At 39.1% G+C, this 118,509-nt stretch overlaps 3 protein-coding genes and 1 long non-coding RNA gene across 7 annotated transcripts; 2 read left to right on the top strand and 2 right to left on the bottom strand.

The window, feature by feature from the left end:
- Positions 1 to 303: 303 nt before the first annotated feature.
- On the top strand, positions 304 to 15,364 carry igfbp5b (insulin-like growth factor binding protein 5b). Its single transcript, XM_067603019.1, has 4 exons — positions 304 to 1,015; positions 10,719 to 10,933; positions 11,273 to 11,392; positions 12,965 to 15,364. Exons 1-4 carry the CDS (start codon positions 682 to 684, stop codon positions 13,094 to 13,096), a joined length of 801 nt encoding a protein of 266 aa, XP_067459120.1. The 5' UTR covers positions 304 to 681; the 3' UTR covers positions 13,097 to 15,364.
- Positions 15,365 to 18,988: 3,624 nt separating this feature from the next.
- On the bottom strand, positions 18,989 to 44,271 carry LOC137192386 (insulin-like growth factor-binding protein 2-B). The gene is made up of 4 exons (XM_067603018.1): positions 43,242 to 44,271; positions 31,587 to 31,738; positions 27,803 to 27,943; positions 18,989 to 22,872 (listed from the first exon to the last, which is right to left on the bottom strand). Exons 1-4 carry the CDS (start codon positions 43,600 to 43,602, stop codon positions 22,717 to 22,719), a joined length of 810 nt encoding a protein of 269 aa, XP_067459119.1. The 5' UTR covers positions 43,603 to 44,271; the 3' UTR covers positions 18,989 to 22,716.
- Positions 44,272 to 51,716: 7,445 nt separating this feature from the next.
- On the top strand, positions 51,717 to 58,076 carry LOC137192389 (uncharacterized). The gene is made up of 6 exons (XR_010930566.1): positions 51,717 to 51,961; positions 52,529 to 52,635; positions 52,894 to 52,939; positions 53,608 to 53,746; positions 54,974 to 57,791; positions 57,830 to 58,076. It is a non-coding gene; the product is annotated as an uncharacterized lncRNA (long non-coding RNA).
- Positions 58,077 to 61,970: 3,894 nt separating this feature from the next.
- On the bottom strand, positions 61,971 to 118,075 carry slc4a3 (solute carrier family 4 member 3). Of its 4 annotated transcripts, none has more exons than XM_067603022.1 (23): positions 117,833 to 118,075; positions 109,398 to 109,789; positions 100,839 to 101,007; positions 99,041 to 99,291; positions 98,701 to 98,879; positions 95,853 to 96,079; positions 82,581 to 82,726; positions 81,132 to 81,312; positions 80,734 to 80,869; positions 75,030 to 75,213; positions 74,119 to 74,224; positions 73,374 to 73,558; positions 72,725 to 72,947; positions 71,633 to 71,848; positions 71,389 to 71,537; positions 70,110 to 70,304; positions 69,660 to 69,845; positions 68,709 to 68,798; positions 68,428 to 68,594; positions 68,060 to 68,313; positions 67,088 to 67,257; positions 65,467 to 65,640; positions 61,971 to 63,184 (listed from the first exon to the last, which is right to left on the bottom strand). In XM_067603022.1, the coding sequence occupies exons 2-23, from the start codon at positions 109,449 to 109,451 to the stop codon at positions 63,107 to 63,109; spliced, it is 3,720 nt and encodes a 1,239-aa protein (XP_067459123.1). In that variant the 5' UTR covers positions 109,452 to 109,789; positions 117,833 to 118,075; the 3' UTR covers positions 61,971 to 63,106. The 4 variants fall into 4 exon arrangements, with proteins under 4 accessions (XP_067459123.1, XP_067459122.1, XP_067459124.1 ...); XM_067603021.1 differs by lacking the exon at positions 117,833 to 118,075 and adding an exon at positions 113,343 to 113,434; XM_067603023.1 differs by lacking the exons at positions 100,839 to 101,007; positions 109,398 to 109,789; positions 117,833 to 118,075 and having other exon boundaries at positions 98,701 to 98,874; positions 99,041 to 99,256.
- Positions 118,076 to 118,509: the final 434 nt, after the last annotated feature.

Raw genomic sequence — 118,509 nt, forward strand, 5'->3', positions numbered from 1 at the left:
CAGTTTCAGTATCTTTAATGAGAATTTGAAGCTGCACAGTACACAGTAAAAAAAAAAAAAAAAAAAAAGCCTGCAGGTTTTTGAGGAGTGTTCTGCTGAAATGTTTTGATGAGGGCTGCGTTGGTTTTCTGCTGTTGCCTCTTCCACCTCGGCATCAGTTCAGCCTTCAGGGTGAAAGAGCGATCCTGCTGCTGAAAAAAAAAAAGTTTGGCCGCCTGCCAAGCCGTGGAACAAGTGCGCCTCCCTTCCCTGCTGTTTAGCGTATTCATAGTTAGGGGTTTGGGCTCGGCTGTTTTTAAAAAGGCAAGGCAGCTCTCAAGTTGATCAGTCTGCTCAGGAAACCTCTGTTGGAGAAAGTACTGGAGTCCAAAATTGAAGGGGGAGAGGAGTTGAGATTTTGTGCAGAGAATTGCCTTACTCCTGCAGAGGACATCTCGGGAAAATAGCACACATATTTTAAATTGGTCATTTTAAGAACTTTTTCACAGTGCACGGCGAAAAGCCTGCAATTAATGTTTTTTTTTTTTTAAATAGATAGCAACACTCTTGGATAAAGACTCTTGGCTTTAGCTTTAAAAATCGGATTATCTGACTGAGGCATTGTGTTCATTAGACCAGTCCACTTTTTCCCCTCCTCTTCGCATTTGAGGTTTTATGCTATAACTGAAGAGAACACCAACGATGTTTCTGAGTTTTTGCCTCTTGGTGACATTTATCTTGGGGCTGTCCGGGTGCTTGGGCTCATACGTGCCGTGCGAGCCTTGTGACCAGAAGGCGCTGTCCATGTGCCCTCCGGTCCCGGTCGGCTGCCAGCTGGTCAAGGAGCCGGGCTGCGGCTGCTGCCTAACATGCGCCCTGTCTGAGGGACAGGCGTGCGGCGTTTACACCGGGACGTGCACCCAGGGCCTCCGCTGTTTGCCGAGGAGCGGGGAGGAGAAACCCCTGCACGCCCTTCTCCACGGCAGGGGAGTGTGCACCAACGAGAAAGGATACAAACCTGTCCACCCGCCTATAGGTAAGACGCGCACCGGCTGTCCGCCTGAATGCATGCCTGGATCCAAACGATTCCTTGAAAATGTGTGATGGTGCAGCGATTAGTGGCGATGCCAAAGTCTCATATAGACCAGGACAGCAGAGTGTCCACTTTGTAGGCTGTTAATCAGTGTTTGATGACATCTTGTCCCAGGCGGGGATCCATGTGTGCTGATGTGTGGTATTGAAATGTCCGCGGGAGTAAATCAAAGTGAGAGTGCGTTTCATAACTAATTCTTTAAATTAGTACATTATTACACATTATTGATTATTTTTCCTCAATTTTGATCCATCACCGGAGGACCCCAGGTGCCCCCCTTCTCTTCCCTATAAAGACCCGCTGCTGTTACACCATGAGTAGCCAGATCCACTGCTCTCTGACAGACCGTTTGTTTGACAGATGGTATGAGGTGCCATCTGATTAACTTTTATCCACTGCCTTGATTAAACTGGCTGCGGGAGCTTATTCCTCCTCTCCTCTCGTGTCTTTGTGGAGACAGAAATGCACCTTGAGTGTGTCGCAGGCTTAGCATCCCACAGTAATGACACTGTTGCGTTAGGCTGCTCTTTATGAATCCTTCCACTAATAGCTCACACGGGGTGAACAAGCTCTCCGGTTGTGGGCTTATTGGTGGCTGTTAATCTGTTGCGAGCGGCTCGACGCTCCGCTCCGCTAAACGCACATGGTATGTCCCGGCTGAGTTGAGCCTCTTGTGCGGGACAGTGGTCATCCAGCAACACCCGGGAAGAGGTTGACAAGAATCCAGGCAGCCCGCAATTAAGAATGTTCAGTTTCGCTATGATTGTATTTACTTGAAAGTAGAGCAAATAGTTAAACGGATTTATTCCAATAGTTTCCACCGTGCGTCTCCGCTGTTATCTCGGCAGAAATGCTTTCAAAACTTTATGAAAATGGGTCTGTGGGCTGCCTGTTTATGTGAGGAATATTGGGAGAAAAAAAAGCGTGGAAACCCCAAAGTGGAGTTTACAGGCTACTGCAGATTGCAGCCTTTAATATGCAGCACTGTAACAAGTGTCTGTCAAACCCACTATTTTCCATCCTCATGCCGGAGCGCATCATGTAGTCATTTTTTTCCCTCTATTTTGCGCCTTTCCAATATATCGTACCTAAGTGGTGACATGAAATCTATCCAGGCACGAGGGAAAAATATAGTGTATATATGGGCAGGAATGGGGTGCTACTTCCCAAAATTTTGGTCTTGTCATAGTGGAATTTAGATGGTAGATTTAGGCTGCAGGCTACCCCTAGGATGGTGTTTAGAGTCGGATTACCACTAAATCTGTATGCGTGAGAGAGAGAGAGAGAGAGAGAGAGAGAGAGAGAGAGAGAGAGAGAGAGAGAGAGAGAGAAAAGAGAGAGATAGTTAGACAGAGGGAGAACTGAGTTGAGCCAATGGTTTTTGAATGATTTAAGACATTTCTTGGTGTAGCAGAGAGGTTCACTGTCACTCAAGAGGTTTAGCAGCTTGTCAACAACTAGATAAGTAGGTGGTAACCACAAAGGTTTTGGCTACGAGCCACATTCTATAAAATAGGCTGCCACTGGGCTCATTTTGGCTGCGGACAGTCATTAGGATATTTGCACCCAGTGAGCAACCAGCACCCCCTCTGTCTATGAATACCATTGTTCTAAAAATACCCTGCAAACCTTATAGTTTCCAAAGCAACATTAACCGAAATGATTTAGAGGTATAGGATATCAATCCTGTATGTCTGTGTCCAGCTCGTATGTGTGTGTGTGTGTGTGTGTGTGTGTGAGTGAATGTGTGTGTGCTCTCACGTATACTTGGGCGGGGCTGTGTGGGTGTCTGGGTGTGCATTGTGTGTGATTGTTGTGAGTGATGACACCTCAGGCAGTCTTGTCTCACAAACACACACACACACACACACACACACAGACAGACAGAGAGGGAACTTGACTTCTTTGTTGGCCCACAGAGGTAATCAGAGCATCTTTTCCTGCCTCTGGCAGTGCATTCATTGCATGGGCGCTCAGTCACAACGCAGTGATTCAGCAGAATGCCTCTGGCTCTCTCTTTCCTCTCAAGGGCCTTCTGTCAAACAGCTCCACGGATGGGAGCTGGTGAGGTGAGCTTCTAGTTTCCTGTGGTGTGGGGTTGCAGCTGTCTGTGTGCTGTATCAGCTGAGAAAGGCAAACACAGGGAGGAGGAGCTCATGTGTCCACAACTCAGGAGGCCACGAGAGCTGCAGCCTACTAAATATTGACTGGGGCAGCCAAACAATGGGAGCGAGGAATCTTTGCTATCCTACAGTCCTCTCTCTCTCTCTCTCTCCCCCCTCCTCCCTTTACTGCTCATGTAAGAAAAAGAATGCTCACCATCACTCTGTGTCTGGGTTCAGGTCCCAGCAGTACATTAATTCATGTTTTGCTCTTGCACTGTGATCCCAGGAGTTGCTTGGATTGTAAGGCACAGGAGGTGGTACATGCTTTGGGGGCACTCAGACTTTGTTAGCCCCCTAGGAGTGAATCAGACCCTGGAAAGCTTGCCAACAGATATGACTTCATGGCAGCAGGCCCCTCGTCCTTCAAGCTACTGAAAGGGCCTTATGTTCTAACAGATTGCTCCTTGCCAAGAAACAAAAGATGATTAGGGGGTGGTTCCAAATCCAGAATACTTGACTCACACATGAACAGAAATACTATGCCCCTTATTAGCATAGCAACAGGAAACCTGGTGCCTTTACTGACAACTTTAATACTTTACATTTGTCTTGGCTCTTTGAATGTGTGTAGATGCAGTTTTAACTTGTTGCCAGACAGTTTCTGAGTTATTTCAGCCACATTCTTAATAGTTAGTGGTTTTTCACATGTCACATGTCTTTGTCATTAATATTTACAGTCATCAGCAAGTCAAGCAACTGCAGACTTCTGATGCATGTTTGCCAGAGAACTTCACATATGTCACACTGTTGCCTCCTCATTTGTAAGCACCATACAGAATCACTTGTCATCACATACTTTTAGAAAGCGATTCAACTTTGAGAATTACCATCTGCTTTTTCCATGTCCACAATGTCACTGACACAGCTGGTTATTGGGTTGTAGCCGCGAAACTAAAGCAAGTGGTAAAAAGTTGATTCTCTCTGACCGTACACTTAGACTAATGGCAACCAGCCACCATGTCTGCTGTAGACGTTGCGTGCTCCTACAGACATGCCACGTTAGATATAGCTCTGGTCACGTGTGGTCCCAGCTGCCTGACAGCTTCATGATGGTCTCATGCGAAAGGAAAGACTGTATGTGGCTTTCCATCCGTCTCACCTTGAACATCTGAGACAGTGCAGTGAAAGCTTAGCATGCTGCAACTGATCTGTTGCAGGTGCTAGGAGAAATATTTGAAAGGTCATTTTGTCAAGATATCACATGAGGACTTCAAGGAAAAGCACACAAGTCGAAGAAAATGTGATGCCAAGAAAAGGTAGATACTTGATGTACAACTGGTTTTGTCTGCACATAAAATTTTGTGGTACAGTGTGATCATAGGGACAGTCTACAGCACTGGAGCTGTCGTTGGAAAGCCAATAACCTCTTTGGCACACTTGCCTGATTTCTCCCTGTAAAAATTTACAGTGGTATTTGTACAGCTCATTGGTCACTGACACCTAGCCTGCTAGTGGCAACAGCTGCGAAAGAAATCAGCACTCACTGTAGTCTTTCTCTGTTAGGAGCATGGGGTAAAAAAATGTAAAAAAAAAAAATCATGGAGGGCCACATGCTGGGCTTTAAAATGGTATCACATGAAATCAGACTTGACCTGTGTGCTGTAATATCACCACTAACATCTGGTTACATGTAGCATAGTGGGAGAAAGGACTGAGCAGCTGAAATCATCTCATTGTCCTCACCCCAGAGAGGAGTCTAAGTCTTTGAAATTTCCAAGTGTGAGCAGGATATAAAATAGGCCTCTTAGTTTCTGAGGATTGGGAAAACAATAAAGGCTCTTGTCATGTTTCTGAAATGTAGCTGTTACCCAGAATGTGAGACAGGTGGACGTTTTATTGTTCCCCGTTCTGGTCGGTTAGCACATCTTCGGCATTGAACAGTGCTTCCTGCGAAATGCTTCAACTTTATATAAGCTGTACTGTATCATTAATGATTCACAGTGTTGATAACATTAGAAGCATGAGAAGAAAAGCATTTCAGTATAAAAAAAATATGTTAACTTCAAATGATGTATTTATTATATCACATAAATAGGCAGTTTACCCTTCGCGGAGTGTGCTGTGAATCACGCCATTATACTGTAAACCCCACAAAGCAAGTGTTAACCACGAATTAATGTTAAAGCTAGTTCTTCAACCGCCGTGATGTTTCTTTTTATACTGCTCGGAGATCAGCTTTATACGGTACATCCAGGAGCGTTCGACTCTCGCCAAAATAGCTGCTTCTGCCACTGAGGAGTTAGAACATAGTCACACCCAGCAATTGTGTTGTGGTGTTGGTGACCCAAAAGGAGGTTGCGTCCGTCCATGTGGCTTGTTGAAAACCCAAACTCAGATGTGGGATGAGACCTCAGACCAAAATTATGAATGTACAGTACAACGGCCATGCGCATTACTCTGATAATGTACTTTTCATATGACTGCGTGCAACATGGACTGTGCATTTATTTGCACTGCCGGAGCTGTAAACAGGTCAGACAGTTTGTTACATACAGCAGCATTTCCCTCTTGGAATTCTTGCATCCTCTCATAAGTCCTGTTTTGCAATTTATAATCCTTGAATTGTTCTTGTTGCTATTTATACCATGCATTCAGAAACGCAGGAAACTTTTTGATTGTAATAAACATATTCTGTATGCACAATACCATGGGAAGAGTTATTTCCTGCATATTGAGAAGCTGATTGAAACCAAGTACAGGGCCGAACAACAGAAATTCCATTCAGACAACAGGATATAAGGGTCCAAACATAATTCCCTTAGACTTGTGGTCAAACAAAAAAAACGGACATAACATTAGATAACATGCATATTTTCTTACTTCTCTAACTGGTTTGGAATGGAGCTCTTTTCAATGATCAGTCTCAGTCTTGTGCACTGCTGTCAAGTCATGTGCACAAGGTGTAATTTATCGGCTGTTCAAATCAAAACCAATGCCACCAAATGAAAATGCAACTGACTGTCCTGGTCATTGTTTTTGTTTTTTTTTACTCCGGTGATACAGACTTTGTCAGTTTAACTGCAAATTCTTTTGCTGCCACAGAGTTCTAGCAGTGGTTACTTTGCCACAATTTAGAAAAACCTCTTTGACCCATATTCGTTTAGTCATCAGGACCCAACTTTTGTGCTGCTGCACACACACATCCTCAGTGACTTGCAAAACTCCACAGCGGGCCTGGTTTGTTCACACCTCCCTCCCTTTCTGCTCTAGAAACTGCAGGGTTATCAGGCCATGGCCTTGCCTTCAAATATTAAGTAGCGGAGGCAGTCTAAGGCTGAAGGATGGTTTACTAACGTCATGCTTTATATGACACAGGCCCTCAGGCTCATTTATCCCTATAATTATCTTGTCCTACCCCCTGTTGAGATTAAACAGCACCTCTATTCACTACTCTCTTACATCTTGTAAAGATGTAATTTCAGATGCTGCACTGAGACTGACTTAATCAAAGGCAGGACGTAACAAATGTGGTGTAATGCTGGGAAATCCAATGAAAGGTGGAAGAATCTATTGTCCAGGCTTTTTCTAAATGGTATTATTATGGTCTTACAGATCCAGTAGAGAGAAAAATCCAAAGAAGGGTAGCTTATCTTTCATGTTTGGACTGTTGCCTGTAAGAAACTTGGGATATTCATGAAGCATAATTGTGTGCAGATGTTAATTTTTAAACAGAGAAGTATCAGGTGCACCTCCTTTGGCTACTCTGCCCCTCTTGTCCTAATGAAATCTTTAGCTCGAGCAGAGGGAGAGAGATAGCAGCACAGCTTTGGGCTCAGCTGAATGGAAGAGCGGCACATGACTTGGCTCACTTGGCTTCTGTCCAGCATCTTGGCTGAGTTTCAGGAGTTAAACGCAGACCCTCTAAGCCTCCTTTACAAGCTGGGTACCCTGAGCATGGAAAAACTGAGATTCTGCAGCTGCACCGAAGAGCCCACTTCAGAAAAGATGAATTTGGTGATTTTGTGAGTGGAAGAGAAAAGAAGTCAGACGCTATTGTGTTTACAAAAGCTACACTCCATATTGTCGGCTGAGGATGGCACAATCGACAACACTACAATATCAATTCATCAGCTCATACCTTCGTTTACACTCAAGGTTCATTTTTGTGTAGATTCAAAACCCTTTCCACCCCAAACGCTGTTCTCAGACAGACGTTCTCTCAAAGTGACTGACTTGTGGGCCATGGTTCAGACCTTTCTTAGTCTGGGCATTTTTATGCTCATATGAGACACATGAAACAAGAATGCATGTTAAAAAAACACAGTCTGTATCCTTTAACAGCATATTTCATTGCCAAATATGTGGCTTTTTAATCAAGTGCGCTGAGAAATTATTGGACTGTACAGCAGAAAAAAATAGTTTTTTCCACAGTGGTCACATGCATGGTGTACATAGGAATGCTTGTTTGACGTATTTATTTATAGCAAGTAATAGCCTCGTAGTCTGAGCGGGGAGACACAAGGACATATCTAAACACAAACCAAGGCCTGCCAAGTCATGAGTTGTGAGATTAATTTCAAAGAGACGGCAGTGCAGCGCAGAAGCCAAAGACCCAATTCTGGTAATCACCCTGCCCCCCCCTCCCCTACCAGAGACTCCAGACGCTCATGCTGTGTCAGGCTCTTTGAACATCAGTTTCTCGGAGTTCGTGTCCTTGTTACGTCTCAGTGCCTTTCTCCATGGTGGCTGTGTACTAACAGGCCAGTCCGCTAAGTTGGCATCTTGTTAAATCATATTTTCCAACGTATTCTCTCAGTTCCATGCCTATATACAAGTATGGAAGTTGATTTGTCTTTCAATAGCAGTTGGCCTATAGTCTGTAGCCAACATTCCTCTCTGGTTCAGTGCGTCTGGCCCTGTGCACCACGGCGGGTTTCCTTGTCAGATAAATATAACCAGGGTCATCCACTGGCACCATCGCTTCAGCCAGTTGGGGCCTGGCAAAGTCCCCACAATAACTCTGTACTTATGGTACAGCTAAGCCAAGGGGGGAGCAGAGGGCTTCTTTCTGTGGCCTCAAAGCACCTCTGGCTGGGGGTCCTGGCTTAAGAGGCTGAGCCCCAAAGATAGGAGGGGGGAGGGAGGGGCTAGGTTAAGGATAAAGGACCTCAACCTGTGAATATCCTATCAAGATGGACTTTCAGATCTCTGAGACTATAGTGCCCCCTGGGGGAGTTATAATTACGTTTAAGAACTGCATAAAATGTGACAGAAATGTACAAGCATTTATATGAGTCCACAGAGCAACTGGATTTTCCTCCATTTGACATTTGAATCGGTTTAATACGGACACGTCGCTATAAAGTTACTGCACTCAGAGGCCTTGGTCCCTCCTGAAGTTTAGCAGGCCAGATAACGTGTTAGCAAATTTTCCAGGCACAGTGTAGGCAGTAATGCAACATCTGATGCAGTTTTCCCAAGTTGTAGAGTCCTTACAAACATGTGCTGCCTCGTGCATCTGTACATACTGTATGTGTAACTTCAACTAACTTTAAGACCAACAATTCTCACTGAAAAACACTGTACTTAAATACATCAGACAAGTTGTTGTTTGTAGATTATTAGACAAATATCAAAATATATGGTACTTTTCTTGTTCTCATGGATGCAGATCAGCTGTAACTTGTCTATGAATGGATTTTATAACCATACAATAGAGCATTTGAGGGTTGGACAGTGGGGTTGGCTGAGAAAAGATGAGTTTAAACTCCTGTGTTAGCTGTAGGAGTTCATCAGCTGTTGACTGAGCTCCAGCCTCCCCTACTCTGTAAACATATGGGAGGCAACATTTGGTGGTGCAAACCCCCGAAAAGCACCTGGTATTGTATTTATGTTGGAAGGACTAACAAGCCACAGAACTTCACAAATTATGCAGTTAGTAAATTAACATAACAATCAGTATTATCAATACTGATTGTAAAATATTGCAAACATAAATAACATCTCTAAATTTTACTAGTTTATCATTATACATGATTAGAAATATGTTTGATGATGTATTACCCTTTACAGAGCAATTCTGCATTCCTGAATTCCACATCATAGTTCCAATAAAATTTTAAGAGCAGTTTCATCACGAAATAACCCCGACGAACAGTAATTTGAGTTTGATGTAGGCTGCTGCCAGTGTAACCCATGGGCAATCAGTCTTTGCCTTGTCAATCACCATTTTGCCCAAAACTGAATCAAACTTCAGACTTAAAACTTGCAGTGTCCTCAGGTACTATTTGCTAGAGTCTATCATGAAGTCAAGTACTTCTAGACACAGAGAACAATGCACAAGATCATAGTGAATGTCATGAATTACTGATAAACCCGCTGTACACTACCAGCCCAGCCCCAAACACCAGACAGACAAAGGAAGTCTCTAGCTGGTGAACATAGTGGAGGATTTAGCAGCTAAAGAGCCAGATATGTTTCAGGCTAGAAACATGACTCCAAATGGATGCTAATGGCTGCTACATTTGTAAATAGCCAACCACTTGCTAACATGTGTGCCAGAGCAACATTATGAGGTTGATAATATGTCCATTTTGTGTGCACAGATTGATCTGCTGCTCCCATGTGACCAAATAATCAATTAATGTTGCTTATAATTTTACAACAGATACTCCCCCTCAATTAACCAAAGGGCGTAGTGGTTTAAGACGTAGACTGTGTAATTGCAATGTCCCCAGTGACCTTTGTTGCATGCCATGCTCCATCTCTCTCTTCCCATTTCCTGTCAGCTCTCTACTGTAATGTAACAAAAAAAAGATTAAAAAGTAAATTAACTAGCAAACAGACATTTGATAAACAAGGCCGGATTAACAACTGGGCAAAATGGACAACTGTCCAGGGGCCCCAAAAGCCCAGATTCACTGTCTATATAATCTAACTGCTTGATTAATTGCACATTTGTTATCATATAATATCAACTGTGGTGGGACTCTGTGTCAAAATCTAGTTTTAAGACTTGAATTGTGTTTGTTTATATTTTTCTCATTTGTTATAAAATTGAGTTTTATCAGAATGCAGACAAAAAAATGAGGGCAAATTGGTATTATTTTATCATAGGAGTACTGTTAGGCTGTAACCAACAATTATTTTCAATATTAATAGGTCTGATAATTATTTTCTTTAATAATCGATCGATTGTTCGGTGTACAAAGTGTCAAAAAATTGTGAAAATTACAATCATTATTCCCTGAAGTCCAAGTAAACGTTACACATGTTAAAAATAACTAATATGATCATAAGAGGTTAATCCGACCATGCTGATAAAAACATTGTTTTTCTATGCATATATGTATAATATCATATTTATTATATACATCAATGATCTGTCACAAATTGTCAATTTAGGATTTAATCACAACGTCACTCAGACCTGCCTTCCTTACACATACCATATTAAGATGTCAATGCATTCATGTAAAGCTTCAGCCTGTTCAATGTGATATGTGATATTAACTGACCGTATTTTATTTGTTCCGGTGTAGATCGTGAGTCTCGAGAACATGAGGACACACTGACCACAGAGATTACAGAGGAGCTGCAGCCAGCTAAAGTGCCACTCCTTCCCAAAGACATTGTGAACAGTAAAAAAGTTCACGCGCTGCGCAAGGAGCAAAAGAGGAAGCTCGGCAAGCAGCGCTCCATGGGATCCCCTATGGACTACTCACCTCTGCCCATTGACAAGCACGAGCCTGAATTTGTAAGTATTGAATATTGGTGGTGGATGTTAGTTTGATCTTGCTCATTTTAAAGCACTGTTGTATTGAAGATTTTTGACTTTGGCGACTACTAGTGGTAGTAAAAAGCACTTTGGCAGACAGCATTTCAAGCTGCTCTCATGTGGCAACTTACTCAATTGTTAAATTTTAATTTAATATACTAAATTATACTTATATAGAGATTGAAGGAAGTGATTGTGTATTTCAGACCCTTTGCATAGTTGTCCGACAGGCTTAATTAACTTCTCACTTTCCCAACACAGAATGGCCTCTAATTACCGTGTTGCTGGGTTGTAACACTGTGCTGTCTTTTCCCAAAGGGTCCTTGCAGGAGAAAACTGGATGGTATAATTCAGGGTATGAAGGACACTTCTCGTGTAATGGCTCTGTCTTTGTACCTTCCCAACTGTGACAGAAAAGGATTCTTCAAACGCAAGCAGGTGAGTTCGCTTTGTCTTTGAACTTTGCGCATTTTGCATTAAGATGGCCCTTCAAATATATTTTTTATACTTTGAGGTGATTTTTGATTTTGTTGTCTACTCATTTCCCCCACCATTGCATGTACTGCACCCTTAAGGCTAAGTCACACTAGCTTTTAAAACTGCAATATTTTGCAGTGCTGTCAATTAATGTATTTGCCACATTTAGTGGATTAGCTCACAGGAGCGAAGTACTGTACATCTGTGTAAATCTTTTGTATCAAGTTCAACATTGGTGAACTTTGACATGCTAATTTGAACCTTGACCAAGTCATGTTGACAGTGCTGACCTTTGAGGGAATGGAGACTGTCCAAAATGGAGGAAGCTATCATAGCTTATTAGCTGTGTTGCACAACTCACTTTTAACCTCCTCTGTCACAAAATAGGAATAGTTTGCAGAAAAAAGTTAAAATACATCTTTTGAAAAAACTGTCTGAATTTATTGTACCATTAGCAACCAAGCTAGTGGTAATGATTGTGACTGACTAGTGGTAGTATTTTCCTGGCTGGCTAGCACATTAGCTGATAGCCCATCATCTATTTTCTGACAACAAACAGATGAACTTCACTGTGCCTCTTGACCGGGGGCCTTTACCTACACCTACCTTTGTAGGGGAAAACTGGGATGAAAGTAACACTTTTCAGATAAAAGTCATTTTAAAAGATAACGTTACAGACAGAAACTAATTTTCATTGTGTTCAACAACTCACATGTGTGTTCTATCAATACCAGGTGCTATTTTGTACAAATGTGGAATGACTTCAGTATAGTTGACTTTGAACAGAGGTTGCACATTACTTTCAACCCTGTCAGTTGGGACGAAAATAACACAATGGTATAAACTTGAATTGTTTAAATTATTCTTGTTTTATTAAAAATATCTGACAGTGTTCTTGTTAATATGTAATTGCAAAATTTCAATTTCATCAAAAGTTTTACAACAACAGTATGAACAGTATAACTTTTAAAGAAAATTCACAGTATAATAGTCTAAAAATAACACATTTCGTTTGCTGTCTTACTAAGATAAATTCCCTTTTTTTATTCTCTGTCACAGTTGTGACAGATATAGTGCTCTGCACCCTCAGTACATGCCTGGTGGGACCAGTGCAGACAAAAGAGACACTGCACCCACACTTCCCCAGGCAAGGAGGAGCTGAATGTCTCCCCACACACAAGACATTCCTCAACCTTGTCCTGGGAAACTGTAGGTGCAGTGTTTTGATCAGAGTAGAGCTTGCTCTAACACACATACAAAAGAAACAGCTGTTACTATCATCCCGACAATGACTCCCAACAGTTAAACCTGACTTACTTCTATACTGAAAACAGTTTTTCAAGTAAAACACTGCGACACTATGACATATCCACGTGATTTTTCAAGGTTCTGATGAGTGTTGTGTGCTGATGCAGTTAGACATATCAAACTTGCATGGGCTCGGAGAATATCGCATTGTTACTTTCATACTGGCTTTACCCTACCATCTTTTACCTATTTCCCTCAAACTATATCCTGTTTTCTGGCCCACAGTGCAAGCCATCTCGCGGTCGCAAACGAGGCATCTGCTGGTGTGTGGACAAGTATGGCGTTCAGCTCCCGGGGACAGATTACAGTGGAGGGGACATTCAGTGTAAAGACCTGGAGAGCAGCAACAACGAGTGAAAAGGGGAGGACCGCCCTCTACCCCCACCCCCCGCCCCCCTAACCACCACGTGACCCAGGGCCCACACCTCCTCTCTGAATCACACCTGTATGCGCCGCTCTCACTACAAGATTTTGTTTTTTCAAATTGAAAAAAAAAAGGAAGAAAAAAATCCAAACGAAAGAACAGGCTGAAAAAAAGACACCTGTATTTTTTTCTTTTCTTTTCTGTTGTTGACCAAGCACTCATCTCCGAATGAGGGGAAAAGTCCCAGAAGATTTACTAGATCCCTTGACTATTGCTCATGGGACCCCTTGTGTGAGCCGGGTCCCCTGGCTGCAGATCCATGAAAATATATGCACACAATGGATATATTTTTATAGAAACTGGGGGTTTCAATACAACACTTTGTATGATGTAAAATTAACATAAAATAATTGTGAAGAAAAAAGCATAAGGCACATTGATTGAAAACAGTTATATTTTAGGCTGTTGAATCAGATGCCACTGTGGAACTGACGATTGGCAGAGTAATTTTTTTTTTTTGTCTGTTTTCCAAACAAAAAAAAAAAGAAATGAGAGATAGGGATATGCTGTAACAGTTGACTCTATCTGGGTATGTGGTTCTGTCAGAGCACTTATAAATAGGGGAACCTGCTAAGATATGTGTAACTTCACAAAATAATGTGTGCATGAATGCGTGTATGTGTACAGTGCGAATGCGTGGTATCAGCCTGTGTTGGTGTACGATGGAGTGAGCCTATTACAAAAAGAATGTCCTTTTTTTCTTTCTCTTTTGTTTGATTTTGTCACAACAAGTATTGCTAGCGCTTGAGGTGGTCTTGGGGCTGGCCTTCTCTAAAATGTAAAGTATGTCTCGGGACACGGAGCGTTCAGAAACAAAAGAGTAAGCAGATCGTTACAGATGAACCTATGTAAGTGGCTCTTTGACAATGTAGCTAGCCTGATATGCCAACTGTGCCTATTTGAACAGACACTGCCATGCAGGGCGACACAGAGCTTAGAGAGCGCTGACTCTATACTGGTGAAATAAAGATTACAGTTTTCAGCTTAAGTGATGGGACTCACTTCTGACTTTGATCTTTTGAGTTGAGTGCATAATCAAACTTGCCAAGTCAGGCCGGTTGCTTCTCTGATTCAGTTGTGTGAAGTGTAGTTTTGTATGGTTTTGTTTGTGCTGTTTTCTTTGCCTTCAGTGAAGTAAAGACCGCCCACTTTTGAGCCATGTTCCTTTATCAAATGGTTTCCCCTCAGTACTGCTACTACAGTGTAACCATGGTGTATTACTTTTAAATATAGTAATTGAATGTTGTTTTTCCTGTAGAAACAAAGTATGACAACAATTTAATTGTGCTTGGAAAAAAAAAAAAGATTTTAGCCTGTAAACGATTTCAATAGGTCCTCCATGTAGCTTGTCTGGAGAAGGACCCAGAGTCATTTGACTCTATGGCAGTCAAAGAAGCTAACTCTCTGGAAACCTTCTGCCGACACGCCTCCATGCAAAGTTTATCTGCTTACGTACAATTAAGGGGATCATGATCAAAACAAAAAGGTTACAGGTTATAACAGGGTCATTTAAGTAGAGTTGTTCTCTCTCTGTGTGCAAGTCACAGTGCCTTCCTACATGCAAATACATTTAAATAGTGACGTGAAAGTGACGCAGGGCAGTTTCCTTTTTCAGACAGCCCCTCACTGGGACTGACACGTGTTATGACGATAAAAAAGGTCTAGGTTTAGTTCTGATAAGGAGAAGAACAATGAATGTGGTAGGTCCTTTGAATGGTTTCGGCAACACATTGCGAATCCATTTGTGATCTCCACCTGTACCTCGGGGGCAATTCTGATCAAGAATGATTTGTGAGGAACTGTTGTGTAACTGCACTCAGTTAAACCTCCCTCTTCTCTTTCTTTGACAACCAATAAGCTAAGATTCTTGCTTTTTCTTGTGAATGCCAATGTATATGATTGCCAGAGAGGGGAGTCCAAAGGATGTGTGGAGGTAAACGAACCATTTCCTTTGTTTCAACAAAAGAGAAATGATATGTGCATCCAAAATGGCTTCCGGTTGTGAATATATTATCAAGGTCTCCTTGCCCCACTTCCAACACCAAATCCACACTACCACTTTCGAAACAAAAAAGCAGCTTGCACTTATTTCAGTTACTCACTATTGATATTGATACACAACAACGTCCTAAGATGTGGTATCATGAAGTTAGTGGAACACAAAAAAAAAAAAAAAAAAAAAAAAAAAAACAGCCACAAAAGCTAAATGTTGTGTTATTTTGTGCTTACCTGTTAAAGGTGGTGCTTTGAGGTAATATTTGTTGACAGGGGCTGTGCAGCCCATGCCTGGGACCTCCAATACAGCAACATCTTTTAGGGAAAAATAGATCGAAAGTAACACACAGCTAGAGATGTTCTCATGGCCTATTGCACAGAGATGAGCGGAAAGATAGAGAGGGGGAAAGAGATAGAGGAGAGAGGAAAGAGGAAGAGCGAGCGCCATGGGCAGTGGTCACAATCAGGGCCTAGCCACTTCCCCGATACGGGGTCACCAATTGCATGACATTAGATACAGTTAGCAAGACAGTTACCAGGAGTCATGGACCGCAACCAGGAGAGTATCGAGTTCCAAGTTCATTTTAATACTCTTGAGTCCAAAAACAGTGAAATATCTGATATCTGGGACCAGTTATTGTCTAGATTCATTAAGGGTGTGAATACTTCAAAGTTCCAGGTATTCATTTCTTTTGTTTGGATAGCAGGTTGAGGTTCAGGGTTAAAAAACAAAAAAAAGTCTCTCCTTTAGTAATGTCAGTGACTTCCTGTTTCCCACACCTGTTTGCGAGTAGTGACTTCCTCAGGTTTCTCATCTCCTACATGGTTTGAACTCATCTTCACAATTCATACTTCAGTAGTACAGTAACTACAGCTTTTTTCTGAATACATAACACTTTCTGGATGTAATGAGACAATAAAATTGGTTATCATAATTTGGTGTTCACTGGCTTGTGAAATAGACCCATCGGTGGCAGGAGGACAGTGGGAAATAAAATGGTCAGTATTTGGAACTACATAAGACAAATAAGAAAAAAAGACAAAAAATCTCAAATTATTAAAGTGAATATCACTGTGTAATATTTATTCAACTTGTAATTTATGTACTCTTTTAACCTTTGTCTTTTTTTGTTATGACAAAGCATTTATTTAAATAAAGTTATGTATTCATTTAATCACTCTGGTGAGGTTTTTTATTGTTGTATTTGTAAAAGGAATGAGTAACCTCTAAATTGACTTGAAATGTACAGTTTGAAGTGGAATCATCCTGATAGTAAGCACTGACTAATCTCCAAGGCTCGAGCTGATAAACCTCTTAGACATAAGTCTGAGACACCCAGGCTAGCCTACAGGATCTCATGCAGCATGCAGGATGTGACTTTATAAAGCCTCGCCCGAGGGCAAGTCACCTGGTTTTCAACACCATAGTCAAAAAGATTGCACAGGAACAAGGAAGTCATTTAACATGAGTTTGAACTTCAAGGGGGGATAAAATCTAGTGGGACCAGCTCACTCTTCAAATGACTGGGAAGACGGGATTTGTAGCCTGGAGGAGGCTTCATCATGTTATGGAAAACCTACCTTTCTTACTACTCACAGGCAGAATGAACTCCCCAGAGATACCTCCATTTACAAAGACATACGAGCACAAATGCATATGTGCATACCCAGACATACTCACACAGTGTGAGGAGAATATGAGCAGCTGTAGAAGGTTTGGTAAACATGGCAAGAATCAGCTATTTAGAGTACAGGAAATCACACGTGAGGCATATTTGTCACAAAGCAGCTCTTTAATTGGGTCTCTTTAAAAAGAAACAAACAAAAAAAAGTGATGTACTGTAACACAGTGGGATGACCTGGTCAGTAAAGGTCAAACAAACAAATCAACAACAATGATCAGCAGTTTGTTCCTCAGCATGCACTGACATTCATAAGGATAAAACATCTAATAAGATCTAAGGATCTGTGCATGCATCTGTGAAGTGGGTTGTCTGGTCATCTTTATTTCCACATCAGTTCCAGGAAGTGACAGAATGGGACTTTCCTTTTTGGGGGCCACCAAAATCTTTCCCAAGGGACCTCAGGACTTTGACCAACTCCAGATGTGGGTGACTGATTCAGGGCATGAAAGAGTGGAGGGCCCACAGTTCCTGTATAGTAAGCAGATCAAGGCTGCCGTAAAGGTTGTTGTGGTATGTCTGTGTGTGTGTGCATATGTGTGTGTGTGTGTGTGCGTGTGCGTATGCGTGTATGTGGTAGGGAGGGCACAGACTCTGACTTCGGGGAGGAGGAAACATGTGTAGAAGATTTGATTTGTGAGGTAGTGAACATGACAATTACTATTTGCCTTCAAAGAAACTGACAACTGCACTTAGGACTTCAAAGCATTTATGCCCCTTTTATTACATAATTAGGCCAACGATGTTGGATGGCTGCATCTAACGTCAACTCACGCACCTCTCCCGTCTAAAGCCAGTCAAACTGCTGTGTCGAGCGTTTCTGTGCTGCTCAGACCTCGAGGTCTTGCACAAAGGTTGGATATTCTTCCTCTCATGTGATTTAACAAATGATTAGGGCTGTAAAATCACAAGCAATAGCTTTGTAGATGCTTTCACTAGCTGGCGCATCGATTCGCCCGTGGCTCATATCATTAAATGTGACTTTTAGAAATGATGATGGGGCATTTAAAGACGTAAGCAAATGGCATGCAGATGTTTACACTGCATAATTGCAAATCACTGCTTGTGCTCTTGTATAATGCTATCTCTTAAAGAGGTAATAGTGGTTCTTTTCATCACCGGGATGGAGATGAAAGGATATTTGAAAGAATGTACAGCAGTTGGGAGTAAATCACATGACTTAGTGGTTGAATCCTCCGATGCCGGTGGTAGAAGACGGCAGACAAGTGTCTGCTAGTCTTCATTCAAGCCCTTTCATCAAAGATGGACTTAGACCCGGAATCCCAAATGAGGGGTTCTTCAGCGTGGATCGGATGTGACTGTGAGAACCACAGCGGCATGTTAAGTAAACTAACTTTGAGATTAAGATTTGACATCCCACAAGCCATAAAAGGGGTTGAGATCCATGCAATTACTTTGGTGAGTACAACGCTGTGTTAACCAATGGCCAGGACAACAAAAATTAAAGTTGTAAAAACCCATAATTTTCCTTTAAGATAAAAGTTTTTAGCTTTGAATCTGTCTCCATGCCCTGGAGACATAAAGATATTAACTTATCCAGTATATTCTTCTATTTTCGCCCCTTTTGCACAGTGCAAATATATAAGTACATAACTGACACTGTTACATTAGAACTACAGCAAGCTGAAGTCTTCCCCAACCTCCAGGTTAGCTTGTGTTCCACCAGCTTCAATTACACTGTGACGTTTGTATAGAGGGGTTTTTCATCACTCTTTCTATGAAGCTGAAATTTGATACTGGGCTTTTTTGTCCATATTCAAAGATAAATGTCTCTCCTGTTGTACTTCCTTCTAACTTTGAAATACCTTGTCATTTAAACAAAGATAAAACAACAATTATTTTGTTAACATTCAACAAGTACAGCTTGTGTGAGTCTTAGACCCACCATCAACATATCAAGGGAAGTTGTTGAATACTAACAAAAGAAATAGTAGCCTGGAAGTAGGGCGGATCTTTGGCTCTCTAGGCCAATATACACGTGCTTTTGCACATACACACACGCACTCACGCTTGCACACAGATACGCACCCCCACTCTTACTCCCATTGCTAAACCACCCTCCTCAGCCCATTGTTCCTGATCTATCAAACCTAAAACAAAAGACACTTGTTGTGATTTGTTTTCAAAAAAAAAAAAAGGCCAGCCTCGAAATATCATTAAATGTGCTGAACAACTCAAGGACACCCGAGTCCCATGTGTGACACCAAGCCAAACTGTCAATTTTTTCAAAAGCAAACTCCCTGCCAAAGACCAGGCATTAAGACAAAATAAAAAGTAATTAAAAAAAAAAAAAGCAAGCATGTCACAAAAACTGAACAAAGCTGTAAAGCTGTAGCTGAAAGAGTGTTCATATTTTGCACAGCATGATTAATTGCACTCTTGGACTTGTGCTCGCCTAACTGGCACACTGGCACATGTATAAGGTTACAAGGCCAAAGCCAGTCAGGAGTGGTCTCATATGATACACTTTTGGCCAGAACTTCAAAGAAGTCTCTCTTTACACCCAAGTCTTGAAAAATTTTGATCACAAATCAGTGGTGACTTTTGTTGGCAACTTTTGCAAGTGTTGCAATTTCAGCCTTACGCAAAATCTACTTAATAAATATAAAACATATAAAAACTTAACATATGTCCTAACCGTGGCCTGTATAATAAAAAATCTCATTAAAAGAGACATAATCGACCTTTAGGATAGACTTGGATTCCTCCTGAATATAATACTCATATTCCATATGCATGTTGATAGAGTTATGGTTTGCTGTAGTCCTTCCTTCTGTCCCTGAAGTGAATACATTGTAACAATGAGGGACAAAAATTTTGTTCTGTATTAAATTATTATTTAAAACAGTATTATAAAACTGCATTCCAAACCGCTGAAGCTACTTTCATGCTAATTTGAGTTAGCCACATTGAGTGGGTATCTTTGCCCTGGCAGTCGTGTGTAGTTTTATTGCTGGTGTTGTTTCCCGGCAACAAACCTACGTGTGACTACCGGGAAGTGTGTCTCTGCTGCAGCTCAGCAAGGAAACACTGTCCTTGGAAACACAAAGGGAATTTGGTACTAAAAAGACTTTACATTTGGAACAAACCCACTTGAATAGCCTCGAAGGAGATTTAAAGTTTATCACCAAAGACAGTGGACTTTCTTCCTTACTTTGTACAGTGTAGTCATTTTAAAAAAGTATTGAGTATTGTATTATGTCAGACTTGGAAATATCTTGAACCTGTGTCAGTCAGTTTAACCTGAAAGATACATCCACACACATATGTATTTGTCTCACATCCATTATATGCTCAAGAGTTGCTCATTTTCTGTTGCTCATGTTACATATTTACAGTTCTTGGTCTGTTCAGGTTTGTACAGATGATTTACACATGTAAATACTCGTAAAATTATATCTATCTGAACTCAGTGTAGGTGCCTTGGAGGTCTGGTCTAGAGTATCACCTTAACACACAAGTCATGAAAAAGCAAATAAATCTTTTTTTATATCACTGAAATTCTTGAGAATGTTACCGTCATCTAAACTTAAAAAGGACTTGTTGACATGTCAGAAGATTATGAAGTTATCGTTGTCAGTCACAGCATTTCCAAATACGCCCTTAATTGTAGCAGACGTTAAAATATATAACGCAACTTCTTGGTGATGCTGTATCTGCTGAATAATCCAATTGTGTGTACTGTGGCTGCAATGGATTATAGCTACACTTTTGAAATATGATGGTGGCATCATGTAATGTCATCCATTATGATGATGATGAGAAATCGCTTGGCTGTCGAAGTGACAGTAACACTGGATCGCTGACAGCCCATGTATGGCAGAACCGCTCCAGCTCAGCCTGTAAAAGTGAGACGACACTGTACAAAGTTATACTTCATTACGAAGATGGTCCCAGTATCCCATTTTGGCAGGGGCGTCCAGAATAACCAATAGCATCCCTGCAACGGAAGTCTTCATGTTGGCTACCTCTCTTTAAACCATAATCTGTAGCACAAATATGTGTGTATGAGTGAGTTTGTGTATTTGTGGTTGGTTTATTTATAGACATCTTTACCCACTTAGTATCACATTTGTCAATGTCAACCCCCCATCCTATTCCCTCCTCATGTCAACACTTCATTAGTAACCCAAGCAACACATGGATATACTGTACACACACCCACACACACACACACGCATGTCTGCACGCACAGCGATAAGAATACTGATGCCACAGAGTTTCCAGCGTTATTACCGTAAGTGCATTTTTTTCCTCCAGTGACTCTTATTTGGATAGTGCTGATAGGAAAACTGCTGACGAACAACAACAACAACTCTCTGCTAAACAAACCGATGGGTGTGGATTCATGGAAACACTTATGTGATGCTTTTAATTTAGCGTTAAATTAACATGACGGTCTTACCAGGAAATGTCATAAAAGTGGCAATAAAAAAAAAGAACAACTTTCTCTATTCAGTGACTGTCAAAGCAAAGCAGCATTTAATTCATATACAGCTTACAATGTAGGAAGCAAACTTCACCAAGAAAATTCACAAGATATAATCATACAAAAATAAAAGCTTCTCAATCATCAACTTAGTTGTAGATTTGTGTGTACAGATCTGATATGTCAAAGGATTTCAAGGAGCACCTGTAAGTCTTTCACATTTCAAGAAAATAGAGGCTTGTCTGCCTGAACTGACTTCAGTGGCAGTTCATTAGCATAGCATCAAATCTGGCATGAGTATCAGTTGACTGGGGCTGGTGGGAGACAGATGTTCAGATGTGAATGTGAGCATTCAAATGTTCAAGGCTTTCCCGGAGTTGCAGTTCTTCGTTTTAGGAAATCATAGAATTACACTAAAAAGTAGTAGTATTAAAAAGTATGTGAACATGTTTTTAATTATGGGTTTATTTAACAGGGGCATTAATGAACAGAAATGTGCCAAAGTAGACCAAAAGGTTATTTTTTATCTGTTGTACCCAGAAATATCAAATCAAAACAGTTCCGAATGCTGATGAAAGCCTCATTAAGTTTAACCTTAAAGCTGCATTGATCCGTATTTTTATATTAACAATGAACCAAATTACAAAATGTAATGTGAAAGAGGTTGTTCATAACGACAAACTCACAGAGAATTATCACCTGACTTGGCGGTTCCCCACAGTATGGAGCTTTTTCACGTCTTTCAGCTCATTGTTTTAGATTTCTGGGCCCCCCAACTCCACTTTCATCAGTTTCATTTCCAGCAGCAGCAGGTGCCAACAAAAAAGCTCTGTTAAACCCAGTGTACACCACCTGCCTTACACTAAATAAGCGTCAAAGCTTACAACGAGCTAATTAACATAGTGGAGCATTTAGCTACTAAAGAGACGGTTGGTGGAGACCAAAACAGAGCTAAAAGAGAGTGAATATTGGACTTACATGTCCGCTGGCCACAAACACAACTGTTACTAAAGTTACTCTGTGTCTGTCGCAGTGGACTATTGTTTTCTGACACTCTCACCATAGCGATCATATGTCATTACTGTGTTTACAGCTTGCTCTGGTGCCCCCAGGTGGCCCAAAAATAAAATTAAATTAAAAAAAAAAAATGATTGCAGCTTTGTCTTCATCAAATCCCATGAAAAGACCAAAAATAAACAATGAATTCATCCCCCTATCAAGTATTACCTGTGCAACCAAAGCCAGTCGTGTTGAGAAAAATAGAGAATAACACCAGCCTTATCCTTTAAACCAGTTTAACCTTAAAGACAGTGTCAATTAAAAAAGCCCTTATTTACAGTGACTTCTATACATGTTGATATTGAAGAAACCCTATTCATGGCCAAATCCTCCCAGATTTTTGAAGTTTGAAGGAAATTCAACACTGTTAGCGGAAGGCTGCGGTGGGCATCACTCTGAGCTCTTCCTGAAACTGGTTACAGTTGGGATCCCCTCTGACTCTTGGTGTTGCTGGAATCTGGACCCCAGTTAAGGGGTCAACGCACCAGCACTCGCCCCGCTGGCCGTGGGTGGACATGTTGCACTGGAAAGAGGGAAGAAAAACACAAACTAGACAAGTTGGAAAACACTGGAAAAAAAGAGGGAGGGGTAAAGATACGCAGTGGGAAGTTGAGGGTGCATTAATGAACCATGGCGTACGAGATGGGCTTGAGATGTGTGCTTGTGTATGTGTGGACTTGTGTGTCTTCTGGTAGTTGGGGGGCCATTGGATGAGAGTGTGGGCCATGGTCCGGGTGGGACAACACTCACCCAATAATAGCCCATCCTCAGGTCATGCCCCCTACTTACAACCCACAACCCATCCACAGCCACACATGCACGTCACAGACACTCACACAAACACATAGGGGCATGCCAGTAGACCAGTCCCCCCCCACCACCCCCACCACCCTACCCCCAGCGAGCCCCCCCTCTCCTCAGAAATGAGGTCGTAATTGAAGTGGACACAGTTTACGCCGCGCACGCGGGGTGGCCATGTAGGGGATGGCGAAAAGAATGAAGAGCTGGGGGGAAAGAAAAGACTTTCCATTTTCTTCCTTCGATGAGAAAGAACAAAAAAGTGACAGTTACAGTAATTACTCCACGACAAGGAGGGACAACTCCAAAAGGGAGCTGAGTGTTGAGGAGGTACAGTGTTCCTCCCTGGGAACCGAGGACTCCAGTCCGAAACAATGCTGTTGTTTGTGACCAGTGATGAAAATTGGCTGAATGGTTGAGAGCCCTGCTTTAGGAAACGGTGGCGCCTATTCAAATCTTCTTTTCTGCTCTACTATCCTCGTAAGAAAACACTGGATATGTGACCTTGTTTGTCCTCCTCTGTCTGATTTCTATGGATGAGCAGAATTCTAATTCAAGGCCCCAGTCGGAAGCACAGTTCGTTCCTCGGCTTAACAAAAGTCTTCCCATGAAGTACGCCAAACAGTTTTATTGCCTTGTAACCTTGAGCTCAGAAGCTGTTGCCTCATTCATGATGACATCTCCCCACGCATGTGTGTGTGTGTGTGTGTGTGTGTCTCAGAGCAGAGTACTAAGGAAGAGGAGGAGGGTGTGTGTGAGTTTATAAAAAAAAAAGGGGGAGGAGGGAGGAGGGTTGTTGTGGAAAGTGGTGGCAGGTGGGAAAAAGAGAGAGGATGTTTTTTTGTTTTTTTTTTCTGGGGTGATTTTGCCAAGCTGATACTAGGGATTTGTTTTGTGTGTGTGTATGTGTGTGTGTGTGTGTTAGTGTGCATGTGTGTGAGTCAAAGTGTGAAAGAGAAGAGAGGGGAAATCCAATGAAGAACTTAAGAAAATTATGTGTGTGTGTGTGAGAGAGAGAGAGAAAGACTAAGTCAGAGAGAACGATTTGAAAAAGGAAAGTGGGAAAAAGTGGACTGAACCAAAACCTGTTGCATGTGCAGGCACAATAATCTTTCATTGATACTGATCACAACAGAAGCTTTTTCCTACATCAAAGTCAGCGGTCATGATAATCCAACCTAAAACAACTGCCAGCAGAATTTAAAACCTGATGACATCTGCAACCACTCCAGCCTCCCTCCTCTCTCTTGTGTTACTCGCTCACCGTCGAACAGTAAGTCACCAGTGAATCCTTCTTGCTGCTGCACTGCGCTGAGCTGAAACTTTCAAACACGTCACTGTCACCGGCCAAAACCTAATGAGTGATGTCACAGCAGGTGTTTTGCCTTCGACCCCTGCTGTGATATCACTGATTGTGGTCGGTATTGTGACATTCCTGAAAGTTTCCTCCCATAGAGAACAGCCGTTTTCTGCCGAGTGATTTGGTTATAATTTAACGTATAAATTATAACAGATATGTCCACATAATACATGATATGAAATAACCACCATCTAGGTGAGTAATGGAATTTGAATAAAATGTGAATAATAAAGAGAGATGTTTTTTCCAGTGGCACAAACTAGTATCAGGTGCCAAATTCAGTCAAAGGACATTCTCTCACCCTATTACCGAAACAGTGTTTATAGTTTTTAAGATGTGCGTCATTTTATAGAAATGTTCCTTAAATTCCATCTGACATACTGTATTTGGGTATCTCTGGAAACTTTGGCAAATCGGTTTGAATGATGCTTGTCTGCACAACATGTGCTTGTAATCAAGGTGGAGGCATTTTTGGTCAATCTTCATCAAAAATTGTCCAGATTTTGTAAAAAAAAAAAAAAAAAAAAAAAAAAGAACCAGACTGGTTTAAACTGATTTTTTTTTTTTTACCAGGACTTTATGTCTCCACAAATCTTAAAGTGTTTGTGCTCCCCAACCACAGAGAACACAGTTGACCACAATTTACAGTAAACAAGGTTCTCTGTGACGTACGCAGCTCAGACTATTCTCTGCTCATAGACAGCGAGGACAGAAATCAGCTGCTTACAGTGTGCACCGCTAGAAAGAAGAGAGCAATTGTGATATTTCAGACAGATATTTGTATGAATTATTTATTTTTATCTAATAAAAAACACCATGTGTTAATGCATCCCTGATTTTGAAAGACAAACAATGGGCCCTAAGATCAAACCAAATTTGATTTCTATGGCCAGTATTCTATCAAAACTAATTCAACAAACGAAATATCAAGAACAATACATATTTGACCTTTTTTGTTTTACACAAGACAATACAGCACTATCATTTTTACATACAGAAGAATACTTGTGTGCAAATCTAATTATATACTTAGGCCAGGTGTATATGCACAGCGGATTATATTTCTTGAACTTTATTAGATTGAATAAGCAACATTTTGACATTACCGGTTTTTCTGGATGTACCAGCCTGTTGGCCCTGGGGGTAAATATGAGCTGGGGCCCCATAAACTCCTGTTCCTCACCACTCTGTGCACAGTGAATGTGCAGTGTGCTGTGTGGCATTACGACCCCAAGGTCATATTGTCACATACTATTTGTATATGTGTGCATCTTATGAGCAGCTTGAAGCCACTTTGTGTGTGGTTGTAGATCTCTCTCTCTCTCTCTCTCTCTCTCTCCCTCTCTCTCTCTGTTGAACCTGCTGTGACTCTGTGTGTCTAATGGGCTGCAGGTGAGCTGCTCTGATAAGCTGCGTGAATGATTGTCTGAAAGGCTGACTAACAAAATGTGAATTTAGGAATATGCAATGACCCCATCTTAAGGCCTTTATGTAATTTACTTGTACTTTAATGGTGCATATTCTCAAAACAAATTTCCAAGTAAAATAAAAGAAACCATTTGACATACAGTAAGCCAGGAACTTTTGGGACCCAAGCTATAAATAGGTATCTATACAGTAAAAATTAATGACATCATTTGGATATCACTGTTAAAATGTGTGTAAGTACAGATGCTGCGTTGTTAGTGAGAAGGTGTAGGTATTAGAAAGAGATTATGATTCTTCAACACAAAATGTTTCGGATTTATCTCTTCAATATCCTGTTCTTCTTCTGCAAGTCCTAAGTGTTTCCTTATTTACTGGATTTTTGAATAGTTACATTTACTCCATGTAGTCACATGATCTCCCTCCCTCCCAGTCACTGTTCCCTATTGAATCTGAATAACTACAAAGTTGTCATTGTGTGTTCGTGGTTATCTTGTCGTGTAAAGCATCTTAATAAGTGCTCAAATTATATAATATATGATAATAATAATATATTATTATTATTATTATTATTATTATTATTATTATTATTATTATTATTATTATTATTATTATTATTATTGTTGTTGTTGTTATCATTATTATTATTATTATTATTATTATTATTATTATTATTATCATCATCATCATCATTATTATTATTATAAGTATTAGTAGTAGTGGTAGTAATATTAGTAGTGGTAGTAATAGTAGTAGTAGTGGTATTGTGCTGCATCCTATTTTAAAATATTTTTATATTTTTTATTCTATATATCATTTATTTATAACTTCTAAATCTAATATAATGTTTTTTGACATTGTATCTTGAGTGTCTTGAAAATTTTGTAACCATTGTCACTGGTAGGGTTCAAACTTTGTCATGCTCAGTCTAATAAAGTATATGACCTTTAATCCAGTGTCCAGTGTATACTCTGCATTACTTGACTTTATTCCCAATGAAAGTTTGTTCAAGTGAGAAGAATTAAGTAGCTACACTCAGGGGCGAATTGCGGCTGCTGATAGCACCATGAATTGCGTATCATTTGCAACAGCTATCTGTCCCATCTCAAGGTCCAATTCATGAAATATTGTGCTAATGATATTACAGCCATAACACACCCATAAAGCTTTGCAGTTGAGTGCAATTTGCCCTTGTCTTGCGTCTGATTGCAATTATCAAAGTGGCAAAGCAAAAATGTTGCCTTTTCCGCCAAGAACACAGTAGAGAGGACGTTGGCAGAGAGAGAGAGAGAGAAAGGTCCTGACCGACGAGGTGCAGAGGTATTCCTCAAAACTTCAGGCAAGGAATTTCAACCAGCACGCCTGGCATGACGATTCCTTCATCTGGCTACAATCACTGCTGCAGTGATCACTGGAAAGTCGGGACGTCACACCCCTTATAAATGCACTTCAGTTTATCACCAACACTAATAATTTCACTCTAACTGCGTGTGGCTGTTTGTGCAGGTCTTTTAGAATTGGACTGTTTTTGCATTGAGGCTCATTTGCATAGAAAGGGGCCAATTTTGCGCCAAATGTATTCATATTACCTAATTTAAATACGTGCACATAGCAGAGGAGCACCGAGACGCTATTTGCTTGGCAGCACAGTTAGGGGTGCATTTCACCCTTTGCGGCTGCTTTGTAAATTACACGGACAACAAAGCCGCGCAATCCTTTTGTGAATTCGCCCCTCGATGTATAGATCGTGTCGTGGATGAGCGTCTCTTTGAATTCAACCAGCTACAATGGTCTCACTCAATAAACGGTGTGTGTGTGTGTTTGTGTGAAGCGGTGGCGATCCGAGATCAGCGCTCTGTCCATGGCTCACCTGTTTGAGGTTGTACTGTCCGTTTCTGTCGCAGTTTGGAAATTTGAGCACGTACAGGTTCTCCAGCGGGCCTCTGTTATCTTCAGAGGTCATTTTGGAGATCTCCTCTAAGACCTTGTCCAACTCCTGCTGACAGGCATTCTGAAACGACGGGGAAGGAGACAATCATTAACACCAACACTAATCGTGAATCTTTAAACGCTTGAAGTGACTTACGAGGAGACAAGAAATACAGTAAGGTCACATTTGACTTAAGTTTCAGGCCAAGCAATGTGCTCTGTTCAAGAAAAAGAACGGAGAAATCAAATACTTATGTGACTCTTGTAAAAACGTCACAAATACACACGTTTAAAGCTAACATTTTTACGAGGTGCAGTCAGGCAGGCAGAAAGCCCAGCCAACATTATTGATATAAGTCTGGTGGAGAGGAACATGAGTGGCTTCACTGCTTAACTCAGCAGGTGGCCATGGCCACACACCAACACACACACACACACACACACACACACATAAAAACCTATGCAGACATATGTTCATATATATACACATGCACACACAAAGACACACACACTTTACTGTAACACACATACACAGAGAGTGTATCAGGCTGCCAGTGGGATCAAAGAGGTCCAGTCTTATGATTAGTTGGCTGAGGATGAGAGAGAAGGGCAGGAGGAGGCGCAGTCTGCCACGAACCTTATCAGACATCTGAACATATGGATGAAAAGTACTCTTTCTTTCTCTCCCTCTCTCTCTCTCTCTCTTTCTCTCTGGTTCTTTCTTTCACACTTTCTTTTACACTCTTTGGCTCTCATAATAAAGACACACATAAACCCAACCCCTTAGTGCATGCACCCGGCAGTTTCACTGTTCACCTCTTTGCTCTCAGTAAAGGACAGGATTGGACGTTTTCTATAGTACAATACTCACATGCCATATGTGCGCTTACAGAGTCATTAGTTGTTGTAATTATTCCTCCTTTCTATAATGGTCATGAAGAAATTCTTTCATTATGCAATTACTGTGAGAAATAGGGAATAAAATCTGCAGCCCTCACTCCAGAACAAAAGGAATTTTAGGTTCTGTGAAAGCTAATATAAGGTCTAGTACTCTGAATGAGTTAAATCAAGATCTTTCAAATTTAAAGTCCTTTTAGTTAAAAATGTCTTCTGTGTGTTTCCACAGTGTTTGTTTGCTGAGCGGTGGTCACATGTGAGTTTGATTTGGTTAATTCAGACTGAATGCTGAAGCCTCTTCATTTAAAGTTTAGAATGTAATTTTTCACATAGTGAAACCGTCTCTTATGGTTTGAACCTACTGAAGTCACCATTCATTTCTTTGAAGAATGGACATATTTGCTTCTGGTCACCTCTTTCTCTTCATGCAAAATCCGTTTTGATTGCATTATTAGGAAGGGATTGTATCATGAGCATTATGGAGAGGAGGAATGATTAGTAGCACTTACACTGAAACCTTACAGTAGATTATGATGTTTCAGTGTCAGTGACTCTCACTCACTATTCATTTTTTCACCATGAAAATATTTTTTTCCCCCAAAAATCTGCTTTTCATGAACAAAGAAAAAGAAAAACAACACTTTGTTTTCGCTTCATTACCATACACACATTTTTCAATTTATCAAGTGGAGCATCGAAACGAGGCCAAAGGTCAGAGAAAGAGCTTTTGAATGTAAATGCAAATCAAGACAACGGGAATTACAGGATCTTAATATGACAACAGTAATATGAATATGATGCCAGAGAGACTTTTTTTAATTATTAAAAAACAACTATATACACTAGTGGCGTAAAGATAACATATCTGACATGACCCCAGCTCCGACAGCGAAGCATGCATTTTGTATACCGTATTTGACCTCACGCGACCACCCACAACGAAGTGCATCCATGCTTGACACCAGCCGTCTGAAGTCCCTCCCCCTGCCCAGTCGCACGACTCCTTTTACTGCATTCTCTCTTTTGTTGCTTCTAATGATCTTGACAATTGTTTTGTGCCCTCCCGCTTATGATTTTTTGTTTCATTTTGTTTTGTTTTGCTGCAAGTGAGTGAGTTAGAGTAAGTGAGGGAGAAAATGAGTAAATGCATATCATTGTTTGCCAAGCAGTGACATAAATGCGTAGCCCCCCTGGGCCCAAGCTCATTTGCATGAAACAGAAAGAATATCTGTGTTTGTACGCCTTCCCATTAAGGGATTTCCAGGAACGGTTTTTATTATTTGTGAAGCTGTTGTTGTGAGACTGTGAAATGTTGAGTGAGTGTTAAAGAATGAAGAGGGGAGGGGGCAGCGTTGTAATGTATAGATTGGGTTCACTGTTGCCGTGCATTCCACAGGGGAGAACGAAACACTAACGCTTTTCATCATGAATATGTTCATAACAAGCGATATTACAGATTACGGTGTTAAAGCTTAAGAAAACTGTCTTAGTGCAGCTTACGTTGCGATTTTCACACATAATTTGAAAATGTTCCAATATATGCACAGAGGTAATGCTAAAAAAAAAAAAGGGCTAAGAAAGATTTCACCATCTTAGTCTAATCTGACTAACAATAATAACAGTTGTTGTATTACATAATATTCTCACATGCTGGGACACTAATTGAAAGTATCAGCAGAAGACTTCAGGCGGTTCTATTAAAGCTCATTTTATTTAATGTTTATTTGTATAAGGGAAAAGTATATAGCTTGAACTTACGCCACACAATTTATAGTCTAGTTTACGATGCCCGTCCCTGGATGCACTTTTAAAATACATAAAACTCAACGGTAATATGCACATAAAACTGCGCAAGCCTCAATGATATATATACATACATTTAAGCACAAAACACAAAACTCAACAACAAAGTAAATACAGAGCAGCAAAAGAACAACAACAAACAACTCACAAAGAAACATACCATAAAAGTTTCATAAAACAACAAGCACCAGATCAGTCGTGACTACATGACTAATCCTTCTTCATCTTCATGTGTATGTACTTGTATTAATTGTGTTGTTGGTACAGACATCTGTTCTCCAAGCTGGGGGAAAGAGGGGATGCGGTCCCCATCAGGTAGGTCATAAAAGTTAAAACTCTTGGTTCAGGTCAGAGTTAAGGTTAAGTTAAAGTAATGGTAGGAGCTGAGGTTAAAGTCAGGGTAAATCCCCTTGGGAAGGAATTTAAATCACGGCAATGTAAGTGACAAAAAGTGTTGTGAGTGTGTGAATGTGTTGATGTTTGTTTGTTTGAGTCAAAGGGTGCCCAGAGGAGGGCACTACTGTACTAGACAAGGTGGTTCACACAGTAGCACGTTGTTGACCTTTTGTCACTGTTTGCTCGCCTTTGATGTTGATACCGAGCGTTTCGCAGCACTCACAACTACACACAACTGCTGAAACAGGAGCTATAAGCAACAACAGCACTATATCCATTCAAAAAATGATATTGCACTAAATATTGATTTTATTGAAATTTCTAATTTGTTTGTTATCTGAATGAGAGCCAAATAGAGGAGTAAGACAGTAACTAACAGGGGGAGCTGCCAGTCCTGCTGGTGTAAATATGTTTATTTTTAGAATGAGGACAGACACTGTTCTGAATTTCAGATTCAGATAATCAATCCAGATGTATGAGTGTAAACTAGTATTTTTGTCCTTGGAATGGTTTAAAACAGCTCTTGGTCTTAGACACAAGATAGGAACAAGTATTTTTAGGATTTAGTAGTTAGTTTGTTTTTGTTTTTTAGTATTTTTAAAGGAAGTTAATCATGAATTGTCACTTGCCTGAGGCACTCTCTGGGTTCGAGGGTCCTCTAGCTGATTAAACTTCATCTTGGTTTTGCGCTCATTCAGGTGTTGCTTCCTGGCAGACTCCTGCCAAAACCAAGTGTCTATGGCAGGTCTCTTGGTGAGTGGATTCGCAGTCCCATGCACTTCTGCAACAAACAAACACAGAAAACAACATAGGCATTCAGTTGATCTGCAGCATCAGTATATAAAATCTCCTTCTGCCTTCTTAAAAATAAACCTTCAACCTTTTGGCATACTTTCTGGCTTTGAGAAGGATTCTGCAGCTTTTCTTTACAAAAATGCTTAATTTAAGTCAGTTGTTTGGGCATGGAAATAATATGTGGTTTGTCTTTTAGGCATGTAGTTAAAAGTTCCCTGTGGAATTTCTGACCTCTAGCTGTGTTATGGAGAAGTTTTTTTATGTGTGGATCCCCGTTTTGCTTGTCTCGGGCATGCGCACCAGGATGTACAGTATATGCACGCCTACGTGCAAGCTGATGACACGACATATGGTCTGCCAATGGTTTCACACTATTCCAGTGATCTATAGGTGGCTGTAATGCAATGCAGTGCAAGAAAGGCAGCAATGTGCTAGCAAAGGCAGGGAAGAAAACACTGTGAGCCAGTAAACATGAATGTAAACAATGCAGGATTTTAAGAGGAAGGAAATGCATTCACCACATTTGCTAGACCTCAAGGATACAGCCAATGTGTTCTGGTGAGTAACACTCAGTGTAAACATAACTTTTGTGTGTTTAATGAACAGATGTTAGACACACAAACAACATCCATCATATTTACTGCTTTCTAAAATACTCTCACACACATACATTTATCTATTCTTTAATTAAACGCTGCCATTAAAAGCAAGCACTTTTCTAATAACAGGTCCTTTTACAAGTCAGTCTCGTTCTGGGATTAGAAGACAAAGTGATTCTGTGTCCTTAAGGCATCCTGTGTCCCTACCTCATGTCACAAATTCTACACTGGACAGTCAGCCGTTGCAATTGCTGTAATTACGTTGGCGACAGTGTGAAGAGACCTACTAGATCTTTTCTGTGAAAAAGCAAAGTGCTACATCCAGCTCATGTAGCTTTATAATGCCGGACCTATGACGCAGTTGGCACAGATCTCCTCTGAGCGGTGGGGTCACGCTCAGTGTGTTTCCTGCTGCTTGTTATACCAAAGTATGCCCATCGTTTTGTTGGAGACAGGAGAGACAAAACACAAACAACAAGCTAACACGTTAATTCAGAACAGACACAGACAAAGTATAATAGCAGCTTAATACACAACATCAGTCCTGAAACTGAGACCTAATTGCTGCTGATGACTGTGACTGTAAAAAAAAACACAAAACAAAACAAAAAAAAACACATGGAAGGTTTAATATTGCATAGACATTTATCAACATAGCGTTAGTCATCAGGGTCATGATGATCTGAGATCCTAGTCTGACTTATTTCAACAGGAAAACCAAGACAAAAGCAGAGATTGAATTAAAGTGCTGAGCTTGCCTGCAAGTTATGGAGTTGAGTCCAGACTCGTGAGGAAGCACTTCTGATGGAGGCATTTCATGCTGAGTAAGGATTTTTTCGGTACCTAAACTACCTGCCAGAGGCTGTGTGTGTGAGAGTGTGTGCATCTGTAATTAGAATTGTAAAAACAGGAGCAGAACTTTGAGGTTGTAAATCATGCCTGAGAGGGAAAGGTTCCCCAGTGAATCTTCAGAGCTACTTACACATGCTTTGACACTGTCTGAAATGTTTCTATGCATGTTCATGTGTTAATGCACATGCGTGTGAGTGTACTTAGCCAGGTGTAGAAGTGTGAACAAGTGTGGACACAACATTGCAACAAACGCTTGTCTCAACATTCATCCATAAATGCTTATTGGAAAAAAATAATTCTGCCAATGAGGTTTGAAAAATTATTTTTAAACTTATTTTATATCGAGCAACCAGATCTTGTCACTTTGAACAGAATTAAACTTGAAAGCTTGAACTTGAAAGGATGCCAGCAGGAACCTCTGAAGCTGTGATTGTAACCATTAAATACAAATAATGGATGCTTGAAGGAAGTTATATGCTGTGAAATCTCCAAGTGATATGGTGTCTGTGTATTTTTCAACTAAACAGTAATGCCTGAGTACTGTCTGACCATCCACTGACCATCCATTGACCATAATCCAACCAGCACAAGCCCAGTTTCTCATTTAAGACCCTTGATCGATTAGTCAATCCTGGTTCTCCTGGTGTCCCTATTACTTCTAATGCAGATTGTGAAAGGTTTTTAACTTTTTTCATATAAGACTGAGGACATTCAATTAAAGACTCATCCTGTAATCCCATGCCTGCTCTCAATCATCAACAGTTCTTTATTTTCTGGATGTGTCCAGCCACTTCTCAGAATCCTGGTTCTGATCCCTCTGATTATAGCAACTATAGACTGATTTCTAAGCTTCCCTTTATATCAAAAATTGTAGAAAAAATTGTCTCAAATTAATTGTTGGAAGTCCTGATCAACAATATTTTTGAGAAATTTCAATCAGGTTTCCGACAGCAGCACAACACAGAGACTGCCGTTGTAAGAGTTGTCAGTGATATCTTCATGAAGGCTGCTGGTGAATGCTCGGTACAGGTCCTGCTTGATCTTAGTGCTGCGTTTTGACACAGTGGATCATAACATTATTATTGAAAGGTTGAGAACATGGGTTGATATCCCCGGGACTGCCCTCAATTGGTTTTATTCATACTTTTCTTACAGAAAATTCATTGTGTCTGTTGATGGCTTTACCTCCTCTCAAGCATTGTCTATGTATGGGGTGCCACAGGGCTCAATTCTAGGACCAGTTTTATTTTCTCTGTATTTACTCCCTTTGTGCCACATTATCAAACAGCATGATATTTCATTTCATTGCTACGCAGAAGCAATGAAATGAAATAGTTAGTTATCTTCCCTACATAATTGCCTAGCTGCGGTTAAGGACTGGATGGCAGTAAAATTTCTTCAGCTTAACTCCTATAAAACGGAAATACTCATTATAGGCCCTGAGTACACTTATGGCCAAGTTCTGCCTGCTCTTGCTCTCTAGCCCAGCATGTGGTACCCACTGTTAAAAACCTTGGAGTTATTTTAGACCAAACCCTCACTCTTGAGTCCAATGTTAAAGGCTAGCTCAGTTGTGTTTTTTCCACTTGAGCAATATCTCTTCAATTAGATCTTTTATCTATTTTAATGATCTTCAAAGAGGTATTCATGCTTTTATCACTTTTTATCTGGATTATTGTAATGCAGTGTTTACATGCCTTGGCCAAAACATGATTGCACGGCTTTAGGGTGTCCAAAATGCAGCCGCTAGACTTTTAACCAAATCACGAAAACATGATCATATCTCCCTTTTTTAGCTTCCCTTCACTGGCTGCCTGTCCGTTTTAGAATTGGTTTTAAAATTTTACTCTTGACTTTTGGCTGAGCCTAGCTGAGCTTCTAAATCATTACTCATATGCCCAGAACTTGAGATCCTCTGATAAGGCCCTGTTAGCTATTCCCCATTCAAGACTGAAGACCAAGGGTGGCAGGGCTTTTGCTGTTAGGGCTCCAACTCTTTGGAACAGCTTACCTGAAGAACTTAGACTAGAAAATGTATTGCCTTCTTTGAAATTGTCTCTCAAAACTTACTTCTACCGTATGGCTTTTGCTTAATTATTTTTTATTACGTTACTTATTTTATCTGTTAATTTTGTTACTTTTACCTATTATTTTATCAGTACTTTTAACTGTGATGTTGTATTTGATTGTTTTGTTACTTTGTAACACTTGTTTTGAAAAGTGCTATATAAATAAAGTCATTATTAAAGTTATTATTGTTGCATAGACTGAAGACTAGAGTATAGCCTCACAGAGCCACTAGCATGGCTCTGTGAGGCTGTACTCAGACACAGCTGTGAGTTCAATTAGCTTTGAGCTAAATGCTAATGTCTGCATGCTAGCAGGTAATATTTACCATTGTCATCATTTGACCTCATGACCACGGAGGATCATCCTGTTGGGAACATGGATGTGTGTACTAGGCCTAAATTTCATCACAATCCAGTTGTTGAGACATTTCACTCGAACCAAAAAATGTGCAGATGGCATTAGATGAAAAGCCAGGGGATCAACAAAATCAATGAATATCTGTTCAAAGTGCATCCAATAAGTCGTTATATTTCACCCTGGACCAAACTGGCGTACTGACTGACTTTCCCATCCCTAGAGCCATGCTGCTACTTTGGCAAAAATTTAGTCACAGATAACATCCTTGTTCCTTTATATGTTTTTATATCTCTAGCCACAGGGCAATCTTTCCAATCTGATGAACCCAATAGGCAACACACCCCAAAACCCTGTGTGCCCACAAACAACCTTATGTTTCAAGATCAGATTATATTCACTATTATTGTATTATTATATTATATTCACTTGTAACAACATAGGGAAAACTACTGTAGTTTTTCTTTCCCTTTCAGAGGTTGGATAGATTTGTGAGGATACTGCATTGACACTTGTACAAAAGGTGATAGCACAGGAAGGTTAACGTTATTGACAAGCTAACAACAGGTACAAATATAGACAGGTATTCCCCAAAATATTACACTGAATTGAAAAAGACTATTTCTCTAGCCATGTTCAAGACCTTGTTTTCAATAGGAACGTATAGGAACTCATGACAGCATTTTCTAGGAAGAAAAAAACATGTCTGTAGCCAACAGCTGTCATCTAAATGCTGTGTTGTTTATCCTGTCTTTATCACCATAGAAACTACCTGCCTTGAGCTGTTGGGAGTGTCAGGTCTGGATATTGCCTTTGAGCAATGCTTTCACAGTTCTCTCATAGCACAGAATGAGTAATGTCTTTCCAGAGTTTCTTAGCATGAATGTATTTGCCCTGTTATCGTTTACACTGGAGCCGTGTCTCAAAAACTTCAATGTGCTTCCACGGCTAAGAAAGTGACCCTACAATACTTCAAAACATTGTGAGTGTAAATGGTTCCTCTCAAGACTCGCCCACTTCAAACATTTTACAGCTGGCAAACAGACAAAAAGCAATTGAATAATAAAGAAGGTTTTGTCTAGCCAGAGATCCCTTTCAAACCTTTTACGGTTAGCTAGTTCTTTCAACTCTTGATGTTGCTATGCTTCCATGTGGCCATGTGTGTCATCCTAACGAAATAAAGCTGCTTTTGCAGTTTAAGGGGAAAACTGTTGCCACTTTGGGTTCCTACAGTGTTTTTCAAACTTAAAAGACAATAAGTACATTCTACGGTCAAGGGGATTTTCTATTACAAAATGTATGCTTTTCACCATTGGCATAAGAAATCATACATGTGTACTGTTGATAGACACAAGTGCAGAGAACCAGTGTACATATATATATATATATATATACATTTTTATTCTTCAAGGAAGTTTCTCATTTTGGAACCTGTGACAAATTAATAAAGGCAACTAACCTAGTTTAAACAGAAGTATCAATGCCACACTGCAAGAATACTTCAAATTGATAATAAAAAAAATATGTAAATTAAATATAAATATTGAACTTATCATCAAGTGCCCAGAAACACAACTCCACACAAAAAACAGTGTTGCTCCATAACTGCTGGATGCTTAAATGAGCAACTGTTTCTAACAACACCGTATCAACTTAAAAAGTGATAATGTTGTGTTCACTTGTTTCAACCATAGGGTTTCAACTTGTTTCTGCTGCCCCCAAGTGGCCAAAAAATCAGAAGAGTAATACTGATGCATTAACATGGATGGAGAATTTTAATGCTGTGGTAAAGCTGGATGGATTCTGTCGTAAAACAGAATCCATAACAGTGAAAAAATTTTTTATAAGTTAATCATATGATTTTTTTGTGTAAAATCTTAGCTGTCAAATAAACGTAGTGAAGTTAAAAGTATGCATATGATATATTTCCCTCTGAGATGTAGTAGCATAAAATGAATTTTTATGCATAAAATGAATTTTTATGCTACCATGTAAAAACTACCTCAAAATAGTATTTAAGTACAATACTTGAGTAAATATGCTTGCACTACTACTGTTGTACAATAAATCTTTGCTCATTAATGTTGTAATCATATTATGCAACATGTGACTTTTCAACATGAACTGTTTTAAGATCAGCATGAAGGGGGGAGGGCTTCCTATTTATATCTCAAGAGGAGTTTTCGCAGAATGGCAGGTGCCAACATGCAGTTCCCACCTAATGTGATCTCTTATGGCTTCACCTTTTCCTGTGGATGTGGGGCGCCCACATACTGTTTGCACACACATCTACACAGAGTAATTAAAGACCTCAGAGGGCGAGTGAAGGAGAAGGAGCAAGTCTCAGCAGAGGATCCCCTGCAGGGCAACAAGAATAGTCTTAGACCATTGACAACATGAGGAAAGAAGAGGGAGGATAATGAGAGAAACAGAGATTTTCTAGGAAAGTGTAAAAAAAGATTATACAAGGTTCGCTTGAGAAGGAAGTTTGTCAGTAGAATGATTGGTGGTCTGCATTGTTTAAATAGCAAAGAAGACTCAATCGACCCTCTATCACCAGCTAGTGGTGAGACAGACACATTTGTCTAAAGTGCGTGAGCTAGCAAAAGTCATTATATGAAATTTTTGCATTTCTTGATTCCATTAATATAGTCAACTCCATTATGAACAATACTTGAATAAGGTTTGCCAGAAAAGTATTTGCAACTTGTTGCACTAATCAATTATTAGGCAAAGTGAAAAGAGCTGCTAGTAGTGACAAAACTACTCCTGACGCTGCAGTTTCCCTCAGCTCTATGGAGCATTTTAGTCTCTTCTCTTTAGCTTTAGGTTTAGGAAAAAAAAACACTGACAAATCCTAAACACTGTATGCTACCTACCCAGAATCAAACAGCAGACAAAGTTACTGACTAGCTTGTGAACATTGTGGATCAGAGCAAGATACAGACAGATGACAAATTAAAGGAAAAACTGGTACAGGTCTGAATGCTTGACCACTACAGTGAGGGGATTCAGTGGCTCTGTTATGCTCTGGGGGGCATTTTGCTGGCATGGTTTAGGTCCACTTGTCCCCTTAGAGGGAAGGGTCACTGCAAAGAGTCATCACCTTTATCTTATGATGAAACATTTCTATCTTGATGGGAGTGGTCTCTTCCAGGATGACAATGCCCCCATCCATAGGGCACGAAGGGTCACTGAATGGTTTGATGAGTAGGAAAATGATGTGAATCATATGCTATGGCCTTCGCAGTCACCAGATCTCAACCCATTTGAACACCAATGGGAGATTTTGGACATTAGACAGCACTCTCTACCACCACCACCAAATGACCAAATGAGGGAATATCTTTTGGAAGAATGGTGTTCATCCCTCCAGTAGAGTTCTGTAGACTTTTAGCAACATTGCCAAGGTGCATCAAAGCTGTTCTGGTGGTAAATGGTGGTCTGTCACCTTACTAAGACACTCTATGTTGGTTTTTCCTTTAATTTGTCACTCATCTGTATTTCCCTAAGGAGCTGATGGAGACTATTTGACTGTAATTAGCCATGTGACTCCAAATGACTGCCAGTGTTGCTCTATGTATGCTGAGTGTGTAAAAAATCACTGTTTGCTAACATGTATGTTAATGTTGTGTTTCCAGCTTACACCAAGTGGCCAAAAAAAAAAAAGAAAAAAATACTGCTGCTTTAATGACTGATTAAAGAACTTCCAAATAATAACATTTACTCAGCTGATATTTTGCCTGAAGCAGTTATTGCTGTTTTTGTTACCAGAATTTCTTGTTTCGTGAAGTTGCAGTTACCTCTTTATGGTCATGCACCGTGTAGAGTATAAAAAAGAAAAAAGAAAACATACAGGAAGTGTACAGGAATTTGTATGGAGAAAATTAGTTATTTGTGTTTCCATTTTAAGGAAGTTCTGTCAATGATATCCAGTTGAGACCACTGGGTCAGATAGCTATCAGAGACTAATATCCATCATTCAAAGGGTGAAAAGTGCAAAGCTATTTTCCCTCCTTAATTTAGTGTTTTACCAACAGTGAATCAACCCCAGTATATAAATGGAAATTATTAATTTAATGCTTTTATGATTTCGTGGTCTTGGTTGGACAGAAAAAATATTTTTTTTGCAGGTGTTTTCAAGGAGTAGCTGATTCTGCCCAACTGATTATAGGTGATTATGTGATTATAAGCTTTCAGAGCAACTCTCCCTGTAACAAATAATTGAGTAATTAAATGTCCAAACTGCTGCTGGCAGTGGACTAAAAATAATTCTGTGGAAAAGAAGTATTGGGTTTCAACTTATCGAGTCATGTCAAATGGATACAGTGATGCTGAACAAAGAGCATGCATTGCTCAACGGACCTTCCCTGCATAAATACAGTACATGTTGAAATGTTAATGACCAATACAACCATTGTTGTATAACGGGACATCCACATCATTGACAGATGCTTTGGACTTCAGAGACAGTGAATTAATATCTTTTTTCCTGGAACTGCCATAATGCAAAGAAGGAGAAGAGAGATGTTTTTATTGATTTAGAGAATGAAGCTCAGACACTCATCTGCTCATATAGTCTGAAACCTTTGAGGACCATGACTAGGAGAACTTTCCCAAGTCCACTGTAATTGCAAAAATACTACAAGTGGAAATGGAAGAAGATGTGCCATTTCTAATATTACAAGGTTATGTGAATGGAATAATTTAAATTACAGATTTAAAAACATTAGTGCTATTATCCGTCACCATTGCTATGTGGAAATTTGTAAAAAGGACAGACAGCAATGATTAGACAGCAAAAGAAGTGTAGGCAGGCAGAGGTGATTCATATCATTTGATTATCTGCAGTATAAACATGCAGAATAATGTCAAAATTGTGAGTGGATATGAAGTGTGCTCACACCATGCAAAGCTTGAGTAATTCATTTGAGCTCTGGCCTGTTTACTCAGGCTGCTATGCTGTTTACCTGTGTTTGGTTCAGGCAGGTGAGAATAATGGCATTTGAACTATAACCGCACCAAAAACGCCAGAAAAGTCTCCAGTCTTTTTCAAGTGAACAGGAGTAAGGTTGTTTAGCTGAGGTTACTTAGGAGTGAGAATGTATTCCCAACCAACTGCAGGAAACGACCCCAAAATGTGCATTTTAATGGGTACAGAGGAGACAGATGTTGACATCTGATAGCCAGCAGTTACTCATGTTTGGAAAGCCAAGCATAACACAGTGAACTGAGGGCAAACCACAGTCTCAACTGATGCTCATTTTCAGCTTTGCCTTTATGTGTTCTTACTGGTTTGAATACCAAAGACGGTAAATCACAGCAGAGAGCGCAGACAAGTCCATCACGCTTAGCTAAAGTTACAGAGACTGGAATTGGTTTTGTTTTTACTGCCCTCTCCCACCAGAAACGTTAAGTCTGTGGTTGCTAAAACTCTTAAAAAACAAATGAGGATTCCTGCAGACAAAATTCACCTTTGCTGAGTCTTTTTTCATCTGAAAATATTTCAGTGCATGACCTTTATCAAGCAAATTCTTTATAGAGTTGAGTCCAGATACATACATTTGAATAATTAGGCTGCACCTGTTGCCATGGAGACCTGCAACTTTCCCAACGCCATTCTGAGGAGTCTATGGTTGGCATCCTCCATATTTACTGCATGTAAACGTTTAAAAATGTTTAGGTTTTTAAATGTTTATTAAATCACCTTCCTCAAGTACCATAACTAATAGACTACATCAAAATAATACACTCTCAGTAGGAGAGCTTTGAGGATATGTGGATTACAGACATGTTATGGGTTCATCGGAGGGATACTGCTTGTTTGCACTCACAGATGTGGGCCTGCCACCGCCTGCCAAACACATTGCATATGTCAACATTCATTTTCAGGAATCAATAGTGACCCTTTGTCCCTAATAACTGTAATGTGGGAGAGCAGCTCTTGACATTTCTATGTCCCTGCAGGATTTCTGGGTTATTTATTTTGGGTAGTTATTGTGACCAAATACTTTTGATGTAGATGGGGTTTTTCTGACTTAAAAAGAGTCCCGCAGTGAAAATATTGTGATTCAGTGCACAACCTCTCTGTGAGATTTCAATCTAATGGATTTAACATTATATGCAGGTATGATGACAGGTCAGAACTAGCTGGCTAGATGATGCTGGCACGCTTGCAAAAATATTATTTAATATGTCCCAGTCCCCGATGGATATTCTGAGGAGTTTCTATTAAATTATAGTATGCAAGTATTTGGCAGTAAACCAATACTCACAATCTACAAAAGAAGTTATTACAGAAAGAACACATGCAGTACTTAATATCACTAAAAAACTCATGATCCAAGAATTAACACTCTGAGTGAAGCTGTAATTCAAGTACATTTACGGAAAAAAGGGCTGATTTCCTGAGAAGGTTCAATTTGCTTCTCACTCAAACCAACGAAAACTACAGGATGCTGCATGGTTAGCTTACTGGGTTTATATTTTGATATTCATCCTTTCATCAAAGTTACAGACTTAGAGGTTTATTGAAAACAGAATCATTGCCTCTCAGACAGTCAAGAACATGTTTTAAGTCTTGCAGAACCTGTAAACAATTAACTGCTTATGCTTGTTTGGAAATCTGATTTTTATCTCAGTGCTACATCTTAAATGTTTTGTTCATTGTCAAAGGATCCTTTGAAAAACTACTATTGTGTACTTGCAGTACAACCCAGACTGTGAGAAGATGTTGTTCTTGGGACCATTTGAGTTGATATTTAGTGGTAGTTCGTTGATTTTGTGGGAAAAATAAACATTTACAACTGTCATAGTTGATCCAATAACACTGGAAAGAATGAAGTTGTAAAAAAAAAGAAAAAAAGTAAAAGATCTGCATCCTCTCACTGTGAATAATGTAACAAACAGAGACAGTGAAGTAGCTAACAGAAAAAAGGTGATATCTCCTGCATCCACATTTTAATAAGCATCACAACCACTACACAGAATGCATTCATTGATTTTTGGCCATTTGGGGACAGAAGAACAAGCTCAAAACACAAGAAAACACAGCGCAACACAGCGAACATGTTAACAAACAATTGTCTATAATATTCAGCAGACACAGAACAACATTGGCATTAATTTGGAGTTGAGTGTCTGGCCACCTGACATATATTAGTCCAATATTTACTCTCCTTTTAACTTTGTTTTTGTCTCCACCAATTCTGGCTATATAGCTGCCAGATGCTCCACTATGTTTACCAGCTAGTTGCTAACTCTTAGTGCCTAGCATGTAGCAATGAGTTCATCAGAGTTTTTTCATTGAAAACACTGCTGCTGCTGGAACAAGGTTGATGAGAGTGATGAGACTGAACTTAACGGTAATATTGTTTCTACAAGTGTGTCAGTAAAGGTTGAAAAACCAAAACAATGATCTAAAAGATGCTAACATGCTCTGTAGAGCTGAGGGGAACTGCAGAGCTGGGTGATAATTCTCTGTGGGTTTGTAACTATGGGTGACCCCTTTTACATTACACATAGTCACTTAATCCAATGTTTAAAAAAAACTTCAAGTGCAGCTTTAATTTCCCTCTTTCAGTACTTTTCAATGCTTTCCTTTAAAGTACTTACCATTTGTAGCCTGGTGGGTCTGACTTGCCGTGACATCCACATCCACTTTTTGTCCACATCTTCCTAAACCCTGGATGAGCTGTTGCAAAGGTAATTCAGCATCCATGCTCGGATAGCACCTTAGGCCACTGGAGCACCTTGGTGTGTAGACGCCGCAAAGTTCCCCTTCCAGCCTGGCACATACCGGACAGCAACCGCAGCCCGGCTCCCTCACTATTTCTGTACATACTGTTGTGACTTTGGGACATGCAGCCAAATGCTCAGCGGTGCAACTTGGGCATCGAAAAACCAAATCCCCAAGTAAGATTCCAGGTAGCACAAATAATGCAAACAGCAACCCGTAATTGAAATATATGACCATTCTAACGTTTCCTATGTTTATAATAGACTAATGAATTCCCAAATGACCCCTGGAGGACAACAGCGTGAACCTCAGGATCCTCTGACAGTCAACTGTGTGTGGGTAAACATTCTGATAACACTGACAGGGTCCTATCTGCTCTCATATTACTGTCTGGCTGTATGTTAGAAACAAGAGATGCCATTACTCTCACTGTCAAATTTTAAATCCTGGATTGACTATAGTTTGGTATATTTGTGCAAATAAAAATATATGCAAGGTTAAAAAGTGCATTGGAAGATATGTAGTGTGGAATCCCCAAAATCCCTAAACACAAAGTATTCCCATTAGCGCATAATTACATTACATTCAATGTCCTAACAGAGAGAAAGAAGGGGAACTTTACTTTTGTTATTCTTCCAGTGCAGTACTAAGCTGAAATGACAAACATAAATACAACTGACTCAGCACCATGCACACTCCCTTATAACATAATGTTTTAAATCAAAGCAAACCATAGAGAACCAGATCTTTCCTGGGGAATATTAAAGTTAGCGCTGAGTGTCTGTGATGTGGCCCCTTCATTTGCTGAATGTCAGCTGGCACTCAGTTAAAGGTGAAGCCAGGGGGGCCATCATTGCACTCCATTTCTACATAGCCCAATCATATTACCTGGTGGTGGTAGTTGACATAATGTGCTGTGTTACCAAATGCAGCTGGAAAACCTAAGTGATGATGGCCTGGTTGTCCTTCAGCACCAAACAAGTGATTGTTGACTTATCCCCCCATGGTGATAGGACAGTTGTGACATAGAACTGACCTCAGTGTGGTGTCACTTTTCCCCGCTTGGTATTCTCTGACTTTGTCATTAATTCCACAGTAGGACTATTTTTAATTTTCAAAGAATATAGCTAAATAGTATGTTTACCTTGGATTATAGGAGGAATTTCATTGTTTCTTTCAACCATATAAATTTCCCAGCCAGCAGAGCTTCTGGTTGGATTTTCATGGCCTCACAGCACGTCATCCTTCTGTGTGTAAAAATATACACAAAAGCTAAGAGATAAAAATGTGGCTGCTGTTATTTACATGCTGCTTTGTACTAGAGAAATCCCCTCAAAACTCTGAATCGCTAACCATATCTCTAGTTTGTTCAGCAGTTCAAAGAGGTCTAGTGTTGCACTCATTGATGTTTGGATAAACAATGGAGGCAGCATTAAGAATAGGGAACATCATGTTCCTACATAGTTGGCTAGCTACCTAGCTACATCCATGAAAAACTGTGTCGAGAGTGAAAATGGTGAAGCTGTAGAAATCATCTCACATTAACACAATCAGTGTGTTTACATGCATACAAGAAATCAGGTTACTCATAGAAATCTGGCTGCACAAGAAGCATTACTGACTTACTTTAACTGGTGGTACAATGAGCTGCTTTGTGAGGACTCTGTAGTACACAACTTTTCCTTACAGCAAGAATGTGTCTGAATTTTACAAATAGTCAAATGTTCGGCAGTGCAATACAACTTTAGACTTCTGGAGACACCTCCCATAGCCTACGATGTACAGTAGTTACTTAGTTCTTGCTGGAGATCTGTCTGAATCAAAGACTCCCGGCACAACAAATCAGCATAAGCTTAGACAAAACTCTCTGTGACAGTGTATCTAACAGGAAATAATTAGCAAATCTCGCACAGCTCCTGATAATAGATTTTAAATAAACCGATATCAAGGGTGACTGGTACAAAGACAGATAGAGTATCCTCAGCCACCAGTGGAGGCCAATGCTCAGTCAGGGCCTTGGAGGTACTACTTTGTACTATAAACTTATTTTTTTTAAAAGGTCTAGTTGTTAATAGACTGAATGTGTTATACTGGCCAAAACAACCTCTGTTTGAAAGTTATTGTGCTCGTGTTAGAGCCAGGTCAAGTCAGACAGCAGTGGTTCACAAGTTGATGCAATTTGATGCACTTTTATATCAATGTACTGTAAGAAAGAACGGAGTGGTCCAAACCTGAAGGAGGCTGTCAGGACACCAAGAAAGTTTAATATCAGAATGACCCCAGGTTTAGCTCACAGTTAAAACTCTACTTTGCCTATTCTCTGCTATGCCCTATCTCCTGACGTTGCTAGATTTCCGCATGTGTGCTCACCATTACCCATGGGTGCCCAAATGCAAGAGCACCAACAGAATCAGAGCCAGTGTTTACGCGTAATGATACGTGATGTTTAAGAACTCAGGTTACTGCAGAAAGCTGACTACAATCCGATTATTTAACTGCAAGTAGACTGAATGTGAAGGTAAATGATAAAGTGAAACAAAATTTTAATACAGTGTGATTATCAGGCTAACAGACGAGCAATTTTAGTCTTAAGATTCTTCATTTTATAAAGGAAATCATAATGTAATCAGTCATTTTGTTTCTGTATTACTTCATGCTGAATGTCTCAAGGAATTTGTAAGGAAATACCGGATAATTACAAGTAATATTAATATTTATTGTTTTAACTTTGCCCCATTAATTGGAACATAAAAGTTAGGATTATAGGATTTTACTGTCATGCCTAATGAGGAGCATAAGAGCATGAATGATTACGTAGTGGCGTATGATGTAATGATGGACTAGCACACAGTCATATGATAAAGCGCGTGCTGCACCTCCTGGAAACTTCTCGCCCATTACGTGTGAAAGATATTTCCTCATCTTTGACTGACCCGAGGATTCACGCTTGGGTTTCCAGCCCTGCAGTGCAACTCCAGTGTGATGTCAGCGTGGCTCGCTGTATAACATGCTTCAACTTAGCTGGTCTGGGAGCATGAAGTAATGTCTGTCAGGGCCATCTATCCTCACTTGGCCTAATTCTGCCACTTGCATAAGATTTCTGGGCTTAAAAAATGGTTGCTACAAGACCAATGGGGAATAAAGAAAAGCTTCTGAAAGTTTAATTATTTTTGGAGTCAACTTAATTTTAATGTTCAAATTCATGATATCAGTCCCTGACAAAATAAACTGGTGCTTCTCATTACCTAGCGTTAGAAAATGCAACACAAAATGTTGAAAAACACTTTTATGCCAGTAATTCATTACTGGAACAAAAGTAAAGAACACTGTGAGCGTCTGACGGTATGAGTTTAGAGCAGCTCTGGTTATTAAATTTTGGTTTTGATTAAAGTCACCAGCTGTAGAATTGGAAGATTTCTTACTTTGGTAGTGTCAAAAAGACTTTGTGTCAGACAATAACGCATGTCATTACTTTGCACAGTGATTAAATTTCCAACTTTCTGGCCCAAACTCCAATTTGGACGAGAAATTCCAACTCGCTGGCATTTCTAGGCACTTACATTTTCCCTCCCACCCACTCATATATGCAGCTGCATGGTGATGGAAGACACTTGTTCCAGTGAACAACTGGAGCCCCAAAAGGCTGGTGAGGCGTTCTCATGTATATATTGGATATTCATTCGAATTAGCCATTAAATGAATTACTTATTAAAGTAGTTAAAATTTTACTTTTTAAAACATTACTTCACTACGTTATCACTTACCGGCCACCGTACCTGAAATTAGAGAGAGTGGTGTGACTGGAACCAGTCAATAATGTTGCACATCCTTCTGGATTTCACATAGATTACATAGTGCATTTTTAAGTGACTTGGCTCTGGCTCTGCTTCTCTCTCCACTAGACTGGTCCAAGCTGGGCACAGATCTGATGGTGTAGCGACAAAATCAGTCGTTGATCAGCTTCAATAATATACATTTCATCCATCAGCAATCTTTCCTTGTGATTGCAAAATTTCCTCCCCTAAATTTACAACTAACTATAGAGCATCCATGCACTTGACTGCAACTAAATGAGCGGTTATTGTGGAGCGAATGCAGGTGAGTTGTAGCTCGGTTCCAGACCTGAATTGTTGCCCGCTTGTTTGATTTATTCATCGACTCAAATAGATGAAATCAACTCATGAATGAAGCAAAACAAATTACATCTCATTATCAATTTAGGCTCAATATGATCAGGGTCACAAATTATTTCAAAACATGTGTTCAGCTTTTTTTTCCCCATAACACACTGGTGTTTGTTGGACATCACTAATGTGCAAGCTACAGAGTCATTAAACTGGCCAGTGATGCAGATATAAATGCTCCTGTAAACCCATATAATACTTTCTACAATTTATGAAGTTTAATTCTAAATAAAAATGGTGTCTTTGATACATCATTTTATCATATATTTCTCTATTTTCTTGTCCACCCTACTGTCTGGGTGATCATATCCTATCCATATGGTATATAATCGTATGAAATGTCACATCTCCTCATGTACAACATGTAACGACTGTTTGGAAGCAGGGTGAAGTGTATTTTCTAGACAATGATTTATGTTGTTTTTCCTCTCCTTTCTAAGACAAATATCAAGTTTACAGCACATGGACTCCTCATTCATCTCTTGTTCCTACCTGAGGAAACATTTTCCATTACAGTATATGAGAGACACTGTCCAAACAGCATGTGTGTTCCCTTTCACAGGCTCAGAGCATTTACCAAACCTATCTGCTGTGTACTCTGTTTGCTCTTTCACTTGCACTATTATGCCTTCAATTTAGGGAAATGGAAATGTTTTCTTATGACCACTCTTCAACATTTCTCTGCTCACAAATGCATTATGATTATATTGTGGGTATGCGTTGCTCAGCAACTCCAAATGAATGGGCAATAGCTGAACAATGTTGGAACGTTTAATTTTACACTTAAGCGGAACAAGCTGATAGTACAGTGCTGAGAGATATTTTAACTGGACTCCTGAAAGATTCATCTTTCAAAGAGTCATTTAGTCAAGACAAATGTAATACCACAGAAAGGTGGTCAAATTTTCCACACTCAGTCATTTTCCTCAGTCATGGGTATACAAGGAAGAGGAATGAAAAAGAGGCCTATATATTTGGGAGGATTCTGATATCCAACACTTAACAAGAGACTTTCAAGGTTACAGGATTTTAAAAAAAAAACAAAAACCTTGGAATAATTGTCAATAAAATAGCAGGTTTAGCACAAAAGACTTGCATGTCCTACTGTTCTTACTGTAATTTTTGTTTGGATGAAAAGCAGTTAAAATATATAAAGGCTTTGTGTTTGTATGTGTGTTTGCACAACCTTAAAGAACAGTGAAAAAAAACCTATTGAAATGAATGGGATGCTAAATATGTTTAAATATATTTATCATTTTGAAATAAGAAACTCATCTGACTCAACAAAAGCACACTGTAGCCTATGTATTCTCCATACAGGAGATTGTTTGTTCTTTAGAATATATTTGACACAAATCTTTTATCCATGTAAAAGAAAAACTGTCTGCAGTGTTCTTTGGGAGCTTGTGGAAGCAGGCTCAACAGCAGATTCATGGAAGCAGATTATCATGTAATTACTCTAGAGAGATAGCATAAAACAGAAGGGAGAGAACACCAAACAGTTCTGCAGCAAGATCAATGACTCTGTTTATCCTTAATCCTCTGAAACAGTGGCTGTACAAGCAGAGCAAGGGGACTGAATTTGTATCCAGTGATTATTTTACCACCATCATCTATGTGACTACCTGGATACACTCTGTGGTGCTACAATCATAGCAGATGATTTGACTTGTATAACTTATTTTGTTTATAGAAAGAAAAAAATGAAAAAAAATGTGTTGATTCTTTAAATGAGAAGATTGAGGTTGTATTTAAAAATGCACTAATCAATATTTTAATTTAGAAGAAATGCCACTCAGCTCTGCAGACTGTTGTAGCACCTTTTGGCTCATTGTTTCTGTTACAGCCCACATCTTTACTGTTTGGTTCAGTCTCATTAACCTTGTTTCCAGCTGCAGTAGGCAGCTGTTTTAGGGGGAAACAGCTATTTCAAAAAACAAACTTTATGATACCTGCATGAAACAGAAACAGTTCGCAACTAGCTGGCGAACACAGTGGAGCATTTAGCCGCTGAAGATCCAGATACTTCCCGTAGGACTTGGTGGAGACCAAAACAGAGCTAAAAGAGAGTGAATATTGGATTTACATTCATCATGAGAGCAGAAACATAAGGCACTCCAAATGAGTGCTAAGTGTTAAGTTTGCCGTGACAACTTTTAAAGGTGTTTACAGCTTGTTCTGCTGCCTTCAAGAGGCCAAAACAAATCAATTAACACCTCTTTAGGTCACAAGGCCATATTGACTCAAAGATTATTTTTGTGTCATTTGCCAGATGTGGAAACTCCCAATCATGGGCGTAGATTTAGGTATGGACTTTAGGAACATGTCCCAATATCAAGGTGTTGCTGGATTGTCCCTACCAATATTTTACTAATCTCAAACAATCTAGCTGCTTTAACTCCACGTAATGTTAACGATAAGATCTCTGCAGAGTTGTCAGGTTTGTGTGTTTTCTGCAAAAAAAAGTGTGCTATTATTATACAGAGTGAAAGAGCAGGATATGGGGGCCACTCGACCTGATGATCTGGTGACTTAACTTCAGGATGTATTATGCATTGTTAGCTGTTGTTAACTAATTGTGACTATTGCTTGGACATGCTGTTTAATTAAACAACTTTATTACTGTTGGTGAAAATTCCTCCCAGAAGCAAATTAAGACATCTGGTCCTTTTTTAATAAGAACCAAAATGTCAGTAACAGTTGAGCTTAGTTAATAAGAATGTTCTGTAATCAATCCAAACATTAATCTTTGAAATTAGAGGGAGAAATATTTACTGTTTAAAGCCATCTAGCCCCTTTTCCAAGAGTGGTTCAAGAGCAGAGTTATTATTGCATATGTGTCATTAAGACATGGACATTATTTATAAGGTAAATTAGCCGCAGCTTGTCCAACTGATCTGTTTGTGACTGTCAGGCATCATTTAATTATGAAAATCCTGTCAGCAGCAGCCTGAGCAGAACAGAGACACACAGACAAATGAGCTGCAGCCTCTCAGGCGAGCCCTGATGTTATAGTGAAAGATCTAGTTATAAGTTCAGGAGTTGAATGAAAAATAATACAAATAGAAGTTTTTGAGATGATTTAAAGATAGATTTGAGCACCACTGTGAGCATCACTCTGTCATGAAACTCTTGAGTTGTATCGCCCAAATCCACAAACTGAAAGAAGGACAGAGTCTCAGGTGAGGTTTGAAAACCTTCCAGCAGCGAGTTACAGAGCAGCACATTACCCACAGGTTCCTATACATTTATTTTATTGTAACATTTATTATAACAGTCTATGATATGTTATTTTCAAAGATATTTTGTCTCAGATTTATAGTTAAGTACTCTATAAAATAAAATGTAAAAATCAGAGAAAAAATCATGATGCAAGTCCAGTTTCAAGCATGTCAGCAAATGCATATTCAGTAAGTAAACATTTTGCAGAGTCGGTCTCTTTATGTTTGTATGTGTGTGTGCACGTATGCCTATGGAAGCAAAAAGAGTGATAGAGAGCAAGTACATATACACAATTATTTTGGCCCTCCGGCAAAAAAATGTCCCCACCAAAGTTAAAACCAAACCTACGCTCTTGCTCCCAATGATCATGCATTGAGGTCATATTCACTCAAATATTTTTTCTAGTGCCTTTGACAGCCTGATGCTATTGATACAACAATGGAAATTCTGAAGTAGTGAAAAAGTGTTTGTGTGAGGCCTGGTCAGTGACCATCAGGAACATCCCCAGTCCGGGGGAGTTTCACTGCAGATAGGCTGATAGACGTCAGACGTGAAAGTGCTGAGCATGAAGTTTCTGTCTGTTTCCTCCAATGGTTTTCCCTAACAGTCCACAGACATAAAGGTCAGGTGAGCAGGAAACCATAACCTGCCTCTACGTGTGAATGTTTCTCTCTCTGTTTGATCGTCTGTTAGCAGTGCAATAACTGACCAACCATCTCTTTATAGTATTTTCCTGCTTTTTTCAAAGTGCATGCTGGGAAAGCAGAACACAGTCCGCCCACTGATCCCTCTGACCCCGAACAGGAATAGGATTCATCAGAAAATATAAAAACTGACTCAGATTTATTTGTGAGATACAATCATTCTGGCTTGTTGACATTGAGGCCGCTTGGTTCAAGTGTCTCTGGGGGACTGTGTGCGTGGAACTGGTTTGGGTAGCATGGGAACAGCCAGGCTCAGTCTGGGAAAGGAAGCAGGCTGTCCATTGCTGTTGCGCAATCCAATTAGCTCTGAGTTGCACAGATAAGAAACTGGACCAGATCACCACAGAGCCTATTTGTGACCAGTTGTGCATCTGTTAGTTGGCTGGCAAACAATTTGAAGCGTCAGCACAGGTTTTACTCAAAGCTTTTACCAGGGATCTACAGGGAAGGGAAAACACTACTTTAAATAACCACATACAAGCTGAGGTACAGTATGAGCTTATTGAGCATTTTATTTTTTATATTTCTACATGCTTCACATAACTGTTAAATTTGTGAAAATCAATAACTGCTGCTTTTGTTTCATTTATTAAGCATTTTAAATGTATCTGTTTTCATTGTTTTTAATCAAATATTTAATATTTGGACTTCCGTGTGAACAAAACTTGCTAACGTCAGTACATTTATAGAATATTTCTTACATATAATCACAGAGATTACATGTGTACATTTTTTAAAAAGCCTCCTCTTGCTACATTCCCTGGTAACATCTGTTTTCAGCGTATGCCTCCCACGAGATAAATTGATTAATCTGTGGGAAATGTCCAGGAAGCAGATGGCTGTCATGTCTGTGTCATAACGGAGCTTATAGTTTCTTCTTTTCAAACTGTGTGCTAATTGTACCTGAATTTAAATAGTTAAAAATGCTACTTAGGAAATATTAACTTGTGTATCACCTCTGTAGGATGAAATTCTTAGTAAAGAGATCATGCCTTGCTGTTGTGGTTTGGTTATACGTTTAAATCCATGTACTGTCTTGCATTATCACTCAAGTGTGGAGGAGGAAGTGAAGAAAATTGGTTTGACCAGCTGGGCAAAGTGTGACTGTGCATCTGGACATGTCAGATACCACAAACTGAGACAACAAACATTTTAGAGAAGTAAGTTTAGTTCTTCAGAAGAAGCAGAGAACTTGTTTTGGATATTTGCATGTAAAACCACTTGCATTTATCTTATCTTCATTAGTGCGGTGAATGCTGTAAGATATTTGCTTGTGTAAAAAAGTGAATCATTTAAGATGCAGTACCTGTGACACATTGATGATAAGTTATACAATGTTTATAACAGTGTAACACAAAGTTTATCTTCACTTTCAAAGACCATTCGTTAATTTAGAATATGATTGTTTATGTCAATAGATGGTGTTGACTACATACTTGCTGACACTTATCTTCATCCAGACAGGTAAGCCAGAATCTTCACCTACACAGCTTTCTAGCAGAAGTTCAGTGATTACACACCAATTAAAAGATGTACAAAGAGTCTGGGGTAGGAGTGTAGTTAACATACAAGTTTGGAGAGGTAGTTGATGGTATGTTAACCCATTATGTAAGTTAAACAAACAGTCTAACTGAGGTAAATATGATAGTCACACAGATTCTGAACATTTCAAGTCCAATTTCTCGCAATTTCCAAATCATAGTAAAAGAGAAACGATTATAGGCAAGCCTATACTTTCTTCCATTGAGAATGCTAGTGTGGACATTTTCAGACATGTGTTCAGATGTAGCCACATACTGCAGACGTAGTCTCATTCAGTCAGTAAGGGATCTTTACTCTACTAGACCACACCGCCTCTGCAGTCTGGCTCTAAAGAACTTTCTCCTTTCTCTTCCAAATTCCAAAGCTGCATAGCACATTATACTTTGTCTTTGTTGTAATAACCACAAAAATATTTAACACTGATATATCGTTAAATGGAGGTGATTTTGAGCTTTGTCATTTTTTTTAAGGATTCATTTGTTCATTGGTAAAATATTTGCTATGTGTGTCTGTGATTGAAGTGTTTGGCTTGAATTGTTTGTTAAATTTTGGAGTGTTACTCTCACTCACGCTAAGTGTTTATTTTCTAGGGCTGTCTGTGAAATTTATTGTCCCACCATGTGACAAAAACACATTTGATAGCGATGTTCACATCTGCCTGTCAGACTTCAACAACACCATGGAGACGAATAGCTATCATGACAGATGCCCGTGGCCGACTGTAAAACGGTGAATTTTAGTTTCTTTTTGTCGTCTTGTAGAAAATGTAGGTTTCTATTCCTAATTAGATATGAAAGAGCACATTGTACAAGTGGTCGACATGAAGATACAACACCTGAATACTGAGTTGTATGTGATTAGCAGACACGTATCAATTTAAATGCATGTGCACAATGCCACCCATGAGTCTGTGTTATTACTTGCTATCTGAGCCTTGGCATGCATGTGTGGCCTGAAGCTGACCCTGAGCTCAACACTTTAGAGCCCGGTGAGTAAAAACACAAGAAGGCTGGATAAAGTGGCACATTACACACTTTATAGCCTTTTCAGCAAAGATATATGACCTTTAGTCATGGGAAAGTCAGATCCTTTCCCATTTCCTGGCTACATTTGGTCAAAGTTTCATCTAATTAGTCATCTTTTAATGAAAAAAGTGCTAGACTGTTGCTCCTGGGTTCATATTCCAGACAGCAGTTGTTTGTGGAGACTTTAGCTCATGGTACCTACTGTAGACTCCCTCTTTAATTATGTCTGTAATAATCCATATTTTAACATGGTTTGGGGTTGAGCTCCCACAGAGCTCAGATGGTGTGTTAGGGTGGAGTATCCATCATCACAAGGAGCCCATCTTGTTGATCAGGCTTCCAGCTGTCAGGCTCAATTGACTCTCTGTGGATGTTTTCCGCACTAAAAATCTTGTAGTGACAACTGCCTGTGAGATTTATGCTGGTTTAGTGAGGCTATGGTCGCTTCCCCAAATCAAAACAGTGAAATGTAAGCTGCCTCCTAAACATCAGTGGTGATTTCTCTATTTATAAAAAAGCTTGGAGTCACTTAAGTCAGATGTTTTTGGCAGATGTCACTTTGCATTATCTTAGAAGTACTGAGTTTACATGTTTCAGTTCTTCCAGTGTTGCCAAATGCACAGTTGCCTCGTGGGTCTTTAAAGGACCATTTCTGCATTTTTTTTATTTTTTTTTTTGCCAATTGACTTCAAATCATAATACAGTGCTTTACTTACCATGCATGTTTTTTTCTGTTTTTATTTATTTTTTCCTTCAAGACATTGTTTTCCATCCATTTTCTCAATGAATGCAGTTAAAGTGCAGATTTATGTTAAATGTTTGTTCTGCTTGAGTCAGGAATGATGTACACATTTGGTTAATACTACTTTCTGCAGGTTTAGTAAACAGGATCGATTAACTTTGCCTTCTGCCTTGCTCTCTTCCTCTGTAGCGACTACAACGAACTGAAGCTTTGTGTGGATAACTCGGCAAACAAGACTTGGTGTAAGGGTCACAGATTTCTGGTAGATGAGGTCTTCTTGGGGATCCATAAGAAATACTTTTTGCTCTGTGGACAGGTCCACGACCCCCCACTCACCACTCTCATCTTTTTAATAGCACCTTGTATCATTATGACATTCTTCCTGCCTCTTCTGTGCCAAAAACTCACCGCCTGGGACATAGAGATGCCCGGCAAATTGGGGCTCTGACGTGCTGAGCTGAGGAAAATTGCAGTATTTTTCAACGTATTTTATCTGTCACCATGTATACAACAAGAATATTTTTTCCGTTTTGTTGTTTTGTTCTGTTTTATGCACAAGTACAGGTCACCTGTGTTTTGGTGCTCAGAGCGCAATACACAATCACTGTGGTTGTGTAGATAAAAGAAAGAAAAATTGAAGAAAAAAACAAGTGTAACTTGGTTATCCAGTGGAGGGTTGGGAGGACAATTTTTCATTCTGATTGGCAAACATAATTATTTGAATCAGAGTACACAGACAAAGAGCTAAATCAAATTAGAGGAAAGAGGAAGAATGGCACCCAGCTGGATCAAACTGGTATCCCAACATCTAATAAGCAACAGTGTTTATAACGCCTAAAGCAATCAAAGCCTTTCATAACATTTTTAAAAAATGATACCTATGTTTGAGTTGAATCATTGTATACATGAGTCGTAAAAAATGCTTTTACTAGAGATGAATAGGCAGTTAGTTTGTTTAGCTGGCCAAGACGTAGAATCCTATGCTGTTAGCAACAATAGCTAATCCAGAGGGCTGTTTTCTGTTTGGACTCTGGGTTGGACCTAAAGACGAGCGTTTGAAAGGACTTACGTAGAACTGAAGTTTACTCTTCTCACTCCAATATACTTTGTTTTGCTGGAGTCTGTGTTTCCCAAAACGTCATTGAGGTGGCAAGTGCAAAGTTGCATGACTCATATTGAAAACAATTATGAGAATAAGACCCAGGTTGAAAAGCACTGCAATTGTCCTTTAAATAACAGATACATTAATACACACATACAAACACAGACCAAAATACAGTATACCACTCCACTACAGTCTGTTAAAAGTACACATTTTAGTAGGTAAAATACACCTTTAAGATGATTACTAAACAGAGTGACCAACATGAGTTTTTGATATTATATCTGGAATATTATTATGTAAGAGTCCAATAGTAATATCCACTAATATCTAATATGTATGGATCTTATAATTTGCATACTGAAACATGACATTGTATGATATCAAAGGTGCAAGACATGATTGGCTGATATTAACTCCAAGGCATCATTCAAACTAATTATTGGTGTAGCCCAGTTTTTCTACTCAAATGTCAAATGTTCTATATCTCTCAGTGGCTGGATGTGTCTTTTTGTACATCAGCAAGCATTAAACATATCATGTACCAGCAATCACATTTTAGTAAAGGAAGTAAAGAAAACATTCTCAAAAACATTCTCACTGCGGGTAATAAATATGCTGTATATTTGCTCACTGTTTCCGAACTTCACAGAAAGCTTTAAGTGATAATCCACCCATCTCATGTTTTGACTATCAAAGACACACTATCTGAAGGCTTGAAATATGCATGTACACTTACAGTACTGCCTTACAGAAAACAGCAGCTGTGGACAGCTTGAGTTGATGTCAGAGAAAAATTTACTTTTAGATTAGATTGACTTTATCATCGACCTCAGTGGAAAAATTTTTCTTTGGCTTCTACCAAAGTACAGTGAAAGTGCTGACACTACACATAGCACAACACACAGTTAAAACATAAAATATATACAACATGCAATAGTGCAAATGGGCAGGTAGCAGCAGATAGGTATAAATAATACCAGAGAGCAGATCTTATATAATAATAACAAGTGTTCCCTGATGCAGTCATTCTTTGTTGGATGCCTGTATGGCATAGGGAATAAAAGATGTCTTGTATATGTTCCAGCTGGCCCTTGGGGCCCTGAATTGACAGTCAGATGGGAGCAGCTCAAACTCTGAGTGTAGTAGGTGTGAGGTGTCTGTAGTTATACTGTATGTTCAGCCTTCCTGTGTACAGAACTAGCCAATATATCACAGAGTTGTTTTTGTGACTTGCCAATCACCTTCCCTTTAATGTTAACAATTTTGGAGAGCTTGTTTTTTTGCTTTATTGTCTAAATACTTTGCTGTGAAGGTCTGAACTTTCTGGAACTCTTTGTTTTATCATGTAGTAGACCCCACCCACCTGGCACCTATAGTTAGGAAAATCAAACCTTCACAACTGCACACACTGCACACACTTCTCACACTGACTTCACTCCAAAAATGTATGTGACACCTGAATTATCTGTATTGTATTTTTAATGTTTCTAATCTGACAGAAAAAAAACGAGTCTGTTTGTATTTGAAACACATAATAAATATTTATTTCAGACAAAAAATAATGTTTTACAGTTGTTTGAAAACCTCTTTACAGCAATAGCAAGATGAACCTGCTATTCAAGTATCCACACAACCTATGTGTCAATCTGAAAAGTACTGCATTTCATCATTTATCATCAGATCAGTTTACATCAGAGGATAGTTGTGCAGACCCCATGAAGACCAGCTGTGTGTCATCAAAACAATGTAAAGTTTCATTAGGCAACGTTTTCCATTTCAACCTTGAATCCAGTGACTTTATATAATGTGAAAGTGATGCTAGTACTCAGTACACTGAGAATCAACAGGCGATCTGCAGTACTGTGCTGTACTGATTGTAGCCTACTCCACCTGCCCACCAAGGCAGAGAGCCAAAGTAAATGAGAGGGTGGTGAAGAGAGTCAAGCATCTAGCAATCCAAAGAAACCTAAGTGCAACATTTTTCTCTTGATGAAGCTCAAAAGCAGTTTGAGCTGCATCATTTATCTCAAAGCAGTGCTTTCAGATAAATACTGAAGCTTTATGGAACCCATGGCTTTAAACGAGTAGTATGTATGTAGAAATCAGGTGTTCCTGTAATGATCAGTCCTGTCACACCGCTGAAATAAAACCGTTTCGTTAAAGAGATCATGCCCTTGATTATAAACACTATCCAGACGGCATCATAATTCTATCACAAAAAACATTTCAAAAGATAGTATTTTATTTACATCAAGGGAGATCACCAACAAGATGTGACGATGAAGACCAAAATAAGGAAACTAATCCTACTAAGGAGCTAATCCTTTGGTATGCAGTGCAATTAAAGAAAAATGAGTGGCAATACTATAATATCCAAAAGATACTATACACTAGGATTCTGCTTTTTTTAAGAATATATGAATGAGCAACCTTTGTTATAATAGGTGAGTTTAGACATATCTGATTTATAGTATATATAATCTTTGGAAATCATACACTATTCCATATGCTAGACTCCAAGATCGCCAGACGTCTTTACTCAAACCAATAATGTTGAATTAAAAGAGGTTCAAAAACAACAGAGCCGAGTCTTAGATTTGGGTGGGTGGTCTGCCCTGCAACCATGGTGGTATAAGGCGACGAAGTGTGGTGAACTAGGATCATTGACATGGCAGAACTTTTTGAGGGTCAAAAAAAAACAACAACTATTTTTCCCTTCATCTTGCGTGTTTCAACATCTAGCGTCCAGACAGGACAGAGTGGCAGCACCGCACCTTTTATTATCTTAAATAATACCCGACATTCGTTTTTTTTCCCCCCTTGTGTAAATACTGAAAGGATGTTTTGCTAAGTATGCGTTCGCTGGCTCTGTCTTGGCTTTGACCTACGCAGCTCCGCACATACACAGACACACCAGTTCTTGTCATAACAAGAGCACGTGGATGTGTTGAACAGTCTAACAGCCTTGTATTCTCAGACAACACAGGACCTTGTGCCTCTTTTACCACTATTGGTCAACCAGCACAAAAAATACACAGCTCCACTGGCTGCAGATGGCAGATGCCTACTGACAACTCATTTGGCTAAGAGATTATTGTCAAAAAAGAAAAAAAAAACACCACCAAAGAAATTACTGACTCCTGTCCTTAAAGTTAGGTGTTTTGTTCCCAGCTTGATCTACATTATATTCTGGTCCAAAATATTTTGGACCAGATGAGCAGTCTATGTGCAGGCATGACTTTTTCATCAAATGTTTGTTTCTTACAGTGTTGCCCTTCTAAGTGTTGTGTGTATAATTAACTATTTGCTTTAGCTGGTTAGGTATGGAAGTTAATTCATGACAAATCTATTCATCATTCACAAAACAAATTCAAGTTTTAATCAAGCTGATAATCAAGAGAAGAGAGCTTGCAAGGACACATTTCTCTGCTTAAAAAGAGTTTTGAGAGTTTTCTTAATTTAACAGAATTTGAGGTCTTAAGAATTTCAAACCGCTTACCAACATTTTTTTTTTTGTAACAGGCTTTAACAAGATGTGCCCACATCCAGCTATTAGGGTCATGATTTATGTCTTCTTACTGGATGATATTCCAGGTCATTTCAATAGATGATCTGCTTTCAGTTGAAGTTTACATGTAAGGAATATAAACTGCCAAAACACAGAGCATGTGACTTTGAAGACAGTGAGCAGAGGAAGCCTCCGTGCTCGCTTACATTTGACATACAACCCTTCTTGTGCACCTCACACATTTTCACACTTGAAGCTAAATATTTTTATATTGAAAAAAAAATGACTACCTGTAATGTTAAAGGGGTGACTAGTAGTGACCCCTTTAGACAAAACAACAGATAATTATCACCCATCTCTGCAGTTTCCTTCATTTTTTGGACCCTTTTAGCGTCCTTCAGTTGACAGTTTTGGTTTTATGGTCCATAACTTAAATTTTTTGTTGACTCTCACCTCTCTCATCTCTCTCTCACTCCAGCTGAAGCAGGCATATTTTTCGGCAAAAAAGCTCTGATGAACCAAGTTTACCTGCCCAGCACCAAATATGTGACATAAACATCAATATGTCAAATGTGAGAGTAATATTCAGCTTGCTGTGAAGTCTTGCACCCAAGTGGTCGAAAAAAGAGCAATTCTGCTTTAAATTTGTTTGTGTTTGCTCAGTAGCTTTGTTGTTAATGAACTTCCATAAATCATAATCAGTTCTGCTATCTCTGCCAAGAAAAATCATGCCCCTGAAAACATAGACGGCCAAACATTTACATTCAATAATGTCATGAACACAGTGGTGCCAATAAGGAAGAACACTTATCAGTGTCTTTGCCCACAGTTTGCCATTTCAATCTTAGCATAAACCCTGAAAACAAACACCTGGTCAAAAAGGTCCATTAACAGCGAAGCCCATTGAAACTGAAACTGCTATGTACTGCTAATGTAAAGCACATTCAGTGACCTGTTAACTCGGGGAGCCGTGGAATTGAATACAGACTACAGCAGGTGAATGCTTCACATCAAAGTGTAGCTTTAAATTGAGGCCGAAAGAAAATAACAGAGGAAAAATGATTAATTTACAGTTAAAATTCCACGTCACTTCTCCGGAGTAAACACATTGTTCCCTTCACTTGACCTCATTTTCTCCATTGTACAACACAAAAGCCTGGACTGTAAGCCATATACTTTTACATTGCAAGTGTTGGATTGCCTTGACCGCTTTATGTACACAAAAGTCTCAACAAACTAGAGGCTGGGAAGCAATATTTACAGATCGAAGGTCAGTTTCCCCTGAGACAGAGTTCTTGCATGGCTTGTAATGTAGGACACGGTTATGTAAATGAGATACACTCATTCTTGTGGTTGACTTTTATGCACTTTGGAGTTTTTCAGTTAATTGCATGACTGCAGCTATAAAATTATCTGGTGAATACATGAAAACATTATGAGTCTTTACTCTTTAGTTATATCTGAAAGCTATTCACAGAAACCTCTTCAGCCACAAAGTGTCTCCGTACTGATTCCACCATGAATGTATTATTATAGCAGGAAAGCAAGAAAGGTGTAAGAATAGAAGGTAGAAGATTCTAGACACTATTTTCACTGAACATGTCATATTTATTGACTAAATGTTGAATTTGGCAATAGTGACAGTGTGCAGAAACCTCCCTCCGCTTCGAATTGGTTAATCCATCGCATCTACTACCTTTCAGAGTATGGAGTTTGAAAATGTCTTCCACGCAAACGCCGTATCATCTTATTGTCCTTGAATGTGATCAGAGAGTTCAGTGGGTCTTTTGTGAAGAACAGTGGACTATTACATGCACGTGAACAAGTTCAAGCACATCTGCTGATATCTGATCTTTGCCCACCGGTTTTCAAAACATTATCATGTTTGAGAAAAACATGTCACAGAACATCCCGGACACATCAGGTGAATGTTTCACTTTCTGGAATCCTCTTCCAAAATTAAGTATTTTGAGCGTTGGGAATGTTTATCTAGAGTGTAGTCTAACACACTGGCTGTAGTGAACTCATATTGATTTTCTTTACACTTACTGTAAATAGGAGCTTCATACAAATCTGTTATCTTGGAATAATTGAGTACCTTATGAAAGTCTGTGTCATTTCTGTGTGCAGTAGCTCTAAAAACTGGTGTTTCTGTGTTGCAGAAGTAAGGTTCCTGAAAGTGTCATGACTGAATGGTAATTAAAATTCTATAGTGGGCTTGCAATATAAGAGGTGAAAACTAAATCTCTCGGTATTTCAAAACAACTCCGAACACAGATGGTACATTATAATTCCAAGCTCTGCAGTCTTACTGTACAATGCATCATTCATACATTCTGCCAACACTCAACTACTCCCCAGCGTTTTCAGTTCTTGTGTTTGCTTAGTTTCTATGCTTTTCCAGTGAAGTGTGTTATTATATTATTCATGACATCTGTGAAAAGTGCAACACGTTATGGAAATCTTGCAGAGAAGATGAAATAATGAATGAATAAGTGTGAGTTATTCATTGTGTAGTTTGAGTGTATAAAGTTCCCAATATATATATATATATATATATATATATATATATATTTTCAATTTTAAACCAGCAGTTTAAGCTATTTCAAGTCTAAACATCACTGATAATCAAGCATGGCAATGAGTCCAAGGGTCACAAAACAAATAGACAAAACAAAGTTGAAAAATAAGGTTGAGACCTTGTTAGTTATTTCCTTATACATCCAAGGTCACCATAATGGAGTAAGCGGACTGGTATGTTGGGTATTTACACCTAACAAAATATGGTAACACCTCTTGAAGGAGCTCATGCAGTCTCTAGATTTTGGCTTCAAGGAGACATTACATTTAGAGTGGAGGCTTTGTGCCAGGGAGCTGGGTTGGCAGTGACAAAACTTCCCAGTCAAGGTGCTCATTACTACAAGTCTGCATATAAAGGAAAAGGACTATTTAACTCCTTGTTTGCACATCATTGCAATCTATAGGTAATGGCAGTAGTATAAAGGAAAAAGGCAGCCGAACTACATAGGCAGTAAAATTAATTTTGGACTTGGACACTTGGATTTAGGGTCAATTCAGCCATACAGTATAAAATGTGGTTCACATACACAGGGTACAACATAGTTATTTCTCTATAGTTTGGTTAAAGAGATGTAAGATCAGTGAAGGGTTAAAACAGAGTTATAATAATGGATTTGGATGAAAAGCTACTTCCTGAATTAACAGAAATGAAAGCAAATTGACCCCATTTCCTACATTCATCACCCAAATCAGCCTGAATCAACAAGCCTGCTGTAGTCTTAGAAGTCACCATCATCATTGCACTTATGCCCCAAACCTGCAGAATAATTAAAGGGATAGATAGGATAAAAAGTTGAATAAAGTGTTCATGTGTGTTTTGCTAGATTTGCATCGTCCATATCACATATTATTTGCTGGCGTCTGACAGAATAACATCTTCAGGGAGGTTAACACAACACCACCACCACAAAGATCTAACATTAGGTGTGCTCTTTTAGAAAACTGGAATAAACAAAGGTAAGACGTGATTATCCAGCTATAGCTTTTGTATATTTTACAAACAGCATTACTGTAGCTCCTCTCGCTTTGTCACTACTACCCAGAGACACTGAGGTTTCCAAAGAAGTTTGCTCTGATTGGTCAGAGCTAGAGGATGGAGAAAGTCCTATTGGCTGGATCCAACTTGAATTTATACAAGCATGTGAATCTCATTGTACTCATCTCGTCCATCTTCATCAAAGTTGGGAGAATCTTCGTCGCAATCCAGCTGTGAACAGACAGAGCATCCTTTGTCAGTCTCATTCAAGGTTTGCTCAAAATTGGGCATCTTAGGGTGCTTTCATGCCTAACCTGTTTGGTATGATTCAAACAAATTCAGATGTGTTTCCCTATTTGGTTCAGTTAGCTTATCCTGGTGCGAAAGCTGTTAATCAGACTCGTGTGTGAACAACTTCCAGGCAAACTCTGGTGTGGTTCGTTTGTGGTGTGGAAGCAGACCGAACGTGATATGTGATTTTAGTACTTGTGAAACGGAAGGTAGTTGATCAGTGATATGTACAGATCACCCCACATGGTTTGGAATGTATGTGAACTGCAGATTAACTGCAAAATGTAATGTCTCATTGGAGACAAAGTAAACAAATTGCTGTAGCTACAAGTCATGGACAGACAACATGTCACTAACTGGGATTTTGAAGAGCAATGACCAAACCAGCATCAAACAGGAACACACTGAAAAAAGTGATATTTTCAGGTATGTTTACATGCTGTTTAGCTATCTAGCTGCTAACTGACATTAGCGGTGCATGTTTGTTTGGTAGCTCCTTCAACAATCTAAGCTGCAAGACAAGATCTATGTTCATGTTTATAAGTTATCATCAAGTTTTGATGATGTAGACACAGGCTGTTGTTTCTTTCACTACCATGTTTAAAAGAGGAAGGTATCATGCCTCATATTGTACTTTAATTTAACAATTAAGTATTGAATATTTGATATATTTTAAGATTTTCTTTAAATATAAGACATCTTCAGTGTTGTTTTTATTTAAGAACATGGGCGGCAGTTCAATGCTTAAATGTTTTACAGAATAAGTTATATTTGTCTCCCTTTTTTTGGGGAAAAAAAAAAAGATCCTATCAGTGATTCAAAACCGCGATATGATCCGAACCATGAGTTTGGTGATCCTTTGCAGCCTTCGATTTTACAATGAATTCATAAGCTAAACTACACCTGAATTCATTTGCTAGTTGCGTAATATAAAGAGAGTGATCTCTTGATTTGCATTTTGCATATATTTATGCAATGCAACAGGTTATAACAGCAACATGTATGCCCATCATTACATGGTGCAGAGATTGTCTCTGATTCATCAGAAAGTGAAGAGTTTAACCAAAGGTGTGTTGAGCTTGAGGCCTACTCAGTGTATTTTAGCATTTCACCAATAAAAAGGGGGTGAATGAAATGTGACGACAACGTAGTTACTATTCACCCATAATATTACTGTATAAAAAACTCTTTTCTGTTCTGATTTTACCTGTTTATGATAAAGGAGGTCCATGTGCAGTCTTGACTAATAATACTCATAATTACTTATTTCTTTGTGAGTTCTTTGTGACACCAGAGAAGCTATATTTATACATTAATTTTAATAAATTAATATGAATGTATAAATTAATAAAGTGCTAAATGACTTGCTGTCAGTCTCTGGGTTCATGTAGCGCTGATAACGCAGGATGACATTGCCAAAAATGGCTTCATGTTTACTCCTCTTGGTTCCTTTGTAAAAAGTAATTGTGAATATGAAGCTAACCAGAACTAAAAGGCAACAATACATATTTTTCTTCTTAGTTCGGACCAAATTAACCAAACTACAAGTATGAAAGCACCCTTAGGTACCAAATATTTATGACTCCTATGAAATATCATGTTTGGTAGAGAAGAGCAAAGCAAAGAATAAAAATGTGAATAGTACATATATGATTGATATGGTTGATATAAGGGTGAAGGTAGAGGGGAGAGGGATCTGACATCATGGAGATCCAACTACTTCATTTTGTTTAAGGCAATTCTACGATGCCAGTTGTTCATGAGACCTTAGGAACAAAGAACTGAAAAGAAAGAAAAGAAAAGCTGTTTATCCTAGCTCCTGAAGAGGTTGACATTTTACAAATGGAAGGTTTTAATCTGACAGTGATGATATGTATGGGTGTAAGGTATCTAACCAAGAAAACATGAGTTCAGGATGGGCTGTGAATCTTTTTCTGGCTACAGCACAGAGCAAAAATAAATATTTCTATAACATTTGAAAATATTTGGATGAGAAAGCTGTCCACAATCATAGGGAGAAAATCATCAGGAATTTCACGGGAAAAGTTAATTTATAGCATTTCTTTAAGAGATGTTAGTTTTAGGCAGAAATAAAAACATGAAACAACAACATCCATCCACTGTTAAATTTGTTGTAAAATAAGTATCCCTGGGCTATGTGGGATCAGATGATCGTGGCACAGATTCAAACACGCCGGGAAGGCCTCTGCTACCCAACCTACCGCCTGGAGCTCACGTTCCTCAAAAATCCGGGAGAGAATGAGGCGGCGCAGCGGCACCGTCATGATGAGGACGAAGGGGAACGCCAAGGAGGCCTCAGTAGACTTCACTACCCACAGAGCCACGATGCACCCCAACTGGAATATGGTGAACATGTTCATACGCCATGTCTTCACCTGAAGCAAAACACACACACGTGGTGGGTAATGGTTAGAAGAACCAAGCGTACACAGAGATACTCAAAACATGTAAAGACACATTATCCTGTTCACACTCGCCAGTTAAATGTTCCCATGCATGAAGAATATCTTACATGTTTTTGGCTCCATCTAGTGGACAATTCTGCATTTTATCATTTGTGTCCAACATGCAAGTGGAACTGAATTTTCTGTAAACTTTTTCTTTGATTTTTCATTTGATAAACTTAATATCTTACATGTAAACACTTTAAATCCAAAATATGAAACCACTTCTACTGACTTTTAAGACATAAGGTATTTGTAGGGGCTATAGTTGGTGTCAGTCCACCTGATCAGTAGCTGTGCTGGATGTGGTTGGTGAATGTAGTGCTAAAGTACACTCTTTTTGTCCATCTTTGCAGTCCCCTCTTTGACAGCAATTGTATCTTTTGTGTCTTTTCTACTTTTGTCACAGTACTGCTGTAACATTTTAGACACAAACATGTAGGTTGTTGTAGTCTGGTTGTGGTTTTCTATGGGTCTGTTGCCATTTTTTTTTTCATATTTCCATTTTTAAAACAGTTTTATTTATTATTTTGGCCTCGCCACCCTTAAGACTTTCAGCTTTAAAATGTATTCTATTTGCAATATAGAAAACCTGCTTCTACAAATCTGTTTCCTTTGACCTTTGCTGATTCATGTTTCCACATTCTAACCCTGTACTGGTCTCATAATAAAGTTATTCTGTTATGCAACAAGTGTTGCTGGACGTTTTGACCTTTTCAGACTTTGTATCTGTTTTATGCACCTTGGAAGTGGGTGAGGTAGTGCCAGAAATTCCTACTCTGCTTTTACTCCACATTGCAGCAGCCCCCAAACTCAACCCAAAGGTCTTAGCAGTGACTTGTAAATATTACGTCACTGAGTGTGTTTATATGTAGTGTCCCTGTTGTTTGTTCTGGTCCTATCCTGGTTTTCATCGTAATCTGGATATGATGTTTATATGGAACATGGACATGCAATCTGATTATTCATATCTGTGTAGTGTTATGTATTGGGGGATCATCTCCAATAACAACTTGTATTTCATACAGCAAATGCCACATATTTTATCAGTATAGTTATTGTTTAGACAGTCATCTGTTACTGAGATTAATGAAGAGATGTGAGGTGTCAGGATCTGGATGGCTTACCACCTCGACTTAATTTTTTTTTCTGGGGGGGGTCCCTGCCCTGTACATATGATTCTGTCATTATAAAGCTTTCTAATAATTTGCGTCAGTGCAGGCATGTCTTTAAATCCTCAATATCCCAGATCCTCATTAGTCATTTCTGTACTGAGTGAGGTTTTTCAGCAGTAAAGGATGGACCCAGTCTGGTTTCTCCATCACACCATTAATAACAGAAGATGAGAATATTTAAACATTCTTATTGTGTGTGTTACCTTGGTAACGTAGATGTGGTCAGGGTGGTGCTTAGCAGGCGTGACCATAAGCGTGATGCGCTCATATAGCTGGATGCCTGTCAAAGAGGTGACCCCCATATACAAGAAGATGCCAAACAGCACAGCCAGAGGGATGAGGCGCAGCACATCTGTCATCACTATGGACATACCTGATGGACCAAGATGACTTAAAGGTGAGATAGAGGTATTTCTTTTTAAATTGAATTACTCTTCCAGTTACATTGCATACATGCACAAGTATTTACAACTGTGGGGAGAATTATTCATTCAACCAAGGCACATTATGCCATTTATTTGAAACACATTCACTGCCTTGGTTGAAACATTTCTGGGCTAATCCATAAAGCTGTACTCCTAATTCAAACAGTATTTCAATCAAACAAAAGCTCAGCAATGATGACTAATTACGGTAGCATACCCACACTGGATTAAGCCGTACTTAAGACTACTTTGGGAACACTGATTCTGAGAGCTGATTCATGCGTCATGAATGTCTAGACATGCAGGACCTACAGTCTGCCATTCTGTACCTTTGAGCTCATGTTTCTTGTGCCTTTCAAGACTTACTTGCCTGGAAATTCCAGCACAGTAATGATAAAAATATAACCCTAATGACCCCAAAGCAAACAAGAATAATTGTTCTGGAATTGGTCAGTAGGTCAGATTCTGTTTTTCCAGCTCAATTTAGATGCATGTTGAGTGTTGATGTGATTTACTTAACTTTGAGAAGCATGAGCCATAAATCAAACTGCAGAAATCTGGTGGGATGTATGCATTTTGCATTTGTACAGCACACAAGAATGTAGCATAAAAATGAACTTGTCTGTGATTTAATGAGAAAACTCGTCATGTGTCACTTTTAGATAAAATAACATTTCTTGTGGGTTTCAAAAGAAGCATTCCTCCAAAAAGCCGCCTACACTCCAAACCGACCTTCCGCTTTCCTCTTACCAACAAGCACAGCCACAAGAAGCCCGGTCACCCTCTGCTCCTTCACCTCCTCGATCACAGGCTTTTCTCCAGGCGCTGTGGCTTTGCTCATGACAGTGAGGGCGTTGACATGAGTGACGGAGCGCACAGTCGCTGCAGTGAGCCACGGCAGGCCGAAAAGTGGACAGATGGCTCCCAGAATGACAATAAGCAGTAGATCCAAGTGGAAGCCTGAGCCTTTAACCAGGCGACGCTCCTTCTTGCTGACAATCAATCTGAGAGATTGAAAGAACAGAGAGGGAGGTGGAAATTCAGTGAAGCACGTTCCAGTTTATAAAATATATACCTTCCAGAGTATTACCGCTATAGATAATCTGTACTGTACGTACGAAGTGATCTGAGTTTCCATGAAAATGAGGATGAAGACAAGAAGGGCGGGTACAATAGATGCTCCCATCATCCAGGGGGGAAAGGGCTGTTTGTCACCAAAGGGACTGATGAACCAACCTCTCTTGTCAGGGGAGGTGACTGAAAACCCTGACGGCACATTGAGTTTCTAGAAGTAAATAAGACAAGACATGAGCAGGTTGAACGAGAAATGACTCTGATGTTGGAGCTGTAAACTGTACATAACTGTTGCTGTGACTGAAGTGATTGACAGTGTAGTTACCTGTGTGTATGTGTCAGTAATAGAGTAATCCAACAACACTGAAACTAAGATTGAGATGGGGATACCAAAGTCACCAATGATTCTTCTAGCCTGGGGGAGAAAAACATAAAGCCAGTAAAGTCTTCCTTCAGCCAGATATGAAACAATTTATGCTATCCAACACAGTATTCAGCAGAGTACTGTATGTCATCAGGGTCTATAGGGGCTACTGTTGGCAGAAAAAATGCTACTTTTGCTTCTAGTGTGTTTCTGCTTTATTTTGGTGTGCATAATGGTTTACAAGTAAAATTTATAGGTATAGAGAAGTAGATTTAGAGAGCCTGTAGAGAGCTGGTATAGAGAGATATACAGTAGTAGATAGATAGATGATAGTGTACTTTATCACTCCCGATGGGAAACTGCAGTATGGGTTTGAAGCATGAAAACATTTCAGTATATCTGTTTTTAATATTGGACCATTCAGGAGGCTATACACACCATAAAACCTGACATTTACTGTGAATGTTACAAAGATGGATATTCTGTGAAGTGTTGGACCTTTGCTAAGCCAAATCTTGTGATCATCTATATTTAGACATCATCCACAGGTGGAAGGAAAATACACAAAACAAACCTAAAAAGGAAAATATAAGGTTTATTGGCAATACACATTTGTGTATCTGTGTTGATTTTAAGATTGAATTTAAAGGCACCCTGTGTTGTTTTTTAACCATAAGTAGAGCAATAGATCGATTTTTTTTCCGCAGCTCAACAGTTGGTGGCGGTAACACTCCCAGGGGCATAGCAAAGCTCCAGACAAGACAGCGAAGAAGAAGGATTATGCTGGCTTATGTAAAAATTGATGTATCTGTATAAATGTATCTTTTTAAATAAAAGCTTCACTGGGTACCTTTAAATGCCAATGAGATAGCCTGACATTCACAGTGTGTGAATATGTTTTTGAAAGATTACCTTGCCACCTAAAAATCGACTGTTTCGGAACTTCCTGAGGAAGAAGGCAACAAAGAAAGTGCCCATCATGAGGACCAGAGACAGAAGAGCAGTGTTGGGCTGGTTGAAGACATCATGAAACATAGTAGATTGGGTAGGGACAATGTTGGCTGGGTACGTTGACATCAGTGGATGCTCCTTAAACACCTGGAAACAAGAAGAGCCTCAATTCATCCATCATTGACTGGCGGTAGGGACTTTTTGCAGTTAGGGAAACAAGGATTAAACCTAATTTTTGGAGATTATCAACTTCATTAAAAGCACTGGACATGCAACATTCATCAAAACTGAAAATACATTAATAATTGAGAAAATATCATCTAATGGGGGAAGCATTTATATAAAAAAGTGTCTTTTACTGTCCATATTCTTGTAGAGCCCAGTGTGCTGTGTGATATCTGGAATAGTTACCTTGATGAGTTTAGAGAAAGTCTCATAGATGAAGATGAGGGAGATCAGGAAAGCAAAAATCTCCTGGGTAAAAGGCGAGATGTAGCGAACAAGGAAGCTGCCTTCTGCTGCCACAATCACCAGGACGATGAAGATGAGCCAGAAACCAATCCACACTCGACCAGTGAGGTACTCAAAATCATGGGCCTGACAAAACTGAATGAAAAGACACAGAGACATAATAATTATGTGTTCAGGGAAAACATATTGTAATCATATAACACTTTCATTTGAGGTGGTAAATAAATTCTGGCAATATTTCGTTTTACAGAAAATAAATAAAAACCTTCTTTTCAATTTAACATTACGGATTTTTCCGAATGCTTAAACACTGACAGTGATTCTTGAAGCACTATCTCTGATTCCATGAACGCTTGTAGCCAAAGCATTTAACAAGTGTGACAAACTGAATGTACGTTCTTTGCTTTTTACTCAGTTTGTAATTTTAAAACACACTTTTTGTAAAAACATTGGACTCTACATTGCTACACTATTTTGCCAATTGCCTTTCCACACTGACACATGTGAAAACGCTTTTAGATAATGAGTTCACTTACAAATCAGAGTTTGAACACTATAAATAGGCCACAGGTAAACATTTGGTTTGGACAACGATGGAGACCAATATTGGACGGACATCATGCCAAGCCTGGATACGGCACTCTGGACGATACTTTCCATGCTGCCTGGCTCAAGACAACATTGCATGTGATGTGGATGAAGTCTTATGGCCAGATCCACAATTTTTTTTCTACTGCACTTTTGTTGTTTGGGGAGTGTTACAGTAGAATATTTATTTGTATTGATAGTGAGTTATGTTCAGAATACACATACATACTTTACACATTTGGATACCTTTGGATACTTTGTGTGCTTATTCAAATGATGGTTTGTGTGTGTGTGATGCAAAAATACAAGTTTTTAAAACAGTCTGAGGAGTTTTGCAAGAATTGTTTGCTTTTGCAAGGGAAATATAATGTTTTTCTGGGTTGGTGGTTAGTGTGTAGAGTTTTGCAAAAATAGCCCATAGTTTCAAAGATAGTGCCTGAACAATCAGAAAAAACTGCAACATAATTTATCATGATGAAATTCTGTTTTTGAATAAGTTATTTAGGTTCCTGGGACATTAAACACATTTTAAGGAATTATGTAATCTCTTCAAATCAAATATAAACTGGAGTTTATGTGTAGCAGCTGCTATAGGACACATATACAATTTCTGTGTTTTCAGCTATACTACCTTGTAGAAAGCTTCTTCAAACACCAGTAAGGGTCCTGAGAAGCCTATGATGAGAAGAGGCTGACCAGCAAACAGTGAGAATATAACTCCAAGAGTTGCGGTTGAAACGATAAGCTCGGTCACTCCCATCATGCCCTCCGTTTTCTCTCCTGTATGCAAAAACACGTGGTAAACATATTAAGAGAACGAATATCAAAATGACAAGAAACTAAATGTGTCCATGTTGTTCATAGTTTGAGCGTACCCAGCAGGCCACCGAAGGTTATAGTAGGCGACAGTGCAGCAAAATAGATGAAGATGACGGCAGCGATGCACTGCATGTCCAGGGCGTCTTTCAAGTCGCTGACATAGTGCGGGTAGCGGCGGCGGATATCGTGGATCAGGCCTCCAAAAGGGATCCCTGAACGCTTTAATGGGTCCACCTCCTGGTCTCCCTCCTCCTCCTCCTCTGGACTCACATCTAACGGGTTTGTTACACACTCAATTACATAAAAGAAGCTTCTACTGATTATAATCATATTATTAAAACAATAAGTCAACAATAGGCATTAAAGGCACAATCTGAGATCAAAATATCAAGTCACCACCAAAACCTAAAACATAAGATTACAACTCACTATCACCCTTTAAATGAAAACCATGGTAATATTCTCTAACAAGTATTGTCTGTGTAGCTAGAATCTGATATATCTTATTAAACTGCAATAGAGCTCCATTGTTGTCCTGAAAAGATTAAAACCACATCAATGAGCCACATGGTTGCCCTGGGCGACATGTTTCTTCATTTCAGTGAACATAGGCTCTGCAATTTATTTTGAGTGAATCCCACATTCACCATCCTGCTGCTCTAAATACTGTTATTATTGCAGTATTAATGCACAGATGAAAACAGTTCACAACAAATGCACTATTTACGCCTTACTGAGGAATAAATACCCAGCAGTCTAGCTGTTTTACATTATTATTGCATTGTTGGGTTCAGTCTCTTCATGCGGTTTGTTCATAATTGTAATTTAAAAACTCTAATCACGCCATCCTTATTCTTTAAGCTGCTTCTGACTTTAGCGCCCACTATGGTGGCACTTCATTTATAATTAACATATAATAATAACATCAAACTCTTAGTTATTCATGTGAATATACTTCAAACTTATACTGTAAAACATTACTGTTTGGACCTTTAAACAGGTGGATTACCTTTTTAAAAGCAATCATCTAATTAGTTACTGTTACTGTTATCTTTTCCCTAACACATAATCTAGAAATACTGTCAGTCTAACCTACACATCCTTCAAACCAAGTAACTGGAGATTTTCTTTAGGACTTGACTGAGTACCTTTGTTGTCCATGTTCTCCACTCCATATATAGAGTGGTGCTTCTTAAGTTCTCTTTCCTTCCTCTTGCGCATCATCTGCTTCTGGAAGTCAGCCACCGTCTTCAGGAGGTCTTTGCCTTCCACATCTGAGGGCGGAATGACGATGCTGTAGTCCAAGAATTCATTGATACCATTCAGCAGGTCCTGTCTGTCGTCAGCAAAGTAGGCCACCTCGTGGAAGTTCTACAGCAGGATGAACAATGAATGTCAGCACCAGAATGCTGATAAAAGGCCATTCATGCTAAACAGGAGTTTATATATAAAGTATATGGAAGAAGTGAGAGGTGCTATATTCTGAATGTCCATGTTATTAGTTATTAGAAAATTACTTCAAACAATTATTCAACTCACAGGTGTCACTAACAGCCACATAGTGGGCCATGCAGTCACGATGATTAACTCAAGAAAAATATCAGTGGCAGAGCATAACTGAGATATATGACTCTCCATTTTACTCTACACTTCCCAATAATGGGATTTTCTAAGCTTCCTCTTTGCAAGAAAATCCAATTTCAGTGAAAACTGGTACTGGATCTGTTTGTTATTTTACTTTGTTTTGTGACTAAAACCTTTGGTGATCTGACTGATATGTGGAATATTCATATCTACCTTGTCAGACATGAGCGTGGAGAAGGACCTTCCAATCTCATGATAGTCCACGTTGGACTGACTGGGACCAAGCAGGACGAAAATAAAGCGAACAGGGACGGGAACCTCCAGCACCGACTCCAGAAGCACTGCCTCGTTTAGTCTAACAAAGGCCATGGCTGGCTGCTCCAGAAACTCAACACAGCCTGACAGGAACAGTAAAAAAAAAAAAAAAAAAAAAAAAAAAAAACCACAACATGTTGATTTATTTGTGATTTCTCACATCTTCACATTAAGGGTGACATTTATGATAACACAATCTGACTGCTAATAGAACATTTATTGTCTGTTTATTATCAAATAGCTTAACAGCAATGAATCTGCTGCTGTTTGAATTCTTTTGTTGTGTTTATTTGTTGTTAAGGCAAATATCAAGACGTCCTACAGCTTTATGGCAAAAGTTTCCAGGTCCACAGCAGCTGCAGAAATGCTGACTTTACATTAACAGCAGCGTAACACCACAAACTACAGCAAAGCCAAAAGCTGATCGGAATACACAGTAGTAGGCACCATTGTTGGTATAAAATGAATACAATCTTATACTGATATAATTGAATTTTTTTTATTTTTATGTTTGAGACCAAGCCAAGTGGGTAACTTACAACAAGCAAATCACTGTCTCTTAGTACTTTATAAAAACACAGAATAGAATAAAAATAAATAATGCCTCTAACTAATCTACTTTGTCAAAAATCCCATAGCTTACCAACTAAAACAATGACAGCTTCAGCATCTTTGGGAATCTTGGCGAGCAGTTTCATAGATCTGGCTGCAGCTGGATGGCTCTCAGGAGGCAAAGGGTGGAGAGATTTCTTGGAGGAAGAACAGTACACAGATTATCCACATTATTGTTCCGAATAACATGATGTGACACCATAATGTTGCATGGGACCAATAATGTGGAGTTATTGTGGGAATAGCAATGTATGTACTGTATGAACTATGAACTATAATATTCTTATGCCCCTGTGCAATTCATTTTAAATCGCACAGCCGGATGACTGGTTCTTTATGTTTGTACCGATTTTTTTTTAATAGGCTGTTTTAAATTTGCCAACATTTTACGCCATGGGGAACATTAAGTTTTCACAGTTAATGCATCAAGAAGTTTTAACTAGAAGCACCTGTAAGCTGACTAAGGACGTAATTTAACACATGTGGCACAGGGAGACTTGCTTTCTCCAACTTCAAGAACTACCTACACGACTTCTGACCTCATGGAGGAGTGTTTCAAAGAACAATGCAAGAGCCACAGGCCTCACATCAGGAATTTAGTGTAATCATGATTAAATCTATGCTTACTGGTGATTCTTAGAACTTAATGCAAACCATAACCTAAAACAAGACAGCTCAACATTCCTTTTATCTTTGTCCATTTAGATAGCTGAGTTCAATTATCCTGGTGGATTCTTGTCAGAAGTGTTTAATCATTTACTTTAGCTTTGGTAAACTGTGCTGTCTGCCTGCACTTTTTCAACTACGTCACAGTCTATCATCACCCAGATCTTATATCTCTCAGATCTCTGCTTCTCAAATTGAAACAAAAAGTAGGCTAAAGGAAGTGTGTAAAAGAGAACTAGAAAGACAGATTGAAAAGCCAAAACATAGGAAACTTACAAACAGGCTGACAAACACATCTTGTTTGGGGTCGTATACCGGCCCTTTGTTATCGTGGTGTTCATCTTGCTCTTCGGCCACCAATGGCAGACTGGTGTCCTGGACGTGGTTGTGATTGAAGCTGCCATGTAGACTGCTGGATGAGTGGTGGCGATGAAAACGATGTTTCAAATCACTCGGATGGCTGTGAAAAAAAAAACACAAAAAAAATCAGTCTAAAACTAAAGTATCTACAGCCATGCTAGCAGCTTTGTGAGGCTGTATTTATGCTTTGAGCTAAATGCTAACATCAATATGATAACATGCTAAAAACAACAATATTAACATGTCTTAATTTAGTATGCTAACATTAGCACAAAACACAAGTACAGCTGAGCCTGATGGCAAAGTCATTACAGTATGTTTACAGTTCCTAAACCAAAGAATTGGACAGATTGAAATTATAAACTGATGACAGCGCTACAGAAAATGTCAAGGAATCACCAAAGTTATTACATTTCCTGTGGGGGGCATGAATATCTGGGCATCTTTTCATCTCATTCTAATCTGTCCAATAGTCCAATTTTTTCACTCTAAATCCTAAATGTCAACATGCTGGTAGCAGTAGATGAAAAGTCAGGGGATCAATTTAATAGCATACATCATCTGGGAAACATGAATGTCCGTACCAAATTGGATTTTTTGTTTTTTTGACCTGCTTGTCACACTGGATGAGAAGTAAATGGTTCATCAACTTCCATTAGGATTCATCCTCTATCAGTTGCAGAGACATTCAGCCTGGACCAAAGTGGTGGACCAACTGCCACTGCCAACCATCGAACGGACAGGCAGGGTGGTCCTGTTATGTTCTAATAAACTGTACGATTCCAAATTTCAGTCTCAGTTTGTCTGTAAGGTATTTATGAAATTACTCTAAAAACAGCCTTGACTTTAGCTTCAACCCTTTAAGGCAAAACACAAACCATCCAAAGCATGGTGGAAGGTCTAAAACAGGTAGCTTCATTTATTTGTGATTTCACATAAGAATAAAAATAAACTTTCTCACACCTTCTCAACAAGAATGTGTATCTACCTGTTATCACTTCCAGTCTTCAGATGATGGAAATTATGATTATTATGATGACAGTAGTGCAGTTTTCAGTTATAAAAAAAACTAAATAATTAAAATAATTAAGTGGGCTGCCAGATGATTTAAAATTCTAGAAATGCACAGTACAGCTGTGATAATTGGTCACCTAATCCACCTTTCATTCGACATGCTGAAGAGCTTAACTTCATGCTGTGGCAATGCAGCTCATAAATTTAGAAAACTTGTCAGCAAAATCACTCCAATTTTAAACCACTTTCCCGGTCGGGCTAATTAAAAAACTGTTACAAGGATCTGGGTTGACACAGCTAGTTTTCAAAATGTGATTTTTGCATTAGTACATCAACAAAACAGCCAGAAACTAAGCTATATAGCCTTATTATCTGTACTTTTGTGCGCATGTGAGTTTAAGCACATTTCAATCCCTCTTAAAGAGAAGTATTTAGTGTGTCACACCAGCCAAGTTTTTTAACACTGCTTCATTACATCACTGCTTAGTACAATGGTGACATCATCTCACTCATTAAGCCCACATGGTCCAGTAAGAAGGCGGCCAAATTGGACACAACAGCACCCTGAGACAAAAGAAGGAGGTGCGACACTGAAGTGAGTTATACTTAAGACGTTTCCTGTGGATCTTTAAAGTGATCTGAGTCAGCAATGAGCTAAATTCTAACAGCATCTGAATGTGTTTCTTTCCACGTCGTAAATCTGATATCTCACACTTGTGATGACTCTAATGATAGAGTGTTTTTTTCCCTTTGGAAACAGCCAGTGACATGCTGGGAATTTATGTGGAAAGGCTGTGAAAGACAGAATGACCGCATGATGGCTCGCCAGCTTACTTTGTGCACATCAGTCGCTTTGTGTGTATGTGTGTGTAAAATCCATCCCGTGCACATTAGATTTTGGTGAAAGACAGCAAATTTGGTCACCATAATGAAGCAATATCCCATTAATCTACTTGGCCTAATCCAAACTTTTGAAGTGTCATCAGACCACAACATCAGCCACGCAAGAATACTGTTACTGATCAAACCCAGGCTAAACTGTTATGACTTAATAGAGGGAGAGCCAGACACAGAAGGCTGGACCAGTGGCTTAGGAGAGTAGAGACATAAGGATAAGAGGAGCTCCTTGTAAAAGTAAAAGTAAATAAGTGTGCAGATATGCAGAATTGGACACTGACTCCAAATTTATAAGAATCAGTAAACAGGCTCCTCAAGGGTCTGTTTTAGGGCCACTGGTGTTCTCTCTTTACATAATATTTGTTCCTCTGTAAATAATCTAAATAACATTTTTATGCAGGTAATACAATTTGTTTACAGTAGATTCTTTTGAGTCACTGACAATATCCAATTTACAAGCTGATTTTCACGTCTTACAATTGGCTCTTACTATCTGTGGTATTAAATGCAAACAACAACAACAACAAAGAGGTAGATGTGTGTCCACACTTCCCATCATATATGGGTCATTATATGGCTCATTAATTGAACAAATGACATCCTACAAACATTTGGTCTATGGGTAGATAATAATCTCTCTTTCAAATTACATGTCAAGGAATTTATGAAAAACTCAAACAAAAGCTAAACTATCTGTGCAGACACAAAAAATGGTTTCTCTCATTCAGAGGAGACCTGTATTACTTTAGTAAATATTCATAACAACCAAATTTATAACAGAGCTTGGTAAAAAGGCAGTTAAATGCTTTGCTCCACTCAGATTGAATAAACTGCAGCAGGACAAGGTTTTATTTAATGCTGGTTTGATGTCCTTCTTTACAGTTTCACCATTTTTATCTTTTTGCTTTTCTAAATGTTGGACAGGGCACACATACAAAGGAGAGTGAACTGCTCTCATTGGACCAGTCTGTATAAATAAAGGTTGAATAACTGAATGTGCCTCTTGGGGAAGGCTGTGGCTCAGGAGGCAGAGTGGGTCTTCCACTAACCACAGGATTGGCGGTTCCCCAACCCCTCCTACTGTCTGCATGCTGAAGTGTCCTTGGGCAAAATACTGAACCTCAAATTGCTCCCGATGGTCAGGTCAGCACCTTGTATGGTATCTTGCTGCCATCAGTGTGTGAGTGTGTGTGAAGCAGTGAATGAGCAGAAAAAACACAAAAGTACAAAAGTACTATATAAATGCAGCCATTTACCATTTGCCATTTCTGATGGCATTCATTGTGTTTTTGCATGGCTTGTCCTTCCTCTGGTAATTCAGTTTGACAGCCAACATGCAGTAAACTTGTTTTGTTCATTATGTAACTCTAAAAAATCTATAATGCACTATATGTACTAGTGCACTATTCCATTGGCCATATGTGTTGGGGTTAGTTTAGCTGGCATGTCAATGCAAGTGCTAATCAATAAGCAGGGAACATTTGACGGAGCTAAAGATTGTGTTAGGGTACCATCACAGGATATCATGTAACTATCCTCTCTGATACATCATGACTTGCAAAGAAACCTAGCTTGGTGAAAGGGGCTCAGAGGTTTTCTAGTGGGAAACTGAATGGCGATAGTGACATCTAAAATCAAGTTGTGGTGTCCCTTGATAACCATCCGCTCTCCAAATCTACTCACATACACTTCCATTTCACACCCAATAATTTCCAACATCATTGACCTGGATATGGACAGTCAATATCTGACAGCCATCTTATCTGATAGCTGGAGTGGGCTGGCAGGAAAGAACCTGCTTCGCTATAGATAAACCACAAAGCACCAAATCTCAGAAGCTAAAATAACAAGTGACCCCGTTAGCAAGAAACAGTAAACCTCTGGCCTCTGGCAAGTCAGCCAAACAGCTTGAAGTTCAAACAGTCAGTCTCCTTTCATGTGAAATGCCGGGTTTTAGGCCTGTATTATCTGAAACCCAACATTTTAGAAGCATAATAAGACTGGATTTATGAAAAGTAACAACACTGTTAGAAATGCTGATTTTAGAGTAGCAAACTGTCCTTTGTGTGCTCAGTGTGTTGTATTGAGCATTAGATTGAAACATCCACTCCTTTGTGTATATAAGAAGTAAGTCTGACACGTGGTAGGGTTGCAAAGGCAAAGATTTTAACAAAGGCATAAATCAAAGGACCAGGATGGCTCACACAATGCAGCATCATTTTTTTAATCTGATGGTTGAGGTTTTAAAACCCAGTGCAGCTACAGTGCAGTCTTGACATTTGCAGCTTAGTCAGCCACGGGGAAGTACACCAGATGATGAGCCAAGTGTTGTTAAATGCCACATTCTGGAAATTCCCTGGTCAGTTCCCTTGAGTTAGCCTTTTTGTAACAACCTTCAGTGCAGTAGAATGATTAATAAGGAGGAGCAGGGGAGAGGGGCTTGGATTCTATTATTCATGCTTATTATTATATACATGTTATATCTACAATTCATGTTTAAAATGTAGCAGTGTCCCCACAACCAAAAACTGATATATCTGTTTATACATGGATAAAGAAACAACTCAATTTAAAATGTCTCGAGAAGTACTATAGGAGTAGTAGGGTTAGTCATCGAACTTTGGGATTCATTGGGACTGGCATGTTTGAGATCAAATGGAGCTCTGTTGCCAGGGTAACTAACACCACAGACAAGGTAGACAGGAAGAAGTTTTTCTTCAAGCTTACAGATTAAATACATAAAAAGAATCACATCCTCATCAATAAACCGTGAGTCAAAAATACTGGATTCACATTAAAGTGACAGGTACTTAAAGGATAAGGCTGGCAATATTGTATATTTGTGTTATTGTCGAAAATCCCATGAAAAGACAAAAACAAACTATTACTCAATCTTTCAATAATTTCCAACTTCCTTCAGCTGTCTGGCACTCAAAGCCCATTGGTTCCTTCTGAAGATGTAAATCTTTAAAAGTGGGTCCAATTATATGATTTATTTAAAAAAAAAAAAGCCTCAAACAGCTTGGCTGTCTTCAGTTTTTACCAAATATCACTCAAACCGGAGTAAATAGCGCATTTATTAGGGACTATTTTCAGCTGGATTTGGAGTGTTTCCAAACGCAGGACACTATGTGGTATTGAGCCAAAACAACCTACAGTGCACATGTTCATGGTAATGTAGGAACGTGTACCCAGTCCAACGGTGTGACTTATTGATGTATTTTTAATAGTTTTTGGAAAACAATGGAGCTCCATGGTAGAAAGAAATAAGATAAATAAGACTGTGGCTGCACTGACAATGCTTCAGGCTCAATTCATTTTTGGTTTTGGTCTTTTCATGGGATTTGTTGACAAAAGGAAAAATACAGAAAGCACAGAGTTGTATTTCTACAGACCAGTAGCCAGACTTTCCATGATAATATATTTTATCAGAAATATAGTCATTGTTTCCAGTGTAACCAATGCTCCCCTCTGCCTTATAAAACAGAGTTTCTAATGAATAGCAGAGAGCCAGTATTAGTGTATAACGTATACAAGTGTCAAAATGTGTCAATATGTTACTTTTTTTACCTATTACTCAAAATAATATGGTCATAAATGCATATTTGACTGTTACAGTAGGGGGTCAGAGTCAGTCACTTGTTCTGTTTGAAGATATAACATCAAATAAGATGTATTTTTAAGTATTAGTGTTTGCCTGGTTACTGACCTGTGTTTTAGAAGCAGAGCCCGGAGAACACAGGCTCTGTCCTCAGCTCTTATCTGATCGGAGATGATCATCGTCTCCACAACCAGATGGGCGATGCCGGGCAGAGAGTTCTGCTCAAGGTCTAGAAGGATGGCACCTGGGAAAGGAAGGTACAGGAAGACAGGGAGCCAAATGGCAGCTAAGACTGGGCTGTGTGAAAATTATCCACATCCTGTGCTTGGCTGAATGTTAATCAGGAGATTTCTTTTCAAGCCAACATATTACTGGGAAAACATTGGATTTTGGTCAAACTAGATTTGATCAACAAAGAAACTTTTTGCTTCCTTTTAAATGTCATGTTTATCCTTGTGGATTTTATTTCAGATTCAGATTTCTGTACGCGTGCAGGAGCCTTTTACCTTGTGTGATGGTGCGGCGAAGTTCCAGCAAGCTGCGGAAAGAAAGTGAGGCCACATGAGGTTTGCCCCAGCGGTCCGTCTCCTCCTCCACATCCTCTTCAAACTTGATCCAGCGAGCCCGCTCCTTCCAACGCATTTCATGGTCCTTCTCCACAATCAGCTCATTCAGCTCCACAAACAACTGAAGATGAAGTAGAGCAGATATGTAAGCCCAAAACACCAGATCCATGGTTTAAAAAATGATTTGGAAGAAGTTTAACATCTAAATATTGCTAACACAGCTTGACTCAATGGGTATAAAACAACATGTTTCAAAGAATAGCTGTTAATGCTAAATGATCTAGTTTCTGGGAAAAGATTAAAAGCTGTCAGCGTTACCTATGATTTTTCCTTCTCTTCCTCAATGTAACTTATATCAACAAACCAATAAGGGTACAAGACACCCGAATCCAATACCACAGAAAAAAACAGATGTTTTTAAGGGCCAAATAAGAGCGAATCTATGTAGTTTGGACTGAACTAAGAGAATAGAGATACATTTTGTCACATAGATGTCACAAAGAGTAGAATTTTTTTTTTATAAAGGGATCTCAGAGCAACACAAAATGATACGATTTGTGTTTTTGTGACATGATGTGAAACATAAAGAGCACTTTTATAGTGTAGTCTGCTCTGGTGATTAGCCACGTCAGTGAAGAGGAATGTGATTAAGCTAAGACTAAACGTTTGAATTTTAAGAGATATGTTCCCTGTTAATTTCAGACACTTGAAGCTATCAATCATTTTATGATAACAATGGATCATTTGACCATATGTAATGTGAAAGGTGTTGCTTGTAGTGATAAGCCCACAGAGAATTATCTCCCAGCCGTGCAGTTCCCCTCAGCACTATAGAGTGTTATAGTGTCTTTCAACTCATATTTTAGTTTTCGGTTTCGCAACTTCATTACTGGGTACACTCTTGCACTACCTGCCCAGCAGCAAATGGCAGACAGACAAAGTTAGCAAGTACCCAATAAACCTACAGTAGTGGATCATTTAGTTGCTAAAAAGTCAGATATGTCCCCTAAAAACCTGGTGAAGGCCAAACCAGAGCTACAAGGAGTGTCAATATTGGACTTAGATTTGTTGTGTGGCCAGAAACAAAAGTCCAATTGAATGCTAATATTGTTCTTCTTCTGGATGTGTAAATGGTCAACTGTCACCTTACGACTTTATACAGTGATAATATGTCAATGTCAGGATGTTCCACCTAAGCAGACAAAAAATAAATAAAAATACTTATATGAAGATGATGAGACTACAATAAATAAATAAATATTTATAATTTTGATAAAGAAAACCCAAATGTGAATTTCATGTTGCCTAAATATTGAAGTATTTCCCCAGTGATCAATATTCAATGCAATGGAGGTGAGAGAAAAGCACTGTTGGTAGTGTGCTGCAGACCTCATGAGTCTTCTTATCTGCTGCTCTCTTCTTCTTCTTCAGGCTGGATAGTGGTGTAGAACTGTTGCTGGCCCGGGTCATCTGACTTCGGGATGACTTCTTCACCAGGTGGCGTCTCACCCCGGGGTTGTCCTCAAATCTGTGACCTGAACAGCAACAAGTATTTTAAGTCCAGAAGCAAAAGGTCAACATTGCTAGGTCATGATGTCTAGATTTTAGGAAGCCAATTAGATGAGTAATTGAAACACTAACATAACTAGCAGCATTTTGAAAGCAGTGGCTGTTTTTTAGGACTGTGAAAAAGTAAAACATCCTCTCTGAGTCAGAAAATGTGCTCCATGCTGGGAAATTTAGAAATCAAATGTATATGTCTGTTTAAGTTTCCAGCTGACAGAAGCATATCCAGTAACAGAAAGCTAAAGCTCCATGGCTGAGTGAAAACATATGTTAGCAATGGAAAACTGTTACAGAGAAAGGTGGTTTTGCCCCCAGACATTTGTCAATTCAAAAGAAGTGATTTAATTTTTAATTAATTTAATTTCCTTAACCCCCAAATCATATTTCATTGAATTTAACTAAATAAGGAGGTCCTTTCACTACAGTGCTGACCTGGTCACATTAAAGGTGCAGTGTGTTTAACTTAGTGGCATCTAGTGGAACAGACTTCGCAGAAAAGGAATATAATATTCATAAGTATGTTTTGTTCAGTGTATAATCACCTGAAATTAAGAATCGTTGTGTTTTCATTACCTTAGAATGAGCCATTTATATCTACATAGGGAGCAGGTCCTCTTCCATTGAGTCCACCATGTTTCTACAGTAGCCCAGAATGGACAAACCAAACACTGGCTCTAGAGAGGGCCTTTTGTGTTTTTTGGGAGTTTTGTGGCCACCGTAGGTTCTCCTACACGCTTGGAGAGGGAGGGCTATTCAGTTGGTTGCAGTCTGCAACCTCACTGCTAGATGCCGCTAAATCCTACATACTTTCTACAGTTGCTCAGAACAAACAAACCAAACACTGGCTCTAGAGAGGGTCTTTCGTGTTTGTTGCGAGTTTCACAGTCAGCATAGGTTCTCCTACAAGCTTGGAAGGGGATTGTGGTGGTGGTGGTGGGAGGATATACACTTGGTTGTAATCTGCAACCTCACCGCTCGATGCCACTAAATCGTATACACTAGCCCTTTAATTTGGATACAGGAACTGGGAAAAGCAAAGTAAAAGGCTAAACACCAGTGTGGAAATATGTTTACAGACTGTTCAAAGAAACAAAAGAGTTTGTGTGAAAAAAACGCATCCACCCTCATTCATTGGTTGATGCAGCAGGTACGTATATGTTTTGACTGTCCACCGGCCCAAACACGTATTTTTGACGGGCCAGTGCCCAATGTTCAGTACACCACTGGCCATAACCTACAGTTGCGGGTGTAAAACGATGGATAAATTGTTTTGAGCGTCACACAACCACCACAAAATGACTCATTTCACTATCAGAATTTGATCCATTTGATCCTATAACATTTGGAAAGTCTAGAAGAGCCACACGATTGACGGCAAAAACGGCCAGCATGGGAGTGTCAAGCCTGACATGAGATTTTAAAACTCTATATACTGTGAAATACAGAGAGATTTACCTGGCAATGATAGGCTTAATCAGCATTTTGTGAATTTGTTTGGCAAGGGCTTGAATGTAGCTTGAATGTCCCGCATGGCAGGTTTAAGATTAGAATTATGGGTAGAGATTAGGTTCTACATGGATAAATGTTATGATAAAGGTAAAGATCAGGGAACAATTTATAAAATGACATTTGCATTCAGTCTGGAAATGTTGACCAGTCAGACTAGCAAATTGCTGAATACCATTTCTTACTAAATAAACACTGTCTTTTTTAATCTTCTACATGAGTAGTCTGAGGTCACCAAAGTGGAAGTGAAAGAGAGAGTATATGTGTGTGTGTATTTGTGTGCATAAACTGCAGTCCATTTTGCTGCCTACCTCAGGGGAATAGAGAAATGGAAAGCAGAGAGAAATTTAGAGAGTATTTTATTTTGTAGATTCTCTCAAAGGAAAAGTCAATTCATACAAGATGAATTGCTCTATTTGATTTGGATGAGATGTTTTTTCTCATTATAGGGCAGAGCAAGGACAGGGCAAACTGAGTGAAAAGGAAGGATTATATTCCTCCTACTCCTACTCCTACTCCTCCTCCTCTTTTAATGGTATCTGACTTTTTCTACAGGCTTGTCTACACAGACATTTTTCAGTCATCCTTCTCATGGGCATCTGATGAAACAAATACTCTCTTACAGCCTGTGTAAATATTGTGTAAGGTCTTTAATGTTGATGAGAAGGTACAACACAAAGCATCCCATGCTTAAAATACCAAAGTGCTTTACTTGAACCAAGTCTGTTGTGGCTGAGCAAGGAATCCCCATGAACTAACTAGGGCTCTGTACTTTCTTTATTTCTGGTAGTCTTACTGTCTTGTCTGACTTAATGAGAGGATCCCTGTGTAACCAACCATCCCATTTTGATAATACCGAGTAATGTGCACTTTTGAAATGAGATAAATGCCAAGCATTAATAAAATAATTCCTTCAGTATCAAAAATTATGAGGCATCGTAATTGCTTGCCAGGTACCATAGTGTCCGTATGTCTGATTTTCTGTTTCTTTGTGCTTTTGGCCTGAGTGAAATGCAGTTGCTATACAAACTTGATTTGCAACATATTTGTAACCAAAAAATCTCAAATCTAGCTTCATTTGAGTCCAAAACAAAAAGGAACAAAGGCATTTTTATACTATAGTGATATTTCCTTTGACATACTCTGTTCTGCAATCCACACAAGCCTAAGCCCACAAACCATAATTTATGTCATTTTGTGAAATGAATAAGTCTTACTGTCACACATGACTGGGCTTGTGTACAAAATGAGATGGAATCAGGCTTTATCAGGAAGAAAAGACTGAGACACCCAATTTAGACATTATGTGATGAAGCACTGAATTTATGGGCTAATATTTGAGGCATAGATAAATTGGATATTGTAATAGAAAGTATTATGCTAAATATATGCATGCATACACAATATAGAAGAGTGATCTTACTAAATATTAATGTACTGAAGTAATATAATGTAATTAATTTATGGAAAATATAGGCAATTTCAGTCCCATGTGCATCTGCCATTGAAACATCATTATGTTTCAAAGCTTCTTCTACCTTTCATTGGTCATGTGAGTGAACTCTGCTGGCATGTTCAATTTCTTATCTTGATATAGTTAACATTCATGGATCTGTTATAATCTTTGGTCATGAGGGGGTATGGCTACAGGCCAACAGACACCCAAAGCAGGCCTTATAGTTTCTAAAAATGTGGTAAATGGAACTTGCACAGATAAACACAGTCTAGTGGCTCTGTGAGGCTGAGCAATGTTAGGCAAAATGGTACTTTGAGCTACATGCTAATATTAGCATGCTAACATGTTTAAAATGACAATATTCACATGCTGATGTTTAGTTTGATATTCATATCTTAGTGTAGCATGTTAGGATGCCAGCATTTGCTAACTTGCACTGTACAAGGTAAATCTGAGGTTGATGGGAATATTTACCACTCTACCAAAGTTTGTGCCAATTAATCTGGATAATTGAAAATTTTGGTACCACATGATTCATCCTTGGGTCTGTTCAAAATTCAGACATGCCATTAACTAAAGAGAGATCTAAAGAGATAGATATTTGGCAGCTGTGACATTATGCCATTGGCTGACCAAGTACAAAAAGGTATTTCAGTGAACACGCTGAAGTTTGCATGCTGAGTTTACAAGCTCCAACACATTCTCTACAAAATAAATTTACAACATCCAGTATATGTGGTCTGGAACTGCAGGCTGACCACCCTCATTTTTCCTCCATGTACTGGAACCTAGCTTTATCACAGAACTAATGTGCAATGTTTCAAAATCAAAATAGGGATAAAAATAGCAGAAACACACAGTTTGTCAATGAAATGTCTTTCCGCTCTAGCTGTGGTTGAGCCCAAAGCCAAATGGGTTCCACAAGATCAATACAAAAGCAGGAAACAGCAGCAGTCGAGCACTGTGTCAATTCACTCAATAGTGTGGACAACTTAGTTCTCTGTGTGGCCATGAATGTGCCTTACATTGCCATTAGCCTAGCTAGCAGTGGGCCACATAATCAATGGAAACAAGTGAACTCCCATCCATCAATTATCCATGTAAAAACAGAACAAAATGCTCATCCATGTGAATTTGCCCTTGTGTTGTTATGATTGCATCAGAACCTCAGAAGCTTGACATAACTTTCACTCCTGTCAAATGTGCATTGAATGGACAGAAATGAAATGCTACCCAGTAAGAGTAGAGGTGAATCTCCACAGAAACACAACTACAAACTACTTACGGACAGGCTCGAGTGGAGACTCCAGTTGGGTGTGGATTGACTCGAGCAAGTCATAATCATCAAAATCCAAGACAAACTCTTCAAAGTCCTCAAAGCCCTCCACATTGGACAATGAGCTGTGCTGCCTTGGGGTGCCAAAGCCTTTTTGGGCACTGCACCGACGTTCTGGTCCATGGTGATCAATGCAACACTTCTTATCAGAGATCTCATGCCCCTGGTTCTCCAGTCCCTCTATGTCTGTCATCTCCACAGTCGGTACCTCCTCCTATCCTCCTCTCTGCAAATGGACTCACTGCTCATCCAGGGCTCCCGACTCTTGAACTCTGTGCTCGCCCTGCGTCGCTGTTCAGAAGAGCCTGGGTCTTCACTGAGACCACCAGTCTACTTCTATTGTATTGGTGGTGCAAAAGAACCTATGTCCAAACTAAAACTATTTCTCTTTTGGAAACCAGCTCCTAAGTGGCATCTGAAATCCAATGTCTTTGACAGACTAGTGCATGAGGCAACCAAGAAAAGAAATAACCAGTGGTCAGAGTCCAAATTCTACATGAAGCAAAAAACAAGCACAAAAAAGAAAAATATTTTTCAGATAATTCGTCAAAATATTGACCTCCCAGTCCAAAACTATAAATCACAAGTATAGGAACAAGATCCTCAATGTTACAAAAACTTTTGCCTAAAATATAAACAAAATGCAAAGTTGGAGCTACAGGCAGGCAGAAGCCCCCCTTGTGGCTCCACAGTCAGAGAGGTGCAGAAAACAAAGCAACATTCACTTTAACCGCAAATCCACAAAGAAGTATTGACAAGCGATGGTCTACTTTGTTGGACCTGTCTGTCAGCTGAATGGAAGTGCCGCCCTTTTTTAATGATGTCCACAGCCCATTGATCTTTGTGGTGGTTGGAAAAGCCGGATGGAGTGGATCAGAGGAGAAGAGTTGATGTCTTTCGTTTCCATAGTGTTGCCATCACTTTCCAACCTGCTGATGTGTATGAGGGTAAAGGTCAAGTTCCAAAGGGTGACGTCTTCACTGAACCGCATTAAACTAAAACTAGACATACTGCTTTGCGGTTGCATGCCTCCACCTACCAGTCAAGTTGCAGTTTATCCATGTCTGTCCAGACTCATAGACTGTCCAGACTTTGACGGAATTTAATAAGAGGTATTCAGTGTATTTCCCTTGTATGTGTTCAAATACTTTGCCAATAAAGCTGATTCTGATAGAAGACAAATCTGTAGCCATGACAGTAGACAATGCTTCAGATATGGTTGTTGCTGCAAAGAAGCTACAAATTCTAAAATGTGGAGGCGTCACACACATCTTCAACCTGGCAGCACACAAGATCTATACAATCACCACAGTTTCAAGGTTGACACCCAAGATTAGTGTCACCAATTCTGTGTCCAACCAAATGTGAAATATTGTGACAATCTCCCCTTCTGTTTCCTGAGTTATGGCATTGAATAATGGCCAGAAAAGTGTTTTTGCAGAATATTACGATGTCACAGTGAAGTTGACCTTTGACCTTTTGGATATAAAATGTCATCACTTTATCATTTTATCCTATTAGACATTTGTGTGAAACTTTGTCATAATGATTGTATAAATTCCTGAGTTATGGCCAAAAACATGTTTTATGAGGTCACAGTGACTTTTACCTTTGACCACCAAATTCTAATCATTTCATCCTTGAGTCCAAGTGGATGTTTGTGCCAGATGTAATGAAATTCCCTCCTGGCGTTCCTGAGATATCGTGTTCACGAGATAGGGACGGACAAGAGGTCACACTGACCTTGACCTTTGACCACCAAAATCTAATCAGTTCATCCTTGCGTCCAAGTGGATGTTTGTGCCAAATTTGAATATAGTACCTCAAGGCGTTCGTGAGATATCGTGTTCACAAGAATGGGACTGATGGATGGACATACAGACACGTCCGAATGGACGGATAACCCGAAAACATAGTGCCTCTGACCATGGCTGTCACTGGCACAGAGGCATAAAAAACACTCTTACTGTTGTGGTATATACTCTTATAGACCACAAAAACACATGCAGAAATATACACTAAGAACTCTAGTACACAAATACCACTACTAGACCCGACTGATAAAAACAATGAAATAACACCTAAGAATCAGCTCCGTCTGTCTGCTTAGTGAGATATCATGGTGCTAATTATCAGATTGAGCTGCACCATTTCTGTCCCTGAGTCTCCATGGAAACCATGCATCCCCTGAGGTGTTGTGGTCTGACTCGTCTACAACAGGTGCACTAATCTGAGCTAAGCAAGGCTCACTCTAAAATGTATTCAGCATGCTTGAATACTCTGTCTGTGTGTGTGTGTGTGTGTTTGTCCGCATTTGTATACATGCTTACTTGTGCGTCTGTACATATAATATAAGCGTTTGTTGGAAAACAAGGAGGCCATTTTTGCTATTGCTTAATGTTTTGTTGATATGAAAAGACAGCTTATCTGACCTCACATTGTTGACGACTCTACACTGTAGCTGCTTGAACTAATGTAATACTAATTTCAGACAGCAGATGCATTTATGTCACAGAATGCATGTTCAACTTGGACCCATTCATATGAAACAGCTGTTACAAACTCATTGCATAGAATTGCACAGATTTACAGTACTGAATACTTTGTTCAATTTTTTCATTACCTTAGAACATACAGTAGAAGTCAGTTTTACTAAACTTAAATAGACAAAAATTAAATTCATTCAAAAACTGTTTAGTTATATTTACTGACAAAAGCTGCCCGTTAGGCTTGGTTTCCAGTCATGCATATTTTTTCACTAGTAAAGAAGTTTCTGATGATCATGCACAACACTGCCTAACTATTAAAGCATTTCACTAACAAGACCACGCCATTTGTACAGTATACATGAAATAGTTTATTTGGTTTGACAGTTGAATGATGGCATTGTATAGTGGGATGATTGAGGGTCGAGGGGCGGAATGACATGGGTCGAGTGTGAGGGGATGAATGGGGATCAAGAAGCATTGTAATAAGCGTGGAACATCGAGGAACCCGGAGAGCGAGACTCAGGGTGGGGGCACGTCTCGATGACTTTCGGCTTCATTATCCCCCTGTGGTTCCTGTATTCAGAGAGAAGAAGAAGGTGGTTTGGGGGACAGGTAAGGACTGAGACAAACGAGAGAGAAAGGGGTTAGGCACACCCATATAAGTAGACACAGGTGATTGAATTGGGGTCGAGTTGAGAGGCGTGGTCTTGTTCTGGTCTTGTAAATAGTTTATTTGGTTTGAGAGTTGGATGAAGGTCATGTATGGTGGGATGATTGAGGGTCAAGGGGAGGAATGAAGGGGGTTGAGTGCAAGGGAATGAATGAGGTGGCTGTGAATGTAGCTGTGGTAAGCTTGAGTTGACCATCGGCCGAGAATTTTGATTGTGTGGTCTAAGATTCCTTGTCTGGATGCTTTGGATGGGTTGGACAGGACTCATATATACATGTATGTGCGTGGAAGAGAAATACAGGGTGAGAGATGCTGAGCTGGTCAGTCTTGCTTCATGCAAGATTAAATATGAGGGTGTTTGGGGGTGGATGGAAATATTGGAGAGGCTCGCGTGCCGTGACTGGTCGTAGGTGGAAGTGGTAGCAATGAAGCATCGCAAAAACCATAGAACGCTAGGACAGTGATTCAAGGGATGGGTCAGTGAAAGGGGATAGGTATCCTGCGCGAAGGGTTTGGATGCAAGGGATGAGGAGATCTGCTGTCAGGGGTAAGCGTTTTGGTCGGAGACAAGATTCTGCTTTTCATAGGCCTTTGAATAGCATATTGATGTGAAGGTGAGAAATGGAAGGGGCAGTGTGATAAAGAAGTTAATCCCATTGATGTACGGGACTTTTTAGACCGCTCATGCCCCCAAAGAAGTGCCGTGATGATGACATGGTACAGTTCATAGAGAGTAGAGGAGGAAGGGTGGGGACAGGTGACCGATTGGAGGCAAACCACCTACTACTGTGGCAACCATTAAATCCGAAGGAAGGTGCTGCATTGGAGTGCAGCTGGATGTCAGACTGGGTGATGCGGTCATCATGGAAAATTAAAAGCTATTCCGTGAGGAAAGGGAATTATGCTGTGGTCTCAGCTGCAGTCTCAGCTCCATTTTACAGGTGTTATCTGGTACACTGTAACCATGGAAAAGCCATTTGGAAGGGAATGAATGACCCTGTGGGACTATGCAAATGGTGCAATTCGGTTGTCCGAGCTCACAGTGCCTGGTGCATCCGAGGGTGAGGGGGTAGGTCAAAAGACAGGTAGATTCGGGAAGAGTTGGATGAGGGTCAGGTGGTCTAGTTCCTGAACCTTAGTTATAATAAGTTCATTTGCAAAAAAGTTAGTTGTCACATTCAGAATCAGCACTAATCCTGGTTTAAATGTGACCTTGCAGATTTGTGTTTAGATCAAAACTTCAGTAGGAGCAGTGATTTATGCTATAGAAATACCACAATGTTCCAAACAGAAATTCATTATAAGGGCTTTTGCACTGTTTTTTAATTTTGAAAGTTTTAAGTGATTTATTTGATTAACTACTTGCAACTGGACCTTCAGTGCACTGCATTGTATGCACTGGCTATTGTAACTGACATACAAAACATTGATAGCCTGGAAAAAACATACCTTTTGACTTGCAAGTCACATCTCAAAGACTTGTGACTTGACTTGACTTTGATTGTTGCTTTAGTCATAATCATTTGATGTTGTAGAGAAGTATAAAGAACCAAGTTTTTAGGGGTTAAACTTCAGGCTATAACATTAGACAGCAGCTTATTGAAATCGCAGGTTGTGCAATTTGAAATTTACAAACTGAATTTTGATTTAAAAAAAATGTCAGACAAAAACCTCAACTCACATTATGACTTATCACCTAATAAACAATACTTAAATATTGCATTAGAAAATTAACTATACCAGAATGGAGCAGAGGGCTATACAGTGGTCATATACATGGCCTGTCAATGTCAAGCATCACTCTCTACAAATCCGATAGCCTGTTTTGAGTGACTCTGGTGGCCCTGTTTTCTGTTTCTAAACAGTCAATGATTACTTTGCTCTGATAAAGCAGGAAAGGCCAGAGGCAGGGTTGCTGTTGAAGGGGAATCGACTGTAGCCTCCGTTAATTAATGCCCCTGGTTGCTGGGAGAGAGAGTTTTTCTCCAGCAACAATAGGTTTTGCATCCCCATCTCTCTCTCTCTCCTTGTCTCTCCTTTTATTAATTATATCTATTGTTTACTCTTTTCTTTCTATTCAGTCAAAACATTTAACTCTACATTTGGTCCCCTGGCAGGTCAACAACTATGGCCTCTCCCCTGTAATAATACTGTATTAAAGTAGCCATTTGGTAAGCTGTTTTGTGAAGAAGATATGAGGAAGTGAGCTCAGTGTGCCTGACATTTACTGCTCTTAATTGTGCTACAGATTTTCTAATTAACATGTTCAACTGCAGTGAGTCTAAAATTAAAATGGGTTGTAATGCACGGTATTGCTATGATGAACAGTGTTGGAACAATATCTGATTAATAAATATATATACATCATGGTAAAATCCAGAAGTATTCTGGTCTTTTCTGCTTTTTATATGAGGCAACCTAAATGTGATTATCATTTAAAGGAATTCCTAGTAGATACTTTTAACCTCTCTGTCCTCCATCCTTTGTGTTATTTTGTTTTGGAAGTATTTTTGGAGCTGTGTGGGAAGGCTTCATGAGACACAAATGTGTGGGACGCCAAGGCACAGGCAACAGTAAGAAAATTTGTCATTGGTCAGCACCAGAGCAACAAGGGAGTAAATAAATGTTGCAACATACTTTTCAAGTATGTCAAAGAGGGAGGAATAATTTGTAACCATGTTTATCAAAAATTACTGTTCAAATCTTGTTGACATGAAATTTACATGAAGATATCTAGCTAATTCAGGTAGCTTGTTTTGATCTAATGAGTAGGTCATGGCATACTTCAGACGAAGGGCTTCTTGTACAGTATTGGTCACTGTTTTTCAGAATTTGACATTTCAAGAAATACAAATTAACATAATATAGTGTAAACCCACAGTTATGTTAGTTTCAGGTCCAGGTCTGTTTCATTAACTTGTGATTTCTGTGGTTAGAAATATTTTTGTACAGGTTCATTGTGTCTTTTTTGTTTGTCTGTTTGTTTGTTTGTTTTCTAGTGACATTACTTACAGTTACAAATATATATATTAAAACTGAAACCACATTTCTCTTGCTCCATTAACATGACAAGATAATGGATTTGTTCTGTAACAGTATACAGTATGCACAAAAAGCATAAGCAAACTTCAAAAGCCAGTATACTTTCTTCTTAATTCATTTAAAGAGCTTTATTTGAGTTATTTTCCTCTTTCTGAGGCTAGCAAAAAGGAGATAATGACCAAAGAGTTGCAGCAGCTGAGTCATAAAAGGAAAAGATAAGTGGTACTTGATTTGAAAAAAATAAAGCTGTCAGAAAAATGCTGACAGAGGCTGAAAAAAGTCATGAAAGCTGACATGTTTAATTTATAACATTCAAGATAGCCAACAGCTGACTGAGCCTACCATGAATGTGCTTTATAGGCAGACTTCACAAGTATGTAGCAGTACTCTGCATTACCAGCAGAGTGTGCTGAACCCTAACTTTCACCAACATTGTAGAAATACATAATCTGTTTAATTCCATAAAAACAAAGTATTCATCCAGCCCTAAATGAATATGCAGATGAAAATACCAAATATCACAATAAATTGGGCCTACTGTATAACTAAACATTTGTATTTAAATCAAATCAGCACAAGTGTTCCTGTCTTCCACAACACCACAGTTAAGATGACATCAAGGGATTACAATCCTGGTCTTTATCAGGTAGACTGGATGCTGACAATGTCTTTCCTTTATTGTCTCTTTAGAAGGGAAATGCACACAGCAAAGAGTCTTTAGTCAAAGCCATGTATATTCACACCAGAGTGCCAAAGTCATTACAAGACTTATGAATTCTGTTTGGTTAGATGAAATGTCTTTAACAACATTTTTGACAAATCCACAGTCTGTCTTCATCTTTCTGTCTCTCAACTACTCATTTACTTAGATGTAATACATATCATCTGGTAAATATCATCTCATATTTCAGTCATTCCCTTAGTGTATAGCATTAAAGCAGAATTAAAATACTGGTGGAAAATCAATCAACAATAAAGTAAATAAACTAAAATTAAAAATTGGATGCAAGCCTTTTAAATCACCAGTATAAATACACAGACTGCACAACCCTTGAACATAAAAACACATTTCATGCATGACTGCATGAACTGTTACATTGACTCGGCAGTTATATCATAAATATCCTAGCAACCACATCAGGTGCAATCATGGAAGTCTGATAGAAAATTGCCATAGTCACTGGCTGAAACAGTATGTAACAACCACGCTCGAAAAAGACACATAACTAAGATCCCCCCACAACGTTGCTGTGGTGTGGGTGAAAAGTAAAACTGAGTCACCTCAGAAGATACAAACTGCCACAGATGAAATCATCTCCCATTCCCCTGCTCCAAAGCCTTATTATCCAGATAGCAATGAAAAAATTTGATGGTAATTCTTCAGGCTACTGATAACCTTAAAATGACTCAGCCATGTCACCACTTTGTTGGACAAAACAAGCTACAAACAAACATTATATGTGCAAACAGAGAAAAAAAAACAACAACCATCATCTCTGCAAATAACTTCTATGTTTCACACAGGATTATGTAACCATTTTACTGTATGATTCAACTGCTGTCTTATGGTGTCTTATGATATATTTTGATACCTGCATTGTATTGAAAGGTGTTAGGTGGGTGCTCAATGTTAAAATGCTCACAATGAAAATACTAATATGCTGATGTTCAGCAGGTATACTGTTTGTTCACCATTTCAGTTTAGCGTGTTAGCAAGCTAACATTTGCTAATTAGCACTAAACACAAAGTGCAGCCGAGAATGGTGGGAATGTCATTAGTTTTGGCCATAAAACAAAGTATTGGACAAATAAAAATGTTCACCAAATGATGATGGTGCTAAATGAAAATTGTTGCAGTTCATCCTGAAGGGGATATCAATGTGTGTATAAAAATTCTTGGCAATCCATCCAATTGTTCCAACATTTCATGCAAAACCACAAATGTCAATCTCATGGTGGCGCTGGAGGAGGAAAGGTCAGGGGATCAACAGGATGCATTGTCTGGGAACCATGAACGTCAACAAAATTTGGTGCCAACCCAGCTAGCAGATGCTGATATATTTTACAAGATAAGTGAAAATTTTGACCTGCTGGTGGCGCTACAGCAAAAGTCTGGGGATCACTGAAGTCGTTAGGATGTATCCTCTTACCACCATGGATATCTGTACCATATTCAAAGGTACTCCATCCACTAGTTGCTATGTTACATTGTAGCTTGTGAAGATTCTGCCAAGGAAAGCTACACAAGTGAATTGTTGCTTTGTCTTGTTAGTTGTTTAAATAAATGACAAATCTGTCAAAGTAACCCCAGCATCTACAATTTTAGCCATATTTTTGATCTCCTATGTTTACAACAAGACAGTGAGTAGTTCACTTACAAGTAATTATTCAAATAAAAACAGTAAGATAAATTATATCTGCAGTAAAATTATGAGCTGTTTGTCAAAAGAAACTGGAATAAACCATGTTCTCTGAATTCTCTTTTGATGACCATGTTGTATTTTGCTTAGAAACACAATCAGCTCTTCTATCCTCCAACACGGCAGAAAGAAAATGTGCTACAGCACCCAAGAGCCCTCAATTATATCTCCCTTACTTTTCATGTCATCCAGGTCGGCACTGGCCAACATCTGGGCCTCAGCCTCATCAGTTGGAACCTGCTGATAGATGGCCGTCTCCAGAGCAGTCATGCTGCCAATGCAGATCCGCTCCCGCAGATCATAGTTGCTCCGCTGGGCGCCTGCCAGACGATGGTGGATGGGCTTCCTGCGGAACCAGCCGCGAGTCGCAGTCACACTTGAGGGATCTGATCCTGGGGAAACACTGACAAAGAAAGAAAATGGTTATTGGTAAGAATAATTTAAAAATGTTGCCATAGTGACCTCTACATTGTATGACATTGGGATATAACTTTGACTGTCACCTCTTTTTAATGTTTTCTTTATGCACATTATTTAGTGATATAAAGTAATGATTAGTGTTTATACTTTGCTTAGGTTTGAACAGTACTGATGTATTCTACAAACCAATCTTACAGTATTTTGTTGTATACTTTATGATGAGTTATTCGTGTATTATAATATCAAAATTTAAATAAATGATAATTCCACCTGTATTTAATATATTCTTCAAACTGAACAAGATTTAAATGTTGTTGCTGACTGGATATACTCTGTGTTGTGCCTTTTGGTTGTATTGCTGTCTTTTCACCACCAGAGGGCTTCATAACACAGCAACTGGCGTGAACCTCCTCACACAGCAACACATGACATCAGCGCGGTGGTGTTTCCCTGTCTTTTCCAAAGCCGGACTCAGCAAAGACAAATACCTGAATCACCATGGAGCCCCTGACCTCCCAGCAGCAAACTTCATAAATTATTCAAAGCATCACCAAATAATTCATATTCTGATGGTTATGCATGTTTGCTGGGCAGATGGGCCCTCTAATATCTGAGGATTCGGATGGAGCCATTAGTAGATCATAATTGCCTTTAGAACTGTACACATGGGTTATCAGTGTTGGTTTGTTTGATGCTGTTGCTATTCGCAATGAAACATTTAAGTAGATATATTTGCAAACTACTGTCGGCTCTTTCCTGTTTTATGCTGTTTGTATGCTTTGTCACTCAGATTGATGCTTTTTTTAAAAAAAAAATATAGATACATTTGACGCAGAGGGTCAGTTCCAAATTTAGAAAGCAAAATATTTAATATCAATTAAATCATTTTTGATCCAGCTTTTTTATCTGTGTATTCCCTCTCTTATGCCATGACCAAAAAAATACTCATTTCTGACTGGCAGGCAGGAGGCTGTTAAATTTGGATAACAGTTCACGGCAGACGATGCTCTTGTGAGTTAAACCAGCCTACAGTGAACCAGTCCACACGGCATATTAAACTGCAGGTGATTGCAGGGGTAACCATAGCAATGTACGTGTTTCATACTGCATTATCAGTTAACTCTTTCTGGAGACATGGAACTACAGTAATAATACAATAAGTACAACCTCTAAAACTGCAAATGAAATTTAATATCTTTTGACTGATGAAGAGGTCCAACAGGGGCTTCTCATCCATGGAGAGAGTGTCTTGTCGCATCTATTCTGTGCTGTCTTTAGTTCTTCCAAGAGCCGTTTTACCTCCGTCTCCAATGTGGTAGTCAAATTTGAGACATTAGTGACCGCTGACTCCAAGTCTGTGATCATCTCGGTGTTTATTTCACGCGTTTTTTTGAGCGATCGCAGGGGGACACTCATCTCTGAGGGAATCTAATTCCATCCGAAACATCTGAGACACAGCTTCAATTTAGGTACCAATTGCAGTGCATGAGTCTGCTTTAATGGGAACTATCTCAGAGCGCAGGCCTCAAATGGCCTCGAGTACAGTCGTGTCCTCTTCCTCGGACATATCGTCTGGTGAGGATGCTACTGACTTCTGACTTCACATAGGAACAACCAAATAAAATTATAACAAATAAAAAGCAGAATTGAGTTAAATTCACATATCTTTTAAAAGTGTTATCAGGAGCAACATGTCAGTCGTACATTGCTTCATCTGAAGTTTGCTGTCTCTGACATGAGAAGCATCTGATTTAGCTGCATATTGCTGGAAGATGCATGGAGTACCCCTTTCTACTGAAATATGCGTATATGTATGGATCACAATGAATTATAAGACTATTGTAACATAAAAAGAAGTCACTCATAGTAAAAAATCAACAGAGAAATATCACCTAACTCAGTAGTTTCCCTTAGCTCTACAGTACAGAGCATTTTGACATCTTCCAGGTCATAGTTTTGGTTTTATGGCCCAAAACTTAACTTCATTTTTACTGCTCTAATCAAACTCATTCCAAGCCACAGTAGGCAGCTGTTTTCAGTGACAAAGCTCTGATAAGTCCAACTGCCCAAAGAACAAGTTAGTGCATTTAAAGCATGAAGTGGTTGAGGATAAAACAATATAGCCATCTATGTCTGCTATAGCAATAGGCCTTTTACATAGAAGACTGAAAAGCACAGGTGTTACTAACAACAATAACGATGGCCCTGCTTTTTCCTGATGTATGTGGCCATGGTATAAGCATGATAATATACTGTGGGGCATTGTGCTTTATTGCTTATCTATAGTGACATTTACTACTATATATTCTCTATATATTCTCCCATTCTGACTTTTTGCAAATTCTACTGCATGGACAGTTTAAGCCCTATAGATCATCAGTACACAAACGCAGCCTGCACAGGTGGCTGTAATGTATTTAGGTCAATCATTCTATGCTCCAAAACATTTTCATGGTAAATTAACTCAGTTATGTAATCCTAAAGTTTGTCCCAAATCCCCTCATTTGAAAGAAAGTGTCACAGTATCTACAAGTACCACTCCTATGATGTACCACAGCAGTCTTCAGTACAAACAGAATAACCTGAGATGCTGTAAGAACGTACCTGTTGCAAGCCGCATCCTCTCCATCCACTTCCTCATGGTGTCTAGGGGCAGCATGATGAACCACCCTCTTTATCAGAGTTGGTGTGGATTTCCCCGACAAGAGATGTTCTTCCTTTTCCATATGGAAGGTAGTGAGTGGAAGGGGTTCCTCCAAGTCCTCTTGGCTCCCCAAACTAAACTAAGAGGAAGAGGAAGATCAGTGAGAGGGGTGGAATATGGTGACATGTAGAGTGAAAAAACAGGGACACACAAAATAAATCGGAAAGAGAAAAGAGCCTGTGTTAGTTTTTTATTACATTGATTGTGCAGAAATCCCATGGCTCTTCAGTCTTATTTTACCTGTGGTTGGATATCAGGTAGCTCTGTGGGTGTGGCAGCCACCTCATATGTGTCTTTCTCAGACTCTGCTTCTTCTTCATCTACCTCGTGGATAGTAGGCGTAACCTCAGAGGGGGGCAGAGAGGTCTTTTTTTTCTTCCGTTTCTTTTTGCGCTTTCTGTCTGTGCTGTGAACCCTCTTGCGTAAACGCTGTGGCAGGGGCAGGTGGGTGGACAGGGGGTGATGTGTGTGGTGAAATGTGTGTCTGTGATCTGTTTTTAAAAAAAAAAAAAAGAAGAAAGAAGAAAGAAAAAACACAGCAGGGTATGCATTGTTGAATCTATGTCTATTGACTACTGTCACACAAAATGTCATGTTTTGTCGCTCTCTACTGCATATGTTGTCTTGCTATGGAAGTAATTGATATTTCTGTGAACAGAAGACACAGTATTGTCCTTGGTGGATAAAGTGCTATTGATATAAACTTGTACTGATGCTGAAAATGGCAAGTCATGAGCTCTCCTCAGGTTGAGCAGCATCATTAGAGGAGGTGATTTTGAGCTACTTCACACAATTCAGCCTGTCTGGAATGCTGCTGGCCTTATTATCGATTTTTCACAAAACACTGTGTGAAGACTGTTTTCAAACTGGAATTTCGTCTATGCAATCTGAGATGTAACACAGAAGCATTTCAATCAAGACTAACTGTAACCCTCTTTAAGAAATTACAACATCTGTATACCTACAGCACATTTATTTAAGTTCATTCTTTGATTTTTCAACACACACTTGGTTAATTTCTCAGAGGAGCTGCTCCCACCTCCTAATACCCTATTAAACACTTGAAAGATACAAGATAAACAAAAGCTTTGCATTTTAATTAACGTGCGATAAAGGAGATATGGACCGTTTAATAAATACCAAAAGGAAGCAGCACTATCTAATCTCTCTAAAACTAATCTACCGATTTATTTTACATACATAGAATCTAATGCCCTGCTCTAAATATGATCTCTCATTATAATACGAGTCAAACTTTGAATTTGAAGCATGTGTATAACCACTTATACAATAGACCTTTCCCTGCAATGTTTTCATGTCTTCTAGTACATCATCAACTGGCGAGAGCTGACTTTTTGCCTGGGACATGTAGTTTTAGCTTCACTGTTTTGGCATTATATAATGTATGTAGCCATCATGCGCACACTTATGACCCTTTTACATGGTTGTAGTTTGGAAGGCATCAGCTTAAGACGCAGTTAGCATAAATTAACAAACTAGCTTCAGCTAGATTTCAGCTGGCAGTCAACGGTTGTTGGCTGTCTGCATAGCAACAGTAATGGGGGCAGGATTTACACAGTGTCAAGTGTCAATTTAAAAAGGAATAAAAGTATTAAACTGCACTATTTCGTACGACAGAGTATTAGGGCCACACTGAAGGAAAACAATTCTGAGATTTTGAGAATAAAGTCATAATACTATAAGAATAAAGTTGTAATTCTATGAGAAAAAGTAGTGATATCATGAGATTAAGTCATAATTCTACCAGAAAACTTTATTAGAAAAAGGCTTATTATGAGAGTTGTCAAGAGTTATTACCTATGACAGCGTATTAGGGCCACACTAACAGAAAAAAAAATCAGAGCATTTCACACTAAACTTCTTATAAGTAGAATAATGAAAACAAATGCATTCTTACTCTGAGTAAAAATGTTAATCAATACTCTGTACTGGGATTACAAAACAGTTTATAAGTGACACTTACATCTTGTTAATTGTATAATATACTGTATAATATGTATCTAGTAGCTTTGCTTACACTCAAAGTCTTTCTCTGTGTAATGTCGGCCCATACGGTCTCCACTGGTGGAAGCAGAGTCACTGAAGATGTCTCCAAAGCGCTCCACAGACAGTGCTTTCTCCCAGTTCTCCTCTTCCTCCTCTTCTTCCCGTTCATCCTCTGATCCTTCCTCATCTTCCACCTCCACCTTAACCCGGAGAAGGGTAAAGATAGAATAAAACACGTCAGCACTTTCCATTTTTCGGAGTAGACAGAGAATCAAAAAAGATTCAACAAAATCAAGAATAAGCTTGAAGAAAATAATGACAAGAAATAAGAAAAATAAGTATAATTTATATTGATATCTTCACTTGTGGCCAGTCCTGTCACAAGCAGTTTCAGTTTAAGAAATCTATAAGGAACTTTGATGAATAACACTCGCTGTTGAATAGGAATACGAATGGGGCAAATGTTCAAGCAGAAAGCAATCACCACTGCCATGAATTTTGGAACTTAATGATTACATGAATTGTGCTACTCTGATTGCTGCATTGTATGTATTAGCCAAGTAGGTAATCCAATCAGACATTCCTTTGGAACAACACAGCTTGGCTCTGATGTCAGAAATGGCAGACACACAAGGAGCGGATTCATGCTTAACGGTACAAAGTAATGCGAATTCAGGATGAACAACAGCAGTTCTAACACCAATTCTATTGTGAAACTGTCTCAACACACTGCATGTACATGAGAATGCATGTGAGGAAGCAACTAGTTGAAATTGTGGATTGGAACGGTCTGCTGCTAACAAAGGTTTTAATTGTTCTCACCCACATTGAAGCCAAAACCCACCACAGTCGGCCCCAAATGGATATACATTACTCACTGTAAGACTTCAAACTGTCTTTGTTTTGTATTTATTTGCAGGAGAAAACAATTCTGTGTCAGTAGAATAAGCATGCAGTCTCTGTATAGCCTCCATGTCATGTAGGGAGGACATCAAATCAATACAACAAAGTGCTAAGCAGCAAATAACTAATGCACTTGGCAGCCCCTGGAGACGATGGAAGGCCGAAGGGAGTGTTCCACCAGAGGCATTTGGTGCCTCTGATAGGTCAAATCACTGGGACAAGCCGCTTACTCCGCACCAGATTGGTGCTGGCATGGTAAGCACTCTGGCTACTGCTCTGAGGTCTCAGATTTCGCTGTTCCAGGGCTCCATTACCTCCTAATTACCAGTGGGATGAAGGGACAGGATACGTTTAATGACCTGAGCTACCTATTTACACGGGGCCAAGGCAGATGAAGCCAGACAGAATATAAAAGGGAGAATTTTCAATTGAGTGTGCAGTAAAAGCCTTGTTTTCACTGGACAGCCGACTCAGTTTTATCCATTACTATTTAAGGTGTTCTCTAATCCTGCAAACCAAACCAATTTTTAGTTTAATTTCAACGTCTCCTCCCTGCCTTGCTCTGGTAAACACTGTTCATCATTGCAAGAATTTAATAGTCCTGATTTAATGCAAGAGGGAAAATACTCTCAGCTGAGGCTTACAGTAAAGGGACTCCTTCTAAACCTGGTTCTGCTATGCTCAAGCTTCACCGGTGCAAAAGACTCAAAACTCTTTCATGTCAGCTTTGAAGTCAGGTAGGGTGGAGCAACACAGGAGGAGGGCAACTCCAACCCTGGTGGTGGAGGCACTGTGTGAATAGGAATAGGGTGAGAGACAATAGAGTACAGTGATTTCAAAGGTTCATATACTGAACCTTTGCATTCACACACACAGAACATCCACCATGTCTGGTGGGAAATTTTAGTTTTAGACAAAAAAAACTGCTTCAGACTCTCTCTGTAATTTTCAGAAACTAGCAATCATGCCCACTTCCACCAACGAGTGGCCAGATGTGATGAGGTGAGAAATTATGCAGGGTTTGAACTTGTTTGTCTTGCTTTCATTTTTTACACAATTATTTATGTCATATTTCATGTGTACAACCAAATTTGACACTCTGAACTCCTTCAAGGACAGATTGTCCAAAAGTGTGTGTCTTTATTTCCATTTGTATGATTCATTGTGTATCTTTCCTCCATGACTGCAAGCTTTTCATTCCTGTCTTTGGGTGCAAAGCACAGTCATGATAAAAACAACACGTAGCAGGAACTACTGACACCTTTAGACCATAAGACTATACAACTGAACTAGTTGTATTGAAAATATAAAAATAATTATAACAGTTCTATAATTAAATGTGGAAATATATACTGGTTATGGTCACTCTGAAAACCTTGTTGGTTATTATTTCAAACCATTGCATTTGGAGCATTTCAAAAAGTCAATGTTATGATTTTTTTTTCTTCCCTAGCTCTTATATTTTTATATTCCATTTTCAGTCCGCTATGTTGCCGACATGGAGATTGAAATCTCCTAAAATGAACATTGTAATAATGAATGTTGGATAAGAGTCCTCATCTCTGAGTGTTAGTACTGTGGGTTACCATCAACATCAAACACAATGATATTTGACGCACGAAAATTTAACCCATCTACTCTGCGACTGGTTCGGCCACTTCTGATCAATTATGAGGAGAGAAGGCTTCAATTAAATCATCCTGACTATATGTGCCAAGCTACACTTCAGTTAAAATCATGCGGTCTAACCTTTCTTCATTAACTCGCCAACTTCCACTGCGACATTAATATTTCATATTTAATGGAACGCTGAGCCAAATGGATGCATTAAAATATTTATCAGCTGCTGACTAATATGGAGAAAGGTGTATGTGTTTGCCTTGTTCTTTAGGATCAAATGACCTCACACTGGCACTCAGGAAAAAAAAGTAAATGTGTGGCTTTATGGGTCAGTTTGGGGCCACGATTGTGCCAGACATTATTATTACGGATAAATTTACAAAGTGGGTTAGGATTAACATTGAATTGAATATTAGAAGGTTAAGGATTTTAATAAGTTAAGGTTTAACCACAATTTAGGCAATTAAAATAATTTTGGTTAATGTACCGAGTAAGATTTTACCAAGAAAAATGTTCCCTGAAACAGAGGAAACCATTTTCCATTCATTGAGTATTGAACCTGGATAGTTGAAAGCTGAACACAAATGTAACTTATACTCCCCTCAACCTGCAGACCAAGTGGCCAGTGCCCGGTAATTAATCTCCCCAAGTATCCACAAAACCTTATTTACTATTCTATATAAAATTATACCAAAAAAATAATGCTGTAAATAGGAAGAGTGTATAAAATCATGTCAATTTCGGACAGAATTTTCCAGCCTGGTCTTAAAAACATTTCTCCATAGCTCTAGTAGTGGTCAAAAACTGCACAAGAAGCACAAGCAAATTGACAAAACACAATCAAATGAAGATCAGCTTCACTCAGAATTCCCATTTAAAATTTTGCTTTCATTGATATCTTAAATATTCCTCTACATAGACACACACAAGTCTTCCTGATAATGTAACAACATATTATGGCCACCGGTTTTAATTATTTCAGCTTTGTCTCTGAAATCATGTGTTGGATGGCTCTAAATACTGCAATACTCATGAGCCTCAGCTGCCGTTCTATAGAGGAGAGGCCATACAGAGATGCTAGTAGTGAGCTGTAGTGAATTCAAAACGCTTGGTTGTTGCAGATTTGGACAGAACACATTGCCTTGGCACTGACCCAGAATCTGGAAGTAAATTAAGTTGTAGTAAACAATGTATTCTGGATTTTCACTTACGAAACGTAAATCAACATGATGAAGTTTCCTGCAAGTTTCCTGAGAGCACTAAAAACTGACAAATATGTCGACTACTCACCATGATATTCATTAGCGTCAGCTTTCTAATAATTACTAGAGAGTCCCTCACATTAATCTATTGTGTTGTAACTATGTGTTCTGTATTTGCAGTGTGTTTCATTGTGACACACGTGTATATGTTGTCATGTTAATTTGCCTGTTTTATCTTAATCTGCATTGTTTTTTTCTAAATGTGTTTTGCTTATTGCTAATCCTATCGAGGGGGGAAAGTTTCTCTGTGTTCAACTTAAATCTGAGTTTAAGGTACCTGTGAGCATAAGTTATGACATCACAACTAGTTTGGAGCCAATCGTGGTCCAGTGTGCAATTTACACAAATGTGATGTGGAAACATGGAGCCTCCAGTGCACATACACTGACAATGTAGGAGACATCTTGTCCAAGCAGTTAAACTTTAAAAATGAAAAATATTTCCATATTCATAAAATCTGGATTTTTCAGTGAGGGAGAAGATGTCACTTTAAGAATTTCTGACAAGGTAATTGAGCTTTTCTTTTAAGGAAAAACTATATCAGACAAATTATTATTCAAAGCAGAACATGTCTTAAAACATGTGGAGAAGATCATTAAGTTATAGTGCATTAAGTCCTCTATGCCACTGCAGTTTACAATCAAAACCCAAGATACTTTCTTTCAATGAAAACCAATGACCATGACCAAAACCACCAACACACACAATAGAGTCTCCTTGAAAAAAAACTGCAGCTGACATAATCTGGCAGCAGCTGGTGATGTTTCTGTGGCAATTCAGACTCAACTGTGCCAGAGGAGGGGCCCAGGGGTTTGACACACACATACCCTCACATCACCTAAAAAAACAGATAAGTGGGCTCAGAGTAGCTCCAATCAACTATAGGAGATAACAGAGCAAATAAGCTGCTCTTTTTCTCTCTATAGCTGTATTTTAAGTATAGAGTGGACAACTAATTGAGGCTAGGTAATTAAAGGGTCCACTTATGTAGCCAAGCATTCGACTATTATTTTCTGTACACCAGTGTCACAATATGCTACGCATTCTGTGCATGACAAGGTCCCCGCTGCGCATAATGACACATCACCTGCTTAGCTGGCAAAGCTTTTCCTCCGGAGAACATAGGCTAATCTGTTCCACTTGAATAAGAACATAGCATCCTGCTATGCGGGACACGAGCATTTTCCACAGACCCATGTGTGACTCATCCCTGTGTTGAGACATTGGAGGGAACAATTCAGTCTTGAAGGGATTTCAGTGCTCTTTTCATTCCAGATGCTCATCATGCTGTTGTGTGAGGGAATTCCATCATTAAAAATCTTTGCAGTGATGAAACATATTATCTCAAAAGTGCATGTCGGCCAATGTGTTTAGTAATTTTGCAGTAAAACATTGGCACATTTGAGCTCACTCTTTTTTTTTTTTACCCTATTGAAAAATGCCATTTGAAAGAACTGAAACAGGCCCTTTGTTTCTGACATTCATGATACACAAGCTGTTTCAAAGGGCAGCACTGGCCTGAGGGTTTGAGAAACGCAATAACAGCCAAATGCTTCTTCTTGAAATACCAGATCCAGCTGGGAAATTACACCGTTTGCAAAAACAGGAAACACCACATCAAACAAATTTTTGTGTAGCTGCAATGATAAGTCATAAATCGAGTTATTTTGACCGCTGATAAGTCATTTAAGACATTTTTCAATGAAAAATGCCAAGGTTGGAGAATATCCTGCTTTTCTTGGTCCAACATGATAGTAAATTGAATATTTTGAGTTTTGGACTGTTGCTCAGGCAAAACAATTTGATGACATCACCTTGCGTTCTGGAAGATAGTGGTGGGAAAATAGCGGCCTGCCACTATCCAAATGTGCCATGACTGTTCACAAATCTACAGTAGATAACAATGCAAACATAAGGCTCATATAACATTTATGACCTTAACATGAGATTAACTAACAAGATGTACATGATAACACAATTAAATAACATAAATTGCCATATCTGACATTAACAGGTACATGTATGTGTCAATAACAGCATTTTCCTTCAACCGTTAATGACGCAGGCCATTGCTTATTGTGTGTTGATAAGTTCTCAATGTATGTTCATGTTTATGAGTCATTTTATGCCAAAGGGTAGCTGCTGTCATTATGTAAGCCCTCACTAATAGGGGTTCTGACATCTGCCCTAAGATACAACCTTAGAACTGTTTCATAAATCAGTTTTATTCTCAACTGAATTAAAAGAAATAATCAAAGAAAACGTTTTAGAAACATAATGGCTTTAACCCAAACAAAGGCAGCTCCCCCCAATAAACAGTGCTGTAAAATTGCTGACCCATGCTCTAGGATGTTTTGTAGCATTTTTCACTGTTTTCTGATGTTTTATAGAGGTTTTTTTTGTTTTTTAGCTGCAATCCTTATTTTGTGTTTTAGCATATAGCAAATTTAACTTGACTGGACTATAATAGCAAAGCTATTTAGCAGCTGATTGGTGTGAAAATGTGAAGTGAGTAAAAGGATTTAAATAAAATGCAGCTAAAAAACAAAGGCTCAAAGCATTTTCTCATAGAAATCAGTTAAACCAGCACTTGAAGGCTTTGCTTTTTCAGTCTCAAGCTTCCAGACACACTCCAACAAGGCCAATTACTGTAGCTCTAAAGGGCTCTTTTCCTGGTTAACTGAGCGTGACTTCATTGTACCAGCTGACATACTAACATCTGCATCACAATCATTGTACACATTTCTCTATTTATTCAAAGATATTCTAACATAATATTTTTCCTGCAAACTCAAACTGGCCTCCACTTGATACCAGTCCACGTTTGCATATCCATTTCTCCACCCTTGAGACCACAGTCATAATGCTTTCCAAAATGAACTCTTACTCCTTCAATTCTCATAATTCCATATGCCGCAATGCAAACCAGCACTGCCAGTTGAAAAGGGCAATTCATATTATTTTCCATGCATTGGACCGCAAATGAACTTGGAGTATGAATCAAGTTGGGCTCTAACAAAAGCATGTCCTGTTATAACCAAGACAGTATTTCCACATTATTCTTTATTAGGCCTAAAACTTTCCTTTTTGATAAAGGTTATAGTTAGGGCCAGCCCAGCCCCTAGTTATGCTGCTATAGGCCTAGACTGCCAGGGGACTTCCCATGATGCACTGAGCTCTTCTCTCCTTCTTTCCCTCTCCATCTGCATGCATTCATGTACCATTAATGCATGTTACTAACTTGGCGTCTTCCCTGTAGTTTTGTGCTTTCTTGTCTTGCAGGAGACCTTCGGCTGTGGACTGCCTGCTGTCCCCGTGGTACAGCTGTCCCCGTGGTACACTGCTTGATGCCCACCGCTGCTGCCATTATTAATAGTCATATTTGCCCACTGCTACTGCTATTATTATTAGTCATATTTCTATCATTATTATTATTATTGCCTCTCCCCCTCTTCTTTCTCTCTCAATCCAACCATTCAATGCAGATGGCCGCCCGCCTAGAGACCCGGTTCTGCTCATGGTTTCTTCCCATTAAAAGGGAGTTTTTCCTTGCTGCTGTTGCCAAGTGCTTGCTCATGGGGGAATTGTTGGGTCTCTGTAAATTAAAGAGCACATTCTAGACCTACTCTGTGTGAAAAGTGCCCTGAGATAACTCCTGTTGTGATTTGGCACTATATAAATAAAACCAACTTCACTTGACTTCTATTTTGCTGTCCTGTTAAAGGAATATTTGGACACTTTGGGAAATATTTGCTTTTTAGCCAAGAGTGAGATGAGAGGATAGTTACCTCTTACATGTGCGTGCGCTACATATGGAGCTGCAGGTGATTAGCTTAGCTTAGCATAAAAACTGGAAACAGGGAGAAAAGGCTAGCCTGGCTCTCACTAGAGTTCAAAAATATGCTTACCTCTAAAGCTCACTAATTAACATGCTGTACACACATTGTTGTAAAGAAATGTAAAAAATACAGGTAGTTATGTGCTATAACTATTTCTTGACGAACAACAGGGAAGTCACTGCACTCGGCCACTGTTCACCAAAAAATAGTTGCAACAAGAAAAACCACAAATTGATGTATTTACAATTGTGTTTGTGCATGGATTAAACAAGTGACTTTCGACAAAGCTTTAGAGGTGTTGATAGGCTTACATTTGAACTTTGGATATAGCTGTTTCTGCCTGTTTCCAGTCTTTATGCTAAGCTAAGCTAATCGCCTCCTGGCACACAGTGAATTGCCTTCAGTTTCAAACTAGTCTTTAAATATGCACATATTCACAGATTTTGAGGATTTCAAGGTAATACAGAACCAACCAAGAATCCACTCCTGTTTAAGCATAATGAGCCTTTACAGGAAATCCATGAATGAAATAATCAGGGCTAAATCATCTAAACCATAGACACACGCATATACACAGACACACACAACACAATTGTAAGAAACCCTGTTACCTTACTTGCCTTAGAGACTCTGCCACTGTTCTTAATCACTCAGTTGCTTGGGTGAACTCTCAGGTATAATTACAGCAGTTCAAATCAAACTGAATGCTAATGGTTTTTTTACAAGGTTATACAGTACCATTCAAAGCACTGGGCTAGAGAGTTAACCTCCTTAGAGGGCTGCCAGCCAAAAGGCAACACAATCTCCCCAATGCAGAACAGACAAGCTCTGGTTTAAATGGAAGAGGAGCTTTTTTGTTTTTCTTTGGTTTAATTTAATCAATTTGTACAACAAAGCACCAAGATGACGTGCATTTTTACTTAAAAGTAAGTTATAAAAAAAAAAAAAACCCACGTGAATGCTTACCTGTTGTAGGTTGATCAACACATCTATCTCAGGGGCATGACCTCCTGTAGCCATGGGGCCTGGCTAGCAGCCAGGGGTAAAGAATAGATTCTGACAAGGGGCAGGGGACAGAGGGAAGACAGCTACTGTTGCTAAAATAAAATTAAACAGAGGGGTTTGTGGGAAAAAGATGTGACTGGCCAAATGTCCTATAGATGGAGTATGACAGGTGTGGTGGGGGTCAGGTGTGGCTATGGGAGTAGGGTGGGGTTAGTGCAGTTGAGAGAGGGGAGTAAGTGGGAGAGGGCAGGAGGGAAAGATGGGGTGCAAAGCAGCAGGAACCCGGGGGAGGATGGGGATCAGCCCTTCTCTTTCACGGCTGGGGGTCCAGGAAGCCTTTGGGGTGGCATAACCTGCAGGAGAACAGACAGGAAAAATAAAGTTATTAGTCTGGAATATATGCACAGCTGGACCCTCAGCCAAGTACAGTACATAAACTCCATACAATGGAAATGGTCACTGATCTGTATGCTGAGAAAAACACACCCACACATACAGTTTGAAATGCATTTTAAATGTTAAAGGCAAACATGCAAAGACAATAATTATCTCTATGAAAATTATCTCTAAATATATTTAGGAATATGCAATAAGATTACAAAATTAATGAGGCAGAAGTGACTGTGATACATCATGATTTCATTGCTGCTTCACACCCACAAGATGGCATTTGTGTTTTGCTTCTTAATTAATGAATATATCTCTTATCTCTTACATGTTCCCTGCGGTGTTTTTATCAGCTGTCATGGTGATTGAGAGGGTGCTGACATGCAACAGTCAAGAACCATGTCTGGACTTGAACTGAAGATGTTGTGGTTGCACCCCCGACACACCTGCTCTTTCTATTTTTTATTTCCAGGGCTTCATAGAATGGATTTATGTACCGGTGAGTGGCGGCAATGAGCTCTCTTTGTTGAGGACCCCTGAACTTCTGAAAGCACCTCCTAACTGGTGCCATAAACAAAAACTGTCCACTAAACAATGATGTAAAAACACAATAAAAGCAATCCAAAAAAAGACTTTATTAAGTTTCTTCACATACTCCCTAAAACAGGGTATCTTAAACAATATTCGCTTTCGATGCTGAGAGTTATATGAGAAGATCGATACCACTCTGTGTGTGTAGTAAATATGAAGCTACCTTTGGCCAGAGTCAGGCTAGCCTTTTCCCTCAGTTTCCAGTTTCTGCACTGAGCTAAGCTGCTGCTGGTAGCTTCATATTTACCGTACATAAAAAGCAAATAAGCATATTTCCCAAAATGTTTCCCAAAACTATTCAATTGAGACCTTTATGGATCTACACAACATGGTTGTACAAATTGTTCCTGGATTTACTTAGTTGTGAATAATACTTAAAATATAAATGTAGCGAGCCTCATCATATGTTATCTCACCATATACAAAATGAGTATTGGTACAAACTTCTTTTTATTCTACTTTACTTCAAAATATATATTTGTTTATTGGGCATGTATAGAACCAGAACTTGAATTACTTTACAAAGGTACCAACACGGAAATTCCCTTTTTCAAGAGGCCTTATTGTCCCTTTCCACCTAACAACTGTCTCCCAAAATAAACCCATCTGATATTTACTATCCATAAAAGCAGTTTGAAGAGTCCCATCACAAATTAACTTGACATCTTTTCATCAGCTTGGTAAAAGGCACTAAGCTTTTCTAAGGGAACACTCCTCATAAACTACGCCAATAATAGTCTTTGTTATATAAGTAACTGTGCTCTGTTAATGATGTTTTTTTCTGTCTCAAGTTAAACTGGATGTTTGACTCCAGTAAAGAGAAGTGTTTCAGGCAGCTATTAGCACCTTACTACCTTCAGATTGACTGACTGATTGTAAAGACATGTTGTTCAGGTGGCGCCCTGAGGATAACGTTAATCTATATCTTTACTTAACTCGTCTACATTCTCACTTACCAGTCCAATTTGAACACACACACACACTTAAATAAAACAAACAAACAGAAGAAGGCACTTTTGGGCTGCTTAATGATGATGCCAAAATAGACACAACTGATTATTTTGGTTTTAACATGGAGGAGAACAGGTGCCGCTCATCCATGTGAACATGCCAAGGATTGCTGGTCAGTAATTATTTTGGGCAGTGGAGGAGAGGGCAAGCCAGCTGAAACAATTGTCATTCACTTCACCAAAGATCTAGTTAAAGTATCCAGAATTTCTGTTAATCAGCAACATTTCCATTACACAATATGTTGTGAGAACAGACTGAGTAGGAAATACTAAAATTAGTTGTTCCTGTGATCCCTCTGTGTGTTTGTGGTCAAGTGATAATTCTGCCAAACAAACAAAGCCAAATGCAATAAATACATTTTTGATCAAAATTAAGTTAGAACCAGATTCTGCAGATTCTGTTTTACCAAATGAACAAATATTATGCTATAAAATGTGCAAGAAATAGCATTTAACATTTGCAAGAACTAGAAAACAGAGGTAACCCCATATTGCAGTGACTGGACTCCAGCTAGTTAAGGCTAGCTGGTGAGATAACACACACTTTTTTCCCTTTAACTAATATATCAATTTAGTTTACTGCAACATTTAGCAATTTAGTTAGCCTACCACATAAACAAGGCAGTTGCTCAATTAAGTCAGAATAGAGCAGATAATGAAAAAGTAACACTAGTTACTCATCTTGCTAAAAGCCTAGCTAGCCTAGCTTTGAAGAGTAGCAGTAATTGCAGCCTCTGACTCCAGTGGAAATTCATGTGATTTGATGTGGTTAAGCTACCTTTATGTACTTAAATATTAATTTATCCAACTAGCTAATTTGTTACAATGGAGAAGAAAGCTGAAGGAAAGGCTAGAACATTTTGGTTTGTAGTTACTGCATTTTCCCTGTACCCTTTAGACTGTCAAAACAGAGAGTTACAATCTTTGGTTTTCTTTTTGGGTTTGTTGTTTTTGTGCACAAAATTAAGGTTTTACAAAATATATGTTACACAGTTTGGCTTAAACCTCAACCTCACAGTATTCTGTAGTTAATGTTCTCTACTTTTGTAGAGCAGAACTGACAACTATATACTGTGGTGAAGTACAGGGTTATTTCATGAGTTGGGTGTGTAGTCATAAATTCAGTGTTTTGTGAGGACTATTACAAGGTTCAGTATTAAATTAGGACGGTGTGTGCAATGACAAGGCAAAACAAAAAAATATGTTAGACTGAATTAACCATATTATCTAAATATTTTTATATACAGGGACACAAAAAGTCATGGGAATTGATGGATGCTAATGTATCCCAAGTGACCCACTGTTTGAAGCTGCTGTTTTCCCACTGTCACAATAAGAGGCCCTACATCTGTCTCGGTTTTATTCAACTGACTCATTTGCTCCCTCTGAGACATTTACAGCTGGCTCATAGCTCACATTATTCGCAAGGCACTGCACAAATAAAAGTATGCTGTTGAAATGAGTATGCAGAACAGATTGAAGTTACCTCTTGAGCAATTAGGCAATTATTGTGCACAATATGGCATTATCACACTATGCTGCATCTCCAGGAACAAACTATTGCAGGGTTTCTTAGTCATCACCACACTTGAGGATATTTTGAAATCACTTATATAAAGGGATTTTACAAAAACAGTTGGTTTAGGTGATATCTTGGTAAGCATCTAAACACAAAACATTGGCATTTTAAGTTTAGAATAGTGCATAAATAATGTGTGTTACAAAGCAAATGGTCTGTGCTTTGACAATAAACAGCCTTCAAATGTACCAAACCCTGCACAGCCAGACTAATCCATGCTGAGAAACTCCCACCATCTCACACTTTTTCAATACCAAGTACTTGTGCTGTTTAAATGTGGTACCAGAAAGCCTTTAGAGAGCCCCTTGTTGCAAACCTCACACACATGCTCCCTCCTACCTTCCATTGTGTCTGAAGGACCAGGGTGTCGTGCTGATTGGCCACCGATGGAGTGTGCAGTCACCTTGGACAAAGCTGACCCAGTACCTGCCTAGCCCACCACTCTACTAATACCGCTAATATCAAATGTCCCACCCACTCCATGCCAGCTGTGAAATCAGAGAGCTCTGAAAGGCTCGCCCTTTGAATGTGTGAAGGGGACGGTGACATACATACGTGACAGACATTGACAGTGTTGTGGTGGTGGTGGTGGTGGGGGGGGGAGGAAGCAGCTGAGGAATGCCAACAGAGAGGAGAAAAAGGAAAACAAAACCTCTGGTGAATGATGGGTCTACAATACAAATGATGAGGGTGATTTAGAACAGACTCATTACAAATAATCAACTGAAATATATGCTACTCATATTCCACTTGAGAAAGCTTTTGTCCAGCTGATTACTCAAAGAAACAGCCAACACTTAAAGCTATTGATGAGGAAGTTATGTCATAAAAATGTTAAATGAATGATCACCGAAAAATTAACTTGCAGATATTTGTTTAAAAAAAAAAACGGTGTATAAGTAAAAACAAAGAAACTACAAATAACAACACAGTGATCATGACTGAAAGCTTAAGATTGTGATTGTAACTGTAACTTTGTTGCATCTAGTTTGGTAGATAAGAGAGCAAGAACGATGTGTTGGACACACATTTCATTTGATCAGATTATTGTGTAAAGCAAAACTCTAACACTAATCGTGCAACTGACTTCATAAATACTCTCATACAGGATTTTTCCTGCAATAAGAATATGAAGGTGGCTGCTTTGACCATGTAGCAAATGATAAAAATCTATTTCTTTACAATTAAATGTGTCATTACCAATAAAAACATGTGAAGGTGGAATCACTCCAAGGTTGAGATAAAAACAACAGAGCAGAATGATGCACTACTATTGAAACCAAATACTGTACTCCAGTGCAATCCTGTGGTATCTGAGCTTCTATTTCTATCTATAATATTTCATGATGAAAACGAGATGTTACTAACTTCACTAATTAATATGGTTGCATTCAATTAGATGTTATGTTTACATGCCACATTAATAGCACTTCTCTCAAAGGTGTAAATTAATGTTTCTTCAAGCCATTTATGTGACTGCATTAATTAACAAAACTCCATAACTAGCATGTTTACATGATTATCCAGAGAAAAGCTGGATTGTTTTTAAAAAAGAAAAAAACTTGAAGTGCATCTTGACTATGAAATGTCACCCTTCAGATAAAAGTCATGTAGCATCACATCATATCACATGTAAACATGCATTAGACAATATTCCGATGTTCACAGAAGCACAGATGTTTGCGTTGTTATTCTTTAGCAGTCTGGTGTTTGTTGCACATCATTTAATCAAAGTAACCACAGAGGATCATTGTGCCTAATGGAACTGTGCTTTAGTGCGGCACTGATTAGGCTGCAGATGTCAAACTCATATCTACTCATATCTGTGGACTCCAGATGGCTGTAGGGATTCAATCAACTCAAGGGGAGGGTTTTCATACTCTCCAAAAGCAGTTATGAATCACAGAAACTGGTGAGTATTAATATTCAGCCGGGAAGAGACTGCGTTACTGACATTCTTCCTTTAATTGTTTTTTTTAAATATGGAACACAATGCTTTCTCTAGTTGGGCAGTGTTTCTATAAAGGTTTTTTAAAAAATCATCAGTAAAAAATAGTACTAAAAAGTCATGAAATAATCATTAATTGTGCCAACTAGTAAATCCATTCCATATTCTCTCTGTAACTGGTAAATTATATCATCTGGGATGTGTTATGGCACCGAAGAGCTCGGATTAACTTTGATCAAAAACTGAACTGAAGAAATAGTTTTGGCATCAGCGCGGAGACATCTTGAAGAGTTTCACAGTACATACTGACAAACATGGACAAGACTTCACATAAAGTGCGGAGAGAGAGAGAGAGAGAGAGAGAGAGAGAGAGAGAGACTGCAAACCACAGTTAACCTGTTCAACCACACATTTCAGTCTGTAGCAACACTAATTACTCAGCACCACTTCGGCATCAAAGAAATTTCAGTTGTGATACTTAATGAGACCTCATGTAGCTTCACACGGCTTTTATCAACTAACAGGCAGCGCTGCCGAAAAACGTCATCTGCTGTCCCCTGAAAACACAGTGCAATTACAGTTTTCTGCTCTCCTGTTGGTCAGAGATTCACAACAGAGGCCTCCAGCTGAGTTGTCATTCCCAGTCGCCCCCTAAAAAACCCACTCCAGACAAAGCAGCAAACTATTTCTTGATTTATAGATCTATGTTTAGACACAAGTGGGCAGTAAACTGAGAAACATGGTGGCTCATAGTTCTACAAAGCCTCAAACTTTGACAGTACAATGCTGAAGATAAAAAAAAAAGCCCAAAATAAGCTTCAAGGTCAAAGTATCCAGGCCAAAAAATGGAACAATGAAGATACTGATTACACATATGATCAATTATGTATGTACATTCATACAGCAAGACATTCAAAGCAGGTGATGAAGGAGTCGATTTATTCACCCTAGATTTATCATTTATCCACTCAGTCACACTTCTCTACTACTGTGAGCTCACAAGTTCTTTCAAGAAAAACACTGTTAGTTTTATTTGTCTGCCAAGTGAATGGTATTTCATCAGTGATGCTCACAGTATTGAAAAATAAAACTTTTAAAATCAACAGTAACCTGTATTTCCAGAAAGAGAGCATCCTCTAGATAATCAACACGCCTCACTGTCACTGCAGTACTTTCTACCAACAAAAAAAAAAAATAGTCCCTATGAAAACCATTAATAATGAATTCTGTGCACACATTTTACTGGAAAGGCAAAGTACTGTTGAATTCATATTGTCACTGTGAGCACCACAAACAAAATTTAATTTACCTCTATTGTGTTGGGTGGAGGCAGAAATGTACTGTAAATATGTATGAATTTCAAAAAACTACTATATTTGGTTAGATAGAGAGCTGCAATGATTAGTCAATTAAAATGATTAGTTGAACAACAGGAAATTAATATGCAACTTTTTTGATAATTGGATAATCCTTTAATTGTTTTTTAAGCAAAAATGCCAATAAATAAATAAATAAATAAAAGGTTGTAGCTTCTCAAATGTGAAGATTTGAAGCTTTTCTGCATCATACATGACTGTAAACATGAATATCTTTGGATTTTGTGGGCTGTTGATAGATGCCATCATGGTCTCTAAGAAATTAAAACTGGCATGTTTACTATATTCTGACATTGAATAAACAAAATCATTAATTGAGAAAATAACCATCAGATTAATCAATAATGAAAATAATCATTAGCTGCAGCTCTAGTGCGATATGTCTGTTTAGATACCACTGCAGGGAGGAGAGGTCAGTCATTTCATGTTTCATATTAAGTGACAACAGATTGCGTTAATTATATTTTTTAAAAAGCATAATATTGTTGGGACCAGGCTGCTGTAGCATTAAATTTAATTACTTCAACGATGTTAAAGTATGAGATATCTCATTCCTTCTACAGAAACTCATCAGCCTCTGACTCCTAATTAACTTCACAATTAATTGTTATAAACACTCAAACTGATATAACAGCAGGATATTTTACAGTTCTTGGGCATTTCTTTAAACATAACTCTATTTTGTTTGTACTGTTTTTTACTTTTACATTCTGGCAGTAGATGTTTGTGGTCAGTTCATCTAGTGGAGGTTATATTGTAGCTTTCATGGCTTTTGAAAGACCACTCACCAGCTCCTTCTCTTCCAGACTCAAGTATGATCAATACTCGCACTACATTCTGATATTCTTTATTTAAAAAACACTGAACCTGAACGGTGTCAGATTACCTAAACCATTTGATTTCCACAACAACCAAACAACCAGCTGCTTTAACCCTTCAGCTGCTGTCAATCCTGTTAAGCACCATCAGTCTCCTCTCCAGTAAATGATGCTGAGTCACTACTATGCGACCTTATCCGCCTCCAGCTTGTGTTTGAACTTGAATCTCAGACTATATCACGCGGCTCAGGGATGACCCATAGAGCTTCTGATCTTTTATAAGCGAAGCAGCAACGCACTTTCTATTGTGCAAGCAAAACACCGCAACACAACAACGACTATCAACATACTACGACCAGTAAGCCTCCGCCTCCGGAGCCGTGCTGCTCTACCTGCTCACAATGAACACGCCTCTGCCTCATAGTGCAGCTCTGCGCACAACACTAACACCGTACCTGCGAGGACGGACTCTTAAACATAGATTTAGAAGGTTGCACAACTCAGTGTGAACAGAAACCTCAATTCGGGAAACGTTACACAGTCATTTCATTTGCTCAGGCGCATGCATGTCTTTGTTGCATAGCAAGTGGCCAGACAGCGACTCCCATCATTTTTGATAATGCTTGCCCACTCAAAAACTCAAGACTGTAACATTTTCATTTGTAACCACTGTATTCGCTGACTTACCTGTAGTTTCAGAGAGCAGTCCAGCGGTAGAAAAACTAGAGGCAAGAGATGCTGCGACTAAACAAGAGAGCAGCAGCAGCAGCAGCAGCGGCAGCAGCAGAGCTGGTCCATACCTAGTGAAGACACGCCACGCAGTTTACTGGATCTGCAAAGGATGCTCAGCATGACCACGTGACTCTGGAGGACAACCTGCCTATCTCAAGTCACTGATGGATGCAAGTACCAGAAAAACATGCTATGCGTTTCATCTTAGATGGGTAGGTAGGCAGAAAAAATACATTTTGCGATTATTATTATTATTATTATTATTATTATTATTATCATTATGCCGATTAGTAATATAAGTTAGTAATAGTGGCAGTAATAGTATTTGCAACAATTATATTAAACTCACTGTATGAATGCTGTGATGTAGGCTAATATATGCACATTTATAGTTGCCCACATCTTCTTCTACTTTAAAGGTACACTATGCAGGATTTTCCTAAGAACAAACAATGTATAGACTCATACAACAGTAAACCCTCTCAATCATCACTTATGACCCACTAGTGATTACTGAAACTAGTCACTAAGTGTGTGGCAGTGTATATATCTACAGAGACTCTTCCCTCTGCCTGTATTTTCTTGTTATTTTGCTGTGTTGGGATGCTTCTGGGCGTCAACCTCCGGGCAGT

The sequence above is a fragment of the Thunnus thynnus genome, chromosome 11, assembly GCF_963924715.1.
Source record: "Thunnus thynnus chromosome 11, fThuThy2.1, whole genome shotgun sequence".
NCBI classification, from domain to species: Eukaryota; Metazoa; Chordata; class Actinopteri; order Scombriformes; family Scombridae; genus Thunnus; species Thunnus thynnus.

What these genes read in the sequence shown, in the direction of transcription:
- slc4a3 (XM_067603022.1), bottom strand. Translation starts at nt 109,451, where the DNA reads ATGGCTACAGGAGGTCATGCCCCTGAGATAGATGTGTTGATCAACCTA. An exon ending in CGACCTGGATGACATGAAAA is followed by an intron (nt 82,727 to 95,852) that starts GTAAGGGAGATA and finishes GTTGCTGTTCAG; the next exon opens with GTCACAGATTTGAGGACAAC. An exon ending in GCTCTGCTTCTAAAACACAG is followed by an intron (nt 75,214 to 80,733) that starts GTCAGTAACCAG and finishes TTTTTTTCACAG; the next exon opens with CCATCCGAGTGATTTGAAAC.
- LOC137192386 (XM_067603018.1), bottom strand. Translation starts at nt 43,602, where the DNA reads ATGGTCATATATTTCAATTACGGGTTGCTGTTTGCATTATTTGTGCTA. An exon ending in GACCCACCAGGCTACAAATG is followed by an intron (nt 31,739 to 43,241) that starts GTAAGTACTTTA and finishes TGTTTGTTGCAG; the next exon opens with AAGTGCATGGGACTGCGAAT. An exon ending in GACAGTACAACCTCAAACAG is followed by an intron (nt 22,873 to 27,802) that starts GTGAGCCATGGA and finishes CCCTCTTTCCAG; the next exon opens with TGCAACATGTCCACCCACGG.
- igfbp5b (XM_067603019.1), top strand. Translation starts at nt 682, where the DNA reads ATGTTTCTGAGTTTTTGCCTCTTGGTGACATTTATCTTGGGGCTGTCC. An exon ending in ACCTGTCCACCCGCCTATAG is followed by an intron (nt 1,016 to 10,718) that starts GTAAGACGCGCA and finishes GTTCCGGTGTAG; the next exon opens with ATCGTGAGTCTCGAGAACAT. An exon ending in ACAAGCACGAGCCTGAATTT is followed by an intron (nt 10,934 to 11,272) that starts GTAAGTATTGAA and finishes CTTTTCCCAAAG; the next exon opens with GGTCCTTGCAGGAGAAAACT.